Source organism: Trifolium pratense, linkage group LG7 (assembly GCF_020283565.1).
Source record: "Trifolium pratense cultivar HEN17-A07 linkage group LG7, ARS_RC_1.1, whole genome shotgun sequence".
NCBI lineage: Eukaryota > Viridiplantae > Streptophyta > Magnoliopsida > Fabales > Fabaceae > Trifolium > Trifolium pratense.
The window spans coordinates 53,635,466-53,749,821 of NC_060065.1; the positions used below are offsets into that span (position 1 = coordinate 53,635,466).

Sequence of the window (114,356 nt, forward strand, 5' to 3'; positions counted from 1 at the left end):
ATCTCATCTTAATTATACTTGTGCTTTATTTTGCAAAACAATACCAAAATATAATGTAAAAATATGATATGCTTATGGACCCCTACCAAGTAAGGTTTCATATTGAGGAGCAAGCACTCCTCATACACCTAGAAAAAATTCACATTGATACCTAATTACCGACATATACTCCAGACACGATATTAACATTGTATAAAGAGTACTCGAACCTTTACAGCAAGAGTACTTCAGACCCAACATCATAGTAAAAGAAATTCTATCATCTTATGTAAAGGATTTAAACACATTTTCGACCTGAAATGTCGGTACTACCTGGATGTTACTCAATTTATGCATCACGTATGAAATATAAGTGAAATACATCTTTCATATGTATATATACATGAGTTTGAGTTTTTACTATTTGATTAGTAAATTTGTATCATTAGATATGACATGAGATTCAGATGTTGATTGAAAAATATATTAACTTTCAAATGAGAAGGAAGAGATAAACATGAAGAAAAAAAACATAGGAATGTGAAGTTTTGGCACAAAGCGTGAGTCTTTGTTCTTGTTCATTTCTTATCTTATTACATAAATAAATAAATATCTAACAGAAACAAACACAAAAACTGAGATGAATATGTTACCAAGCACTAGCGGCACCACCACCACAACTACCACCGCGTTGGGTGGTTGGACGGTGCTACAATTATCCAAAATCAGAAGCAACCGCTCTGTTTCTTCTTCTTCTTCATTCTCTCTTCGGATCTCTGCCACCTGTGACGACCGCCCTCATGGTCCATCCTGTATATATGTTGGTCCTCTTCAAACTGCCACCCAAGAGACTCTTGAAGCTCTTTATTCTCAAGTAACTTCTACTTTCACTTTCACTTTCTCTCACAATTAATCAAGTTTACTCATTTAATTAATCTTTTATTTGCTTATGATTTTTTATGTTATCTATGATGTTTGGTTCTTTCTGGTTTAGGGCTGTTTGGAATGACTTATTTGAGCTTATCTACAAATAAATATAAATACTTTGTGAGAGAGACTCTTTGAGAGAGTTTACTGAATAACATGTCCGTAAGTTGTTTTCAGCTTATTTACATAAGCTCTCCGGGATAGCATATGAAAACAACTTATTAATTATATGAAAAGAAAACAATTTGATTTTTATATTATCTTTGTTATAAAAATGAGCACTTATATGATAAGTGCTTATGCTTAATTAAGATGTTTATCCGATCGGTCTTTTTGTTTTTGTTCTTTTCATGTATTTATTTTTAACATGGTGCTCTTTGGTAACAGGCAAGGGATGCATATTACAGAGGAGAGCCTTTGATAGTTGATGACATGTTTGATAGAGTAGAGGTGTATATTTCTTCTCCAATTCGCCACATATGCTTCTTAACTTTGTTATGTATATTGTTCTTATCTTACTCATATATATTATGGAAACAGTTGAAGCTTAAGTGGTATGGTTCCAAGTCAGTTGTGAAGTATCCACGATGTAGTATCAGGAGGCAATCAACTTATGCCGATGCTGAGGTAATTTTCTTCACAAGTTTAGATTGATCAATTCTTATTTGCTCTGGCTATGACCCCATATTCACAAAAAGTTCACCAATTTCAGTTGCTCATTCTTAATACTTTGTTGCATGATGATCTTAATAATGTGAAGAATATATATTGGAAAGAAGGGTAGCTGATTTCCCCTTATTAGCTCTTGATGTGGCTAGGAAGTTATTATTGAGAAAAAATTCAAGTCCTGCATTGATTAGAGATAAGGTCTGAAAATATCTTATAAAGAATAGACATCGCTGATCTTGAAAATGATTTTGTGAGGTTGAGTTAGGTTCAAAAACAAATTCTAATAGTTAAAATGACTTAGTATTCATGTTATGTGATATGTCCTATTTCTGTTGAATATATCTGGTTTCTACATGATTTGTGATACATATACTATATGCATCTGGTTAGAATGTTAAGGTTCCTTTCCTGTACCTCTACCCCTTTTTTTCCTTCTCTTTCCTCTATTCTTGGTTTCTTGTTTCACCTTAATATTGAATGGTGTGGATGTAGGGCAGGAAGATCTATCTATGGTTTTTACATTGGCAAGTACATGGGCCCTATTTTTTGCATTTGGCAGTTCAGCATGTGTTGGACCAATGTTTTACACCATCAACTTAGCTTATCAAAATGCAATGAACTTAGGATTATCATATGGTAGCCATGCATCAGAACTAAAGCCTCTTTTCATGGTGAATACCATTATCTTCATGGCACTCGGTTTTATCATAGGATATCCAGTTGCTTCAGCTTCAGGTAAAAATTCTGTTGCTGCTACTTTTCATCTTATGCCTTATCATTTTCGATGGTAAGCTTCCATGGCGCTACTTTTATATTCATATGTTATTGAATGCCTTTTTTTTCAGTTAAAGTACTTCAAGGCTTGTGGAGAAATGACTTAGCAGCACTAAAGGGTTCATGTCCAAATTGTGGAGACGAGGTTAGACTTCCATAGCCTCCCTTATTTCTTTGGTTGTTGCTCATGTCATAGTAAACTGTTGCTCGGTGTCTTTGACTTATGATGATCTTGTTTAGATACACAACTTAATCAAACACTTATTCAATAAGCAATTATCTTATTATGAGCTCATATACCAGTTGTTTCTTCTATTGAAAAGGGAATGAAACTGAACTTTACATAATCTAAAAACGTTTTATGATATATCATAGACTATTTTTATGTTCTGTCAAACACTTATACAAGTTCTTATGTTATAAGCTAAGTCCAAACAATCTCTTTCAAATGCATTCTAAGTCTTTAAGTTAGTGTCTTTGGTGGTTTCGCAATAGCAACTAGCAAGTCTACAAATCTAACATATTAGTCTATGGTTTCTTTTCCATCATATTCATTCATCAACCAATTCCCTTATCTGTTTGTCTAGAGAAACATAGGTTTCATGTTTAACTTCATTTAAATCGTCTCGTCTCAGTTAGTTCGAATCCTTTTGTTGCAGGTATTTGCATTTGTAAAAACAGACAAGGCTAACAACTCACCCCATAGAGCAAAGTGCCATGTGTGTGAATGCTTATTGGAATTTCGCACCGAAGTCGAGGTATATTGTTTTTAATTTCTTGCAAAAGTCAGTTCATAAAATTTGGCAGCTATTTGATTTCACATATTATCGAGTAGAGAGTTGAAACATACAGTGCAAAGCAAGAACTGCAAGTATTTTTCTTTTGCTTAACACATGATGTTCTCATTTGCAGCAATCAACTTCAGGATTTGGTAGACAATGGGTTTATGGGCGTATTTACCTTGTGCGTAAATCCAGACGCCAAAGAGAGCTGTAAATTTTCTGTGCCTATGATTGTCAATTGTAAAGAAAAGAATACAAGCAACTTCTGTTTAGTTTTGAGTTTTAGTCTAAAGCGGTTCTGTTTGAAGCCAACTAGTCCACTTCTGGATGGTTGATTCATTTGATTAGGTGTTTTTATTGTCAACAATTGTAGTTGTCAGACGATTATAGAACATTGAAATGTAATTTTGGAGATGAAAGGTCAAATGTAAACCAACATGTTGCTTGCCATTAGTAAAATAAAGGACACTGATCTCAAAAACAATACTCGATCAATGTAGTAGAATTAAGTTATGCGAGTTTAATCGTTGCCAATTCCATGATTCCATCCATATCAGTAAAACTTGAATCCTAACTTGTTGCATATAACTTTCTATGTTTTGTTTCCATTTAAAAAAGAACACATTTTAGAAAATAGGAACTGAAAATACTTTTAGAAACTAAACAAACTTTTATTAAACATGTGTGTAATGTGCACAGCTAGTCATGCAGTCATCAAGAAACATTTGACATGCAAGCCTGATAGTGTGCATTGCAAACTTTTTAATATCATAATCTTCAGAATTCAAGTATTGAATGGGGGAATCAGTGGAACAAAATATTGGGACAGATAGAGAGCATAAAGTAATTTTGACAATTGCAAAAATGAACTTCAGAATTTGCCTGCAAGCACCTTTATTCAATAGTTTAACAGAATTTGGATTGTCGTTAGTTCTGCGATCCATAATTTGCCACAGACATGTGGTGTCATTCGGAATGCTAGCTAGAACTGCTACTTACCATTATGGAAAGCAGGAGAAAATTTGTTCACCCTCCACAAAATCAGAACGTTTTACACAGAAAAGTAAATACCACATTTTTCTCATTGATTTCAGAACACCATGGCCCGACATGAAACCAAATATAAACTTTTAAATGTCACAGACGTTCAGAAATATCAGCAACACTACAAGTTTCACGCCAATCAGAAGTGTCCTAAACTGTAGACTAGAATCCAGGAAAGCTGCACATATTAGAAAAGCAAGCTCAGATTGTGGAACAGAAAAACCCAGCAATTTTCTTTTGTGCACAAAGAAACTTTGTATGGTTAATAGAGTAATATAGACTACATTACCAGGAAAAGAGTTGTAGATGCAAAAAGACCCTCTTGGAGGAGGGCTCCGTGGCCGCCAAATTCCTCTTCATCAACCTTCAATATTACTGAATAATACGCATATATAATCCCGGAGGACAAAACTAAAAAGCTGCAATGCAAACGGGAAAAATTTACTTTAGGAACAAACACAAACTGAAGAAGTGTTATACATCATACTGCAAATGGCCTACAAGTGCAATGTAAATTTTAGAGACCAAACTCAGATAAAGTTCCCTAGTGCTAGTGGACTTGTGGTATGTGAATATCTTACATGAGAGTAAACCTAAAAACCAATACTAGCTATATAGTTATATTTTGATTGGAGAATAATGTTACAAGCATCTAAGGAACTTAGAGAGTTCTGTCCTGAATCTGGGTAGGAAAAGAAGAATATTGAATGAAGATAAGGATTTTCTTTTGGACAAATAAAATTTCACATCACAAATGAAAAATTGATGGATAATATGAACAGAGAAATTTTATACCTAATTGATAAAAAAACACTTGCAAATAACACTTACATTGAGAATTTTATCCCCCCCCCCCCCCCCCCCCCCCATATAACAGTTACAAATAATCACACATTTAATTGATAAAAAATAAAAAATTGATGTATATAGGGGGTTTCCTAATTTCTAGAGCAGCTAATAAATATTCATAAGAACCACCGTTGCTACTTAATATATGCTGAACCTCAGTTGCTAACTAGCTATTAATGACTGCAGTCTGCATATTTCTTTACTGTGTCAAGACCCCTCCCATATATTACAGATGTATAATATATATTTCCTTTTATAACCCTAGTCTAGAATCCATACTGGCAAAACCAACAGTCTTCACAATTTCACTAGAATGTACAAGTGCCGTGTAAATATTGTGATCACAATTTATAAGAACAAAGACACCCAACAAAATGTTCACCAACATTGGTATTTCAGATAACCTTTTCAGATTTATGCATTGTATTGGCATCAAATTATGTAGACACAAAATAACAAAACCAATCAAGTAGTTTATGCATGATATCAGATCATCAATGGATATGAGAATTTCACATCAGGCAAGACAATGTCATATGGCATAGAGTGATAGACAACTTTACGATGAACATAAAGGATCAGTAAAATAAACACTTACAGGATAAACCAAATTCCTCCAACCAATGGAAAGGTACCCCAAAGTAATCCAAATACAAGGCCCATTGCTTGTCGAATCCAATGCAATACATCTCCCAATTGATCCTATTTGGGAATATGGAGGTGAAAGACAAAAATAGAGAAGCTGGTTAGGATAATGAGATCAACACAATACATTTGACTCCTCTAGAAAGAGGAGTGCAGAATTATCACATAGCAGTTCATTGACCTTCTAAAGTGCCCTCCTCGATTTAGAGAAGCTACATCCATATCACAATCACATACTACACGCAACAACGCATAACAATTACTGGTATTTATTTCATGTATAAATTAAATAAGGATTAAAAATCCTAAAAGAAGTAACTACACTAGAATCAAACAGGAAGTAGAAACTCCCAAGACATAAGCAAAACTAAATGCTTAAACTATCCAACTCGCACCTGATATTTATTTTTATTTTGTGTTAACCACCCTCCGGTTCCCAGGGGAAGGGAGACTGGTAATCGGAAATTCGGCCGCAAGATAAGTAAAATCTGACCAATAATTGTATCCACCCAGGAATCAAACTCGGATTCTCCCGAATGATTCGTCCTAGTCCTGGGGGGAGCTCATTAATCACTTGAGTCCAATCACTTGGTTAACTCACAATTGATTTTAGCTTAATCACTTGAGTCCAATCATTTAGTTAACTCACAACTAATTTTAGCTAAAAGTATAACAATTACTAAGTAGTATTAAATGATGCATTATATGTTTCTTATCTTAATCCAAAACAGTACTACTAATGAATCTATAAACATATTAGTGACATGTTTTGTTCTATGTTCCTTTCATAATTCTTCCAAAGTCTAAACAGAAAAAGTCAACAATTCAAATCACTGATACTTGTGTCTAATCTAAATATAATCAGTGATACCTAGTTGAGTAAGAATTTAATCCAATTACATGAAAACAAGTGAAACAGATCGAAAACTATGAAAAAGAAGTAAAACAAAAACCTTGTCCCAGGAAGCTTCTGGATCGAGCAATTTAGCGAATTTGAAAGGAGAAAGGTGACCATTCTGGTGCTGTAGTTGATGATTTAGTTTAGCAGATTTAGCTTCTTTCATCGTGAGAAGAATCGAATAAAATCAAATTAAGATAAAATAAATAATGGGAAACGAAGTAATTGGTGTAAAGTATGGATTTTTGAATCTTGGGTGATGGCGACAGTGGAAAGTGGTGAAATTGGGAATTAGGGTTTGGTGAAAGTTACAGAGAGAGTGAGTTGTGAATAAAAAGATGACAGACTGGGGAATTAAAAATTGAAGATATGATGATATGATGAGTTTGGTATTTCATCTCTCACCATCATCTACTACTGGGTCTGGACTTTGTTTGGATGCAAATTAAAATTAAAATAAATAAAATTTCATTCAAGGTTTATATCATGAGTTTAATTTTTGAATTTAAATGATAAGCACTCCTTTAAATCATATACCTAATCATTTATTATTTATTATTCAGTTAATTTTATTTTTTTTAGTTATGATACGAAGTTTCCATCTCCGTTATATTTTTTAATCTTTTAAAAAATACCAACTTTTACTTTTATTCCTTTAAAAAAAAATTCTTTTTTTGAATGAATTTTAAAAAAATTATTTGATCCTTGACAAAAAAGAAATTTATTTGATCTTTGGTTCTTTAATTTTTTGTTTTAAATTTTAGTCTCTATTTTTTTTAAAAAAAATCAAGTAGTATTTTTCAAATGTGAGAGGTATTGGAATTTAGATGTTGCATATATAGTATATAAGGCTTTTATAAATAGAGAATTAGAGTATTAACCTAAAAAAAACAGAGAATTAAGTTCTAGGGATATATATATATAACTTTCTCTTGGACACATGTCCCGGAAGACAGCCGTAGGCAGATCACCGTTTGAGTGAGATATGTTAATCACATGTCTTAATAGATATAATATGTCTTAATAGATATAATATGGTGTTGTCTGCTTATGATATGGTTCATGCAACTTTGCTTGATTAGGGTGACCCAATTTAGAATATATTTCACTAAAAAAAAGAAGTTATTTTTGTAGTTTCCACTTGAGCGTAAAAACATAGAGAAATGCTAACATGGGCACAAACCCAAACAAATTATTCTTAGGCACATTCACATAGGTGAAATTTTTTTAAAGAAAATATGAATAAAATTATATTAATTGATGTGACTATTTAATTTTTGTTTTATTTTTTTTTTATTAATGTTTGTGTGCCTAAATTTGTGGCTAAATGTTTTGTGCCTATGAATCCCTCAAAAACATAATCAAAGATGTCCAAATATTATACTTCAATTTGTTTAAAAAAAAATATATATTATACTTCAATTGACAAAATTGTTCTTGTCAAAAAAAAATTGACAAAATTGTTAGATCATGATCAATGTTCAAAATCCGACTTATCCATGTATGTGTGTATGAATTGTTTATATCTATTGTAATTTTGTAAATGCTTAATTAGTAAAATAATTCATTAAAGATATTTTTGATTTGGGCATAAATGCAATCAATGCATTTATTCTTTGCGATCTTGTACCGGGTTTCACATTGGTCCCTTAAAGAAGAAAAAAATTGAATAAGTCCCTTAAAGAAAAAAAAAATCTGGTGATATTCGGTCCTCTTTTTTCTAAGGGACTAATGTGAAACCAAAAATATTTTTAACAGACCATTTTACTAATTAAGGCTTTTGTAAATCTAACTAAAATTAATTCGAGATTATGGGATAATGTGATATAGTAATCATCAACTTATTCCATGTCAGTGACTCATCATTGAATTTATCCTATTAATTAATCAAATGAATTCTAAGAACATAAATAATTTAATTTTAGAAAATGCTAACCACCGACTTTGATATATTAGATAACGAAATTAAATATAGTAAAAATATTTTAAAGTTTGTATATTTAATTTTTTAGAAGTGTAAAAAGTTTAATGAAAGCCACAGTAACTACAATTCACCAAATGTCATATAATGTTAAACTTTACTCGTTTTGATGGCTGAAAGTCTATAATGTTAATTTTGGTTTAAACATCCACATGTCGTGGTCGGGTCTTTTTGTCTGGCATGGATTAAGCACATGCTTCAGTGTATGTTATTGTTTTGTAAACACTTGAGGTCCTTTCTGGCACATCTTGTACTAGCAAAGGTTATTCGTTAATTATAATATATCCGATTTGTTCGTTAAAAAAATTGTAAAAATATATTTCTAATACACAAACAAAAATGAATTTCATTAATATAATAACAAGTCCTCCTCCGCACAAGGAGTGCCAAGCAGAACGTCGAGCGTTTACAACAACAAAAACACCGGTCAACCAATACCAAAATAAACAAACGAATTCGACCACCACATATGAGAATTTAAACTGTGATTACATTATAGGCTTTCAACTATCAGAGCGAGTGAACTTTGACTTTAGTTAGCATCTGATGGTCTGACAATTTCGTTGACTTAAAGACTCTACTATACCGTTCATGCACACCACCCAAATGCTAACACCACAGTAGTTGCAAAAAAGAACGGCGAGCACGAGAACCTCCTACAAAGTGCGTTAACCTTAATTCTAATTGATTAATTTATGTACAATAGATAACATCGTCACACTATAAACTAATAATATTTTATTTTTTGGCACGTGGTCTTAAAGTAAAAAACTTAAATAAATAAGAATTTTGATTCTCTCCCATTTTTTTTGTACAATCCTCTCTCATTTTTCTAATCTAATGATTGATTGAACTACAAAGAATAAAATAAGAGAGATAAAGTGTTATACGAACATTATCAAAAAAAAAAAAAAAAAAGTGTTATACGAATAATATCATGACTTCACGAGGAACTTGAAAAAAAATGTTCAAGAAAATCCAACTCAAATAAATAAAATTAACTCTCTAATTTCTCTCTATCGTTAACATTAATTTTTGACAAAACACTATTAGTTTAAGAGCCCGTTTGGTGCACAGGATAAGAGACAGGATAGGATAACTATATCATATCCTGTCTCAATCCAGTGTTTGGTGACACAACAGGATATGATAAGTTAATCCTGAAGCTTATCCTATCTTGTTTCTCTAGTTAAAATCCTTATCCTGAATTTGAGCTGGGTTACCAGCAGGATAGGATAAGAAAAAAAAATCGTTGATTTATTCTATAAAATATATTTTAAAATAAAAAATTGAAAATTGAAAATTAATAAAATAATTTGATAGTAAATTAATAATAAAATAATTATTTTTTAAATATATATGTGATTTTCTCACAAGGGTAATTTTGTAATTTATATAATCTAAAAAATCAAAATTCTCCTAAAATTACAATATTTTAAATTAAAATAATTATTAAAAAATTGCAAAATAAGAATATTAATTTAAATTTAATAACAACTTAAATATAATTCTTTTGCAATGGTAGTTTTATTATTTACATATATCATATATTTATTTAGCTTATCTAACATGTATAATTGAGTTATTTATTTGATCATGATTCATATAAAAAACTTAATTTGCTTATTTTCTCATGATTTGTATTTAAAATTTAAAGTTATTTGATTACTTTTTCTTTTTGTACAATTACTTATTTATATTTTTATTTATAAAATTCAAAGTATTACAATATAATTTTTAACAAATAACAATTGTTTTACGAGGGTAATTTTGTCATTTAAATATGTTATGTATCTTATCATATTGGTATGAACAAATATGTATTAAAAATATGATATAATAGTTATCATGTTTGTTATCATGTGTGCACCAAACACAGGATAGGATAACTGAGGATAACTTTTATCCTGCTGATATCATATCCTATCACTATCCTGTTGTATATCCTATCCTGTCACTATCCTATCCTGCGCACCAAACGGGCCCTAAATGTAGTGTCTCTATTTGTGTTTGCATAACAATTTTTACTTATAATAAGAAGTCACTCATCCTTGCTTCAATTATTATGGATTTGTATCCTCTATCCTCTTATATTCTTTTTATTCATCTCTTTTTTCCTAATCCAACAAATGGTTGACTCCCAAATACCAAAAAATATAAAAATTGACCCATAAAAAATAAAAACAATCGAGAAAGAGAGAGAATAAATTGATAAATTGTTGAAATTGCTGCAAAATGGACATGACAAAAAAGTCCAGATTAATTATTGTGCATGGTTTATTTGCTTTTTATAAGACTATTTAATTAATAATAATTATTAAATATGTCTCTTTTCTTTCCTTCCTATCAAATAACTAAAAAACTATTTTTCTTTTTAATTTCTATTCAATTTCAACCCTTGAGCATTCTTTCATTTTCCTTTCCTTTTTCCATCAAACAAACATGTCATCTCCATCATTTTCCAATGATGTGAAATACATATTTTATTCGCGGGGTAAAATATATTCACCGATCTACAAATTAATAGCATGAGTGTATTTGATTTTTAATTTTTTTTTGACAGATTGATTTTCTAAAATATAAATAACTGAATATGACAACTCTTATTATACTATGCTTAATTTTAAAATAGTTTTTTTAGTCAGATCAAATTTGGGCTAAACAACTGAACAAAAATTGGATTTTTTCACTCACAAAAGTGCAAGACAATTTTTGTCTCAAGACAATTTATTGCCCAACGTTTACTTAACTTACGATCAAACTTTAGATTATCGGAACCCATTATCCTAGAAACTAAGAGTTAATACAAATAAAAAAAACCCAAAATACAGCTCTTCAATTTTGAATATAAGCAAAAAAATAACTTTTTAACTTCATTTAATTAAACATGTACTATTTAACAATTTATGGTCTATATACATATTTTATTCGAGGATCCAATTTTTTTTTCTTATATTAAAAACTTTTTATTTATCAAATATCATACAATACTATAAATTATTCAATTTTTAAATGCTTATTCCAAAAGGAAAAAAGTTATTCAATCCTGCACAATTTTGTTTAGTAATTACCTTTTGCTAGTCAAACGTACCTAATACAATAAAGTTATCAAAAACATAAAAACTAATACAATAATAAGCTAGCTTTAGTAAAAATACCTCTTATATCCTATACATATAAGAAAAAAATTTGTTTTTTTTAATTTATCGTATAATTGATGTATATAGATTATAATATTGTCTATATGTATTAATTTTACAATAAATTTTAAAAACAAACTTTTTCTTATATATAAAACCAAAATGAGTATCATCAATCGTTAGTTAATTTAGTGGTGATTAACGCTGAATTTGAGAAAAAAAGTCTACGGTTCGACTTCCGTAATTGCGACTCGAATGGGCTGATGCCAAAACTGGTCTCCTAACCATCTTCAATTATAAAAAAAGTTAATACAAAAAACTAATACAATAATAATAATAATCCAGCTTCAGTTTTCCGCAATCCCAACTGAAATAAAAAAGAATATATTTTTACTGTGTGCGTGTATGTAACAAAGTGACAAAATATTTCCCTCAAGTACAAATCAAATTCAAAGCAAAGTCAAAAAATAAAAATCGTAAAAAGAAAAATGTCAAAAAGAAAAAAATGAGTGAGTGACTAAGCGTCATTCACGATCAAGCGGACCAGAATGAGCCACAAGATGCAAAAGACATACACGTGTCATGATCAAGTAAATTGCGTGGAACCAGTCTAATGGTGTCTTCACCATTCACCTACTATATCCGGTACTTTTTGGTACAACCACCGTTAGAACCGGTAACACTCGGTCAAATGCTATAAACTCTTGGGGTTTAAGCCAAACACTTTCATGGTTTTTTCATTTTCATAAAGGGTTTTACTTTTTCAGATTTCAAACACAACAAACACAAACATACATACCCAACAACATTAACCAAACAATTCTCAAAATGGGTACTTGAAAATCATGTTTTTTTTTTGTTTCACAAAAAAAATGAGAAAAAGGAAACTTTTTTATGTGATGACTGAATATACCCTGATCTTGCATTTATCTTGAATTTTCATAAAGATTTGATCTTTGAAGAATAATTGAAGAATAATCTGTGGTAAGAGTGATTTGCGTGTTGAATCTTTGATGGGTTTTGTTTTTTCCTTAAATTACGCAAACTTTGTTTTTTTGATAAGAAGAAAAAAAAAAAACTGCTGTGTTGTTGGGTTTATCTTTGGGGTTTGAGATAACGTTGGTTTCTGGAACAAGTTGAAATTTTGACGTGTGTGGTTTTATTTTAGGACTTTTTTTTTTGTGTTGTTGAGACACGTGAATTTTCAGTTTACACAATTTGTAAGTTGTTTTGTTTTATGTTTCATGTTTCTGTTTTTCTCTCTCTCTTCATCTATGTTTATGCACTCTATTGTTTTTGTTGATCTTTTGAGTTTCTTATGATTTGATCTCTGATTTCTATTTTGCACGTGATGTGTTTTATTTTTTGATGAATTGGTTATTTTTCATGAGATCCGTTTTTTTCTGAGGTTTAAGATCGGTTTTGTGACTTTTTTTCTGAATTTTGTTTACTTCTCTTTCTCGTGAACATGTCTGGATTTTAGAATCTGGTCTTGTTTTGTAATCCCTTTCTCGTGTTCTGGTTAAACTTTTATGTCTCTTCTTTTTCTTAATTTTGTGTTTGGAGTTTGTATTAGACTGAGATTTATTTTTGATAATTATATGTTAATCTCAGCATAATCATTTTGTATTTTCTGTCAGGCTTCTAAATTGAGACAGGTACGCTGCGTTGAAGTTTATTTGATCATTCCTTATTTTGGCATGGTTTCTGAGATATGGTGGCGCAGAACAGAATAAATTATGGATTTAATGGCTACCAGGTGCCAAAAAAGCCTCGTGCCGCACGATCACCTAGGGTAAATAAGTTTTGCTTCTCTTATGCTACTGATTAGTGATTACTACTATCTATTTATTTTCATGATTATTAAAACGATCCGTGTAAATACTTTGTTTTTTTATGATGTTTCGTAGAAGAGGGATACATTACAAAGAAGTGTGGAAAACGATCGAATGTGCGCGATTGACTTATTGGCCACCGTAGCTGCCGGCACTTTATTGCAAGAGAAACAGAATCCAATCATACCTAGTGATGGATCACCGAAAAAAGATCAGCATGGATTTGTTAAAGAAGAAGATGAAGATGCAAATACACCATTCAAAGCCGAGCTTCCTAATGAAGTAAGTTGTGACAAAAGGCTTCAACATGGATTTGTTAAGGAAGCGTGTGTGGATGCAAATAAGCCATTGAAAGCCGAGCTCTCTGATGATGGAAGTAGTGAGAAAAAATGTTTCTCTACTCTTTCTTCACAGGTGTACGATCCAAATTTCTGTTCGAAGGAAAATCTGCATCATCCTGAAATCGATGGTCAATCATGCATTGCTTCTATAGTAACAAGTTCTAGTTGCTCGGAGAGGTTTGTTACTGACAATATGGTCGATAGAAAAAGCCATAGTGAAATGAAAAATATTACTAGCAAAGTTGAATTAGGATCTTCTGGATATCCAGATTGTAATGATTGCAACTTAGATGTTGATGTAAGTATAGTAAAGGACGAGGTCCAAAATTCCGAGAAGGTGCCAATCGGTACTTCGGTAGGAATGTGCTGTTTTGAGGATCCCGTGGATGAAAAACCTCAAGTGCCAGTCAATTTAGGTGGCAATGCCAAGTTGTCTGGTTATGAAGATAGCACGCCTCATAACTCTTTGTTCAAAGGTTGCGACAATGTAACAGTAGTTGGTAGAGATGATGACGAAAACTTTTCAGGGTGCTCTCACCCTAGTTCAAAAACAAAGACCTTTAGGTCAAAGACTTGTATAGGTGACCAAAGAATAAGGAAAAGATTGGCTTCTAAATATCGGAAAGTTGCTCGAGAATCAAAGCACGATACACTTTCTAACAATGGTGAGTTCATGTTTAATTTTCATATGGAATTAATAGCTTTCTTGGTTCGTCATTTATCGGGCTTCACTTTGCTTGTTCACTAATCTGTTTTACAAATTTGAAACATGTTAGTACTGGATAGAAATTTCAACACAGTTTACAGCAATAGGAAGAACAGTTATAAACGCCAACTATCTCAAATGAATATTCCTTTCAAGAAGAGGAAGATTTTTGACTGCAGCTCCACTTCAAATTCTAATGGATATATAAGAAATGACAACACTTATTATTCAACCAAGAATGATATGAATCAAGGCGTTTCTTGTTCATCTGCTCGGATACGCAAAGGTTTTATACTCTTAATGAAATTCTTGTATTTAAGGCACTGGATTTAATGGTCTTGGGCGTATTTTGCTGAATAAATTCCAAATCTTTGATGCAGATCCTGGAATGTCATCCTTGGAAGGATATCATCGTTCAGCATTACGATCTAGAGATTCTCATGGTATGCGAAGATTGAGTGGTGATTCATTATTATTCTTTTACTTGATTGATATCTGCAAAGAGGTTCTAACTTCTAACATGTACATGTCTTTCTTTTAACCAGTGAAGCTTAGGATCAAATCATTTAGAGTGCCAGAGCTTTTTATTGAGATTCCAGAAACTGCAACCGTCGCGTCCTTGAAGGTACAATAAAATTCTATTCCGCCATGTACACAGTGTTTGGTTTTCTATGATCCTTGTTGCATCTTTCACACAAGTTGGGCCGTATCTCTTACAAAATTTTTGTCTGCAGAAAGCAGTGATGGAAGCGGTGACTACTCTACTTCGAGGTGGATTGCGTGTTGGCATGATTCTCAATGGAAAGAAACTTAGAGATGACAGTAAAACTTTACTTCAGACAGGAATTTCTCATGATAATGCGCTGGATGCTTTGGGCTTCACCTTGGAGCCTAATTCTTCTCAAAGCCTACCACTCACATGCGCTAAAGATTCTCTTCATGTTCCGAGTGCGGACATGCCTCTATCTTTAATAGGGTAATGCCTAACCTGCAATTGATTGCATTTATTATCTCGACTACTTGAACTAGAATATGCTGTGTCAGTACAATCGGGGTCTAGCGCAGGTGGTTGGTGCGCAGTGTGTGTGAGTCTTATAAACCCTAAGGTACCAAGTTCGATTCATACTAAAAAAAAGAAGAATATGTTGTGTCATTGTTTCTGTTGAAATGTCAAATTTTCCTCGGAGAAATTGTAATGAAAATATTATTACTATTATTATCATTATTATTATTATCATCTAAAGCTAGAGAGTTTATATCCAGGCAACCTTCCAGTCCAGCTGTAGTTCGTCCGATTCAGAGGATTCAAGGTTTCTGTGACACCGAGCATCAAGTAACCAGTTTAAGTAACATCGTTGAAAGTGAACACGATTCAGCACCTTCTCCTATAAGCACAATAGGTGAAAAAAGATTGACAGATTCCAAAGAACTTGTTACTATTCCTGAAATGGATACGGAGGGACTAGCTGTGCTACCAGTAGAGCAGAAGCCAAAGCGAACTGAGATGTCACAACGTCGCCGAATTCGTAGGCCTTTTTCTGTTGCCGAAGTGGAAGCACTTGTTGAAGCAGTTGAGAGACTCGGAACTGGAAGGTAATCTTCATGCAAATTACTCACGATATGTCAAAAATTTGTTTTTAGTTTATTTTCATAAGTGTTATACAAATGAGTCCTTAATTGATGGCGTGCATGGCTCTATTAATTTACCAATATGCGTCCTAAATAAATCAGGTGGCGTGATGTGAAACTTCGTGCTTTCGATGATGCAAAGCATAGGACATATGTGGATTTGAAGGTAAAAACTTTTGTTAACATTTTGCATAGCAACACTATTTTTTTTATTGGATTGTATTCTTACTCAAAGGAATCTTTAAAGGGTCTTGCTAAACAGTGCCTCCAGGGCACTCTTTAAGCATTCCCTTTAAAGAAATAATTTATCCAAAAAGTGAAGTATTTCAATTTTCAATGCGTTGATTTCACACATTTCCATAAAATTTAAACAAAAACTTACTATTTAAGATGCTTAAAGAGTGCCCCTGGCATTTTCCATCTTTAAATACAAACGTGACTATCACACTTCAAGTCATTTGGGTGAAGTGCTTTCTTTTACATCTTTTGTTAACTTCTATTTAAATACAAATTAGTTGTTCTATCAAGTCAAGTAATTGCTTGTGTATTAGGTAAGCTATTTATTATTGCTCCATTCATGCTATCTTGTTAATTGCCTAATATTCTATCTTAGCTAGTTTGATCTTATCATTTTAACATGAAATTAGAATTTGATTTATAAAATTTCAACCGTCACCATACATACTGTTTCTCTTTTTTTTAGTAAAATAGTGTAAGATAGTGATGGGGCTTAGAAGCAAAGAAAAATGTCACTTTCCATTAGTACCACATGGTTTTGGTTTTTGGTTTAAACATGTTTTTGTTCCCTATAAATATCATTTTTTTGTTTTCAGTCCTTATAATTTTTTTTTTCCTTTTTAGTCCCTGCAAATATACCACTTTTTGCTTTTGGTCATCGGTGCAGAGACTAAAACAAAACAACGAGGACCAGAAGCAAAAAAGCGATATATTTGCAGGACTAAAAACAAAAAGAGGTTTTAAAATATAGTACTTTAGATAATGATGGAATGCAGAACCAAATAAAAATGTCACTTTCAATTAGTAGCCTATATGATTTTGTTTTTTTTTTTCTTCTTTATATGGCATAGAAAAAGGTTTGGCATGTGATATAGTTATGTGATAGTGCAGGATAAATGGAAAACATTGGTACACACGGCAAGAATATCTCCTCAACAAAGAAGAGGAGAGCCTGTACCCCAAGAACTTTTGGATAGGGTCCTTACTGCTCATGCATATTGGTCCCAACAGCAACAAACTAAGCAACATCAACTCAAGCATCACCCTGAAACTTGCCTTCTACTTTAATATAGGGGGGTGTTAATAGCAATGGACCATATATGACTTTGTAGATTGGTTTGGTTAGGTGTTCAGTTTTCTGACCCTTGATTACCTTTTTCTTTTTTTTGTATCTATGATGATGATGATATACATGTTTACCATCACTTTTTTTTTGGGGTACAATGCTAATTGTTGCTTTAATCTATATCATATGATGTAAAAAAATATATACTACAAGGAAGAAAGTGAAGCATAGGGAGAGAATTTATGTGTAATATTCTCTTTGCTCACATCATGGTTCTTTCCCTTTGTGGAGAGGCTATTTCTTGTAAATAAATGGTTTATGCAATAAAGGGCTTGGTTAATAGAACTTCTTTTATGTCAACTTTACTTTTATATATTGTGTTTTAATTATCTTCTAGTAATTTTCTATTGATAATTTTTTAGTTCCCATTTTCCTATATATATATATATATATATATATATATATATATATATATATATAAATGTTATGGCCTAAATGAAGACAAGACCTATGAAGGACAGACACCCACATGACACAAATACGTAAACATCGATAATTTGAAAAATGACATAATTTAATGTAATTAATAAGTATCGGTGGCAAACATGCGTCCAAGAAGTGTATTCTCTCCGTGACAATATATAAGCAAAAACTACTTTCTCTAGATTCATTGCATAATTAATGTATTTGACTTATAATATAGATCAGATATATTGAATATGCAATTAACCTGAAAAAAGTGATTTTTGTTTATATGTTGTGAGGAAGGAAGTATGTGCTTCATAGCACAAGACAAACAAGGTTATCTCTCTGCCTCTATGTTTGGTGTGTAATTGGAAGGGCACGTGGTCGCATGTGTTGAAAAAAGGATAAAGTGCAAAAAAGAATAATATAATATGTTTATCAATTGAGGTAGTAGCTCTAATACTAGTAGTACATTGTTGGATCACCCATATGACAGCAAAGAATGTGTACTTTTGTTTCTGTCGATTTTTTTTAATTAGATTCAGCAATGAGAATCTTATCAATGATGTAGTCAACCCTATTTTGATTCACTTCAATTAGATTCACATGCATTTTCTTAACAAAGATTCACTAGAAACAATACCAAATATTACATGTTAGATACACACATGAATCTAATTAAATTAGAGAAAAAATGATTAATGTAATATTTATTAATATTAATGTGACTATTTTGATGTGACTATTTTATTTTATTTTTAAATTTTTTAATTTATGTGTGCCTAAATTATCGTTATAGGTACTAATATTTAAGCACAAAATTTAGGCGCACACATAAATTAATTTAATTGGAAAAATTGTAACTTAGTATAAAGTGTATGCATATAGACATCGAGTTCTTGGTACTAAATTCACAAGAGGGTCGCTTCAAAACACAAACCTTCACCATAATCTATTATATGGTATGTGGCTATGTGCACAATCTATTTCTACAATTTGGTTTAATAATTGGATAGCAAATAACTATTAAACCAAATTATTAAACCAAATTGGGGATATGGTAAGAGCTTACCAAGTTTATTCATCAGTAAGTGTCCTTTTGAAATGCTGGCAATTATGTTGCAAACAACTTGATTTTCAAATGTAGCTAAAGAAACAGAAATTCTCCACATTATAGATTTTGATGCTATTTATGGTTTCTAATTTTCTTATCCCATTTATAATTCTCCAAATCATTCATCATCATCGGGTATCTCTTATCTCATTTCTAATTTTCTTTCCTATTCTCATCTGTCAAATTCTCAATGCCATTTTTCATTATCGCTCATTGCACAAAATAAACCCAAATCTTTTGCTGAAGCTGACAAGTTTGAATGTCGGAGATAAGCAATGCAAAGAAGTTGCTCAAACCCTTATATGGCCTTAAGCAGGCCACTCACAAATGGTATGAAAAACTCACTTCCACTCTTATCTAGCATCAGTATCATCAAGCATCTTCTGACATTCCTTGTTCATTAAGAAAACAGATGCTTCCTTGACTATTTGCTCGTTTATGTTGACGATGTCATTCTAGCTGGTAGTTCCTTAGCTGAATTTCAACATACCAAGTCCATTCTGTATGATTCCTTTAAAATCAAGGACTTAGATACACTGAAGCATTTTTTAGGCCTTGAATTTGCACACTCTAAACAAGGGATATCTCCAATGTCAAATAAAGTATTGCCCTGACCTCTTATCTGATGCAGGCATGTTTGGAACTAAACCCCCGTCTCCACTCCTTCAGTTCCTTCCATTAAACTTCATCATGATAATACCACTCCTTATGCTGACATTCCTTCATACAAAATATTAATTGACATACTTCTTTATCTCAATACTACAAAGGTCAGACATTACCTATATGACTCAGCAATTAAGTCAATTTCTTTCCAAGCCTACTATTACTCACTTCAATGCTGCATCTCTATGTCCTGATATCTTCATTTGTCAACATCTTGGGTTTTTCGGATGTTGACTGGGCATGGTGTGTAGATACAAGGAGATCTATCTCATAACAATGCTTCTTTCTTGGCAAGTCTCTCAGCTCTTGGAGACCTAAGAAACAATTAACAATATCTAGATCCTCCCCAGAAGCTGAATATCGAGCACTAATTGTTGCAACATGTGAACTGCAATGGATTCTTTACTTACTTGAGGATTTACAAGTTCAATGTGCCAAACTCCCAATCCTTTACTGTGACAATCAAAGTGCACGACACAACGGTTAATCATGTTTTCCATGAGCGCACCAAACACTTAGAAATTGATTGCCACATGTGACCTTATGAAATTACCTCTAGTCACCTCCCAAAATCAAGTTGCAGTAACTGTAGGACGCAGTAATTGATTTGAACCGTCTGATTTTAAATTAGCGGTTGAGATTATTCTACAGTGTAAAATTGAGTTTATAATTTGAACCGTCCAATTTAAAATCGATGGTTGAGATCAAGTATAGCATCAACTATGTCTTAATATCTACAAGTAGGAATCCAATTCACACCACATAGTTGTTTAGTCTTTCATTTCTTTTTATTCCAACCGAATCAAATTGTTTGTGAGTTTCTCAATTTTAATTTAAACCCTAAATCAGTTATTTCTTTTTAGTCCCAAATTCATACTATTCAATTTCAATCTTACCACATTTTAATATTCTAGTATCTGGGTTGTTTCTCTTTTCCATCAAAACCCTATTTTTCATTTAAAAATTCAATCTTTTCAACATTAGCAATGGTGGGTTGTAGTGGTGATGATGCACCATTTTTGAAGAACCCCATATCAGAAGAAACCCTAAAGTTACTCTTTGATGTTTCCAACTCCAATAGCTTAGAAAACTCCTTAGAGATTCTCATTCAAACTTCCAAATCCAATTCTGGTCGTTCCAACCTTGCTTCCAAAGCAATTCTCCCTGCAATTCTCAATATACTCCAATCACAGACATCTCTTTTAGATCATCATATTCTATCTCTGTGTTTCAAGCTACTCAGGAACTTGTGTGCCGGAGAAATTCTAAACCAAAATTTGTTTCTTCAATTTGATGGAGTTGTTATTGTTGTTTCGACTATTTTGAGGTCAGAGGTTGTTTCTGATCTCATGTTGGTTCGTTGGGGTCTGCAGGTTTTGGCAAATGTTTCTTTGGCTGGGAAACAGTATCAAAATGCTATTTGGGAAGAGTTGTTTCCACTTGGTTTTTTGTCTCTTGCAAGAATTGGAACAAAAGAGGTTTCTGATCCATTGTGTATGGTGATTTACGTATGCTGTGATGGAAATCCTCAATGGTTTAGAGAGCTTTATAGTCACAATGGTTTGCCTGTGGTGGTAGAAATAGTGAGAACTGCTTCTTCTGGTTAGTTTGTAGTTTATGTTTTTTTCTTAAAGTTTTATGATCATTTGTGCTAAGTTCCTTTGAGAATAAGAATTTATGAATTTAGGATCAATAATGAAAAGCAAGGTTGAGGTATAAATTACTTAGGCTTTTTGTAAAATAAGGATAGACAAAGTATTTTCATACAAAGAAACAAAATATAGAAAAAGAACAATATGCTTCGGGTTAGTTTGTAGTTTATTACCCGAGTTTGTCCTATTTGAAAATTTACATTTTGCAAAACACAACGGTATTATGTGATTCTTGTAGTAGACACACCTCATGGGATAATTCTTGTTGTTGCTGCTGCTTCTATATTTTGCTATGCTGTCATGAATTATTAGTTCCTGTGTAATTTGCTGTGCTGCCATGTTTCGTGACCTGAGTGTCATATTGGTTTCTTATGTTTTTTAAGTTGTGACACTGACTTCTTCTTCAACTGAAACCAGCTAGTTTTGGCGAGGATTGGATAAAGTTGCTTCTTTCAAGAATTTGCCTTGAAGAATCTCAATTGCCTGTATTGTTTTCTAAATTACAGTTTAGGGATATTCTTGACTGTGAAGATACCAAGTCAAGAGATGACCAGTTTTCAACTGAACAAGTGTTTCTTCTGCAAATACTATCGGAAATTTTGAATGAGCGAATCGGAGATGTTACTATTTCAAAGGATGTTGCATTGTTTGTTTATGGAATATTCAATAAATCTATCGGGGTGCTTGAGCAAGCAGTTAGAGGCAAGTCTGGTCTTCCCAGTGGCATTACTGCAGTCGATGCTCTTGGCTACTCTCTTAATATGTTGAGGGACATCTGTGCTCATGACAGTATGCGAGGTAATGAAGAGGATACAAACGATGTTGTCAATGTGTTATTGTCATATGGCCTCGTTGATTTGCTTTTGATTCTGCTTGGGGACCTTGAACCTCCGGCAATAATCAGGAAAGGAATCAAACAATCTGATAATCAAGACGGTGCTAGTTGTTCCTCGAAACCATGCCCTTACAAGGGGTTTAGGAGAGACATAGTTGCACTTATTGGCAATTGTGTGTATAGAAGAAAGCACGTACAAGATGAAATCAGGAGTAGGAATGGAATTCTACTGCTATTGCAGCAGTGTGTTACCGATGAAGACAATCCTTACCTTAGAGAATGGGGCTTATGGTGTGTTAGGAATATATTGGAGGGCAATGAGGAAAATCAAAAGGTAGTTGCTGAGTTGCAGCTGCAGGGATCTGCTGATGTGCCTGAAATTTCTGCACTTGGTCTTCGCGTCGACATTGATCCAAAAACTAGGCGTGCAAAGCTTGTAAATGTCCCCTGAAATAATAGCATAACATGGTTGTATAAGTATGTTATTGTTACATTTTTACCTGGTCTTTATTTACTCGTACAATGAAAACTTCAGTTAGAATAGAAAATTTTAGATTTGATAATAGTAGCTTGTGTTCCTGACAATTCTTGCAACAATTTATCAAGCAACCTCTGAAAGAGGAAGAATAGTTAAAATGAGAGACAATCTCCGAAAACATGTAATGTAACAGAACATAACCTTACCAAATTGGCATCGCAGCTATGTTGAAGCTTGAATCCATCAACATGTATTATAACCTGACAGAAATCTGTATGATCCATGGATGACTGCTTTGGGCAGAGCATAATGGAACAATTAATGACTGCTTCTTGCAACCTGGTCTCGATTTTAATAAATCCCGTTAAAACAAAAATAAAAATCATTTCGAATGGATAAATATCTGGACTCGAGTGGTTTTATACATTATGGAGAGAGAGTAGCTCCAAAATTTTAATTATTAAAAAACAAAACTTTTATGTCAACAAATTTTTAGTTTACTTTTTATCGTCGAAAAGTAATATTATTATTTTTTGACAGAAAAAGTAATATTTACTTATATTTAGTTTATTTTTGACAAAATCCTACATTACATTAATTGTGTGCAGAAACTATTTTACAATTCTTCCTTTCACAATGAAGTTAGTTTAGTTACTTATATATCTGTTACTGTTGTTAGGTAAATTCAGTTATATATCTGTTAGTTTAGTTAGTTAAATTCTTGTTAATTTTCTGTTTTCAGTTAGTTTTATATACCAGTTGATTAATTCTCATTCCATCCAATTCATTCATTCATTCATCATTCTTCCACATTCATATTTTGATCTCCACAAACTTCATTTTCTCTAATCACATTTTCTTCTCCTAGTTTGAGTCACTTCTACAACCCTTGAATACTTTTCTTCTCCCCAAGAAGTGAAACTACAATATCATCATGTTTCAGTGGCTTACAAATTTACTATGTGCTTGCACAACCAACACAAGCAAAAACACTGTCGACATTAATGAATTTGATGAAGATCCTTTAGGGTGGTCGCGGGACCTGCTAGAACAACAATTGGGCGAATTCTCCATGGCTGCGGTTAAGGCAAATGATGTTATGGAGGATCACAGCCAGCTTGATGTTGGCAAGAAAGCACTCTTTGTTGGAATTTATGATGGCCACAATGGTGCTGAGGCTTCCAACTTCTTGATTACTAATCTCTTTGAGAATCTAATCAGTGAGTCTGCAATATGCTTTCTTGTTTGCATGCTCGTATGTATTATTTTCTTATCATCATTCTATAGGTTGTGGTTTGTCTTGTTTTCTGGATGTTCCTTCTATCGTTACTGCATTTTATTACAGTTTTAGCAGCAAGAACATTTTATATTCTAGTTCGCACCTAATTTTGATTAATTCTTTGAATGAGTGTGGATGGAATTGAAACAAGAACCAAAATTTTAATGAATTGTTATGTATTGATTGACTGTATATAATTTACTAGATGGCTTAATTAAAATCGATGTGGAAATCAAGAAATTATGCATGGTTACATGGTTGATGTAATTCCACATTATTTGGTTTCATTTTCTTAAAATTTTAATGAATTGATTGGGATGAGTTAACATACATAAATATCTGTTTTCTTTTTTTAGCTTATCTAATGCTACATTGCCATGTGTATCATGGGTTTAACAAATAATGGAAGTTTATGGTTACAGGGATTATTCAGGAGAATAATAATAATGTATCTGAAAATATTCTGAGGCAAGTTGTCGCTGAAATGGAGGAATTGTTTATGACTGATGTTGAAGAGGGTAATCAACAACGGCCAGAGCTAGCTCTAGTAGGTTCAAGTTGTCTGTTTTGTATGGTATGGAGAGGGAGGCTATATATCGCTAACGTTGGAGGCTCTCGTGCTGTAATGGGCTCTTTGGATCCATTTGATAGATTCAATGTTAGGCAGTTGGTCGAAGATCACAATGCTCGTAACAGGCATATTAAAAAAGAACTCAAGAAGTTGCATCCAAATAATCCGACTATTGTGACATATAATTTTGATGCATGGCGTGTTGGAGGCATAAGTGAAGTAAGCAGATGTATAGGAAATGCATATTTGAAGCGGGCACCATTCACTCTAACCTCATCCTTCCGAGTCCCACAGTTGGAACTTGCACCTTCTGATTTTACCCGACCTTTGCTATCAGCAGAACCTGCAATATCTTCAAGAGTCTTAAATGACGTCGATAAATTCATTATATTTGGATCTGGTGGACTTTGGAAATTGTTGTCAAATTGGCAAGCAGCTGAAATTGTTCACACCAATCCACGAGATGTATGCATGGCTTGTTCTTTCTAGCTACTTGTTTTTCCTATTATTATTTACTACTATTATGGTTTGTTTGTTTATGGTATGGTATGTTGGCCTTTTGTTGCAGGGAATCGCGAAAAGGATTTTGATGACTGCTCTACAGATTGCAGCTAGAAGAAATAATATGAGCTATAGTGAGCTTTCGAAGATTCATGAGACATGGTGTTGTTATTAGGGGTCCTAGTGTTTCTGTTAAAGGGACTAGGCGGGCGTATCATGATGATATCTCTGTGATTGTTGTATTCTTCGACAAAAATCCGGAACTGAATCCGACTATGATGCCAGTGGTGACCTCGGTGCCAGGAATCGATTCCTTCAGAGGCTTCGATGACGCGATTCATCCATCACCTTTTAGATATCTTGATGATGTCTCTGAAGCACATCAATACCTTGAGACGATTGTCTGACACGATTCATCCATCATCACCTTTTAGATATCTGAATGTTGTGTTTGAAGCACATAAATAGAGTTGGTTCATTCACTCAGTTTTGAGACAAGGAATATTATGTCTAGAACTGTATATAGGAAATAAACTTGAGTGACTCTGCCTAGTTTTAGAAAAAACTAGTTCAAATTGTAACGTTGCGCATCGTTTAACATCACCCAGTTGTCTTTTATAATTACATAAACAGTTTTTTATATTTTTACACATTCATTCACTTTTTCATATTCAGAGTTTTATCCAATCAAACACTCACTCACATTCTTATTTGCTCTCCAATCACATTTTATTCTTGCGGCACAGTGAAAATAGTTTCTTTCAAAACAATATCTTGTTGCTGTGGCTTGAAAATATCATGTTTATGGTAGAACAGATGATAGAAAAACAATTTCCATGTCTTAGCATCAGAACCAGATGACAAAGCTTTGGTTTGTGTTTCTGTCAAAACCAAACCTTATAATGTGGGATGATAAAAGCTTTGCCAGATGACAGTTTTTTAGCATCAAAAAAAGATTCGATATGTTCCAGATGACAGTTTTTTATAATGCTGCACTTGTAATGCCTTTCCTTTTTCATTCAGAGGACAAGCAGTGTCGGCCAATCCTTTTTCATTCAGAGGGCCAAGAAGATACTAGTGACCAGCAACATGAATATATGCATTCGTCAAACGGATATGAACCTGACTCTGAAGTATGACACCATATTGGCATTTTAGCCTTTACCGACCTTTTTATTTGTCAGAGCCATAGTTTTAATTCTCTAACCGTAATGTGAATGTTGTGTGCATAAAAAGTGGAACGTGAATAAATAGAGTTCAAATGCAGATCAAATAAAACGGTTAGTTGATTATATGAGAAATAATCTGGTTATAAATTGCAGGGCGTATTCAGCGGAATAATAACAATATGAATATAAATATTCTGATGCGAGCTGTTGCCCGACTTGAGAGAGCTTTTTTGGAGTCTGCTGGAAGAAATGTTTTTGTTAGTTCAGGTTGTTTGATTTGTTTCATACGGAGAGGGACATTATATGCCGCCAACGTGGGAGACTCGCACGCTGTACTCGGTTCTCTGATGGGAGATATTCAAGATCTCTCTGATGGTAAACTTAAAAAAATTGGTTGCTAAACAACTGGTTAGAGATCACAATTTACGTGATGGAGATATTCAAGAAGAACTCAGGCGCTTGCAGCCAAATACTTATGATAATTTGCATACCTGTTTATACCTTACAGACAAAGGTTCAATCGAGACAACTAGATGTATAGGATATGCATATTTGAAGAAGGAGATCAATATCAATGAAAGCGAAATCCCATATTGGTATTCGGTATTCCATGCAGCTAGAAAATTTACAGTACTTTTTTTAAATAGAAGTTTGATCACGGTATTCTTTCCTCTATTACATATGATACAGTACTTTTTTTAAGGCCAAATCGGGTAGGAAATGATAAACTAACCTCAGTCCTTCCTGACATACAATCAAGAGTTTACTTTTCAGCGATAACTGACTCTTCACAGATTGTACAAAATCAGGATGGTATCCCAAAGAACAGACCAGAAAAATTATTGTGGACTGTCCTTAATAAGATTGTACCTAAAAAAACATAAATGCGACGAAATATTCATAAAACAACTGAATTAATATTTTAGTCCTTGAAATTGTAGGAGTCCGACAATTTTGTATCTAAAATTAACAAAATTTCAAATGTCCACTGAGATAGAAAATCCTTCATCCGTCATCACATCACATTACTCCATTTGCAATGGTCATTGAAAATTTGAAATAGTTCCTCCAATTGTTAGAAAGTGTGCGTCTGTCATTAATAATTTTGTATCTAAAATTATTTAGTAATGCTTCATCAGTAATAACAAGTGAATCCAAAAGAGCCTACAATGCAATGAAGGATTTTGGTGGCAGACAAAGGTTCATCATTAATCATATGGATTCTTAAGTCACAGTTCCCATTGCTCAAGAATTGGCTCTACACTTAATCTTGCAGCCACTGTTTGCTTCTTATTATCCACAATATCATTTTTTCCAGAAAGAACACCGAAACCTCGTGTAGAATATCTTTCTGAAGAAGAGCTCCATATCAACATTTCTATGTTGCTGAAATTCATTTTTGACTCTTGTGGAAGCTCACATTATCCTCTCATCATGTTCATCTAGTGCACTGCACAATAATGAGACTTTGTCTATGCAGCCGTCCATCGTATCATTCTATCACTCTCGTCGGTAATGAATAGATTATAACGATCCATTTCCTACATTCTCTTTTAGACTCTTGGTTCTTGCTTCTAGACTAGAGCACATAATCACATATAGGGTAAATTCTCTTTTATTTTCCCATGTTTTTCAATACTAGATCATGTAAATTTTTCTGTAAAGCTAGTAATGACGGATGCTTTATCCACCACGGTAGCTCCATTATCCACCACGACGGATGCTTTATCAATCTCTTTTATCCTTCGACAAGTTGTCATAAGTTACATAGCCATCTTCTTGTTAGGTATCGAGCATTTTTCTGTAAAGCTAGTAATGATAATAGTTATTGAATTTAATGAGATGAAAAATTAGTGATGACATTTTAAAATACTTGATATTTTATGAACAGATGTGTATTTGAACAGTAGTAAATGTCATGGATAAACCTCATTAGGGGAAGTGAGGTTCAGCAATTTATGATGGACAGTGTTTCGACCATTGTTATCGATTGCGGATGACAGACCATGACAAAAAGACAAAAATTTACCATTATAAACCGCCATAAACACCTTGGTGCCGCCATCCTTCACAAATTGGCCATGGCGGTTGTCGAAAAGTCTGCCACTGCAATCCACACCATGGCCAATATTTGACAAGACTAGTTTGGACTTGGGGCAACCAATTCCTTGCTTAATCAAGCAAATGCAACCCTTAGAATTATTGAACTCAAACATGCGACTCCAAGTGCTTCTTATAGCTCTGAGTAAGAAGCAAAAAGGAAATAATAGCTCAAAACTTTGCTCGTAACTGACCCTACAACATAGGTTTTTAATGTTACAGGTTAAAGAGATCAGACAATATTATGAACTCATAAACAGATTAGGAAGAGGAGGTTCCTCTGGGATGAGCTCAAGCCATTCACATTATATCCATCTACTGCTACAAGTTCCTTAGCGTCTTCAGCTGTTACGAACCTCACTTCTGCTTTTATTGTAAAGTTTCTTCTTGTCCAAGGTATCTTGAGCATCACAATAGTTATCCTCATCCAATATTGCCTATATATTTTACCCGATTGTGTTCTGTAATCTTAATTTCCCATTTAACTTTTTTTTAGACTGTATATAATGATAAACAAAACAAAGCCTAAAATAATACAGAACAATGGCAAAAATAAAAATTATTGACTGAAATTATTAAGTAGTAATGCTTCATCATTAATAACAATTGAATCCAAAAGAGCTACAAATAGTCAAAGGAAAGAAGCAACAACAAAAATACTCTAGAAAATTACATAAACTAAGCATTAAGTATCAGTGCATATATATAAACAAATGAAGCAACACATCGAAGATGTTATTTTTTATCTAATCTTTGGACACAGTGATTGTGATTCCCTCTTCCTCTTATGATTCTTGTACTTGAGTCTTTTCTCCTCAAGTGCCCACTCTTTCTTCAAAACGTTCCACTTGCACTCAAAAGTGTCACTAAGTCTTGCTGCAATTCTGTAAACATCATCTCCTCGACGGTAACACAATCCATGATTGAATACAAACCTCATATCGTCAGCAAACTCATCGGGTGTGGAATATGATTTCAATTTGGCCTCAATATCTTTCAAACCAATTGCCTTCTTCTTCACTTTTGACTTGTTCTCTAAGCAACCCTTCAAAAACTTGATATCAAGAAGTGATTTCAAAGCCCAACCTGTTGGGTTTCAAGTGTGAGTGTTTAAGTCCCACATCGACTATGTGTGGGAAGAATGTTGGATTTATAAGAGAGGTGACCCATTAACCTAACACCTTAAGGTTTTGGGTTGGGATGTGGTGTCTCCCTCTCTTGTTTGTGGTCGTGGAGCATTGGCCCATTGTTTCTCCCGAGCTCCCCCGGACTCCCCAACACAACCATCTCTTCCTTCTATCATCCTCTTGACAATCACCCAACATTGCATCCATTTGTAATGTTCCATTGGCTTCTTTTTCTTCTCTTCCTTAACCATCAACTCAGTTCCACCATTGTCACCATTCTTCTTTAAGCCATATTCCGTAGCTCTTGTAGGATGATCTTTGATGAAAGAAGAAGATGGTTTAGCTATTTCATTGTCCACTTTCTTGCAGCCAAAGTCACCATTAATATCCATTTAGTTTTCTTTGACTAACCCTTCTTTTGTGTGTTGAACACCGTTAGTTGCAGAAAGTTGATTGTTTTGTAGAGGTTGGTTTGCATCAAGCCAATAGCAAGAAACTATTGGTTTCTCCATCCTTCTCTTCTTTTTAGCGAGCAAATCACATGATGGAAAATTGGAGGTTTGCTAATACCATTAAATCAAAGCAACCAACAGCTGGTTATGACAGTAGCAGTCACAAATTGGTGCAGAGGCATCAAGGCAGTGGACGGTTGCACAGTGAAATTCGGTGGAAGAAGCATGAAGTCGAAAGATATAAGCTCAATGTTTATGCTTCTTTTTCTCAACAACGAAACCATGTGTGGTTTTGGCATGTGTATATGAGATGATCGTTTTGTGCTCACTAAAACAATATGGTCGTCACCTATTTGGAGAGCTAGATAACGGGTTAACTCCACCTCTTTTAATCCGCCCCACATAAACTCAAACTTTAAATGGAACGAATTAGTCCGTCAACAAATGAAAACGAGTTATGATATATTGACCTGAGTCTGGTCCACATTAGTCCACATGTTAAACGATTGACCCACATACTATTACAAAATAAAATAAAAAAATCACTTAAAAAATTGATATTATAAAAATTCTTCTTTTTTTAAAAGCTAAAAAATACCTATTAGTGTTATTAATTTTATGCTATAACATTTAAATTGTAAATAAAAAAAATTTTAAAAGAAGTTTTTAACATTTTTATTAGTTTATTTATCTTTTCTATCCAAAGTTTTTTTTTTAACAACAAACAAGAAAATATATTAATCGATGTAACTCATGCTCCTACAAAAATAGATTTGCATGTGGTATTCACAATTAATTTGCAACCAATTTTTTTTTTTTTTGGTATAATTTGCAACCAATTTTATTTCACATGTAACTTATTTTTATCGGTTAAAATGGATAAATACTCATCAATGGTAAATTAGAAAAAACCAAAAAATTTACCTTTTACGGTACTTTTTTAGTTATTATAAAATGAAGTAAATTTTAAATCAAAATGAAAACAGTAAATAAATAAATAAATTTGAGCGACTCATACAATGCGATATCCCTTCTAACTGAGTTAAACTCGCGGGATAGCGACGCTCTCTGCCTAATCGACGCTTACAGTTAATTAAATGAACTTTAGCTCGAGCGATACAATTGGACGCTATACTGTACTTGAAGCAGTAAACCCTATCTCTCTCTCTCTCTCCTCTACATCATCCACCGCATTCCGCCTCTCAGGTAATGCTACCCTCCCCGTAGCCACCATACGTGAAGCTTGAACAAGGTCTACACCGCATCTCGCAAGGTCTGTATTACTTTTATATATAAATGATAATAAAATCAAACTAGCTCTAAGTTTTAGGGTTCTTTAATTTGGGATTTTACTCCGTAAATCCATGTTTTCCCTTTCTCAGAAACTTTTTAGTTAATTAACTAACTTAAAACCCTAAAGAATTCTTAGTGGATAGTAAACCTCAATAAGGCGTTGGTTTTGTGTTGATTTGTTTGATCCATGTGTTGTTTGTTAGTGGAGAGCTGAGCTCCGTTGTGTGTGATCCTGTCTAAGATCCAATATGTTATCTGTATGCTGATGATTCAGAAACTGTGCACATATTTATCATATATATGCTTCTTTTAACAATTGTCTATAATACTCAAAGTGTGAACAGTAAACCTAGTGACTAATAATTATATGCCAATACGCAGAAAATGGATCGTAGTTGGATGTATGATAGATTCAATCCACATAGGAAAGGCTTGAAATTGGAGTTTATTAGGGGAGTTCAGGAGTTTATTAGCAAGGCTAAGGAACAACCCTGCTTTTTGTCTGAGAAAAAGATCAAGTGTCCGTGTCCAACGTGCATGTGTGTAAACTCTTCCACTATAAGAGAGGTGAAAGCTCATTTGTACAAGAGTGGGTTTAAACCAAATTATTTGATCTGGACTGAGCATGGAGAACTAGATCAAAATATAAATATTTGTGTAAAGAGTCAATCGAATAATAGTGGACATATGGAGGAAGTGGAAGAGGAGGAGGATCCTAAAACTCCTCATATGGAAGAGTCGGAAGAGAATGAAGATCCCAAAACTCCTCATATGGATGAGTCGGAAGAGAATGAGGATCCCAAAACTTCTCATATGGAGGAGTCGGAAGAAGATGAGGATCCCAAAACTCTTCAAGAAATAGAGTCATGCGAGCAGAATGCTGACGGGAAGGTTCTTATACGACCTTGTGGTTCAGGGTAAGTTATAATGTTGTTTGTTTTATTCTTTAAGCACTTAGTTTACACACACACACACTAGTTGACATTGAGTTTGGACTTTTTGTAGGTGGGCTCCTAGCTCAGTGCCTGCTGCTGCAATTAAACACGCCATCCAGTCACACTTTCAGGGTCCTTTCTATCGCTGGAGTGCGACCCCAGAGGATGTAAGGGAATATTGGTGGAAGTTGTTCGGGGTCAGTTGCGTTTATTTAATTATAGTTATTTAATTACTAAGTAATTGCACCTACTTAAATGATAACTAATTAGTTTCCTTCTTTTTTAGGACAAGGTTACTTGGGATCCTCGTGATCATGGGCTTATCAGAAAGACGTTTCAAACGAGAGGCGCAAAACGCCTTTCAGATATGCTCTCGAAACTGAGGACGAAGGGAACGAGACCTCATTGGATTTGTGAGGAGGCTTGGAAGGGTCTTATTGACCATTGGGAGGGTGAAGCCTTTAAAAAGATCTCTACCCAAAATAAGACCAATCGGGCTTCAGGTAAAGGTGGAGCAGTCCACACCACAGGCCGCAAGGCTCATGTGGATGTGGCACTTAGTATGGTATGTATTTTATTCACACTTAATGCGTTGTTCATTATCATAGAATGTGTGATATTTATAAATTTATTAATATGTTGGTTTTTTATGCAGGCTCGTGAACTTGGGCGGCCTTTGGATCCCGATGAGCTCTTCTTGGCCACCCACAAAAAGAAGTCTGGCACTTGGGTTGATAACCGCTCTCAAACAACATATGTAAGTGTTGGTACTTATATCTTTTGTACATAATATGTGGCTCATGAACAAAATGATATTAAGTTATGTTTTCTTTTGACTAGAAACGCTATCAAGATCGCTTGAAGGAGGTACAAACACAAATTGGTGAGGCCTCCCAGAATGGGACTCCGGAGGTTGATGGGGCGACAAAGATTGAATTGTGGAAAGAGGCTGCTGGGGGAAAGTCTCGAGGGCGGTGTTATGGTACTGCACACTTTGCTTTAAACCTCCAACGTGGTGTAACTTCGCTTACTCAGGAGTCTCGGGAACCTTATAGTGGCACGTGTGATCATGCTATGCATCTTGAGGCCATTGATGCAGCACGTAAAGAGGCTGTTGCAGCACGTCAGGAGGCAGCCACAGCACGCCAGGAGGCAGCTGAGGTGAAACAACAATATCAGCTTTTGGAGGAGCAGTTGCGCAAAGTAATGAAGCGCATGAAAGCTCTAGAGCGTCAATCAGCAGGTGCTTCAAGTGTGAGTCAAGCTCATAGGGGATATCCTCACAGTGATGATGACCATTCGCTAGATGTGGTCTTATCAGATCGTCGAAGAAAGAAACGTCTAGCTCTAAGGAGACATCGTCACTATGATGACGACGACCATTATCTAGATGAGATATTAGCATACCGTCGCCGAAAGCAACATCGAGCTCAAAGGGCACGTTATCACTATGATGATGACAATTCATTAGATGAGATCTTACCAAAACAACGTCATGCTAAAAGAGGACATTCTCACTATGATGATTCCAATTCGCTAGATGAAGGCTTACCAAAGAAACTTCTGGCCAAAAGGGGACATCCTCACTTTGATGATGATGATGAGGATTCGTCACATGAGGACTTACCAAAGCAACGTCAAGCCAAAAAGGGACATCCTCACTATGATGATGATGAGGATTCGCTACATGAGGACTTACCAAAGCAACGTCAAGCCAAAAGGGGACATCCTCGCCATGATGATCATGAACAGGATTCGCTACATGAGGACTTACCAAAGCAGCGTCAAGCCAACAGGGGACATCCTCACTCTGATGATAAGGAGGATTCGTTACATGAGGACTTACCAAAACAACGTCAAGCCAAAAAGGGACATCCTCACTATGACAGTGATGAGGATTCGTTACATGAGGACTTACCAAAGCAACGTCAAGCCAAAAGAGGACATCCTCACTATGTTGATGATTCACTAGACGAGGTCTTGCCAAAGCAACCTCAATCTAAAAGGAGGAATCGCCACTATGACGATGACGATTCAGTAGATGAGGTCTTACCTGCCCGTCGCCGCCGTCGTTACCTATGATGATGACAATTCAGTAGATGAGGTCTTACCTGCCCGTCGCCGCCGACGTTACTGTGGTTGAGTTTGATTTCTTTGTTATGTACTTTATACTAAGATGTACCTTTATATTGGTATACTGCTATGGTAATTGGTCGTTAACTTATTATATTCTATTTGGTTGGATTGTATTGGTATACTGCTATGGTAATCGGTCATTAACTTGTTATATTCTATTTGGATTTGTCTTGGTTTATATTTGTCATTTGATATCTATTTGATTTATATGTTGGTTTTTTACACTTCGGTATTTCCAGTCCGGATCAGCAGGATTATTTTGGTTGGCGACGCAATCTTAGTGTGACTCACACTGTGTGAGTTAGTCCGACCATAACACATGCCCTTCTATAGTATTATAGTGTTTCCAGTTATGTCGTATAAACTAATCGCTACTCCCTACAGTTTTATATATAAACAAATTTTCATGGTTCATTTAATAGTTAATGTATTTGAACCATGTTATGAACTAAATACATTAATTATTAAATGAACTTAAAAAGTGAAAATTTGCTTATATGAGATCAGAGGGAGTATTGCTCTTTTTTATGCTTAATCTCATTTTGTCATATTAGTATTCGACACTGTCATAATTACGTTACAATTAGTTAATTTTCAGTTACATTATAAATACATACTGAAACTCATTCATTATTTCATTCATTGAACCATATTCAGAATTTTATTTCCACACTCTCAACACTCATTCATCCTCCTTCTTTCTCCTTCAATCTGATCAGTTTAATAAAGACCCTCTGACGTGGTCAAGACCACTGGTTAGGCATCACTGTGGCGAATTCTCCATAGCTGCAGTTCAGGCGAATATGGATATGGAAGATCAGAGCCAAGTTGAAGTTGGAACTGATGCACTCTTTGTTGGAGTTTATGATTGGCCATAAAGGCGACACCGCTTCCATCTATCTTAGTAATCATATCTTCACTGAACTATTAAGTGAGTCTTCTTTTCATTAATTTGTTCATTCTTCTTTCATTTTCATTCTTTGTTTCTTTCTCATTTTCATTTTCATTTTCATTTTCATTTTCATTTTCATTCATTTTTAGAAGATGCACTTTTGCCTATTTTGTTTCTTACCTTTAATTCTTTGAATGGTGTTCTTTGAGTGTGGATATGGAATTGAAACATGAACTGAAATTTAAAGAATTAAGTGATTCTATATCCAAGAACTGAGGATATGAAAAATGTTTTCTTAATTATAAACACTGAAGAAACCAAGAAAATTAATCTTTCTTGTACTTTTGGTCTAAATCAATGTGTGTAGATATATTTTTGAATGAGTTAACATATAGTATATATAAAATATGTAATAAATATTTGCATAAAGTTGGTGTTATATTATCATGGAAGTGTGACGAGGAAATAATCTGGTTATAAATTGCAGGGCTGATTGAACAGAATAATAACTTTATGAATGAGATTATTCTGAGGCAAGTTGTTGACCAAATAGAGACAGATTATTTCTAGCAACATCATCAGGTACAGAATAGTTTTGTTAGTTCAGGTTGTTTGATTTGTATCATATGGAAAGGGACGTTCGCGCTATACTTGGTTCTCATAAGGTCATTGGTAAAAGATTGGTTGTTAAACAGATGGTTAGAGATCACAGTTTTCTAAATCCAAATATTAAACAAGAATTCACTGATATGCATCCAGATTATAATAATCGTAGTGGCTACCAAAGCATTGAAGTTAAAGGCTTAATCGAGACAAGTAGATGTATAGGATATGCGTATATGAAAAATGCATAGTTCACCAAAAAGGGATTATTCGAAATCCCATTGTCTGAAGTAGTGACTCCAACTTTTACAAGACCTTTGCTATCATCACAGCCAGATGTTTCTTCAAGAGTCTTAAGAGACACTAATAGATTCATTATATGTGGATCTGGTGGATTTTAGAAATTGATTTCAAATGAGAAGGCTGCTAGAGTTGTTAACACCAGTCCACGAGATAGAATCGCTGAAAGACTTGCGAAGCTTGCTCTAGAGAAGGGGGCTGCAAAAAGGGGGAAAAAATATCGTGACCTTATAGATATTCATAAGAGTAATTGTATTAGTGAACAATGGAAATCAAAATTATGGATTTAGATCGGCTTATCATGATGATATAACTGTGATTGTTGTCTATTTGGACCAAAGGCCAAATAGGGAGGGTGTGACGCCAGAGATCAACTCCTATACAGGCTACAATTACGCAGTTCGACAATCAGAGTTTACAGATTTCTATAATACTCCCTCCGGTCCTTAATATAAGAAAAATTTGACTTTCTAGATTCATTGAGAATCTAATGTATGTAGTCCATATTATTGACTCTATACATTGAATTTGCAATGAATCTAAAAAGCAAAGTGTCTCTTATATTAAGGACCGGAGGGAGTAATGCTAATGCGTGAGACATGTATAGCTAGGAAATAGGATTCTATAGTTTTTCATTTACTCAGTTCTGTTGTGTCACAGTGATTATCTCTGTGCCTTAATTTTCCAAATGGAAGTACAAAATGAAGCAAGTACAATCTCATTCAATCATAGTTAATTTCCTCTTGATTTTATGCCTGTGGATGTTGAAGTCTGTCTATTTCTCTTCTCCTTTGTCTCTCTAATGTATATCTATTCTAGTTATATTATAAGTATAACAACATATTTACAGCATTAATTAGCAACAAAAAAACCAAGCCATATTCCACAAGACGGGGTTGGCTAATGGATCAAACTACATCTTACTTCATTAAACCTTTATTTGTTAGCTTCGTTGCAGATGTCCCTCTCCGGACATGATCGACTGCGTTGTTGAACTAAACACGCGCTGCATTCTGCACACAAACATATATACAGAAGATCAAGGGATGCCAAAGCCGAAACAAAAATAAATATGGTTTTAAATGTTGTCTATTTTATAATTCTGAGATATACTTATTATTATTAATTATTATTGTCAACTGAATAAATAATGAACACCAAGATCGTCTTGCAAGTAAACCTGATATAAATCAAAGCATCCTGTCTCTTTTACATGAAGACAAGTTTGGTTTTCCACACAAGCAAATCACAAATCATAGCTGCATCTGTAATTTTAGACGTGTTTCAGGGAAAAAAAGAAAAGAAAAAAAAAAGAAGCACCATTTGGAGGTAGCTTCTATTGTAGAGGAGGGTGGGTTTTTTATGCAATTTGAAAGATAAGAGCAATCATTTGGAGGCAATTTGATTCCCCTAAGCTAAGCCTGAGAATTATTGGTATAGGTTTGTAAAGGTTAGGCTGCTAAGTATATTAAAAGGCCTTTTAACAATATTTAATTCATGAGTCCATATAGTTTAAATGCCACATCTTCTAAATACTGCTAACTAAGGATTACTTTTTCATATCAGAATGATACATCATCATTTTAGGAGTTATTTGAATTAGTTGTTACTTTGTAGTTCTTGAATTCAATTAGGTGTTGTTTTCAATTTCTTCTTTAACCAGACATTTTTCATAGTTTTGTTTTGGTCATTGCTTCAGCTATAAGTAATCTCACAAGGTGACAGAACTGGGCTCGTCAGGTGATGATGTTTAACCAGACACTGTACTTCCTCTCTGGTGGTGCTACAACCTTGATTTTCATGCTACTAGGTGCCAATGCGGTAATCTCCTTACTCATTCTATCAGCAATACCAGGGAACATTGTCCAACCACCACTCAAGACAATGTTACCATAGAGATCCTTCCTAATGTCGACGTCACACTTCATGATCGAGTTAAACGTCGTCTCATGGATACCAGGAGATTCCATCCCTGTCATGGATGGCTGGAACAAAACTTCAGGGCATCGGAACCTTTCAGCACCGATTTTGATCACCTGCCCATCAGGTAACTCATAGGTCTTCTCAACAGCTGAGCTAGTCTTAGCAGTTTCCAACTCCTGCTCATAATCAATAGCAATATAAGCCAATTTCTCCTTCACATCCCTCACAATTTCACGCTCTGCAGAAGTAGTGAAAGTGTAACCACGCTCGGTTAAAATCTTCATCAACATATCAGTTAGATCGCGGCCTGCAAGATCCAAACAAAGGATTGCATGTGGAAGTGCATAACCCTCATGGATGGGAACCGTGTGACTAACACCATCCCCAGAATCAAGAACAATACCTACAAAAAACATAGAAAACTACATCAATTCATTTCAATCCCAAGGCATATGTATTTACCATGACATGCCTACTCAAATCATATCTATCATTCATTACACAAAAGTACGCAACATTGACACCTAAAGATTGCAGATTTCTGATGTCTAATACGTGTCTGTGAGTGACACCAACATGACACTGACTCACACATGTGGTTACATTCAATCACTTCTATTTTTTAAAATTATTACCGGTGTTTATCCGGCAATCTCAATGTTGTGTCTAACACCAACGTGACACTGACTGTCACATGTGCTTACATTCAATCACTTTCACTTTTTAAAAATTATTATCAATGTTCATCCATCAATCTTACTGTCTAGTGTCTGTAATTCACACAAAAACTCCTAATGAAATGAACATTACAAGAATGTAACAAGAAAGATGAAGTACTTTACCGGTTGTACGGCAACTAGCGTAAAGAGAAAACACAGCTTGAATAGCAACATACATAGCAGGTGTATTGAAATAAAATAGCTCTATTGAAGGTGTCCCTTTTTACTTGGTGAATGCTAAATAATAGGTAACCAACAAAAACCAATTTGACTCATCGCGGCATGGTACTGACAGATTCAGTGGCTTGCTTGGGCGGTTGCGGAGTTGATGAAAATATCGAGCACTTAGTGGTTGGTTGTGTTGTCGCTAAGTTTTGTAGTGTAAGGTTTTAAATTGGTTAGGTATGTGTTGTCCTTTATCAAATGTAGTTTCTGATCATGCGTTGCAATTTTGTAATGTTTATTTATTTGGTAAAGAGACTACTAGTTCATGTTTAGGTGGTATGGTTAACGTGTTGTTGGTCTCTTTAGAAAGTAAGAAATAAGATGTTATTTGAACAAATAAATACAATTGATGATAATGTATTGTTTGACAAGGGTAAATTTTTTTATTTTGGCGGTCATTGAAGACGCAATAAGAAAAACTTTTATTTTAAGTTGAATATAAAGTGGTCTATAATTATGGCCCAATTATTATAGTGTCCATTAGTTGACTACTTATGAAATTACTATTTTTGAAAAATACTTATGAAATTACTACTTTTTTTTTTGTTGAGAAAGATGAAATTACTACTTTGCTTCCTCTTGTATGATTGTTTGCGTACGGATTAAGAAAATTGCTTGTCAACCAAGCAAACTTAGCAAAGGTTGAGCTTTTCACCCCTTTGGTTGATGTTGAGGTTCCAAGTAATTAATCTAACAAGTCAATCAACGATATGCTACACAACAACACATATTTAATTGAAACTAATTAACTTGACACATGAGAAATTCAATCTTTATCTCCATATGAGAAAGTCATATATACTTATATCGATATAATATTGGTTTTTTTCTTTTTTAACAAACCAAAATGAGATAGATATATATAAAACAAGAAACCTCCTCAGTACAAGGCGTGCCAAGAAAGACAAAATTGTTATAAGAGAGTCAATGTACAAAAACCATAAAGAAATTATACAAGGCACAAACTAATCATAGGACTAAACCCCAGCTAATAATATTAGGCGTTGTTCCCTCATTTTTTAAACTATCAAAATATCTTTCCAAACGTAAGGCATGACACATGAGATAATTTAATTAAGAGAGGCATAGGTTACATGATGGACAGCAAATAAAATATGATAAATCCACATAGATTTATAAGTTATTCAATGGCGATTGACTGATTTTGTAAAGAATGTACATGTATCTCAAATCTCAATGCATCTTCATTACTATAAGCGCATATCATTATTTAAGAACTTTTCTCTCCCAACCCCCTCATTTCTTTTCTACCCCCTAATTTCCATTTTTATCCTTGAAGATACTGCGGTTTATACGAACCGAAGGAATTTAACATGATGATAAACTTCGGTTAATATACACCGAAGTTTATCTAGTTTCAGTGAGCCAATGAAAATTTCGGTAACCACTTACCGAAATCTGGGACATTTCGGTTCGCAGGTACCGAAACAATTATTTCGGTAAACTTCTGCCGAAATGGCCTAATTCCAGCGACCCAATGAAATTTTCGGTAACAACGTACCGAAATCTAGGACATTTTGGTTCGCAGGTACCAAACAAGCTGACGTTCGATTTTGGTGTATATAAACCGAAGTTTTTTGGCAAAAATTTTTCAAACAGCAAGGGACAAAATGAGATTTTTGGGTATAAAAGAAATGGGGTCGGGAGACAATGAGAGAATGAAACACAAACCTGGAGGATGAGAGAGATGATCGTGAAAGCACCGCTACAATGAAGGGAGGAAGAGACTCTTTCGACGTCGTTGTAAACTTGTCGGAAACTAGTTTCAAGGTTTTTAATTCTAAACGTTTATATATATAGTAGAAAAATAGGCTTAAGGGTTTTCATTTATTTATTTATTTACTTTGGGGATTTTTTATAAATAAAAAAATACAAAATATATTTTTTTTAGAAAATTTTATAGACTCGTAAATTCGCCCTAGACTCGCGAATCTATACGAGTCTATGCAAATCTACTTGAGTCTACACAAGTTTATAAAAAATCGATTATATACGCGATTCAATTCATTTTTGATTCCTAGATACGTAAACTCGTACGAGTTTAAAAATCTACTCGCGAGTTTGATAACTTTAAATTGATATTTTTTTGAGTTGGTCGCGGGTCCATACTCACCTAGGCAGCAAGCAACCTGCATTGGAGTTGCTCTAACTGTCATTATTATTAATGAATCTTTAAGCTTATCCATTAAAAAAAAAAAAAAAAAGGAGAAGAAATAAAGTGAGTCAGAAACATGATTTGATTTAGTCCACATTTTTTCACAATCTTCACTTCCTTCCTTCCACGAAGATTCTCTCAAAATATATCATAAGGTTCATTCATTCATTTCCCTCCACACAACTACCTCAACTGTTCTTCTTGACTCTCTAAAACACCACTTGCATTATTTTATACACAGTCAAATAATCACCATAACAGTAACACTAATATTTTATACATAGTATACTTTTGTTTTTGTTTTTGTTTTTGTTTTTGTTTCAATACTTATGTTTATGTTTCCATTTCACTGAAACAGAATCATTGTACAAACAAACACTAACAAACGATGGATCCAAACTTCTTAGGATTTGAAACAACCTTTGAAATCGATGACTATGGTAACATTCAACTCCTCTCCGACCAAAATCCAACCACTAATGATCCTTATTTCTATCCACCACCCTATATGGACCCACCACCACCGAGTTATTCTAACTCACTTTTCAACTCGGAGGAGGAGCCACTAGTTTCCACTGATCCTTCTTTTGAAGACACTGATTTTTCAGAAACTGTTAAATACATAAGCCAAATTCTCATGGAAGAAGATTTTCAACAAAAACCATGTATGTGTTATGACCCAATTACCCTTCAACATACTGAGAAAATTTTCTTTGATGCTTTGGAATCAAAATCGCCTCTTCTTTCACCTAATCAACACCCTCTTGATTTTCTTCAGATTCCTAATGGGAATTCTTCAGCTACTGATTCTGGAAACAGTTCTTGTTCTAATGAGTTGTTGAAGCCTCTTTCTCCTGATACACCTGTTTCAGGTAGTACTGATTCTGGTTTTAGTTCAATTTCAAGTGTTAAGTTTGATCAGTTTATTGTTCCTAAACATGGTTTGAATAAAAATAATAATGATAATAGTATTAGTGATGGTGTTTTGGATTTGGATTCTTCTGAAACTAAGGTTTTAGCTCAGAATATTTTTAGTGATGTTGATTCTATGTTGCAGTTTAGAAAAGGGTTAGAGGAAGCTAGTAAATTTCTTCCTCAAAAGCCTCAGCTTTTTACTGGTTTGGAGAATATTAGTAATAGTTTAGTGTCTCAAGAGTCTAAGGGAAGGGTTGAAGTGATTAAGATGGAGGGTAGTGATAGGGAAAATTCAAATTCTAGTTATTCGATAAATTCGAGTTCACGTGGTTTGTTGAAGAGTAGAAAGAATCATGAGCGCCAAAGTAGTGAAGATGAAGAAGGAAGAAGTAATAAACAGTCTGCAGTTTGTGTTGAGGAGAGTGAAATAACTGAGATGTTTGATAGGGTTTTGCTTAGTGTCGAAAATGTGCCGTTGTGTGCTGAAAACAAGGATGGATCGGTGGTGGATAGTAGCGGAAAGGTTGGTGAACCTGATGGAAGAGGGAAAGCGCGTTCCAAGAAACCAGGGAAGAAGAGGGAAACTGTGGATTTGAGGACCCTTTTGGTTCTTTGTGCACAAGCTGTGTCTGCTAGTGATAACAGGACTGCTAATGAATTGTTAAAGCAGATTAGGCAACATTCTTCTCATTTAGGTGATGCACCGCAGAGGTTGGCTCATTACTTTGCAAACGCGCTCGAAGCGCGCATGGTTGGTGCTGGTGCCGGTACACAAATATTATATATGAGCCAGAAGATGTTTAGTGCTGCTGATTTCTTGAAAGCTTACCAAGTTTTTATATCTGTTTGCCCTTTTAAAAAAATTGCACATTTCTTTGCAAATAAAATGATTTTGAAAACAGCTGAAAAGGCAAAAACCCTTCACATTATTGATTTTGGTATCTTATATGGTTTCCAGTGGCCAATTCTTATCAAGTTTTTGTCAAAAAGAGTTGGTGGACCTCCCAAGTTACGCATCACCGGAATTGAGTATCCCCAAGCTGGCTTTCGACCGGCTGAAAGAATCGAGGAAACTGGCCGACGTCTAGCTAACTATTGTCAGCGTTTCAATGTTTCATTTGAATACAAGGCCATACCATCGCGACATTGGGAAACCATTCAAATTGAAGATCTTAATATTAAGAGCGACGAGGTAGTTGCTGTGAACTGTCTGATAAGGTTTAAGAATTTACATGATGAGACAATTGAAGTAAACAGTCCCAAAGATGCAGTTCTGAAGTTAATCAGGAAGATAAATCCGAGTATATTTGTTCAATCCATAGTAAATGGAACTCATAATGCACCTTTCTTTTCCACGCGCTTCAAGGAGTCGCTTTTCCATTATTCTGCAACGTACGATATGTATGATACTCTCATATGCCGTGAAAATGAATGGAGGTTGACGCTCGAGAGAGAGTTTTTGGGTCGGGAGATTATGAATGTCGTAGCATGTGAAGGTTTAGAGAGGGTTGAGAGGCCTGAGACTTATAAACAGTGGAAGGTTAGGAATCTTAGGGCTGGTTTTAGACAGCTCCCACTGGATAAGGATATAATGGACAACTTTAGAGGTAAGCTGAGAGCATGGTACCACAAAGATTTTGTCTTTGACGAAGATAACAACTGGATGCTTCAAGGTTGGAAAGGCCGCATTTTGTATGCTTCGGCTTGTTGGGTGCCAGCATAATTATATGTTACTGAACTCTTTTGAGAACTCATTGGGTTGAAAGGTACGATTATAATCTTAATAATAGCTGACTGTTACTTGAGTCATCATTTCACATTGAAAAGCTGAGTGTGTTCTTTCGATGGTTTCAGGTTCAGTTATGCCTGCTATGCCCTATTTGCTTAAACTTCAGCTATGCGATGTATATTCTTCCCAGCTTCGCGCCAAGTAACTCTGTATAATTATGTCTGAATTTCTTTCCAGATTTCGCACGGAATCTGGCAGGGAGAAGAAGAGCCTGACAAAGTAATAGTGTCCTTTTTATAGATTTTTTCACTCTGACCAACATGTCTAATATAAACAAGTTGGTGAAAAAGTTTTGTAGGATATTTATGGTGAAATAGACCATTTACTAAGTTGGCAAGTTTGTTTAATTTGTGAAATAGATGTCTATTTTTTAATTTTCAGGTAGTTTTACAATGACAATTCTTGCTTCTTGTTTCTGTCTTTGAAATTTATGTCAGCACAACATGTTTGAAGCTGTCTCATTTTCAGCTTTACTTCGATAAATGACAATCTATCATTGCTTCTTTGTTTCTAGCTTGTAATGTAATGGAACTTCATATCTATTATAACAAAATCATGGTACCACCTTACTTTTTAGAGTTTGAGCATTGATCTTTGGAGCTGGTCCCAATAAATGCTTATTCCTTCTCATAAGAAATTTTAAATTTCAACTTGCTATGCATCTCTTATTTAACTGCTACTATGATATCACCTGGTATGGACATGAAATTTGGCTCAGGGATACGGTCAATGATTTTTTTTTTTTTTTTTGCAGTTTTGCTTATATATATATATATATATGAGACCGGAGGGAGTATTATGCCAGGCTTTCATTATTTGAAAGTGTATATTATCTAATCCATAATTTTAAAGAAATGATCATTAATCATACAATGTTCCTACCCTAATCAGAAGAATTGTTTTCTAGGGCCAACGAAATATTTAGTTTCATGAATTATCTCAGTTTTTAATCTTCATCCAATATTTCCACATATCCACACCAAATCTGCAAAAACTAAAGTTCCCATGTGCATTTGATCTGCTAAAAAATATGGGACCGGACAGGACAACTTCTGTTATTTTAAAATTGTTCCTGGTAAGGGACAGGACAAAACTTGAAATTCTTGTCCCTCACAGAATCACTGGACAACTTTTTGTCCTCAGCACAAGTTGTCTAAAATTTCAAAATAACTTTTTATCCACCAAACATCTTACAACACAAAGTTTGTTCAATACCTTAAACGTTTGTCTTGTGTTGTTCTGTCTTGTACTGTCATGTACTGTTTTGTCCAGTATTTATATTTTGCAAATGATTGGAAGTCTTTTATGAAATGATTGATCAAAAGAAAGATACAGATAATAAATTATCATGGCAATTTTTTTTTCACCAACTGTATTGGACACATTGGACTGTCTAATCTAGCGTGGAGTCAGTTCTTTCTTGTATAAAGTGATTTCAACCCCCTTTCGGTCCCAGTTGCGGATGATCAAACCACGGTCTTCTCTATCAAGTCTAATGTCAATCACCACCGGACCAACTAACGATTGATATTGTCATGGCAATTTTGTTCAAAGCAGTTTGTCTTTTTCTCAATAATTAACATGGTGTACCCTAGATTAATGTGCGCATGTATATATAGTCAAGTAATTTAGTGACTATAATTTTTTCTTTTAAAATTACTAAATAGATATATTTAAAATTCAAACTTCAATCTATACATATTATATATACAATTTTCTTATCAACATTATATATAATATTTATCCCAATTAAGTTATGCTCACAAAACATGAAAATATCTAAATAAATATATATGGTTAATTATTAAAAATGTACATATGGTTTGTTTTTTTTTGTTGCTTGGGCTTGGCTGCCCATTTTTTTTTTTTTAAGAAGTTAAATTAGCCCGTCCAAATTGGCACCAGAGATAATCGAACTTCAGATCTCAAGAGGAGCACGCTCCCAGATCCGAAGTCAATACCAATGCACCACCTGGCTGCCCATTATCTTATTATTATAGTAATTTTAATGTTGCTTTCCTCCTCCACTTACTCCACTTTAATTAATATTAATATCTTATCTTGTGGTGCTACACGAATGGGAAACATGTTGCTTTCCTTCACTGTAGTGAAATTAAGCATTGTTCATGACGGTGTGAGTGTGACTTAATTAACCTAATTTTTGAATTATTAAAGTTGGTGCAGTCAAGTGCTACTCATTCAAGGGCACACCACCAAAACTATATAGATGCCCGACATCAAATTTTAAATTAAATAGTTAAATATTTATGTTGGTCACCAATATATTTGTAACATGATAAGATTTATCTAACTTATGCTTTAAAACAAATTTATCTAAATTAAATTTTAAACTTGATATATTTACCAATTTTTTTTTGTTACCATGATATTGATACGAAGTTTCCACTGCCGTTAGTGATGACTAATTTCGTCAGGGAACCTGTGGGATACATAAGGTGGATTTTCCCCTCCCAACCGAATTTTCTCCATATGCATGAGTCAGGAATCAATCACATGTTTAAGAGAATCAAAACTCTTACCACTTGGACCAATTTGTTGGTTATATTTACCAAAAATTATTCAAGTGTATTTATTCTCTTGATATTGTTGGAGGAAGGAAACTAAATATAAATTTCAATTCAAGGATAAAAATGATATTTTGAATAGCTGGAGGACAAAATATCCTACTTTTCATATTTCCAAAAAAAAATAGAATTCTAACAAAAGCTATAAATTCAAAACATTATATGCATTTGGCTACTTCAAAACATTATCAGTAAACTATTTGCTATTGTGCCTCCTAATTAATAACAACAGTGAGGCTGATAGGAGAGCTTGGAGTGGATCCTCGGATGGTAGTTTTACCTTGCATCAGCCTACACGTTGCTTTGTCAATTTAATGATGAGGCGTGGGATGCAATGTGGTTGCATATACCGATGGTGCAAGTCGACGTAATGACTACATAGTGCGAGAGATGAAAGTGTTGTTGAGTGGAGAATTATTCAAGAAATTTGAGTTGGGAAGTCAAGATTTATTATTCTTATTGTGAGACAAATGCTTGTGTTGATGCCCTTGCTAATTTAAGTTGTGATTATGATCCGGGGCTACGTGTGTATGAACAATGTCCGCCTAAAATTATAAAAAGTTAATATTTTAAAAATATTCATTGAAACAAATTAAACATCTTATATGTTAATATTTATTTTTATTTATTAAAAAAAAGACAATCAAAATAATACTCCCTCCGGTCCTTATTATAAGGAACAATTTGGTAAAAACACATATACCAAGAAACCTTATCTTTCTTAATAAAAATTCTAAAATTTTACAATCTATTCCAAAACTAACCTTGGTGTATTAATTTATTCTTAGGGAATATGTCACTCTAATTAATGCATAACTTTGGAATGGATACAATTTAATAAGGGTAGAAATGGAATTGTAAGAATAAATTTAATGATTGTTTCTTATAAAAAGGACCAATTTTTTTTTTCAAATTGTTCCTTATAAAAAGGACCGGAGGGAGTATATGAATAGTAGATTTGGTCAAACTGAATCACTTAAATTGAGACGGATGAAATATTAAATATTTTATTTTTTAAGATCCGCCCTTGGTTTTAAATTTTTAATAGACTTTTGTTCACTTTTCAAAGCTTTGTCTTTGTTCAAATGAGTGTTACTTGGGAGGACTAGTCAAGATGAGAAATCATTATCATTGCCATAAAAAAAGAGAGATATGACAAAGAACTTTGGTACTAAGGGCATGCATCTAGACAGATGATACAATGTATTCAAACATAAAAGAGACATGTTTGGTTGAAATTTGAAAAAGGAAAAGTCAACAAACCCAAATTAATTTAGAATAAGAAAAAAAGTTTCCATCGATAGTATTTCTTTTTTTGTCTATGACTATGATAATATGATTTGTTGTTGGTGTCAAGAAGATGTATATAGATTGGATAACAAGTCTTACTATTCCATCATGGAATGGAAGGAATCATGTGACCAAAGAAAATATGGACCACATTCAAGTGCATTCACATTCAATTCAAAATTGAAGTTAGTACTCCACATGATATATGATTTATTTTGTAATAAGTTGTCACAAATGACTTAGGGAACAAGGGTTCACCTAAATTTGACACGTGTATGATATTTGACCATTTAATATCTTATATGGTTTGCATTCGTTACTCTTGAATTTCTAACACCAGAGACTGTAGACCTTTTGAAAATAGTTCAAAAAGTCATGCATTGTAATGTCGTGTCACCTAGGTCTAGTTTTTCAAAGATTGGATTTTGTTATACATAAAGGGTTAGTAACGCAGCTTTTGTCCGACTACCTTTTTTTTTTGTTCATAATTATTTTATATATATAATAGAAGTTGGACTTCCAAAAAATATCTTATCTTATAGAGTATATAATATTTATATAGAACAGAAAAATCAAAGACTATATCACATATCACTTATCTCTCTCTTATGTGTGCGTGTGACAGTAACAGCTATAGTCATATACTATACTTAGCACATACTCGATCGTGCATTATTATTACTATATCATATCATAAAATAAAATAATAATACATAGAATAATACAAAAGGAGGGGGTGTCGGCTATAATAATACTCCTTCCTAGCAGTTTCCTTAGTAAAAAGAAAAAATCATTTTATGAATTCTATATAACAAAGGTATGAACACATATCATACAACAATGCCATTTAGATAGATAGCAACTTTTCCTTATCATCCAAAATAAGAGCAACTTTTTAGTTTTCTCAATCTTTGTTTTCTTTGTTCTTATTTTGTCTTCCTCAAATATATCAACAATTCTATCTTTTCCTGTTTCTGTTCTTGTTTCAGTCTTTGGTTTCATTGATTCATCAAAACAATTCTAGTCATAAATTCTTGGTTTCTCAGGAACAAAACAATCTTCTATAATAGTCTGATTTTTTTTGCTCAATTTTGGTATTAGCCTTGTTTCAATATGCTTTCCACAAACACCTTTCTGCAAGATTTCAGTGTTCCTAACACAGTAAACACAGTAACAAATGGATTGGAGTTGGAAGATTCATCTTCATCACCTTCTTCTCTCACATGCTCATATGGAGATTATGAACATACAAGATATTCCAACAGCATCCTTGGCTACATAAGTGACATACTCATGGATGAAGAATATGAATTAGAGAACAAACCTTGCATGTTGCAGGAATGTTTAAGACTCCAAGCTGCTGAAAAATCATTCTATGATGTTCTTGGTGAAAACTATCCCCATTCATCATGTGATGATTCCACTGATCCAGATGGAAATTTCGGTCGCGTCGCTAGTTTTGAGAGCAAAAGCAGCAGCTGCACCACTGATACCTCATATGAGTCTGATTGGATCAACCTTGTTGGAGAATATAACCCTTCTTCCTTACAACTACAAACCCCTTTGATAGAACAAAACTACTCCGATTTGACAGAACCTGATCCAGTGGTAATTGAGCAACAATCTGCTAGCCATTTTCAGAATGGAACTTGGAGTTGGAATGACATTCAGCCAGTGATGGTTGAAGAGTTTTCAGCTTCATTAGCACCAAGAGAAAAGAGAGGTTATAAGATAAATGATGATGAATCTTGTAATGAACCAGAGGGAAGAGGTAGCAAGATTTCAGCTATCTTCTCTGACGAAATAGAGCCACCAGAGATTTTAGATGAGGTACTGCTTTATCAGTCAGGAGGGTCTCAAAACCAACAACCATTGCAGAATCTCGATTCAGGAGGAAAGTCAAAGGCAACACGTTCGCGGCAAAAGAAAGTATCTAATAACAATGCCACAGCTGTGGATTTGTGGACCATGCTAACTCAATGTGCGCAGGCTGTGGCGAGCTACGATCAAAGGAATACAAATGAGCTGCTCAAGCAGATTAGGCAACATTCTTCGGCTTATGGTGATGGACTGCAGCGCTTAGCTCATTACTTTGCTGATGGTCTTGAGATAAGATTGGCTGCCGAGACACCGTCGTATATGCCTTTTTGTATGGCTACTGCTGGAGATATGTTGAAAGCGTACAAACTATTCATTACCTCATCTCCTTTGCAGAGAATGACAAATAACTTGTTAACCAATACGATTATCAGAGTAGTGAAGTACGAGAGCAGCGTTCATATTATCGATTTTGGAATTTGCTATGGTTTCCAATGGCCTTGCCTCATCAAAAGACTTTCATTAAGACCCGGCGGTCCTCCAAAGCTTCGAATTACGGGAATTGATCTTCCTCAGGCAGGATTTAGGCCGGCAGAGAGGGTGGAGGAAACCGGACGGCGTTTAGGAAACTACTGCAAGAAGTTCAATGTACCATTTGAATACAACTTCATTGCACAGAAATGGGAAACTATCCGGCTCGAGGATCTGAAGATAGACAGGAATGAAATAACTCTTGTTAGTTGTTTATACAGACTGAAGAACCTGCCTGATGAAACGGTTGCAGTCAATTGTCCAAGAGAAGATTTGTTGAAGCTGATCAAGAAGATTAATCCAAAAATCTTCTTCCACGGAGTTGTCAATGGAAGTTATAGTGCACCGTTTTTCCTGACTCGGTTTAGGGAAGCACTATACCACTTCTCATCATTGTTTGATATGTTTGAGGCTAATGTTCCTCGCGAAGATCCACAGAGGTTGATGCTTGAGAGTAGTGTGTTTGCTAGGGATGCCATAAATGTTATAGCTTGTGAGGGTGCAGAGAGAGTTGAAAGGCCTGAGACCTACAAGCAATGGCAGATCAGGAACAGAAGAGCTGGGTTCAAGCAAATCAGGTTGGATTCTGAGTTAGTGAATCAAACCAAAACAATGGTTAAGAAGGAATACCATAAAGATTTTGTAGTTGATGAGGATGGTAAGTGGATTTTGCAAGGATGGAAAGGCCGTATTTTGAATGCTTTTTCTGCTTGGGTTCCTGCTTAAGAAAATGTCCAAAAGGTGTCTTGTAGTAGTATCATATGTAATTCACTTAAACCTGTTGAAAAAAATGCAATGAATTTTTCCTTTTCTATTTCTCTTTCTCCATTTGAGTTTTTATTTCAATATTGATGTTCAATTTACTTCCTAGGTGGAAAAACATGATAATCTTTTTCTTTATGAAACACAAATTTAGTACTAATAATCAGAAAAGACAAAAATATTACTTAAAGGAAGAACACCTGAATGAAAACAAAAACTAGGAAATGGCAGTAATTCATCAACAACAACAACAACAACAACAACAACAACAACCATGCATTATCCCACTACGTGGAGTCAGCTACATGGATTAAACGACGTCATATTACTATTCCAACTCGCTAATTTCTAGATCTTTCTTAATAGTTTCTCCTATGTTTTTCCTAGGTCTTCCTAGTAATTTGACTCTCCTCCATCTGATCTACTCTCCTTAATACAGAACTTACAGGTTTTCTATCTACATGGCCAAACCACTTAAGCTCTTAGATTTCACCATATTTTCTACTATAGATGCTACCCCAACTCTCTATCTCTAATGTTGTCATTTCTATTATATCCCGTCTAGTCTCACCACACATCCAACGCAACATCCTCATCTCTGCTACACTTAGTTTATTTCTGTGTTGGTTCCGTACAACATCGCCGGTTTTACCGTAGTCCGATAAAATTTTCCCTTTAATTTAAGGGGTACTTTCATATTACATAAAACTTCAGAGACCCTCCTCTTAAAGAAGATTGTCAACCAACACAAACTAATTTTGAATCAAAAAAAGTTTCCAACTGAAATTTCTTTTTATGTTCTATGATATGGTTCGTTGTTAGTGTCAAGTGTTAACAAGATGTATGTAGAATTGAAGATTACATGACAAAAGTCTTACTACACCATCATCGGACCAAAGAAAACATCAATCACATTCAAGTGGCATTCACATTGAATTCAAAATTGTAGTTAGTAGTCCTCCACATGATATATAATTTATTAATACTAGTAGGTTGTAAAAAGTGACTTGGGGAACAAGGGTTCACCTGCATTTGACCATTTAATATCTTATCTTATATAGAACAGAAAAATAAAAAAACTAGATCACATATCACGTATCTCTCTCTTCTCTTGTGTGTGTGTGACAGTAACAGCAATAGTCATATACTATACTTAGCACATACTCGATCGTGCATTATTATTACTATGGCTTGTTTGGTAAAACTAAGCTATAAGCTAGCTTATAGCTGAAAAGCTAGTAGAATAAAATTAAAGTGTTTGGCAAATTTAGCTGTTGTAAGTACAAAATGACATAAAAGTATATAGTTAGTGGGTAGTTATTATAATTTTTAAAAAATAATAAATGAAAATAATAAGGGTAAATATGGAATAAAATGTAAAAAACTATAAGTTATAAGCTCATATGCTACTTGAAATAGCATATCAAAAAACGCTATAAGCTAATTATATAAGCTAGTTACCAAACACGTCCAAATCAAACAAGCTTATAAGCTATTCCAATAAGCTATAAGCTAGCTTATTGGAATTACCAAACACACCCTATATCATAAAATAATAATACATGGAATAATACAAAAGGAGAGGGTTGGCGGCTATAATACTCATTCCTAGTAGTTTCCTTGGTAAAGAATCATTTATGAATTCTATATAACAAAGGTATCAACACATATCAATGATATTATTATCATACAACAATGCCATTTACTCTTCACTTGTTAGATAGATATCAACTTTTCCAAGATAAGCTATTATTATCATCCAAAATAGGAACAATTTTTTAGTTTTCTCAATCTTGTTTTCTTTGTTCTTATTCTGACTTCCTCAAATATATCAACAATTCTATCTTTTCCTGTTTCTGTTGTTCAGTCTTTGGTTTCATTGATTCATCAAAAAAATTCTAGTCATAAATTCTTGGTTTCTCAGGAACAAAACAATCTTTTATGATAGTCTGATTTTATTTTTTTTGCTCAAGTTTGGTATTAGCCTTTGTTTCAATATGCTTTCCAAAAACACCTTTCTGCAAGATTTCAGTGTTCCTAATCCTAACACAGTAACAAATGGATTTGAGTTGGAAGATTCATCTTCATCACCTTCTTCTGTCACAAGCTCATATGGAAATTATGAACATACAAGATATTCCAACAACATCCTCAGATACATAAATGACATACTCATGGATGAAGAATATGATTTAGAGAACAAACCTTGCATGTTGCAGGAATGTTTAAGACTCCAAGCTGCTGAAAAATCATTCTATGATGTTCTTGGTCAAAACTATCCTCATTCATCATGTGATGATTCCACTGATCCAGATGGAAATTTCGGTCGCGCCACTAGTTTTGAGAGCAACAGCAGCAGCTGCACCACTGATAACTCATATGAGTGTGATTGGATCAACCTTGTTGGAGACTATGACTCTCCTTCCTTACAACTACACACTCCTTTAGTCGAACCAAACTACGCCGATTTGACAGAACCTGATCCAGTGGTAATTGAGCAACAATCTGCAAGCCATTTTCAGAATGGAACTTGGAGTTGGAATGACATTCACAAAGTGATGGTTGCAGAGGTTTCAGCTTCATTAGCACCAAGAGAAAAGAGAAGACATGAGATAAATGATGATGAATCTTGTGATGAACAAGAGGGAAGAGGTAGCAAGATTTCAGCTATCTTCTCTGATGAATTAGAGCCACCAGAGATTTTAGATGAGGTACTGCTTTATCAGTCAGGAAGGACTAAAAACCAACAACAATTGCAGAATCTCGATTCAGGACGAAAGTCAAAGGCAACACGTTCGCAGCCAAGGAAAGTATCTAATAACAATGCCACAGCTGTGGATTTGTGGACCATGCTAACTCAATGTGCGCAGGCTGTGGCGAGCTACGATCAAAGGAATACAAATGAGCTGCTCAAGCATATTAGGCAACATTCTTCGGCTTATGGTGATGGACTGCAGCGCTTAGCTCATTACTTTGCCAATGGTCTTGAGATAAGATTGGCTGCCGAGACGCCATCGTATAAGCCACTTGATGTGGCTACTGCTGGAGATATGTTGAAAGCGTACAAACTATTCGTTACCTCATCTCCTTTGCAGAGAATGACAAATATGTTGTTAACCAATACGATTATCGACATAGTGAAGAACGAGAGTTCTAGCGTTCATATTATCGATTTTGGAATTTGCTATGGTTTCCAATGGCCTTGCCTCATCAAAAGACTTTCATTAAGACCTGGTGGTCCACTAAAGCTTCGAATTACGGGAATTGATCTTCCTCAGGCAGGATTTAGGCCTGCAGAGAGGGTGGAGGAAACTGGACGGCGTTTAGGAAACTACTGCAAAAAGTTCAATGTACCATTTGAATACAACTGCATTGCACAGAAATGGGAAACAATCCGGCTCGAGGATCTGAAGATAGACAGGAATGAAATAACTCTTGTTAGCTGTTTATACAGACTTAAGAACCTGCCTGATGAAACGGTTGCAGTCAATTGTCCAAGAGAAGCTTTGTTGAAGCTGATCAGGAAAATTAATCCAAAAATCTTCTTCCACGGAGTTGTCAATGGAAGTTATAGTGCACCGTATTTCCTGACTCGGTTTAGGGAAGCATTATACCACTTCTCATCGTTGTTTGATATGTTTGAGGCTAATGTGCCTCGCGAAGATCCGCAGAGGTTGATGCTTGAGAGTAGTTTGTTTGGTAGGGATGCCATAAATGTTATAGCTTGTGAGGGTGCAGAGAGAGTTGAAAGGCCTGAGACCTACAAGCAATGGCAGATCAGGAACAGAAGAGCTGGGTTTAAGCAAATCAGGTTGGATCCTGAGTTAGTGAATGAAACCATAAAAATGGTAAAGAAGGAATACCATGAAGATTTTCTAGTTGATGAGGATGGTAAGTGGATTTTGCAAGGATGGAAAGGGCGTATTTTGTATGCTTTATCTGCTTGGGTTCCTGCTTAAGAAAATGTCTACAAGGTGTCTCATAGTAGTATCATAAGTAATTCACTTAGGCCTGTTGAAAAAAATGCAATGAATTTTTCCTTTTCTATTTCTCTTTCTCCATTTGAGTTTTATTTCAATATTGATGTTCAATTTACTACCTAGATGGAAAAACATGACAATCTTTTTCTTTATGATACACAAATTTAGTACTAATCACCAGAAAAGACAAAAGTAATACTTAAAGGAAGAACACCTGAATGAAAACGAAAACTAGGAAATGGCAGTAATTCCTACAACATCGCCGATAAAATTTTCCCTTTAACTTAAGCGGTACTTTCATATCATATAAAGCTTCTGAGACCCTCCTCATTTTAATCACCCAGCTTGAATTCAATGGTTTAAAGAAAATAAACCATAAAACTGACACAAACTAATTTTGAATAAAAAAATGTTCCCATTGAAATTTCTTTTTATTTTCTATGATATGGTTTGTTGTTAGGGTCAAGTGGTATGTAGAATTGTAGATTACATGACAAAAGTCTTACTACACCATCATTTGACCAAAGAAAACATCAATCACATTCCAAGTGCATTCACATTGAATTCAAAATTGAAGTTAGTAGCACTCCACATATATATAATTTAGTAATACTATTTGGGGAACAAGGGTTCATCTGCATTTGACACGTGTACATGTTTGACCACTTTACATCTCAACTTATATATTTTTGCAAATATTTTATTTATTTACATAGAAAAATCAAAGACTAGATCACAGATCACTTATCACTCATGTGTGTGTGACAGTGACAGCTAGCCATATACTTTTTATTTGACAATAAGCAAGTCATATACGTAGCACATACTATACCCTGAATTATTATCACTATATCATAAAAATTAGTATTAATTAGGAAAATGCGGGACAGTAGTTAGCATGATCCAAATAATTAAAATTAAAATAATACAAAAAGAGGGTTGGCGGCTATGACTATGAGACTCCTTCCTAGCAACTTCCTTTATACAAAGGAAGAATCATTTATGAATTTTCTATATAACAATGATATATGACTAAATCATACAAGTATGCCATTTACTCTTCAGTTGCTAGATATAAACTTTTCTTAAGTTTGTCCCCTGCTATATTCATTAGCCTCTAATATTTTCACTTTAATTCATTCTTCTTCATTCTATTCTAGATATGTTATTATTATCCAAAATAGGAGTAGCTATTTAGTTTTCTGAATCTTGTTTTCTTGCTATCCTTAAATATATCAATAATTCTATCTTTTCCTGTTTCTGTTCTTGTTCTGTCTTTGGTTTCATTGATTCATCAAAAGTTTCCTAGTGATATATTTTTGGCTTCTCTGGAACAAAAAAATTTTCAAAACATCTAGTATAAAAGTCTGATTTTTTGGTTCAATTTTGGTATTAGCCTTGTCTCAATATGCTTTCTCCGAACGCCTTTCTGCAAGATTTCTGTGTTCCTGACACAGTAAACCCGGTAACAAATGGATTTGAGTTGGAAGATTCATCATCATCACCTTCTTCTGTCACAAGCTCAAATGGAGAATCCTCAAAAGGGACAAGATATTCCAATTACATCCTCGGATACATAAGTGACATCCTCATGGATGAAGAAGATGACTTGGAGCTTAAACCTTGCATGTTGCAGGAATGTTTAAGACTCCAAGCTGCTGAAAAATCATTCTATGATGTTCTTGGTCACAACTATCCTAATTCATCATGTGAAGATACCACCGACACAGATGGAAATTTCAGTCGCGGCACTGCTAGTTTTGAGAGCAATAGCAGCAGCTGCTCCACTGATAACTCATATGAGTCTGATTGGGTCAACCATGTTGGCGAATTCGATTGTTCTTCCTTACAACTACAAACCCATGTAGTAGAAAAAAACAACTTTAATGTGACAGAAGCTGCTAACGGTATTCACAACGGAAGTTGGAATGCCATTCAGCCAGGGATGGTGGAAGAGTTTTCAACTTCAGTAGTACCAAGAGAAAAGAGAAGTCATAAGATGAATGGTGATGATACTTGCAATGAACAAGAGGGAAGAGGTAGCAAGCTTTCAGCTATCTTCTCCGATGAATTAGAGCCACCAGAGATCTTAGATGAGGTACTGCTTTGTCAGGCAGGAAGGACACAAAACCAACAAGCATCACATAATGTCAATTCAGGAGGGAAGGCAAAGAGAACGGGTTCGCGTTCGAAGAAAGTATCTACTACTAACAATGCCCCAGCTGTAGATTTGTGGACAATGCTAACTCAATGTGCGCAGGCCGTGGCAAGCTACGATCAAAGGAATACAAATGAGCTACTCAAGCAGATTAGGCAACATTCTTCGCAATTTGGGGATGGACTCCAGCGTTTAGCTCATTATTTTGCAAATGGTCTTGAGATAAGATTGGCAGCCGAGACGCCATCGTATAAGCCACTTGATATGGCTACTGCTGGAGATATGTTGAAAGCTTACAAACTATTCATTACCTCATCTCCTTTGCAGAGATTGACGAATATGTTGTTAACCAAAACGATTTTCAGACTAGTGGAGAATGAGAGCAGCGTTCATATTATCGACTTTGGAATTTGCTATGGTTTCCAATGGCCTTGCCTTATCAAAAAACTTTCATTAAGACCCGGTGGTCCTCCAAAGCTTCGAATTACGGGAATTGATCTCCCCCGAGCAGGATTTAGGCCTGCTGAGAGGGTGGAGGAAACTGGACGGCGTTTAGAAAACTACTGCAAGAAGTTCGACGTACCATTTGAATACAACTGCATTGCACATAAATGGGAAACTATCCGGATCGAGGATCTAAAGATAGACAGGAATGAAATAACAGTTGTTAGCTGTTTATACAGACTGAAGAACCTGCCTGATGAAACTGTAGCAGCGAATTGTCCTAGAGAAGCTTTGTTGAAGCTGATCAGGAAGATTAATCCAAAAATCTTCTTCCATGGTGTTGTCAATGGAAGTTATAGTGCACCGTTTTTTCTGACTCGGTTTAGGGAAGCACTATACCACTTCTCATCATTGTTTGATATGTTTGAGGCTAATGTGCCTCGCGAAGACACACAGAGGCTAATGCTTGAGAAAGAGTTGTTTGGAAGGGATGCCATAAATGTTATAGCTTGTGAGGGTGCAGAGAGAGTTGAAAGGCCCGAGACCTACAAGCAGTGGCAGCTCAGGAACAGGAGAGCCGGATTCAGACAAATCAGGTTTGATTCTGACTTGGTGAATGAAACCAAAGTAATGGTGAAGAGAGAATATCATAAAGATTTTGCAGTTGATGAAGATGGTAAGTGGGTTTTGCTTGGATGGAAGGGACGTGTTTTGAATGCTTTGTCTGCTTGGGTTCCTACTTAAGTACATGTTTGAAATCACAATGACACCATGATTTTGTTCAAGCTCCAGAGTGTAGCTTTTGCCAAAATTACAATCGCACACAGTGATTTTGTTTCCTAGGTATCTTGTAGTATCATATGTTATTCACTATTAGGCCTGTTGAAAAAAAATTCAATGAACTTCTCCTTTTTTTATTTCTCTTTCTCCTTTTGAGATTTTAATTCAGATATTGATGTTCAACTCACTCCTTAGAAGGAAAAACATGACGATCTTTTTCTTTATGAAACACAAATTTGGTACTAATCATCAGGAAAGACAAAAGTAATATTTAAAGGAAAAGAACACCTGAAGAAAACAAAAACTAGGGAATGACAGTAATGCATCAAAGAAGAAAAACAGTAATCTGGCTAGAAGTAACAGACAGTATTCTTCTTAAAAGTTACTGGATAGATAAGCATACCTTCATTGAGGTACCATGTTTTGCTCTGCAGAAACAAGTCAGCACTTATAGTTTGGTTTGGACCTCAATTCTGCACTATAAAACTGTATTGCCTCCTTTCTCCTTGTTTGTAAATTATGATTAGATGTTTTCAAGTTAACATATATCAGTGGCAGGAACCATCTCAAAAGGCCTTCAATAAACTTCAAATGCAGCAAGTTTAGTAACAGCGAGATATAATGCTTAAATGCATCGTTACTTCCTTCTGCCTCATATATATTTGTCTACAAGTTTAAGACGTATCTCAACTATTAGATTTGGAGCAGTCAAAACACCATGATGTCACTGCAATCGAAAGACGACGGTGATTTGATAAAATTAGACATATAGACCATCTAATCTTAATCTAACAACCATTATCCGCCAATTACAGTGACTTTTGACTGCACTTAATCCAAACTTTCAAGTATCATTTAGCTGGAATACAAATGTACTATTCAAATTTTTGTGAAGTACTACTGTACCCTCAAATATTTGTGAAGGGATTAGCGACTTTATTTCCAACTTCTTGAACAACCTTGTAGGATTTTAATTTGCTCAATAATCTCAAAAATCTGTGAGCTATGTCACAAATTTAGAATTAGCTTAGAAGATGATACCAGGATGCTGAGTTTTGATTCAAAAATGCAGTTTTCCCGAAAATGGATTATATTTTACTTTTAACCACAAGGATTTTAAATATCATGGTAGCTAAAATCAAATTTCTATAAAGCCAAACAATATCTTTATTTTTATTTTTTTTTTATAATAAGCCAAACAATATCTTTAAATATAACATAATGATACTAAAATAAACACACTGACAAGGCTTTTAGCCATATAAAAAGTATTGTAACTAAATTTGGTAAACCCTAAATCTTACAAACCTGTGGATGTGATTATAACCAATAAACAGATTTGACTTCTCTAACATGAATAATGTTATTTTAAATGATAATGTAACATTACAATTATCGATTGAAAAGTTATCGAATGAGATTGTACATCTCCATAGTTTGTCATACATCTATAAGTATTTTTCAAAATCTCATTTGAAATCAATGCTTCAAACCTTACACTTTACCTTTTAAATTACATTACTCACTTTAGAGAAGTCAAATCTCACAGAAAACAGCCTAATAGAACCACAAATACAAACATAAAAACTCAGGGCTTGAAACAAAACCAAACCTAGCTTAATTTCTATGAAATACATTAATCAACAAACTCATCTATTTTGCTTGACGCTAGATGATCTAAGAACATTCCAGTTTAGCTTATCTCCAGACGGCGGTTTTTTGAAAGAGCCCAAACTACTGCTGGTCGATGAGTGTTTGTTCCCCTGATCATTCTTGGGTGATTTGTTAGGATATTGTGCTTCATTACCTTCACTCTGTATCCTTTTACCATTTCCATTAACCTCGTTACTGTTTTTGTTCTTGTTAGCACTATCTGTACCTTCAGCTGAAGAGGTATTTTCTCTGAAACATCACAAACAAAAATAAATTTATACTCGTCACAGTAAGAGAGAATATTCTCCATAATCTGTTAATGTTAATAAAAGATGAAACCATGAAGTATATTATGAACTAAAACAATAAACGGAGAATCTTCTGACCCTTATTGTGGGGGAAAGAATATATAAAATGAGATATCTACATGAAAGTTAGAGTTTAGACAAAGAAACCCACCTAACAGACACATTAGCATTTTGATTACTAGAAATGGTAGTTTTGGCTACAGGCTGATTAAGTCTTACTTCTTCCTCATTTAATTTCTACAAAGGCAACGCTACGACATTAGAATTTAGAATATGAACAAAGAAGATATAGATTAACTAGGAGTATAGAGAAAAAGCTTTTAAATTTATGATCTTCAAACTCACATCAACAGTTGGATTAAAACTTTGAAATGACATTCGACCTTTAAATGCTCCAGGACGAGGATCACCTTCCACTATGACCACACTACATATTTGTAAAAAGCCAGGCAAATTAAAAATGAATGAGATATAAAACAAACCAAAAGATGAAGAAAGCAATTGTAGAAAAGATACAGTTGTATATCAGAGCTATCAAATTGTTTCATAATTTATTCAACTTTTTCAATTTTATAAAATGTTTGTCAAATTTTTAGGGCTATACGATTGTTAAGTAACATCAGATGCCCGCATTCCACAAGTGATTCCTGCAAGCCATATTACAACTAAGAAACAAAGCCTTGCTCATTCATTTAGCAGCAATCAAGAGAAATATGTAGCATAAAAATAACATTACAAACAAAATATAGCAAAAAAATTCAAACTCTAAACTTTGAAGAGCTAGCCTATAAGCAATACCGGATACAAATAATTGCAATATGGAATGTCAACTTTTAAAAACATTAATTATTCTACTAAAAACCCTAAATTATTATCGATAGAAAACCAAAAACATTCCGTAAATGGATATTGGGAGATAAGTTTTCGCATGAGAAATAAATCCTAAAGTTTCAATTGACAAAATTTGATTACAGAGAGGGAAATAATTCAGTGTTGTAAATCATAGATCGGGAAAATAGCAATTGGTTCGAACTTTTTTCTTAAAATTTTGCTATTGGCCAGCCTAGTGGCCAACATATACTCAAATCAACATGGGGAGGGGAAATGTTGTGACCCGGGTTTGAACCCGGAATTCCACATAAAATATCCCCACAGCCAAACCGCTAGGCTGATTCAAACTTTGCTATGCTACCTACAAAACTATAAAATTGCTATAGCCGCTGTCTAACAATAACGTATCACCCAACAATAACAATTTTTCAAATCCAGTTACGCTGGCCGCTATTTGGAAACAAATCAAATTTGTACTAAATAGCGCCCGCAATAGCCGCTATTTGACAACACTAAGGTAAATAAAAATTTCATGTGACAATTTCAAGAGGACAACAAATCCAATTTGTACTAAACCGCGCCGCTAAAACTGCTATTTGACAATACTAAGATAATTAAATACTAAATTTTCATGTGACAAGTTAACGAGAACAAATTTCAAATCCTCATAAGACCATGAATTTCAATTCCAATATGTACATCAGTAATAAAAAAACAAAATTGAATAGAAAATTGATGACCCATATGCAGTAAAAATTGAAAACAGTACACATTATTTGAATTTAATGAATAAAAATACCATTTTCTAGAAACAGTTGGGGTTGAACCAAAACTTGCATCATGTTTAACCTCTTCTTCTACTTTCTCAGGTTTCTCCTCTCTTGCAGCTGCTCTTTGCATGAACTATCCAATTTCAAAACAAAACAAAACAAAGAACAAACATCATTAATTAGTACATGGATATGAAATTTCAATCTTGAATCAAACAATAGTGAGAAAATTCCTCAAAAAAAAATTCAATAATAATAATAATGGTTGTGGTTGGTTCATTGTTACCTTCAAGTTCTTCAATACGCTTGAAAGTTCGCGCTTTGCCATTGTAGGTTTCTTTGAAAGCTCTCGCTTCTTCTTCCTCTAAAACACAGCGACAAAGCAACCTTAACCTAGCTCCGCCAAATCTGAATTGTGTGAACAAAATTTTACTTTTTATGTTGTTTTGTTTTGTCCCACGAAATTACTAAGATGTCCCTATATATGTATTAATTGTGCCGGCCCAGTTTCCCAGTTTAACAACTTAGGGTAAGTTTGTTATATATTAAAAAAAAATAGTAATTATGATATTTAATAATTTAAAATTTTTTTTTTTATAAGATAAAGATTAGTTTTTCTTTTTAAGACATGAGATAAAGATTAGTTTTTATGAGATAAAAAAAAAAAGATTAGTTTGTTTTCTTTTGTCATAATATTAGTTTTTTTTTTTTTCTTTTTTGACAAAAATCTTTAGTTTTTTTTTTAAGCCAAATCTTTTGTTTGTAAAAGTGATTTTTTTTAATTACAAAATAACCTCCACCTAGTATTTATTTTCTCTTTCCTCTAAACAATCTATTATTTTTTAGAAGTTACTCTTATCAACTTCTCATTTAAAGTCATTTTCTAATTTTTAGATTATGATATTTTTAAAAATTTGAAACAAACACAATATTTTTTAAAGTGGTTATTTTTTATTGAAAAAAAATAAAAAAAATTTCCTATAATAAGTAGTAACAAACAACCTCTTAGTTGAAAATTTCTTTTCGTGCCCTTCATATTTCTCGCACACCCCTTGATTTGTTATGAATTCTCATCTCCCTTGCTTCTCGCGCCCTTGAGCTGTTTGTGACATTGGCGCGAGATCCCACTGCGTCATTCGATAGGCTAGCACATAGCCTCTTTTCGAATTTGTGATCCGCAATGATTTTGCGGCCACAATGTTGTGTCTGTTCTATGCTCTGAAAATAAGCTAAGTGGTATTTATTTTCTGCAGCCCTAAACTTTCAGCTTCCTGTACTCTTGTTAGTCTGGAAAGTGCTTACTGTTAGTTTTTTTCTACTGCATAATTTGGATTGTATAATGTATAATAGGAGGTCTTAGGGGGTGCAGAAGCAATAACAGAGAGATAAAGATAAAGTATTGCACATACACCTTCCCTTATTTATAATTTCTGATTTTTATCTGTTTTCAGTGTCACAACTCACAAGATAGAAATGGAAAATAAGTGAATGTGAAAACACTAACCTTACAAAATAAAAGCTCATTTATTTATATAAATAATACATCACTGTATCAGTAGTATTCTGATAACAATTACATTAGTCAAAGTCAGATGCCAAGACAAAATTTATTAGGACCACAAATTCAAAAGTTTGATGTATATAAGTTAAGCTATAACAGATGTTTCAATTGCAACCTTTCTAGAATACTTGACACTTTTACTCTTATCAACAGCTTCCCATAGTTCTGGAAATGCCTCCTTCATATTATGGATACTCTCCAAGGCATGATCCACTCCTGTAGTTCTAAGGGAAGTACCCACCTGCACAAGTATAATATTTAGATATTAAATGATTTTCAACATTCAATATATTCATATGATTCAATATATTCATAAGTTAACATCTCCAAGTGTGTCTTTTGTTGCACTTTTGTTAGTAATTAGTATCAATTTTATAGGTCAAATTGACCGGCAGAATACACATTTATGACCAAACTAACTAACGGATGATATATTCAAAGATCAAACGAAATAGCATTTAGGCATGTTTCCGTTCATAAACAATGGACAAGGACTACCTACCAAGACTGTGTGAAGGCCTAAAGATTTGCCTGTCTTTATGTTGCGGATACTGTCATCAAAGAACAACTACAAAAGGCAAAGTAAAAAAATAAATACATAATTTTATGTCTTACGAGATAGCGCATAATCAAAAAAATGATAGTTAGTGACACAAACTGGAAGATCACCATAAAAAAAAGCTTAAATTAGGATTGGAGACGGCCAAAATGTTACTTAGAGAAGCATAGCATAGAATCTTACTGTTCTTTGAGGGTCAATATCTGTCATCTTGAAAACCTTTTCAAATGCATCTGCAAAGGGTTTACAAACAACTGGGGTCTTTGGAAGCACAATATCAGCATTAGGCCTACAAATGTACTCATAAAAATCAAATATTCCTGATGAACTTTGTTCATATTCACTGCCATCTTTATTGTGAGGTGAATTGATGTTATTGGATTTGAAGGAATTTAGTGTCTCAAAGCTTATGATTCTTTCGAAACAATCCTCTAGTCCAAGCCTGTGAAGCACTCTATTTGCATGCGCCTCGTCTGAGTTTGTAAAAACCTATAGGAAAATAAATATACTATCAGTTATAATTTATGAATTATGTTTTGTTTGGATAAACAACTTAATTAAGTGCGCTTATAGCATAAATGTTTACCACTTAAGTGCTCATATAAGCTATTTCCGTAACAAAAGAAAAAATGAAGTCAAAGTATTTTCATATAAGCTATCACGGAGAATTTATAAGAGTTAGATGAAATCAACTTAAGTTATTTCTATAAACTCTCTTAAACAGTCACATTAATGGTAAAGTCACATGTGCTACGGAAAACAGCTTATGGACATGACAGTCTCACTAGTGATAATGTCGCATGTGCTAGTGAAAAACAGCTTATAAACATATCATTAGTTGTTTCTATAAACTCTCTTAAACAGTCTCAGAAGTACTAATGTCAGAAGTGCTAAGGTAAATAGATAAGTTTCAATAAGTGAATAAAACAGATTCGATGTTACTACTTTGGCCATCAATATAGTATAAGAATAAAGAAACTTACAATTTTTCTAAAGGGTAGGCTAAGCAAAATTCCTCTAAGAACAGGGTCAGGTTTTAGCAAATTATACGGCAATCTCCCATGAACAAAGCTGCACAACACCAAAAATAGTTTCAAACTATTTAAATAAAAAATAAAATTGAACCAATCACAAATATGTAAAGTCATTTATTTATTTATTTACCCATGAAAGTCATCATAGTGAAATAAAAAATAAAATTGAACCAATCACAAATATGTAAAGTCATTTATTTATTTATTTACCCATGAAAGTCATCATAGTCAAAATCATAGCCAATTGCCTGATAAGAACAAAACAGACAAAAATGTTGATTCATTCACCAGTCCATAGCCTTAATTAAAATATAATGAAAGTTGAATTAATTAGTATTTTATATACTTAGTTACCTTAAGACCAGCCATCGTTGTCCCATAAATCTTATATAAAGAAACACACAATTGAGGAACTTTATCCTCTTCTATCCCAAGCTTTTCAAGCATATACTCTACAAAATGCCATGCAATGCAACCATTAAAAATAAATAAACAAATTCCACAAAATCAATACACATAAACTTTTTTTTTGTCGAGTATCCTGGTGGCTAGAAAATTCACGTAAATAATAAGTGTGTGTCCTAGGTTTGAACCCTAACTCATGCACTTATAGTGCGAATGTTACATATATCATGATTCATGATCAAATGAATTGATTATTACCTTGAATATTTTTGGTGACGTGCCCTGATAATCCAGAACTGAAAGGATAAAGTGTATCATCAAGATCTGCAAATATTAATAAACAATTAGTTAATTAGTGGATGAAATGAAGTAGTAGCAGTAGTAGTAATTTAGAATGGTGTGAAGTGGTAGTACCAAATAAAAGACAATCATATTTAGCCTTTGATTCCTGAAACTGATGATCCCCGTTTTCCATTATTACTTGTTTGAAGCAAATAATAACAGAGAGATTAAAGTGTGGAGATTTGATTTGAAGAGAAGTGTGAATGAATGAATGAATAAATAATAATGGCGTTGAAAGAAAGGAAAGGCAATGTGCACTGTGATCGTGTCGACGATTTAGACCTACAGACAGGAGAAAAATATCTTGTGACACGTTGTCCACTTCCATACTGACACGTTGCTTATTATTCTTTGCGTCGGTCATTTTCTGTTAAGCGCCAACGTCCCTTATTATTGAAGGAAGAAGAAATAAGCTAAAGTTAATTCAAACTAAGCCATTATCACGTTCATTAGTGAAGACATTAGCAATGTGATTATGTGAATCATCTATTAAAATGAAAGTGTAGGTGTCATTGTTACACACTATGAAGTCATTGCAATTTCAAGGACAATACTGACCAAAGAGGTTGGAATTCAATCTCATCGATCTTTTTCTCTAATTTCACCTTCAAATTTTCGCTTCATCAATCTTTTTCCTTTATTTTTATAAAAAAGAAGGAAAATGAAATGAATAACACGTTTAGGAGATTCAGATGTAAAACTTTTTTAATTATAAGTTGTGTTTTGAAGAAGAAAAATGGAATGAAGAACTGCGTTATTAGGCTTGTGAGATGTTCATTGATGAAATTGAACGTAGCCATCCTATGAGACCAATGGAGTTGTACTGGGCAATGGATCAGGGTGTGATTTGTTAAGGCCCAATCTAGAAAACCCATATCACTCAAGTCCAATTAAAATATCTCAAGGAGCATCTAAAGGAGAAGCGTGAAAACAACCATGAAAAACACATGATAAGCATGATCCACCATGGCTTGAAGAAGAAGGAAAAGAAGCTTGGAGAAGAAGGAAAAGAAACCGCCACTACCCATGAATTCCTCTACAAGCAAGGCGGTTACCTGAGAAGCAAGAGGTGGATGTTTTGCCTATAAATAGAGTCTTCTTCAAGAGAAGGAAAGGACAATTTTTATTTCATTCTTGTAAAGAGAAACAATTTTTTCTCTAATATCCATTATCAATCTTGAATAATACAAACCCCCTTTGTTCTTTACCAGAACAGGAGCATATCAGAAACAATTGAGTTCACAATATCTAATAAAAGCATGTGGTTCGAAAGATAAATTCCGAAATGTGCCAATGTTAAATTGGTTTGGAAGCTATGTTTCGAACCAATATCAAGTTCGGAATGTAACTTCCGAACCAATTTTAAGGGAAAAATTGAATTTTTGAGGGGTGTGAGAATAATTTGAAAGGCCTAAAGAGTAAAGATCAGCTTTGGTTAGGTTTGTTTTTCTTGGGTCAAGAGATATTTGGTTTGTTGAAAAGACAAAAAAAATAAAACGAATTTTTCTCTTCCCACCCCCTACGTTTCTTTGCTATCTCCAAAACATGCAGAAAATTTCGGAAAACGTTTTTTGAAGTTTTTTCAATGTAAATTTCAGTAAAATTTACACTAAAATGAAATTCGGAAAACGTTTTTCAAATTTTTCTACGTGTTTTGGGAATAGAAAAGAAACATTGGATGTGGGGAGAGAACTTGTCAAAGAAAACTATGTGAGGCCCGACACGGCAACTATCAATACAGCCAGACTTATAAATTGCTCTGTTTTGTGGTTGAACATTATAATTAAGTGTACAAATTTATTTTAAATCAGTTCCAACAAAAATAATTATTTAAAAGAAATTCCATCCCTTAGAATGAATAAAATATGATAAAAATAATACTCCCTCCTGAAAAAATGGATGTCGTTTAAATTTTATTTAGATATAAATTAAACCAGCTATTCAAGATATTAGTTAAGCTATAAGATATTAGTTAAGTTAAAAATGATCCGCAATATTTAATCTAAGCGCTTAAGGTAAAAAAGATTTGTAATATTTTATCTAATTGTTTTGGGTAGTTTGAAGTTTTTATTTTTTACACACATGTTAATAAATATAATGTATGTTGTCAAAAATATGATATATTTACTAAATTAAATTAAAATTATTAGTGTAATAGTATTTTGAAGTGGTGTCTTAAGGTTTTGGGTGAAAAAGTTGTGTCTCGCTCTCTTGTGGTCTTGGAGCATTGGCCTATTATTTCTCCCGAGTTTCCCGAACTCCCCAACAAGTGGTATCAGAGCTATGGTTCGGCTTGGTGGAGGAGCGGGCATGGATCTTGATATTGGATCAACTATAGGATGTGAAATTCACACTTGGAGGGAGAATGTTGAGTTTCAAGTGTGAGTCATTAAGTCCCAACATCAACTATGTACAAGAAGAATGTTTGATTTATAAGGATGAGACTCATTAATCTAATGTCTTAAGGTTTTAGATTGAGATGTACTGTCTCCCTCTCTTACGGTCCTAGAACATTGACATATTATTTCTCTCGAGCTCGGGACTCCCCTAACACTTTTCTATGCAAAGTTCATTCCTTATGGGAACTTCAGCTCGGTCTAGAACAGACATGTACTATTTACATTAATTTTGTTTACCAATGATAATGTTAATTACACGCATGTGATTGCATAGTTTTATTTTTTGACCAGTCAAAATAATCTTCAAAACAAAAGTTTGTTCCAAATCATTAGATTCCTTCTCGATGTGCATTTCATAATAGTAAGATCTCTTCCAATTTCCATTTCTTAACATTGATTTACAAGTGTGATATGATATAGTAGTATTTTTTTAATTGCCACTGCTTAGTACTCACTCTAGCGGCGAATTCAATTAAAAGTATATATTTTTTTTGGTGAATAATTAAAAGTATATTACTAGAATAAGAAGAAAGAAAAAACACAAATCAATTCTTTCACATGATAAGTTCAGCAAGACCGTCCTATTTAAAATATTAAATTCAGACAAAACTGGCAGATTTAATTAAAAACAATTAAATCTAATTTATATTGTTTACTATTCTAACTACTGCTCTGCCTCTAGCTACGTAGTTACAATGCCATGTGCATGTGAAATTCAAACCTATAATACATTAGTTAATGAGTACAACATTATGGGTGTTCGGTCAAAAAAACATTATGGGGGGTGTTATTTAAATATCACAATACTAACAATACCGACTTATAGGTTTTCTTGGTGATGAGAAAAACTTAGGTAGTTATTTGAAGTTGGAAGTTAAGAAAAATAGCTCATATCATGAGTATGATGTAGGATATAGATCGTAGACCCAAATAACTATTATTTATTTATTTATATCTCTGTTCTCTTTAATTTGAAATAGATATTTAGATCATTATTTAAACTTGCAATATCTTGGTTATAAGATATATGAGTTGCATCTTTTGCGAATTTGAAGTTTGATCTAACTTAACATTTGTGTTGCTCAGCATTATTGGACTCGGAAAGCGCATATAAATTGTGGATAACTCGATCAGAAACCTGATAGTAGGTGACCCGACAGGTCATGGAGAAGACTTTGATATCATCTTAGAATTAGATATATGGCTTAACTCATCCTTACAAAATCGACTTGTAAGGTGAGATTGTCCTCACTTATAAACACACATTCAGGTCATCTTGCAACCGATGTGGTACTTTTTAACACGCCTCCTTACGCCTAACACTATTGGATTTGATGCATGAATATAAATCGTGGGTGATCTGGTAGCGGAAACCTGATAACATATGATCCAACAAATCTTGAAGAGATGTGTTTATAAGTGAGGGCAATCCTCACCTTACAACCGATTTTGTAAGGTGAGAATTGTCTCTTATTTATAAACTCATGTTCAAACCAACTCACATCCGATATAAGATTTCTTAACACATCCTTACTAAGATGAACATATTTTTTGCAACTAACTTGAGGATATGTAAGGGAAACCTACTTCTTCTTTTTTCAATAGGTAGTACTGAAAATAGAAATATATCTTCATATAAATCGTTAAGAGACTTTTTAACACATTTCTCAACAATCTATTTTTGTTTATTGAAATTCATCTTCAATGTGAAACTCTATATAAATATTTTTTTAGCGCAATTGCAAAAACTAATTACTCAAATCGGATAAATTTGAAAAGGGTGATAAAGCTTTTCCTCAATAGAAACACTATTATATTTTTAGAATTAAATTTAAACTTCTTTTGATTAAATTGAAAAAAAAATCTTTATTATCTCATTCAAATACTTTGGTTGGATCTATCTAAAATTCCACTAATAAAAAGATGTGTTAGTAATCTAGATATCTAAATCAATAAAAGGCAGATAAATTATTATTTAGCACCGAATTCATATACAAGAGGCTATATCTATCTTAGTATCTTATTGAGTTTCTTGTTCAAAAAAAAAAGTATCTTATTGAGTTTTTAATCATAAGATTTAGTCAAAAAGAAAATTAGCTAATCATAGGATTGACCATGTCAGAACCAGTTGATTATTAGTAGTATAGTATCTCTTTTTCACAAATGTCGTTTTCAAAGTGTGAAAGTGAACGATTAATTAAGAAGAATCTATTTTTCGGTTATGAAATAAATATATTTTATTATTCTTTCAAGTGGTAAGTGATTTGCATCATTTAAATAAGTAGCAATTAAGAGAATATTTTTCACTCTTGTATATGGATGCAGTCACTTTACATGTTCATCAATAAATTCTTCAGTGGATAGTAATTACCACTAAACGGTGGTGCTAATTGTAAGATGGTAAAGAAAAAAAATCTTCGTAAGAATACGTGTTCGATTTTTAAGTGAAATAATTTATTGGTCAGATTTTAAGTGAAAAAAAAAATGTTGTCTTTTTTTACCGTATATGTGGTTATATTTTTTTTTTCCACTATCTACTCGGTCTATTGGTGATTGGACCACCTAATTTGATTCAAGAGTCAGTTCTGTCATTAAGTGGTTTCAGGCACCTTCCGATTGCAGTTATGAAAATCGAACTGTGGTCTTTTCTACCAAATTTAATGTCAACCAACATTGAACTATCCGATAATATACTTTTAGGGTCTTGTTAACGTGTGCCCTAAGGGCACATGTTAAGATATACCAAAATAGAAATTTAACATTTAATGATATAAGAAATTTAATGCTTCAAAAGTCAAAATGCACAAATTAGCATTTAATAATTTCTATTTTTGTTTCCTTAACATGTGCCTTAAGGGCACAAGTTAACATTCTCCATACTTTTAACTTAAGAAACAATGTAGCTATGCTTTTCTTAATATCATTAAAGAGTGAGAAAATTGAAAATAATTTTCATATGAGACAAGTGACAAACAACAATCATGTTCATACGAATAAGATGTGAATCTGAACACTAAATATAGTACTCATCAAGACTTGTAATATTAATTTTTAGTCATATATATTTTTTGACTACCAAGGATTCAGAATACTGTCATGTGTCATCCACGTGCACATTAGGAAAGCATCTTATAACTGCAAATTCGGCACAAGATCGTTGTGCAGTTAATTAAGCATCACCCATTCAACTCAGCATTCTCACAATTGTTTCTTTCAACATCCCCAAATAGAAACAAAATGGCTAACCAACAATAAATTAAGGGTCTTGACCCTCTCGCATGTGATTAGAAGTTTGATTATTGTCTCATACCTAAAGAGAAAATTTGGTTGTGCTGGGGAAACTCACCTTATATGCCCTACAAGTTCCCCAATCGAGATTAATCATAAAAAAAAATAATAATAAACATGCTGAAACACTAACTTAAATGATTAATAAATTTCTCTTAAGACGAATAGTTCGAGAGAAATTAAATTTAATTCTTTAAAAAAATAAGCTAAACTTTATTTATTTTTCGGTCAGCTTCCTAATTATTTGACTCTTTCTCCTAAATATGAGAGTTAAAATATTATTTTCATATTTAACTTTTTATCTAATTTTCATTTTATCTTTTCACTGGTTAGAAGATAAAAAATAACTCATTGGTATAATTAATTTGCAGAATATAAAGCATAAAAAATACAGTATATTTGAACAAAATAAACTAAAATGGTAGAGTAACAGGCACAAGCATAACACAAGCTTCCACACCACATGAGAAACCAGCTATAGTTTGTCTACACACTACTACAAAAAAGGGCTTTTATAGCGTTTTTTTTTGGCTTTTATAGCATTTAAAAGCGCTATTGATGGATCCGCTATTATAGGTATCACGCCTATTATAACGTTTTCAAAAAGCGCTATTATAAGTATTAAAACGCTATAGTATAACTGATTACGCGTATTTTAATGCCTTTGTCAATAGGTTTTAATAGCGGTTTATGAAAAAAGCGCTATTAAAGGTTCCAGTTTTAATAGCGCCCGTGCTTAAAGCGCTATAGTAAGGCTGTTTTTTCTAAACGTTTTATAGCGATTTATATGAAAGCGCTATTGTATGTCTTATGATTTTTTTTTTTTTAATTCAACCTGGTGCTTTTTTTTTTTTAATATATGTAACCTGGAGCTTAATTTTAAAATTTAAAATATAGCAAATAATATCAAGTACTTTATAGAGAATAAAAAGTACTTTTCCAATATATAACATGAGTAATATACATTTGGACTGATACAATATTCAAGCTGAGTACATAACTATCACCATCAAAACAAACTCAATTATGCTAATATGCTAATACAAAGGTCCTTCCTATATATGATTCTCAACCTTAATAAGATAACAACCAGCACAAGACAACAAAATTGGTTTACTACAACGTGAATAATAACCTCCCAACAGACCATTTCTTGCAACTAGCTGATGAGTTCAGAACACCAAAGCAACCAAATTAAAATTAACCTAAGCATTCCTCTACCATTTCCCAAACCAAGCCAACACCTCTGATGTTTTCATGTAGTCCCTGAAAAATTAAAAATATACTCAATATAGTCAATATCTTGTGCTCATGACATATTGATCCAATAACTCATGTCTAATAGTGCAACTGAAACCTATAATAACAAAAGAGCAGAAAAACACTACGAAAGCATCACTCTCCAATTCCAAGCGTGACAAAGCACATAATGCAAATAGCTCAGGAAGACCTTAATTGATAAGGATGGAGATGGAGGTTCGACGAGATGGAACAACGACGGTCGCGGTCTCGCACAAACTAACCTATAACAAAATTAATTAACTATAATGAAATTAAAAAGAAAGGGGGAAAAACATAAACTAACTAATAACCAAAAGCTTTAATATCAATTAAGAGACATATAACCTGTAGTTGAGCTCTTCCATTTTGACATTCATATTAATTCTCACCTACACTCCACTTGGATACCTTAAGGTTTGTGCTGCATCATTTATATAACTTATTGATTCAAATGAAGCACCTTCGACAGAGACTGGGCATATAAGAATTGTTGCTGAATAGAGATTTATTCCATTTTCAATCTACAACCCTCGAATGCATGGCTTAATCATAACAGGACTTTCAAATGTCTTGAAACAAACACTATAATGAACATGAATGAGAATGTGAAGTTATTATTATCATGAAATTACTCATGTGATATGAATATAACAGGTTCTATTGAGGCATTTTAAAGTTATATAAAAACTTGTCAGCACTTGGGATGTGCCAAATATATGCAAGACAAAAAATATACCCCTCAGTCTCTGCTAGAAGACAATACGTGAAAACTTTGATTGCTTTTGTATCTCTTTTTGTTTATTGTTTTTCTCACAATTCAACATGGTTATGTTCTCTGAGACTTATCTTAATTTACTAAAAGAAAAACAGCTAGATTACATTAGTGAGTGATACTTTGTTTCCATGACTAAAGAAGTCCAACATTAGAGAACATACCTTGACTAAAGAGTTCTCCGAATATAATAATAACCTTGAAGTAAAAGACCATGTGGATAGTAAAAGAGAAATCAGCATTTCTAAGACAAATTGGAATCACTGAAGTACATTAAAACAAGGCTCAAAGTACAAAGGGATATCTAAAACCCCTGCATACATTTGGTCGTTCTTCTGATTAGAGGAAAGGATCAACTAAAAGTGGACATGGAAATATGTATCGAACTTTTATTCTACAATAAACAAGCCCAAATCTAACACTTGAAATTTATAACAACACAAATAAATTTAATGAGAAACTTATGACATAGATAAAATGGTGAATGGAGTGCATTAACTTAATCAATTTAGGACATGTACAGTGTAACTAGAATAAGGCTAGATTAATAACTTCAACTCATACCTAGTACCTACATAAGTATATAGTAACCTAAATAGATGAGTGGAGTAGAGAAACTTGAAAGAGTAGGCATTCCAAACAACAAAATCAACAGATACTCACAATAGGATGGGCAAGTAGCTCTCGAAAGTTGTAGTTGTAGATGTTTTTTTGAACAAGGTAGTTGTAGATGTTATCTCCCAGCAGTGCAGAAATGCAAAATCCTAACAGATCACAAAAAAAAAGAACTGAATTGAAATGCAAAAAATTTGAACAGACTTATACAGTACAGTTTGAAAAGTTACCGAATTTAGCCATCTTCCAAATTGTTATGAAACTGCCACATCTAGCAAAAACTGCCAACTGCAGAAAAACTTCAGTTCTGGAGCAGTAAAAGATAAACTCTTTAGTGTAGATTTCTAACCTCAAATTGATATATCCCTTGCATAAGAAAATGAGATTATAATGAATGTTCCAATACTAAACACAAATGCTGATCTTGAAACATCTTTCCACATTATTAAATCCACTGAAGAAGAGATTCATAAATAAGAATTATTATTATTAGTTGGTATAAATTGAATCGAATGAAAATTTGTAACACGCAATCACATAATTAAAGATGAGAGAGTCACCTAGACTCTGCAACTTGCTTTGGTTTTGTGGAAAAAGCTACTGTGTTCTTCTTCCTTTGGACCCAAACCTTAAAAATCAGTAACACAAATTTTTTTTATAAAAATAATAATAAGGTAAACAAATTAAACCCAAAAGTAAGAAATTGAAACTGAATATAATAATAGTTAAAGTGATCAAATGCCAAATCCTAACAGATTATAAAAAAAATGTGCATTCACTAATATCATATCATATATCATATATGCAGATAAATAGAAAATAAACCATAGACTACTATGAACTCTCATGTAACTCTCATGATTTGAGACAGCAAAAAAGGAATAAATATATCAACAAAACATTTCACAGTCAATAACATACCCGTTTGAGTGAATCAGAGAGTGACTCCACTGCTATGCATACTCAGTAATAGCTCGCATACACAGTTGGATCAATATATGTCATGTTGTCTAGTGGCTTACAGTTTCTCAATGACCCCTTTAAAAATAAGTCAAATTTAATGAGTCACTTTAAGTGCTCTGTCATACTACTTTGGTGTAAGAAGTGGAATAAGCTTCTATAGCAATTGAAAATTAGAGTAGATATGGAACAATGAACTAAAAATAAGTGCAATTGAAAATCACAAATTTAATATCTTCCACTAAAAATCACAATTGTAAACACACCACTACAGTTGAAAAAATAACAGGTGATTACCAACACCCAAAAACAACTTTGTCTTCTAAATTAAATCAATTTTGCAAATTCAATTGTAAGCATACCTTAATGACGGCAGTTTGAGTTGTGAAAGCATGGCGGCGAACGAGTACGACTATTGACGGTTAAATTCGTGGGTTATTGGATTAAGGTTCTTGGAGAGAAGATGATTTTTGGGTTATGGGTTAGGGTTCAAAGTGGTTTATGGGTTCTTGGATATTAGAATTGCCGAGTGTGATTGGAGAAGACGAGTTGAACGATTAATCTGGGAAACAACTTATCTGAGTTCCGATTGCTCTAACTTCAATTTATCTGGGAATCAACCTCTTTGAGTTCCGTTTGCTCTGAGTTTGATTACAGAGGACCGAGATTCCTTTGGGTTTGAAGCCACAAGACGATCGATTTTGAATCTTAGGGTTTGAGTTCAATGTTTGCTGGGAATGGTTTGAAGAAGTTAGAAGAACATTGATTTTTTTTTCTAGGGTTTGAATTCAATTTTTCCTTGAAGTGGATTGAAGATCGTGGTGATAAATTAGTGATAAATTTTTCCCTGCTTATTTATTTTTTTTTATGTGTTTTTTATTATATGATGATTTAGGAACCAAGGGACCAGGGTTCGACATCCACCCACCACAATTTTTATTTATTAATTTCATTTTACAATAGCGGTTATGTAAAACGCGCTATTATAGGGTATTAGCTTTAACATCACTTTTTCAAAAGCGCTAATATAAAGCTGCGCGTTTATGTCTTTAATAGCGGTTTCTAACAAAACGCTATTATATGTACTTTGGGTCAAGGCTTTAACAGCGCTTTTTAGAAAGGCGCTATAATAAGGGCTCCGTTTAATCTTTTAATAGCATTTTCAAAAAAGCGCTATTAAATGGGCGCTATTAAAACTCTTTTTTGTAGTAGTGACAGAAAAAGATTTTAATAAGTGACTGCACATTTTAGAATCGTACAATATGTGTCTTCAAAAGGAATCCTACCACAGTTAAACTAGAGAATAATTCAGCAAGTGTTTTTTTTTTGGATTCATATCCTCTTCGGTCGACCTTCTCATGTTATATGTCCTGCACCAATTACAACCGTAGGATTTTTGCCGTTGTTTATATCTTCAGATCATTTTATTTTTCTTTACAATCTTACTCATTGGATTAAGGCAAAAGAGATGACAGAACACATTAAGACATGAGATGATTCAATTCTGTTTCTTTTGGTAACATTTTTTTCCTTGGTCAAAAGATGCTTTAATGTTTGTTTATTTACTTTTTTTTAAAGATTTGGTAACCAATTCAAAAGTAGTTAATTTATTTGCTTTTAATTTAATACAAAGAAAATCACCAAATTTTACAATAAAATTTATGTATGGTCTATTATAGAGAAATTTTGGATTCGTTTTTCTTTGACATATTGTTTACTTATACAATAAAATTTATGTGTGGTCTATTACATATCATTTTTTGTAATTTAATTATGGAGAGCATGGATAAGTGCGATGTAAATTGATTCAGTTGATAAGAATTAAACTCAAATTTTTTAGTAATTTGATTTTGAATATGACTGTTAATATAAAAACTTCGTTGATAAACAAAATATAAATATCTCTTTAAGTGTTTTATGACATTGAGGTTTTCTCTGACTCTAGCGACGAGGAAAGACTAAGACACTGTTTGGTAAGTCAAATAAGCTAACTTATAGTTTATTGGACTAACTTATAAGCTTGTTTGATAAAAATGTGAAGTGTTTGGTAACGAGCTTCTCTAACTAGCTTATAGTTTTTTTTTATAGGGTCTGTTTGGTAAAAATAAGCTATAAGCTAGCTGATAGCTGATAAGCTAGCTGATAGCTGAAAAGCTAGCTTATAGCTGATAGCTGAAAAGCTAGCTTATTGAAATTAAAGTGTTTGGTAAAATTAGCTTTTAAAGTGGTTATTAAATATAAAATTACATAATTGATAGTGGGTAGTTAATTTTTTAGAGTGGGTAGTTATTAAATTAAAGGGTAAAAATGGAATAAAGTGTAAAAAGCTATAAGCTATAAGCTCAAATGCTACTTGAAATAGCATCTGAAAAAAAGCTATAAGCTAGTACAAAAAGCTTGTTACCAAACACCTCTAATTTTTTGAAACAAGCTTATAAGCTCATATAATAAGCTATAAGCTGGCTTATTTATGTTACCAAACAGAGCCATGTTATTTCAAGTAGCGTATGAGCTTATAGCTTATAGCTTTTTCATTTTATTCCGTATTTACCCTTATTAGTTTTATTTATTTATTTTTTAAAAAATTATGTAATAACTACTCACTAACACTTACAAAAAAAAAAAAAAACTACCCACTAACCATGTACTTTTATGTCATTTTGTACTTACAACAGCTAAAATTGTCAAACACTTTAATTTTATTCTACTAGCTTTTCAGCTATAAGCTAACTTATTAGCTATCAGCTAGCTTATGGCTTATTTTTACCAAACAGAGAGTAATAAGTGGATATGTAAATGCCTATATATAAACACAAGGGTGTGCAAAATTTACTAGCAAACATTGATGATCTCTTTGAATCCTTACACACTCTCACTAACTTTCTTCTCTCTTATTATTACCCTTTTTTCCTATTACACACAAATAAAGAGTCAGTTGCATAGTGTGGAATCAAGCTAGTTTTGGAAATTACTACAATTTCTCATGGATGAGAAGAGAAAAACAAGTTCAAGTTCAAAGTCATTGTTCTCAAGGAGTTCCTCAACAAGAAGCTCTACTTCAAACTCTTCACTTCTAAGGAGTTCTTCTTCTTCCTCCAAATGCAATCTTCAAAGAAGCTTTTCACAAAAGAATCCTTCTTCTTCTTCGATAGGTCGGAAATGCACCAATTTAGCTAAGGAACAAAAAGCAAGATTTTATATAATGAGAAGGTGTGTTGCCATGTTAGTTTGTTGGCATAAACATGGAGATTAGCATAGATAGAGAAGAACATGTACGTTCATTGCAATATTGCATAGATCCATTGTTTAGATTTCATAGGTTATGTTACAACATGATCTAAGAGGATCATTTTGTTTACATAACTTGAATATTATAGATTTGATTGTAATTAGGAGTTAACTAAGGTGAGTTATTAGATTTATACATTTTGTGTGGAAATATATATACATCAAAGTAGACTTTAGATTAATTATATATCTTGCTTGTACATATTATTAGATTATTTATCTTGCTTGGGAAATTTAGTTATAATTCTGTTTTGCTCTCTGTTTGTGTGTGTTGTAAAAGGAAAAGGATCTACTTTTTGATAGATCTTTATGTTCTTCAACTGCTTCAACTTACCATTTTTAGTAGTATTTAGATCTACATTGGAAAATGCTACAAGCTTACAACCTTGATTATATTCTCTGGGTCGCCACAAGGCCTAAAACGAATTCTAAAGTGAAGACAAAAATAATTGCTTAAGTTTTTAGTAGTATTAGATTTTTTATTTTTTATAATTTCTTTTTTTAAGAGACTTTTATGTTTTTATCCGAGGACTTTTTTCCTTAATAATTTTTTTTCCTTTTTCCAGAACCTAATTTTCTTAATTGGGTTGCCTTATCCTTGGTTCAACCATATATATAATATATACCATACAACTTGATATGGATTGACTGCGGTCAAAATTTGATGCACTCACACAATCATTATTTAAGTTGTAGTTAGATCAAAATTGATAATATTTTAAGACACTTTTTTATTTTATTTAAAAAAATAAAAATACTAAGCTTGAAATTTAAACCATTCTATTTTTATCTAACAATCACAAATGTGTTAACTGCATGAATGTGTCAAATTACCGAGTCATTTGCAATCCTAGTTCATATTATACAACTTACCTTGCTTCTTTCTTTTTCTTTTTTTTTCAATCAAGCCAATGATTATGTGGGAAAGGGAACTTTGCGGTTTGAAGTGAGATCTCGTCAAAGCAGAGGAGCTTAGGTGTCATCCAAGTTGATGGCATAGTAACATTTGGTTAATGTTTCATCCATTGGTCTTGGAGTATTTATTTTTTTCACACCTAATTTTCATTCATGACATGACATTCACACATTCTCTTTTCCTTAAATTTTTGTAGTCAGAAAGTCTAATGGCTAGAAATTTTAATATTCGAGATTTGAATCCCGATCTTTGCATATAAAATGTGATATCTCTACCAACTGACCTAAGTTCATGAGAATTTTTTCTTTCCTTTTTATTGTGTCCATTATATCTATTATTTGAATTTAATAGCGGTGTATAAAAGTATGATATGATTTGTGTAAAAAAAAAAAAGTATGATATGATTGGTACGTAAATGTTGTGGTGCAGTTGGTTAGCCGTGTTGTGTGTTTACTGTTTAGTGTGGGAAACTTTCTTCGATTTTCATCCATGCCTGTTTTTATTTTCACTGATTTTTCCACTTATTTAATGTTCTTTTTGGAATAACACAAAAAGTTGTTTCAAGAATGTTTAATTGTGTAGTAGAGAATATTAGGGAAATGATATTTATAGCGAAGAGTGGACTCACGAAATTACACGAATAATGTGCAGAACATTTTTTTTGGCTTTTTTCACTATACACAACACATCATGTTAACTAGTTACTTTTTCTCTCTCCAAATGACACTTGTCTCCATCTGCAGTGTGTATTCTGTGAAAACAAAGTGATTGCTCTATCCTCTTCAAACAAACACCATTGCATTTATGTTCAGCAAACACCATTTTTGTCTCCTCTTTTTTCATGTCTTCTCTTCTTCACTTTTGTTTCTTGGTTCCCTTCCATATACTTCTAATTTCTTTGTTAGTTGATTTTGTTCCCTTCCATTATCTCTATAAGTTTGCTGTTTGCTTTTTTTTGGAGTTTTGCTTCATGTGTAGTTGGTTGGATAGCAAGTTTTGGGTGGGTGAAGTAGTTCCAGAGATTTAATGGAAAAACAATTAAAAAAGTGGAGATCAATGATTGTTCAAAAATAATAAGTGAAATGAAAACAAGAAAGAGTTAAAAAGCAATGTAACAAGCTATTCGTGAAAAATTCGTGGGATATTCCTTCGCTGTATATAGCACAGCTCGAGAATATTATTATTTCCTTATGCCTGAAAAAATAAATAGAATATTATTTATTTCAAACAAAAATTATTGATCTATACCAAAATACAAATTTTTTCTTAATAATATTTTATTTAAAGTTTATAACATACAACAACTCCAATATCAAAGCTCAAATTTAGATTAATTTAAATAGTATAAAAATTCTTTTTTTCAAAAAAAAAAGTATAAAAATTATGAAACCGAAATAAATAAATTAATGGGTTAAATACATTTTTAGTCATCATAAATATTTATAATATTATTTTTCAAAAAAAAAATTATCTATAATAATATTATAAACATGAATAAAAAATTTCAAAAGTACATATGAGTTAACTTGAAAACATGGACAAAAAATCAAAATTTGAAATATTTATAGTGATTATAAAAACTTATTTAACACTTGTAAAAAAAAAACTTATTTAACACTAAATTAAATTAAAATGAATAAAACAAATATTATAGGGTTAATAGGTATTTACCCCCCTGCAATATGACCGATTTTTGCTTTACCCCCCTGCAAAATAATTTTTTTTTATTACCCCCTCGCAATATCAAGATTTCATTGATTACCCCCCTGGATTGACAACTGGGATGCTGACTGTTCATTTAAGATGACATGGCAAGTATATGTGCCTTTCTTTAATTTTTTTTATTTAGTGACATGTTGCCTCATCATATTTTAAAATTAAAAAAAAAATCAGAAAATGGTGTTTCTTCATGTGCATTCATCGTTCTCTTCCTCCAAATTCCAATAACTCATTTGTTTCTGCTTAAAAAAAAAAAAATACCAATTGTTTCTTCATAAAATCAAAATCAACATTCATCCTCAAATTCCAACAACCCATTTTCTTCTCACAATATCTCATTCCAATAACCCACTATGATTTTTTTTTAGTTGTTACAGAAGAAAAGTCACTCTCACTAATTTATCATTACTTGCATTTGGTTAATGTTCTCTCTCTCTCTCTCTCTCTCTCTCTCTCTCTCTCTCTCTCTCTCTCTCTCTCTCTCTCTCTCTCTCTCTAATTTAGGAGTTATTGATGGTTAATCTATTTGTGTCTGCTTCAAAGGAGCTTCTTTTGGGTTTGTTCATTTTTGGGTTGCTATCTGCTCGCCTTCGCGTGGTCGTGGTGGTGGTGAGTTCATGGCGGTGGTGATTTTTGTGATTCTGGGTTTTTTTTTCTTTCTCATGGGTTCGTGGTGTGTGTCTTTGAGTTTGTGGTGGTGGGGATCTCTCTTGAATTTAATCCTCCTAAATGATTGATTTTGGATTTGTTGATTTTATTGATGAATTTGTTGGTGGTAGTGATGAAATTGGGATTTGGATGACGAATAGTTGTTGGATTTTTTTTTTTTTTTAAATTAGTTTATTATGTGGCAACATTTCACTAAATAAATAAATTAAAAATAAAAGAAAAGTCACATATACTTGTCATGTCATCTTAAATGAATAGTCAGCATCCCCGTTGTCAACTCAGAGAGGTAATTGATAGAATCTTGATATTGCGAGGGGGTAATCAAAAAAATATATTTTGCAGGGGGGTAAAGCAAAAATCGGCCATATTGCAGGGGGGTAAAGACCTATTAACCCAATATTATAAAATAAAGATCATTTTTATTTTATTTTGTTCATATTATAGAAGTTTTCTCTAATAGTATATTTTATGTTCTATGAGTAATAAATATTAATTTCATTACAAATATAATCGATGCATTTTTTGTTTTTTGAAAACTTGGTATCCGGCCTTAGGACCGACTAATCCAAGGGGACCAATCCCACCGCCCACTTGCGGGGGCCCCATTTTAAAGCCAGAGTTTTTTTGCTCTGTATGGACTTGGCCCACCGAAATTGGCACCAGTGAGAATCGAACCTGAGACCTTGAGAGGAGCATACTCCAAGGGCCCAAGCCACCGCCCACTCGACCATTTTTAGTTTTCTTACCAAAATTTTTATTTTTTATTTTTTTATAAATATAAATTTTACATTTGATTTTTCTTATAAATATTTTTTTATTACGCCATGTAAATGTTCGCTTTAGGCCCTACATTATGTTGGGCCGGCCCTGTTCGTCACATGGATCGGTTAAAAGTTCACAAGCGCCTTTTTTTCACAAAAGGACATCGTGAACAAAGTCGTCTCTGTATTTGAAGTCTGGAAGCTCTCTACAATGTACGGCGTGCTCCCCACAATTATCCATACGCTCCCAACGACAAACTGAGCAAACCTCATCAGTGGAAAATAAAGGAATCATGAGTTGATATTTAAGAATAGTACGATACTCCACTGGTGACATATGTTGGCATAATTCATCAATAGAGATAGTAAGAAGAAAATCTTAAGCATGTGCTGCTTGCAAACACCCAAAAACTATTTTATGTCTTGTGATCATTCCAAACTTAACTTACATGTCCTAAACAATTCTACCAAAAATGGATATATGCATTAATTATGATATATATTTGTTTTTCTATTAATTTCATCAAACCCATTTAACTTTTAACTTTACTGCTTCAAATAACAATTAGAAATCCTCAAAAACTAAATTAATGTAATTATTAGGGCCGGTCTCGATGATTTGGATGCCCGACTTAAATGTTAAAAATGGACCCTTGATAAAAAAAATAGAATTTAATTGATATGCACCGACGGTGTAAAATAATTTTACATTGTCAACCAATACCAACCATGTTTTCCGCCACATCATCCCACTTCACCCCACTTTCTTAACATGACATGGCAAAATGATGGTTATTTATTGGACGATCGTGTAAAACTTTTTTACACCGTCAATGCATATCAATTAAAAGAAAAGAGATAATTAACAATTCTCAAATAAAATCACAAATTAACAAACTAATAAAAAAATTAACAATTAAAATAGAAGAAAAATTTAACAATAAGTAAAATAACCTTAAATTTAGAACAAGATTTTATGTTGTTGATTTGTTTTTGTTTTTTTTTCTTTTTAGGTTAGTGTTGATTTGTTGTTTGCGGTGGTCGGTGGAGTGAATGTGTTCTTGAAATCCTACTTTTTTATGTTGTTACTGTGTCTGTGTGTGTGTGCTTTTTCCAATAGCCTTATGCCGCATGTTGTTGCTTAATGTGTGTTGATTTAGTTGGGTCACTTTATTTTCCTTGAACATAGCCATAAATTGTTACTTAATAGTGCAGTATAAAAAAATAATAGTGCAGTATTTTCCTTGAACATAGCCACTATTGTTACTTAATAGTGCAGTATATAACATGAAATTTGAGGGATTTATTATACAAAGAAATTCCAAACACATTGGCTTCCATATAGTTCCATAAAGAAAAATTAAAGAAAGTTCCAAACATTGTCAAATATACACACACATACAATATTGTATATAGAAAATCAAACAATATGATCAATCATAGAAAAACATAAAGATAATGATAATATAATCATTAATCCCAAATCATGACAACTGCAATAACAGCAACACCAAAAACAACAGCAAGAAACTTAAACCAAGGAGTGTCAAAATTGCTCTTCCTTTGAGGTTTGAAGCCTTTAGACATTAAATGATTGATAGCAACATAGACAAAAACACCACAAGCAATTCCCATTGATATTGCATACATCCAATCTGCTGTTTTTCCTTCTGTTGTTGCATCAATTGCAATTCCAATTCCAACACCAATTGGACTTGAGATACCAAATGCAAATGAATATGCTGCTGTTGTTACTAATGGTCTTTTTGGTAACAATCTAAGTAATGCAATTCCCATTGCTATTGCAGCAAATATTTTGTGTAATGATATTGTCCATAAATTCCTCCATGCTTCCGCTTTAGTACCTGATCATTAATTTGTATATTAGCAGTATTAGTTTAAACAAATTTCGTTATTATTATAAACAAGACATCGAGCTCAAGTGATTAATGAGTTTCTACTAATGAATCGTTCTGAATTACCAGTCTATACAGGTAAATATATAATATGATTACTTGTTTTGAAATATCCAAATGATTAAGTTGTTAATCGATATATGTATTGAGAAAAACTCAAGTGTCACATCAAATAAAAATGGACGCTAAAATGACTTTATAGAGTGACACTCTTGAATTACATTATAAACTGATTTTGTAAGAATGAATTAGATTTAAAATGACACTTTTTACTTTAAAAGTCGGTTTTATAAAAATGAATTCAATAGCCTCAAAGATATCTCACACTAGCTTATTTGAAAGTTCTACAACTATGCATACTATTCCATATGAGCCATAATGTAAGATCAATTACCATAAGTATGCGTTTACTTCTAGCATTTGTACCATATCCATACAAAAGAAAAGAAGAGTCCATTCAAATGCAAAGGTAGACTATATGACCAACTCTCCACTCAACAAATACTACATACCAAACTTGGAGATGCAAAGTCACATCTCATTTATATGTGTAAAGACTAAAACTTGAGATACAAAGTCACATCTCATATCGTACCAAATACTTCATAGACACCCATTTTTTCATACATATACGACACCTGATTAATCATGTGTTAAAATATAATTGATTCAGTCGAGTAGATAGTTAATTCAATTCACGTTAAAAATTGTGGTTAAATCATATAGTTGAATCAACTAAAATTTTAGTCGTGAATTAAATTAAACATCTACTCATCTGAATTAAGCAATTCATTAACTAGCTACTGTGTCGCGTAGGTGTAAAAATGTTGGTGTGGGTACACAAAAATACACACAAAAAATAGGAAACAAAGCCAAATTAAAGGGGAGAGATAAGGAATCAAATATAAACCTGAAACTCCAACAGCTATGCCTTCAAAAACCGAATGAAAACAAAGTGCAAGAATAAGCAAAATAGTATCTCCAAGATTAGTAGTCTTCATGAATGCAACGTTACTCTCATCCATAGCCAACTCATTAGTTCCATCTCCTTCATGAGGTGTTCTTCCACCTTCAAGTTCCTCAACTTTAGCTTCCCTTTGACTATTACTTGTCACATAAACCACCACACAATCACCAAACATCGTTAAAAGATATCCGGAACATGCCAACATGAAAGCAAAAGGATAAGTTTTTGTTGTAAGATCTCCAAAAGTTTCATTTGAATCACTTAAAAAATGCATCATAGATGTTCCAAGAAAAACACCAGCAGCAAATTGTGTCCCTAAGAGAAGAAAAACTTCATTCCATCGGAAATAATAAGGAGACACACCACCTATGAAAGTGGATACAAATAAGATGATTAAACACCATATTTTAACAAGGATTAAACTCTTTGAACGTAAGTTTATGTTGTCGGAATCGGAATCGGAAGAGTCATGGTCGGTGTCAGAATCATCATGTCCTCCTCCATGGGAATTGATTGGATAGATGAAGGAGGCTAAGAGACATAAAAGAAGGAACGTTGACTTTAGGGTTTTGGTTTTGGAGGAAGCCATGTATGAAATATTGTACTAAGCTAGTAATATTTTGTAATGTACTATTCTTCTGTCTTCTGTCTGTTATTGATGGTATATATGTGTACTTATTTACAAATTATTTTTTTGTAGTATTCATTTGCATGTGTATATAGTACCAATAGTTATTTGATGATGATTAATTAACTAATATGGAAATAAATAGTACTACTACATGAATGAATTAGTACAACAGTAATATTCCACTACATTGTAGTACGTTGTATTATTTTGTACTACAACTTTGACTTTTTTTAAGAATTTGTTTATTGCCGCGTTTGTACTACACTTGCACCACAACTATGATTAGGTTGGCCTCTTCTTAAACACAAGCATGCGAAAAATGGATCTGCGGCCGTCACAAACTGCGCGATCGTTTGATCTTGATCAGACGTGTTAGATTCCAAACAAATTTTATATTTTTTTTTAAAATAAAATTATCAAGTTTAAAATAGAAATTGTTCAATTTTAATCATGCAATAATTGCATCAAATCTCGGTCCAACTTAAAAGAAATTGTATTACTTGTTTTAGGGTTCGAAGAAGTAAAAGCATAATAAAAAAAAAATTAGAAAAAGAAAAAAGACCAAAAGAAAAGAACTACAAAAGTCTAGTAGGGAAAGAAACTCATATATATGGAACGTGGCATAAGAGGAATAGAAGTCATGTGAGGAGCTTCATGGAATATACAATGTAATTTCACACCACACATTTAACATTTATGTTTAAATGACATTTGACTAACTCTATAGCATAACATTTAGAATATGAATAGCAAGTTACACACTTTTGTAATCAACATTCCAAATTTTCAACACAAGTGGAGACCGTAATAAGTTTTAAAATATCATTCATTGATTTACTTGTTTAATTATACATACATATAATACGTACCCAAAGAGATGAGATGATGTAATTTTGATGATATTGTATATTAGCACACCGTTTTGATTATTGTAATTGGGAGAGATAGAGAGAGGATGTCAATATCCGTCGCTTCACGGTTACCTTCAGCTAGGTATGCTAGCAAGAGTCACCAAGATAACAATATTAATTATTTTTCAATTAAAAAAAATATTGAAATATATATATGGTCAAGTGTGGATTATAATCTGGATCCAGTACATGGGAGTTCTAAATTAATATTTCGGAGTTAACTTATGGAAAAGGACATAATATTAGTCAATATATTAATCAAATTTCATATTCTAGTCATTAAACTTTATTAAAAAATATATATTATAGGCACTAAGCAAATACTTGTAAATAGTAGCCCATATATAAGGCCCACCAACAAAATTTCTCTTAGAATTAATGGAGTAATGTTAGATCCACCCCCTAAGATATATATTTCCACCCTCTATAGTCTATACCAAACCATCATATACTTCTTTTACTCACAGTTACATCATGCTGGACAAAAGAAATTACAACATTTTGCATCTTTGCAGATTTTGAAGTTGAAAGTATTTGATCACAAAAATCTTGTTGCCAAATAATTTAATTTGGTAGAAATATTCCCTTGTGATTGTGGTAGAAATATTTCCACTCACTATCAAAACTTTTCTATTTTTTACTCTTCTCTTCACTTTGCTTCTTCTTTTAATTATTTTTTGTCTCTTCGGTTTCGAGTGGTCATCATGCCATATTTGAGTGCTCATCGTGTCATATTAGAATGGTCTCCGTACCATAGAAGGTGTAATTTTAGAACGGTTTTGCTATTATATAGTATTAAACCGAAACAGTAATTCGAACTGTTTTATTTATTGAGAATGTTGTGATTATCGTCTGTTTTACATAAATTTTTGACACCGTCGTGAAACGTCTTATAAAGAGAGTGACCTAATATGCAATTTATCCCTATGTAATCCTCAATTTTCGAAATTCCAAAAAACAATATTTTATTCTAATGGGTTGCTGTTGAAGGGTCCCTTATCCCATATTCATGTTCATCAATTTTGTGACTTACAATTGTGTTGTTTGAAATTAAGATATTGTTTTCATTTAATCTGGTTGGGCCATACTTCACTATTGAATATGCACACACCTGACAACCATGTTCTTGAGATATACTAATGAATACGTGTTTAAATTATTTCAGTGGATATAGACAAAAAATATCAGACCACATAAATCTTTGTGTATTTCTTGTTTAATTTCCTTGCGGTGTAGTCATGTGTGTTATGCATCTCAAATAATTTTGGACATGTAAATTAATCTTTGGGGTGTGCTGTTTTCCTCAACACAATACTATTAAAAATTTGCTTTGTGATTGTGAGTCAAACATGGCAAAAAGTTGTTTCCCTAAAAACATTGGCCAAGTATAATGGTAGGAAAGATTCAACTTTAGTTAACTACTAGTATTACATTAGGTTCAAGTTTAATGACTTCTCTTTAAGATGAATTGTTCGGAAGAACTTGAATTCGATTTCTAGTAGGAACAATTGTTGGTTGGACTTTATTTATCTCGTGGTCAAATCCTAATATATCGGTGTCCCCTTCTCCTGAAAACGAAAGTTAATATAAAAAATAAAAAAGATTCAACTTTAGTTAGCCGAATGCCTCAAATGTGAATGCCAAAATTCAATACAACCCGACATAATCGTGAACAATTAATGTTTATTTAAATTAACTGTGAAATTGTCATAATTACAATGAATCGTTACAATTTTGACAATACACTTGATAATATAGCATAGTACCCTTTTTTTTCGCCTTCAGTATTTAGTCCACCTGAATCGCCTAATCTGATTCGAAAATCAGCTCTAATATCAAGTGGTTTCAACCATAGTACTTTTGAATATATTGAAGTATGAACAGTGGATACAGTTATGGCAACAGATGAAAAATCAGAGAGGCCCTCCCTAGAAACCTTGATGCCAACTAGTCAAGTAGTTTTAATATCACCCCAACCTCAAGGCTGCTTAACCAAACATATCAAAACCAAAAGAGTACTAAAAGTTAAAAGCCAAACAGGGAACATGGAAAACAACCTTTATCTTTTAGCAACTACTAGGTCCATGATTAAGCAAGTAGGTGTTAAAAAAAACATAGACAGAGAGGATGGACTAAATCATGAAACGCATGGTTTGTGGAGTGTCAAATGTGTCATCATCGTTTTGCCACCAACCCGACCACATTCCCAACAAGCACCATCTAGAATACAATAGCTAGCTTCCAACAAATAATTGAAAGCACACCTCCGTCCATTCGAATATCAATAGTCGTTCGATAAAGATCGTCTATATTTAAGTTCGGTATTTTAAATTATAACGAGAGTAAAAGTTAAAATTTATGTTTTTTTAACTGTTTGAGATCAAACAATCTCTAATATGCTTTGATCTCTAACTGTAGTAAGAATCCAAATTCTTGTTCTTATTGATACAGATACAATTTGCAATGCACGGCGTTCACATGTTTGAAACATCAATGACTATTGAATCGGCATTCATACGTTTGAAACATCAATGGCTATTGAATCAATGTCGAACTATTCAAATTCAAATTCTGTTTTTTATCATAAAACAAAAGTTAAAATCTAAAACTAATGTTGTCCAAGATCACTAGGTCACATGTCCCAATTACATGAATACAAAATCTAGTCATCCAAATTCATCTCACACCTAAGACTCCTCTTGAAAGAATGTCACAAATTGTGTAATAGCATTAACAATCTTAAAGAATGTGTGTGCATAATATAAACATTAAACGAATCAACTAAATAATTGATTAAACTAATTAATAACTATAGAAATTCAATAACCATGGCTTCTTCACCAAGAACAACTACAATCTTTATCTTGCACCTTTCAATGACCATCATCTACTAAACTAATAGCAACTCTTTGCTATTTACAGTAAGAATTTTAAATTTAAATTAAATTAATAACATTCTTTCCAAAAATTATTCATCCCACATGAAACTTGTTCCATAATTCATCACCACGTTTCAGGTATTGTATGTTTTTATTAACCTGCGGTCAAATAGTGACGGTAGGGAATCCATTTCCGTCTGCCACCTCTCGCGATTTTATTCATTGTAAAAGACGGTGACTCGGAAGAAATCCAAATCATTCTTCTGCAACCCAAGTAGTTCTGCTTCTTCTACTACGTGAGCTTCTACTAAACAATGAACGAGAAGAGCTACGATTTAAATTAACGTTACCGAAAAAGGAAAAGAAATTTCGAAAAATTCTTCGAATTCCACGTCTTTCTCTAACTCTATCATTTCCAACTGCAAAAGAGAATCTTCTAGAATCTTCATTTGAGTCATTAGTATTACCGCCATCCATCTCCGTGTAAACAACCGGTAACTGAATCTCGCCGGCTCTCCGACCACCGGCAAATCTCCCAACCGCAAATCCACCTCCCGGTAACCTCCATATCGTCAATCCAACGGATTCATCGTTGATCTGACCGGATATTACACTCTCCGAAGGATTTTGATCGGACGGTAGCTCGTGCCGACATACCGGACACGAATTTCGCATCGAAAGCCATGGGAGAATGCAATCGGAATGATAAAGATGTTTACAAGGCATCTTACGCGCTTCCGAACCAAGATGAAACGCTTCTGTACAAACCGCACAGTGAGTTTCGGCTTCTATTTCTGCTTCGGCGATCTCAACCGTTGGTATTGATTCTATCGCCGCCTTTGACGCCGGAGGATTCTCCGCTCTACCGAAACCGTTGATTTCGATCTGTGAGAATTGCTCTAACAACCGATCGAATCCAGAACCGAGTAATAACTCTGACATATTCGGCGGAAGTGGTCGTAGATCGGTGCCGTTACCGTTACCGTTGCTATCTTCGTAGTATAATTCAAAGCTACTCCCTTCGTTTTCAACTCCACCGGCACCACCACCACCGCCACCGCCGGTGCCATCTTCTCTAGGTCCACGGAGAACGATCACAGGATTAAAAGGTGAGCGGCTTCCACCAGCGTTACGACGTCTCCGGCGGGAATTTTGTCTCCTGGAAGCTTGAATGCCGTCGGCGAAAAGTGAAACCGCCGGAGAATTACCGGCGTGAATCTCTTCAACGAAACCGTTTTGACAGTGTGGACAAACGACGTCGTTATGGTCTAAGAGATGAACGAAACGGGTGCAACTATAGCACCAAAACGACGCCGTGGAGGAGGGTAACGTGTCCGAGTTCATTTAGTTGGCAAACGAGTTGACTCGGAGAGAAATTGAAAGCGTTTTAGACTTTTTTTTTCTTTTTTTTTTTGGGTTTAGTTTGTGTGAGATGAATGAAGAATAAAGAGAGAAAGGTTGAATATAAGGGTCTTAAGAAATTTTAACTACGCGTTTTTCAACTACAAGAACAAAACCAATACCTCAACCTAAGGACTATTGTAGGGTAATATATGTGGATACACTGTCTCTGCTGGAAAATACATGGCAATTTCTGATTTTATATTAGTATATTAGTTAATTTATTAAATGGGTTTGATTGAAATTTCAATAATTGAATAAAGAATATTAGGAAATAAAATCATGGGACCGGATATGGAGGAATGAATTAAGAATCAAAAAAAGATATGAAATGAGTTAGGGATTTACTAAGTAGGATCATGCAGGCAGGCTAATCGGGTGATTAGGATTGATTAAAGTTGATTAATAATTAAAAATGGCCCACGAGTTAATGGAATGGATTAATTAAGAATACATAGAAATGAGACCAAGACGTCAATTTTGATTTTGATTTTGAAGGTTGAAATGGAAATAGTTAGGGTGGAATAGGAATACACAACAAGTGGCATGGTTAGTTCATTAATTTTAATTATTAACCTTAGATTAGATTAGATGAGACAGCCCACAAGGACCTGGACCATAAACCATGCACCTGTCTTGCTGCTCTATCTCTATTGATTCACTCACAATCACAACTGGACTCCACCTCTCTATTCTTCTGTGCCTTTTTCGTGTTTGTCCTTTTTCTTTTTACTAAAAAGAATTAAAAAATTCTCTTATGCTGTACTGTATTTTTTTTTGTTTGATTTACTTTTTATACTTGGTTATAAGAAAAATTTGTGAGAAAATAGTATTATTATTAATTAATCATTTCGTATGATATTTGAATTTCATTTTTGAAAGTTATATATGGTCATATTTTTGCCATTTTATTTAAAGAAATTTTTCTGGATTAGATTTAGGTTTATGTCCACCATTATACGCGGTTCAAAACCCTAATCTATCTATTTTGATGGTTTGCTTATCCATCGAATCACAACGAGCATAATCTCGTTGTAACGTCCGTACAATAAATTAGAGCATTTTATGGCTAATCAAAATCTTGATGGTCTTGATTCCCTCATGCCTTTGATGATGATCCTTTGATTTCCTCCCCACTATCAATGACATTAGCTAAGCACACACCTATATTAAGTATTCAGATATAGATCTTCCAACTTTTTTTTTTTTTTGCAATACATAGATCTTCCAATTTAATATCTTTCACTTCACACATATTACTAACTTGAATATATTGGTTATTAAAGCTAAGGTCCGTACAATAAGCCGAAGCATTTTATGGGTAATCAAAATTTTGGTGGTCTTGATTCCTCATGCCTTTTTTTAAAGAAATTTTTCTGGATTAGATTTAGGTTCATGTCCGCCGTATGCGTAGTCCAAAACCTTAATTTGTCCATTTTTATGGTGTTGCTTATCCATCAAGTCACAACGAGCATAATCCCACTATAACGTCCGTACAATAAACTATAGTATTTTATGGCTAATCAAAATCTTGATGATTTTGATTCCCTCCTACCTTTGACGAGATCCCTCAAGTTCCTATCAATGACATTTTATGTATACTCCTTCCTCGTAAGTATAGATCTTCCAACTTAATATCTTCCACTTTACACATCTTACTAAGTACTAACTTGAGTGTCAAAGTATTTGTAAGTACCTATCAATCCCACCAACAACTTTAACATTGACATGACGTGTTCGACGTCCATAAGAAATGATATTAATATAAGTGTATTGCTAATGTGTGTCATGTTAATGAACCTAAAGAAGAATTATTGCATTGAAAAACACAATAGTTTGACTTTTGAAAAATTGAATGCACAATTTTTGAGAAAAATATTTTTATATTGAATTGCTTATCATGTGTCCCAAGGACGCATGTTAGCATTTGCCTTGATGTAACTATTCAAAGCACAAGATGTGTCAAGACTATAAAAGAATAAAAGTCAACATAACATTGAAAACAAACCAACTCATCGTAAAAAGAATATGAAAACATCTCATCACACACTGCAAAAACAACACAACAATGATCTACCAAACTAAAATGCATATAGACCCAAGCAGATGAATACACGACTACTTTAACTTAAAAATGAAACCATTCATGGCTAATCGGTAGAAACATTACATTATATATGCAGGAACTGATATTCGAACCTTAGACGTCCTACTTATTCATTTTAAATATGAAATTTATAGCTAATAAATTATTTGAGCAACTAGTTCGTGGTAACAAAAATCGGAGATAGGTGACGATGCATATCTAATTTGAATGCGCCCTTGATCCAAGGAACAATGAAGCATATCAATACTTGTATGATATTAGATGCATTCTTCAATGCTAGGAACATTAAACCACGTCGTGGTTTTTAGAATTCTGATATCGAGGAAAATCGAGATAGTTGTTAAAAGTGAACAAGTGGAATGTCAGAGGTTCGAATCTTAGGTCTCGGCTCGTACATATTTAAGGGTTAACTTATTTTTAAGTTTATAAAAATAGCTTATGCAAATAAATAAATTTTTATGTTAATAAAAATTATATTTTATAAGATATTTTCTCATAAACTTCTTTAAAAAACTTATAATAATACATAAAAATTTATTTATTTGCATAAACTGTTTTGCAGAAGTTAAAAAAATAAGTCGATCTAAACACAATTAAAAATCTCATAGATGAAAGTTTATTTTTAAGTATTTAATTATACCAAAAAGCGATTATCGAAAGAACAACAAAAAGCAACTCTCTTCGTAAAAAAAAAAAAAAAAAAGCAGCTCTCACAGATTAAAATCTCCCTCTCTCTGAAACGCGACGGCGCGACGCTCCTTTCCCTCCAAGACGCTCACCGGCGGCGACGGCGAGTCTCCGGCAACTTCTCTGTCTCCGCGTCGGTTCTCTGTTTTTGGAAAGGTAAGGCAACGTAGACAAACTTTGTCATCCCTCTCTCCCACTCTCTATTCAACAGCACATTGTTGATTTTGAATGGATGAGTTTTTTCTTGAAAATTTTGTGAAGCAATTTGAATGTTGTTTTGTTCTTTTATGAATGATTTTGAACTGATTTTTTTAATTTTAGTGCGAGATTGTGATTTTGGTGTGAAGATTGTGATTTTGAACTGACTTGAATATTGAACTGATTTGAAGATTGTAATTTTCTGATTTGAACTTTTTAATTTAATGTGAGATTGTGATTTTAGCATGAGATGGTAAGTGAGTTTTGTTGATTTTAGTGTGAGACTGTGAGTTTTAGTGTTTGCTGATTGTGTTTGTTGATTTTAGTGAGTGTGAGAGTTCAAACTGTGAGAGTTGAAAATGTGATTTTGTGACACATTTTTAGTTCAAAATTGTGCCTATTGGTTTATTACCATTTTATATTTGTGGAAGATTTTTAGTTCAATAAATTACATGCCATGTTCTTTACGAAATGGTTGTGTTTGAAAGTTAATTTTGAATTGATTAAAAGTAAGTTTTATATATATCGGGGACGACTACAGTGAGAACATATTGTTATAGTGAGAAATGAGAACAATTATAGAATAAGAATTAGTGGTCTAGATTAAACAGAAAAAATTAAGGTGTCACATGGCACGAGTTGCCATCCATCATCGTCTTTTTCAGTTCGGTAGCATCTTGTATTTCTTCCGCTGCTTTCCCTGCAAAAGAAAAGCCCGTGTTCTTTCTGTTTCTTTAGGGTGTAAAAATCCCCTTGAATTTTTGGTTCAAAACAAGAGAAGCTAAATCTCGTCTCATTGAATGCATCTAGGAAAGTGAAGGTCCAAACTAAAGGAGAGTTCGCTGGACAAAGAAAGGGGAAGATTTAAGAATTAGGGCTTCATCTTTATCTTTTCTAATTTGTTCATGGTGATCATTCCCACATTTTTCAGTCTTTGATTGCACATAAGCTGTTTGTTAGATGTTCAGTGTGGATTGTTTTGGAAAAGCTGTGCATGTAGAAAGTAGAAATTTGGGCTATTGTTATGTTTTGGTTGAATTAGATGTTGGAATAATATATGAAAGTAGTCATTGATGCTGGGTTTTAGGATATCTATGTCCATCCATGTTTTAATTTGGATTAGAGTCTTTCTTGGTGACCTATAGCATTTGGACAGAAAAATAAATGATTTTTTTTGCTTGTAATGAGAACTAATTATTTTGTAATTTCTTGCCTTTATTTTAAGTTATCAGCTTAAGTACTATGTAATCATTATTATGCCGTTATAGTCACTTTCCTGTCAATGTGAATGAAATGCTAGTATTATCAAATGAATGATGTTGTGGATTCAAAAATGAAGGATTTGACATTTGAATTTGGATTATGTTGGGAAACTGTGTCACATTTTTCTGTTACAAATTATTTTTCTGACAGTTTTTTTTACGGGATTTTTGTTGCTATAGGAATAGGATAATCATGGCTACTGTAGTAGGTGCTGCTGCTCTGATGCGTGATTAACCTTTTATTCTGCAGTACTGTATATTTGTTTGTGGTCTAAGAGTGGAGCAAGAAGGAAACAGAAAAGGGAGGAAGAATGGAAGGTGAGTTGGTGCAACAGCAGCAGCAGCAGGAGAGATTGAACCAGGCAGTGCAGCAGCAGTTAAACCTAGAACAAGTAAAGACGCGTGCTATCAGTCTGTTCAAAGCCATATCGAGGATTCTGGAAGATTTCGATGCATATGCTCGCACTAACACCACTCCCAAATGGCAAGATATTCTGGGTCAGTATTCCATGGTCAACCTCGAACTCTTCAACATCGTTGATGATATCAAGAAGGTCTCCAAGGCATTCATAGTCCATCCCAAGAATGTCAATGCCGATAATGCTACAAGTACGAGTGTATATCTATAATATCTCATATATACTGTATGCTTTTCATTCACATTTCAAATTACCATTATAATGTTTTCTCAGTACTGCCTGTTATGCTCTCCACAAAACTACTCCCTGAAATGGAGACGGAGGACACCTCCAAGAGAGATCAACTGCTTCAGGGGATGCAGAACCTCCCAATTCCCACTCAAATTGACAAGTTGAAGGTCCTTTCCACTTTCCATTTCACACTTTCCTTCCCTCTTCCCTCTTCATTCTTCATTCCGTTTTGCAGGCTAGACTTGATATGATTGCCGCAGCCTGTGAAGGTGCTGAGAAAGTATTGGCAGACACTCGTAAAGCTTATTGCTTTGGAACTCGTCAAGGCCCTGCCATTGCCCCCACTCTCGACAAGGGTCAGGCTGCCAAAATTCAAGAACAGGAAAATCTACTCCGAGCCGCCGTCAATATTGGTGAAGGTAATGATTTCACCTGATGCCTTATATTATTCAAAATATACATAAATACATACATACATACATACATATGTACGTAGTTAGTAAATACATACATAACTTATGTACGTACGTACATACGTCTCGTAGTTAGTATGTACATACATACATACATACATACATACATACTACATACTACATACATACATACATACATAGATATCACAACCAACTATCACTCTGGTTCTACATACATATTGAGATCTGAGATTGCTTTCATATGGATAATTCTGCTATTATACATCTGTACACTGTTTGCATTAGATGTAGTGTAATTCATAAGGACTTCTTGAGTACAAGAAGGTGCTATTGGTTGGCTTGCTTTGAAGAAAGCTTTTTTTTTTTGTTGAACTTAATAAACTGTCATGTCAGTCACTCTCCAAGTTCGTGTTCTATATGATGATCATTTGGATATAATGGAACTTCATGCAGAATTACGGATACCTGCAGACCAGAGGCGTACAACTGCTTCACTTCCAATGCATTTGGCAGATGCATATCCTGTCAACGAGGGTGCACAATCTTTTCCTGACGGGTCTAACAATAGTAAATCACTCTTCTTAACTCCATCTCTAAAATATTATGGATTTTATAATTTTGACCCCAAATGACATTTATATATATATATTACTTTCAGATGTGTATATGAAGAATACTCCACTGTCATCAAACAGTATGGGTGGCCAGAATTCGTTGTTACAGGTCAGGTCATTCACATTTCCATGAAGGTTTTATAAACGGATATTTGACTGTCTTCTTCACCCTTGTTTTTTTAATACTGTAAATAAACAGTACATGTGAATTGTGATTAGTTATGATTTTGGATTTTCTTGCTTCAACATTATTTGCATTCAACCTTTGCATATCCAGTTTTGTGATTTGAAATATTCCTGTGCCATAGTCTCATATTTTACTTTTATATTTGTGAGCCCAGCTGACCCTTAATAGGTTGAACTTGAAGGACATTAAAATTTGTTAAATTGCACAGCCGCTTTAAGCGACACTGCATGGTTGATTCTTCAGCTAGCCTTATTTTTCCTTGCCTATTTTGATATTTATCTTTCATGCTCTGTCCTCATTGCTGAATTTTTAAACCTATGGACTGAGAACTAGTTACTTCATTTGGCGGTTTGAAATTATGAAAAGCATTGATTCTTCTAGTTGTAAATTGTTCAATATTCTCACATTATTGCTAATGTAGACCTCAGGATCACAACTTTTGGGAAGATCAGCTGCATCTCCTTCTGCTGCAACCAGCACCACTTCTTTTGACAATACAACAGCTTCACCAATTCCATATGCCAATTCACCTAGGTCTTCTACAACTATAATGAATACGCCATCTCCTCAGCAGCAAACCCCACAACTTCAGCAGCAACAGCCAACAACACAACAACAGCAACGACAGAAAATGATGCAGCAGTCTCAACAGCAGCAACAGCAAATTCTTGCTCAGCAGCAACAGTTCAGGCAATCTACAATGCAAGGACTGGGGCAGGTAACGTTTTCAAAATAAGTATTCTGCATTGAGTGAATACAACCTTGAAATGACCTAAAGGACTAGTTAAATTATATTGTTAAATATATGTTTTCTAACTTCCTTATGTCTGATAATCATTTTTTGGAGAAGCAATGCACTCTGGAGCATGTATCAGAAGTGGTTATCAACATTAACTTGTATTCTATTCAAACACAACTATACTTTTGAAAGCCTGATTGGCCGGTTGGCCTTGGTTAACCAGGAATTAGTGCTTCACTAAATTAATTTTTCTTCTAATAGGTTTACTCTTAACTATCGTGTCTCGTTATGCACTTAGATGTGTGTGTGTTGTTTCAGAAGGATACTAGTAAATTCTGAATGATCAAATGATAAAAAAGTAATAACTTGAGGATATAAATACATTTTTTTTTTTTTGAAAACTTGGTATCCGGAGGATATAAATACATGCATGGACATATTAGCGGCTAACTATATTAGTCTTATTCATAGTATGTTTCTCTCCTCCACAGTTGCACGGGCAACATCAGATGCAATTTTCTCCACAACTTGGGCATCAACAATTTCAGAGTAGGCAGCTTTCTTCGGCACATATGCAGCATGGCATTGGTCAAACCCAACTCAATCAAGGAAATCAGATGAATCGTTTAAGCCAGTTTTCAGGTCATGCTAACAGTGCATTATTTAGTGCTGCTCAAACAACACCAAATACCCAGATGGTATGATATGCATGTCGTATAATTTAAATCCAATAAGTAAACATCAAAAAAATTTCTCACCTAATAGAGTTTTCTCTTTTTTTGGAATTAACTTTTATTTGTACCTAATTTTTTTTACTTTGTATTTGTGTTAGTTATTTTTTTTTTTTTTTGAGAAAGCTGTTGGTTAATATTTTTGTTTCTTGCTAACCCTCTTTTCAGACAGAGGGAAGTTGTATTATACCCGTGTATCAGTCCTGTGTGGGGCGTGTAATTACAGACTAAATATGGCTCACATAGCATAATCAACCATATTAGTTATTTAATTACAATGAGCCTATATATCGTTTATGTTTGCGGTGTGGCCAGTGTATAGTCGTATCGCTAAAAGATGGAAAATAGCTAATCATATTGGCTGCCCTATTGCAAAATGGATGAGGAAAATGAGCCGGGATGAAGATGTTCTTGTTGAAAATGGAATTACATTTAACTTAACTGATGCTAATTCTTGACTGGGCAATTTTTTTTATTTAAATGGAAATTGAGCTTTCTAAAACCCTGTTGCAGTTCTCTTGAGCTCAAATACCTTTATGTGTTTTGGGGATGTTATTTCTTGCATTTCTCTGCTCATCACCCTGTTTGAAAATATTACTTTCTTGATCTTTGATGATCTGCCTGTGCTGCCTATACTGTTTTTTTTTTTGACAATTGCTGCTTATACTGTTAATTTGCTTATGTTCAACAATTATTACTTATATGATGATTTTTGCTTCATAATCGCAGATTCCTAACATTTCAGCTGGGATAACTTCACAATCTCTTCTACCACGGATGCAGGTCTGTCTTTGATGTTTTGTGCATATGGTGTACTGTCAATACTTCCGTTGGTTTTATTGGAGTATATATTTTGTAGGATTAGAATAGAAGTTGAGGAACTTATTGTGAATGATATATCCATGATGTTTTTGGCATTGTTTGCTAGAGATTGGACACTATTTTGTTGACTTATGCATCCACATTGTACTTCGTGACGATGATTAGTGTATGGGCACAGCTATAATCGAAACAAGTGGGTTACTTTAGGAGTTGTTCCGCTTTTTCTAGACAACACAATTGTCATGCATTTATTGTTTTTCATGATCAGTATAGAATGAATAGTTCTTTGAAGTTTCAGCTTGCTTATTGGTTAACTCACTTAACTGTTGATGATACGAGGATAACATTCAAATTTGTTCTACATTTTTCATTTCCTCAGTACGGATTATCCGGAAACAATCCTCAGCGAAGTCATCCTTCCCAAATGTTGAGTGATCAAAGTATGAACTTCATTCCTCGATGTCATTTATTCTATCTTCTACTTGTCTTATTGTTGAATCATCATTGCTTGGGGTTTACATTGCAGTGTTCAACATGGGAGGTGGAAACCCTGGTGGTATGATGTCCATACAGCAACAGCAGCAACAACAACAACACAGTTCACAAGGTGCTTTTGGTGGCATGGCGTCAAATGCTCAGAATCTACAATCTGGCATGATGACTCTTCAGAACGCTCAACAGAATCATCCAAATTTCTCTCAACAGAGGCAACAAAATCCACAGTGATACGATTGAGCATGGTTGGGTTCAGTTTAGAATGAATTATCAAACAATGTTGCCCTAGAAACATGGTTCACAGAAACTGAAGCAAACTGTTTTGTTGTTTTCTTTGTAATTTTGGATTGTCAGCCTGTTTAGATATTGTAAAAAATAACTCAACTGGAAAATGATAAATAGGATTCTTTTTGGGTTTTTGTAGAGGGTAATGAGTGAAGAATTGTTGGTTTGAACCTGTACCATAATATATCAAATGTCTATGTAGTCTCTAATCATATAAGTTGTATTTGCATAATTTTTTGGTATGGAATTTACTTATTCGTGAATGTGAATATCAATATATATAAATTTATTTTATTAAGAAAATTGACCATCAAATAAAGTTGTCTCAAGTTAAATTCAAACCTCAATTTTTGCAAGTTACAAAATGCTAGTAGTTATTTATCAGGAAACACATTTTGTTAACACAAAAGACGCCATGTATTGAACTCTACTGTCGATGTATCTTTTATTGTTGTTTTGTCAATATGTAATATGAGACGTCGGATCTTAAATTAACGATTGTGATTAAAAATTACGTTAAGCCGTGTGCTTTTTCTACATAAGGCAATTTGGATCCCATTTTTCTTATACCAAATTCTGTTATTGACAAAAGCTAGAGTGTCTTGAATTGATGGCTGTTTTTATTGATGGGTGATACCACATTTATGAGTATTTAACTAGGTGAGTAACAGTAAGATCTTTTCACTTAACGATAAGTTAGGTCCTTGCAACTTGCAACTCAATAAATTGCCTGCACAACATTTAACTCCAGCCAGGTCCAGCAAAAAAAGTAACATTTAACTCAAGGAATGAATTTGTTTCTTAAGCTTTTTTTTCTTCTTTCTAATTTATCTCAATTAGGATTTTTGACTTCCAGTATACATTTCAAAAAGATCTTCACAGCTTAAATTAGTCGAGATGTGAAATTTTAATTTATTTTTGAAACATGTTAACAAGTACTGTTAAGACATTTATTAAGGAAGCTAAAAAAGGATTTTTGATGTTAGAAAAAATATATTTTACACTTTAAAAAAATTGATTACACCCGAAAAGCGTTTAGATGAGATATACTATAAGTCTCTTTTAATTTAATCAATATCATAAGTTCAATCTATGATTTGGGCAAGTAGCAACGTCAAAACTCATAGGTAAAGTTTGTCATTCATCTGGATGTCATAAAACTCGAATGATTAATATTTAAAATTGCTTATGGAAGATATTCAATTTTAAAAAAATAAATTGATTTCACAGTTAAAGTACCTGATTTTTTACTAATATATTGAACTACCTCATATATATATATATATATATAAATAAAAATTTCACAAACAAAATGGGAAGAGTCTCGGTCTCTTAAGTACATAGTCAGAGATTCGATTTTTGTCTCATGTATATAAAGAAAATGCGATTGGGAGATGAGAACCCCACCTTGTATGTCCCGCATGGTTATTAATTCAGTTGAGAGTTATCACTAACGGCACTGACAATTTCGTATCAATATGAAGAAACAATTAATTTCATACTAATTAAACATGTTAGTAAACCGTTGACAATTCTAGCTCAATTGATAAAATATATTTTTAATCAAATACTACCTCCGTCCCTAATTATAAGACCATGTTTGATAAAAATGTACTATTCATTTACCGATTGTATTTTTTTAATAATTAAATTCATGTGATTAATGATGCGTATTAAGAACAAAATCGGTTGAAGTGGGAACATATTAGATGAAATATATATATAAAAGCCTATATACATGGGGAGAGATCAAATTACACCGGTGTAACATTTGAGTAATGTTACACCGCTCAATAACGTTTTAACGAATACAAATTTTACAAAAAATCCACCGTTGGATTGAAAGCTTATATCGTATAGATCATCTATGTTGAATTGTATAAAAATCTAAAATCATTTGATATGTTTTTGAGATATATCAAGATTAACGGTATTCAATAAAAACGCATAAACCATTAATCTTCATCGGTCTCAATAACATATCAAACGATTTTAGTTTTTTGTAAAATTCAACATGGATGATCTATACGATATAAGCTTTCAATCCAACGGAGGATTTTGTAAAATTTGTATTCGTTAAAGCGTTATTGAGCAAGGTAACATTACTCAAATGTTACCCCGGTGTAATTTGATCCCTCTATATATATATATATATAGACAAGAAACAAATTACTATACAAGCAAAAAAATATAAGTAAAAAAATTCATTCTTTAAATTTATTAAATAATTGTGTCAAAAAAGATTTATTAAATAATTAATACATATATTGTTATTTTGGATGAAGTAAAATATTTAATTTGGCACATACAAGTTCTTTTTTAAGGTAATCTTTACATGGAGGGTCTTCCGAAACAGCTTGCCAACAATAGTAAATTTGGTGACCCACAATATTATCCTTCTAGATGCTCACTACTGCGTGTTTGAGGGCGGATGTGCCGAATCATCTCGTTATTTGTTTGTCTCCTACAACAACCTTTGGTTCTTTCGTGGATGTTAGTTCGGCCTTGGATTGATTTTTCGTTGGCGAATCAACAAAATCTATCAAACCACTTTATTCAGTTTAACTATTCGACAGGTGGTATGAAAGCGCGACACTCCTTTTCGCAACTAATTTGACTCCTTTGTGCTTGGGTTGTGTGGAACGAACGCAATCATAGATTATTAAAAAATTCAAAGAAGTCCATACCTTAACCGTTGGAAAAAGCAAAACTATATTCCTTCTAGTGGATGAAGGCAAATAATGCTAATTTTGACTTAAGTTATCATAGCTGGTGGTCGAACCCGTTTTCTTGTTTGTGAATCGGCTAATTTGGTATTGTTGTATTCTAATTCATCAGTTGATCTTTTGTGAACTTTAGTGGTCTCTTTCGATACGTTTATACTAAAAGAGATTGTTTGGTTGATATTAATATATTCTATTTTTGCTTGTTAAAAAAAAAATAACAATATTATAGACTAAATACATTAGTTATTTAATAAATTTAAAAATAATTTTTTATTTATATTTAAAATTGGAGTGATATAAGTAAGTAACCGTTTCAGTTAATCACCGTAACAAAATGTTGGAAGAGTTAATAACTTCACTCTCACTTGAACCCCCAAGGAGTACTATATTGTCCTCAATGTTGGTAGATTTTTTTCCACCGATCTCAACTCCAATATTTATTTCTTCCATAAATAAAAGACAACTCAACTAATTTCGCATGGCACATAACAAAAGTAGAAAAGGTTGGGTGATTTTGTTTGACTTTGAAGGCGTTTTTCCTCCTTTTTGTTTTTTTGATTTATTGTTGTTTATAGTATTTGTTGTTTTTAATTTATTTTCTTGTACTTAGTGCATAAGAAACACTAGAAGTGTAATGTGAAACTAGGATGTTGTATGGTGATTGGGAAGCTTTGTTGGATGCTAGTGTTTGACAACAAGACAACATTTTCGTGGAGTTGGAGTCAGTTGGCAACATAATCATTGTTTCAAAGTAAATTTTTTGGTACAAATTTTTGTACTTCAATAATTGCTAACTATAATTAATTTGTAAAACAATGTAATTAACTAATAGCTTACCTCTCACTTTTGCGATGACAAAAATAAGTATTAGAAATACTCTTTTTAAAACATTTTTTCTAACATTTTTTATTGGTGAAACTAAACCATGAAAGCCACTAAATTTAGTCTAGTAGTGAAAAATTTGAGTAGTATGTAATAAGGTGTTAGGTTCAATCTTCATTGTCAATATTATAAACCAAAAACTAAGTCATGAGTATAATTTAAAAAAATTACATGAATTTTACTAGAAATAGTAAAATAGTGAGTCAAGGGGAGAAACTTTCTCCATGATTTTTTACATCACCTAATGAAATAATAATAAAAACAACCCTCCTACCCCAAAAAATATCCCATAAGAAGCAACTTACTAGTAAAGGGCAGTTGAAGAAATTTAACTAGTCTTAGCTAACACTAGTACTATATGTCAGAAAAAAAAAAAAAAAGCTAACACTAGTACTAGGTAGTAACACTCTATTGTGCCCTATTTTCAATCCAACATCAAATCTAATAACACTACGTGTCATAATCATAAATTTATTAAACCCTACGTGTCAATTAATTATAGATTCTTCTCTAAAAAAAATAAAGAAAAAAAAAACTCTTCTCTCACACTCTTGGCCATGGCTATATAACACCATAACATCAGTCGGTTATCACTTGGTCAATTACCCCTGATCTTTAGGACTTATTATTTTAAATTACAACTCTTATTTTTTACATTTTTCACTGAAAATGAAAAAAAATTGAAACTTTGCAAAATTTAATTATAAAAGAATAAAAAAAACTAATTTTTTTGGTTTGCTTTTGCTCTCATCATTGTATATAATCCTCTTCTTCTTAATAGACCAAAACCCTAAGGGTTCTTGTATGAACCAATAGCCGCCGGATTTATTGCTTTCATCAACACTCTCATTTTCATCTCACTGCAACAATCTTCATCTTTTTCATCTTTCTCTTCCTTTCCGATGATGATTTTTCACTTCAATTTTGTTCTTCAAGACTGAATTTTTATCATCAATTTGTGTCAGTAATTATGTATTTCAAAGTGAAATTCTCAAATTCTCAATCTTGTTTGTTCTGATGATTGATTCTGAAGTTGGGTCTGTTTTAGCTTGTAGCGTTCATGGGGTTAGTTAATTATGAATATCGTTATTATTTTTAATTAATTTTAGTTTCAGTAGTTACAAGTAAGTGCTTTTGATGATGTTGTAAATATGGGGCTTTTGCGTTTTGATGATGAAAGTTTACGTTTTTAAGTAGTTTAACGGTTTAGGGTTTTGTTTTGGGTTAAGGGTAGTGATCATATTTTAGTTGATGAAAATTTGAGAAGAGAAAAAAAGAATGTTGTCTGAATTGGGTAGGAGGCCAGTGATTGGTGGTAACGAGGGTTCATATGGAGATGAATTTGAGAAGGAAATAGGGATGTTGCTTCGTGATCAACGACGACATGAGGTTGATGATCATGAACCTGAGCTTAATTTGTATAGGAGTGGATCAGCTCCTCCAACTGTGGATGGTTCATTGAGTGCAGTTGGAGGGTTGTTTGGTGGTGGCTCTACGGCTGCCACAGCTGCAATTTCGGAGTTTTCTGGGAATGGTTTTGGTTCTGAGGAAGAGCTTAGGTCTGATCCAGCTTATCTTCAATATTATTACTCTAATGTGAATTTGAATCCTAGACTTCCACCTCCTTTGTTATCAAAGGAGGATTGGAGGTTTACACAGAGACTAAAAGGTGGAGCTTCTGTAGTTGGTGGAATTGGTGACAGGAGGAAAGTCAATGGAGGTGATGATAATGGTGGTAGATCAGTGTTTGCCACGCCTCCGGGATTTAACAATAGGAAAAGAGAGAGTGAGGTTGTGGTTGATGAAAAAGCTAGAGGTTCTGCTGAGTGGGGTGGTGATGGACTCATCGGTTTGCCAGGACTAGGTCTTGGGAGCAAACAAAAGAGCCTTGCAGAAATTTTTCAGGTGGCTTGCTTTTTTCATTACCATTTGTAATTTTGTTGCTCGATTTTCTCAGTTTTTGCATTCCTGGATTTTGTCTTGATAAACTTTTGTGTTTTCAGTTTGATCTTTGCATCCACTGTAAAATCTTTTTTGCACATGGAAAATTTGAGACCTAGAAAACCACTAACAAATAGAATTGAATAACTTAGAAATTTAATTGATTTGGCTTTGTTTGGGGTTCATATTCTGCACTTCTGAAGAATCATATGTTTTGGCGCACTTGTACGCTTCACATTTATTAAAGCTTCTGAGCATATGATGATAATGGTCCTGCTGTTCTTCTGTGATTGTATTGTCGAATTCATATCTTTCAGCCTCTAATCTGTTCAGCTTAATCTTTATTTTCTCTTCAATTTTGGATGGATGTTTGCTTGATAATTCGTTAACCTTGATTTTTAGTGAAACAAGCTAGCTTTGTAATGAATTGTGAAGATCTAATTTGCTTGCTATTATCAACTGTGAACTTTCTGTGCCATATATGTATAGATAAATGTATGTTCAAATTTTGTATCTCTCTCTCTTTCTGGGCCCTTTTTATTCTACCAATCATCTTAACCATTAATTTGCACAGGATGACATGGGACGTAACACTTCTGTCACTGGCTTTCCTTCTCGTCCAGCCAGTCGTAATGCATTTGATGAAAATGTTGATATTACATCTTCTGCAGAAGCAGAGCTGGCTCATTTACGCCACGATTCCTCATCCACTGATGGCTTAAGGTCCGGATCAAATGTTCAAGGGTCATCTGCATCCCAAAATATTGGCCCGCAAGCCTCATATTCTTATGCTGCTGCACTTGGGAGTTCTTCCCTGTCACGAAGCACTACTCCCGATCCACAACATATTGCTAGGGCTCCTAGTCCCTGTCCCACACCGATTGGTAGTGGGAGAGTTTCTGCTGCCGAGAAGAGAGGTGTTACTAGTCCCGATACATTTAATGATGTTTCATCTGGCATCAATGGGTCTGCAGATATTATGGCTGCAATGTCCGGCATGAAATTGTCAGCAGATGATGGGTTAGATGGTGATAACCATTTCCAATCACAGGTTGAGTCAGATGTTAATAATTATCAGAGATATCTTTTCGGTATGCAAGGTGGTCAGGATCATGGCAAGCAGAATTCATATTTAAAGAAGTCTGAATCAGGACACTTGCAGAAAACTGCTCACTCGGATTCAGGTAAGAGAAGTGGAAGTGGTTCAGACATGAAAAATTCTACCTTGGATAGGCATGCTGAGATGCAAAAGTCCGCTGTCTCTCCCAATAACTCGTATTTCAAGGGATCACCTGGCTCCCCTTATGGTGGTGGAGGTGGTTTTCCTGCACAATATCAGCCTTCAGATGGTCCCAACTCACCATTTAATAACTATGGCCCGAGTGGTGGATATGGTGGAAATCCAGCGGTGGCATCCTTCATGGCTAACCAACTTGGAACTGGTAATCTGCCACCCCTTTTTGAAAATGTTGCTGCAGCATCAGCCATGGCATCCCCTGGAATGGACTCTAGAATCCTTGGTGGTGGTTTGCCCTCTGGAGTTGCTTCTCCATCTGATGTGCATGTACTCAGTAGAATGGGAAATCAAATTGCAGGTGGTGGTGCTCTTCAGACTCCTTATGTTGATCCGATGTATCCTCAGTATACGAGGACACCTGAGTATGCTGCAGCACAACTTGCCGCACTTAACGACCCATCTGTGGACAGGAATTACTTGGGAAACTCTTACATGAATTTACTTGAGCTTCAGAAAGCTTATCTTGGATCTCTACTTTCACCTCAGAAGTCACAATACAATGTTCCCTTGGTTGGAAAATCTGGTGGTTCCAACCATCATGGTTATTATGGAAATCCTGCGTATGGCGTTGGCTTGTCTTATCCAGGAAGTCCAATGGCAAACTCTTTATCCAGTTCTCCAGTTGGATCTGGCAGTCCTATTAGGCACAATGACCTGAATATGCATTTTGCTTCTGGAATGAGGAATGTAGCTGGGGTCATGGCACCATGGCACCTAGATGCTGGAAATATAGATGAAAACTTCGCTTCGTCTCTGTTGGAAGAGTTTAAAAACAATAAAACGAAGTGTTTTGAACTTGCTGAAATTTCTGGGCATGTTGTTGAATTCAGGTACATCTTTTTATAGCCTGGTGGATGTTCTGATGGTTAGTTCTTTGTATTATTGCCTTATTCTTTTGAAAAATTAAACTAATTGAATTTCTCTTATTGTCAGTGCTGATCAATATGGGAGCCGGTTTATTCAACAAAAGCTTGAAACAGCAACTACTGACGAAAAAAATATGGTTTATCAGGAAATCACACCACATGCTCTTGCTTTGATGACTGATGTCTTTGGTAATTATGTGGTTCAGAAGGTAATTATTACCATGTGATAATCCGTATCTATATTGAACGTGCATAAATATGGATCTTGTTAGATTGACAATTTGCAACTGGCAGTTTTTTGAGCATGGACTTGCAGCCCAGAGAAGAGAGTTAGCCAACAAGCTTTATGGCCATGTTCTGACTCTTAGCCTTCAAATGTATGGTTGTCGAGTCATCCAGAAGGTATTGACAATTTTAAGTGCAGTGATGGATTTTTTTTAGTGGCTTCGAGTCCAGAATTTTCTGAATGTGGCAACCTTTTTATATTTGTATACATCTTTAGGCCATAGAAGTTGTTGATCTGGACCAGAAGATTAAAATGGTTCAAGAGCTTGATGGTAATATCATGCGCTGTGTACGAGATCAGAATGGCAACCATGTTATTCAGAAGTGTATTGAATGCGTACCTGAAGATGCAATTGACTTCATTATCTCAACTTTTTTTGATCAAGTTGTGACACTATCAACCCATCCATATGGTTGCCGGGTGATACAGGTAACATCTATTCAGTGTTTTGTTACTCCTTTTATGTACCACAAAGTCCTTGAATGTAATGTAATACGTTTTACATGGCAGAGAGTACTAGAGCACTGCGAAGACCCTAACACACAACAGAAAGTTATGGATGAAATTTTAGGAGCTGTTAGCATGTTAGCCCAGGATCAGTATGGCAACTATGTCGTCCAGGTTTATAATTCATTCCAACTACTTACATTTGGGCATTGCCACACTTATTTATTTAAAAGTGGTACCCTAATAATTAGAATGTCTTGTATTGTTTACTTGATCATTGTGTTTTGCTTGTTCATCCATTGCAGCTATCTATCTTACTGAGTTATAAAGTGGTTTTTCTCAACTTCTAGTGGAGTATAATCCCAGCAGTGCATCACATCATGTTTTTTCTGAAATTATTCCCCGTTTATTGGTTTTCTTTACTGCAATTTTTCTGACCATATGAATGCCTCCTTTATTATGATATTTGCCCTAGTTTTTAGAATTTTTGAGTGGATTAATACTTTGTTTATTGAGAATGTCTTGGAAGTCAGGTATTCGAGGTCATAATTGTTACTTAATAGTTAGTATTTCTCTATTTAGTATTTATTGCTTGTTGTCATAGCATACCATCCTTTTTGCTTCATACTCAATCCAAATTTGTCATTTTGCAATCCAAACTTCTAGTTGCTTCTCCACACTAATTTAGCATGTCATTTATACTTGTCAGCTGATCACTTATTTTCTTTCGTCTTCTCCTCCTAACTAACAGCATGTGCTTGAGCATGGGAAACCTCATGAGCGTTCTACAATTATCAAGGAATTAGCAGGAAATATAGTTCAAATGAGCCAGCAGAAGTTTGCATCTAATGTTGTGGAGAAGTGTTTGACCTTTGGAGGTCCTGCTGAACGCCTATTGCTTGTAAATGAGATGCTTGGCACCACTGATGAAAATGAGCCTCTTCAGGTTTCTTGAACTTCCTATAATAACTACAGTACAATATTGTGATAGAATCATATTTGACATGTTTTCACCTATTTAGTGTAGCAGTATTGAGTGATGCTCAAGTCATCGAAATCTCAGTATTCTTGAAAATTTTGACAGTGGTGTTCATGTGTTGCAAATGATAAAATGGGCTCTTATATGCAGGCAATGATGAAAGATCAGTTTGCTAATTATGTCGTGCAAAAGGTGCTGGAGACTTGCGATGACCAACAGCGTGAGCTCATTCTTTCTCGAATTAAAGTTCATTTGAATGCATTGAAAAAGTACACCTATGGAAAGCATATCGTCGCTCGTGTAGAGAAACTTGTTGCTGCTGGAGGTACTTATACCTTATTTTCATTATCACCTTTTTTGCCATATTTCTGCATTTTTGCCATATTTCTGCATCATGTCTTGTGTATGCGAAGGTATTAATTACATTTCAACGCTTGATTTGTTGCAGAGAGGAGAATTGCTGCTCAGTCTCCTCATACTGCTTAGGGGTGGGCGTAGAAAGAGTGTTGTCTGTACAGCTAACTGAGGCTAGTGTGATCCCCTCCTTTGTTCTCCTGCATCAAGAGTTATGTTTATCTATCTATCTATCTATTTATCTGTCTGTGATGGATAGTTGTGGCCGATTGGTAATAAAAATTATCGGTTTGTAATTGAGAACTGTACATTCTGTAGTTTATACATAGAATTTAAGTGAGGTGAGGTTCAGATGTGTAATACTACTACACCTCTGATGTCCCTGCTATGGAAGATAAAAATGACAATACAAGCAAGGTTTTTAAGGTGGATGTAAAGTTTTCATAAAACGGCGAGGTAGTTGTTTATAAGTTGACGATGCGACTGTACAAAATGTTGCTATGTGGAGAGCTGTTTATGTAGAGCATGGTTTTTCTTTCATGTATGCTTATTCACTTTATTCCCCAATTTTACAAGCTTATATTTTCCTTCACTACTATCTTGTCAGTGTGATGTGTTTTTAGCCTCAAGTTGGTATTACATGGTGATGGAGATTCAAGTGACCTTAGTTTTAGTTATTTTTGACAAACTTATGGTAGGTGTAGTTAAATATATTTTTTGTTAATCAAATTAGTCTTACATGGATAGTAATAATTGTATTATACTTGATAAATGACGTCAGAGTTATTTGGTGGCGATTGAAGAATGGGAATTGGTTGCAAATGTCCAAGCCTGGATCAACCTGCAGTTTGCAACAACATAAACTTTAGAGGTGTAGGATAAATGAGAGCTAGAAACAACGAAAGTAAAATACCACTATTTTTAACTTTATTTTACTTATTCTGTGACTCGAAGGTGGGGAACTCCCTTTCTTTGTAAAATGACTTGACAAGTGTAGGATAAGTGGCCACAACAAAAGTGAAATACCAATATTTTTAACATTTTACTTATTCCGACTTCAGTTGGTTAATTCAGGTGGAAGACATTGTCAGATGAGGAGTTTGACTAGGGCGGAACATTTGTTAAAAGATAACACTTGTGTTCTAAGATGAGCTCAATGGAAACAAAAATCCAGTGTGAAATAAAGCGGTAAAAGCTCGTTTGATTCTGATTTTCAATATGAATTTGATTTTGATTTTCAATATGAATACGAACTGAGAGAGTGTGGCCTGTCGATCCTTTAGACTAGTGGCGGAGCCACATTCATCTCGGGGGGTTCAAGTGCTCCTCCTCAACTTTTTAAATTCTCACCAATTATATTGTATTTTTCATTTATGAACCCCTTGAAAATATTTGTTTGCACCAACACTACTTTATTGTTAATTGACTTTTCTACGTGCAACCGTGTAATAACTAGTTACTTTACTAATGGGCAATTATACATGGTACATGAACAAAACGTGTACAACTCCATTTTTTTTTAATGTTACTAACTATAATATGACATTTAAAGGCAATTCTCTCGGGGTTTGAGATGTCGTCAGGTCTGAAAATTAATTTCTGAAAAAGCAGTTTAATGGGGGTGCAAATGATTTCATGAGGTTGGCGTCCACGTTTCTTAACTGTACAGTGGGTGTGTTACCGTTCAAATATTTAGGCCTTCTGGTTGGCGCCAATTCTGGGTGTGATGCAACTTGGGAACCACTGCTTGTATTTCTCCGAAAAAGATTAGGTTTGTGGGGCAATAAGTATGTGAGCCTTGGAGGGCGTATTATCCTTCTAAATTTTGTGCTTAATGCTATACCTATCTTTTACCTTTCATTTTTGAAAATTCCTGTCCAAGTGTGGAAACAGGTTCGTCGAATACAACGGGAGTTTCTTTGGGGTGGTCGGAGTGGAAGAAAGAAAATTAGTTGGATTAAGTGGGATATTGTCTGTCTTCCTAAGAAGAAGGGTGGGCTTGGTGTGAGAGACATTCGCATGGTGAATATCAGTTTATTGGCAAAATGGCGATTGAGGCTTCTTCATGACGAACAAGCAGTGTGGAAGGAGGTTCTGAAGAGTAAGTATGTTGTGGGTGTGGTGGGCAAGACGGAGCTGGGAGAAGAGTACAAGCCTTGGTTTGCATCCCTGTGGTGGAGAGACATATGTTCAATTGGATCGAATCTTAACCATAATTGGTTTGATCAAAGTGTGGTTAAAAAATTGGGCAATGGTATGTGTACAAGTTTCTGGAAGGACACTTGGGTGGGAGATAGGCCGTTATGCGATCGATTCCCTCGCCTTTTCTCTATTTCCACTCAAAAAGATGCGTTGGTAGCAGATGTTAGAAATCCAAACAGTAGTATAGAGCGATGGAGGATGTTATGGCGTTAGAGATTTTTTGAATGGGAAACCTGTTTGTTCAATGAGTTGATGAAGCTAATTAATACGGCGAAACTTCTAGATGAAGAAGACCGATGGGGCTGGGTGCCGGAAGGAGGACAGGTTTTCACGGTAAAATCAACTTACCGACTGTCTCAAATTTATCAGTGCATGAATTTGAGGTAGTGCCGACATATGCTGCTGTTTTCTCACATATTTGGAAATGCCCGACACCGTCAAAAGTGAGCGGGTTTGTCTGACAATTACTCCATAATAGAGTCCCGACTAGGGTTAATCTTTTGACTAGGCAAATTCTGGCTTCTGACGGGAATGTGTCATGTACGTTATGTGGAGAAGCGATGGAAACAGAATTGCATTTGTTTCTTTACTGTGAAATTGCGCAGCTTGTTTGGATGGAGATTTTTGATTGGCTTGATGTTCTGTTTAGTCTCCCACATAATTTGTTCTCCATTTTCCACTGTTTAATGGAGTCAGGTAGTCAAAATTGTAGAAAGGGGTTGATTATGATTGGGAACGCGGTGGTTTGGAACCTTTGGAAATGCCGAAACTCTGTCCTGTTCGACGATGGGAGGGTGACTGTCGCGAAACTGGTGGAAAGAATCAAGGTTTCGTCTTGGAAGTGGTGGTTGAGTCGATCAAAGGTTGTTCCTTGTCTGCTATACGAATGGCGTGTGGAACCTAGGCTTTGCTTACTGCGTTAATTGAGCCTTATGTGTTTCTGTTTTGCTGTTGTTTGTGTCTATCCTTGGTTGTAACTTATATGGTGATACTAGCATGCCTTATGTTGAATCATTACTTTCTTATTAATAAATTTAGCAGTTTTAAAAAAAAAAAAGACATTTAATTATTATTATTATTATTATTATTATTATTATTATTATTATTATTATTATTATTATTATTATTATTATATTTTTATCAAGTAGATAAATGAGATTACCAAGGTTCAAACCCCAACCCCATGTATATATAATGCAATGTCTCTGCAAACTGAGTTATGCGACGAGAATGAATAGTTAGAGTGTATAAAAGAGAAAATAAAACGATAAAAACTTTTTAAATAACGTAGCGCAAGTTGAGTTTTAATATTTTAACCAGGCATAGTAGCAATGAAAACACAAATTGGTGAAAAATAAACTTTAAATATATAGAGGAAAGACAAAGCATATACGATAACCATTCATAGCATATATGTCCTTAAAAATTGATTTATATTTAAACAAAAAATAAATTGGATTAGTATTACAAAAATGAACGTATTACAAAAAAAAAAAATGGAGTTATATAGAAAAAAAATGAACGTGTATTGTATAAAAAAAACGTGAGGTTGATTTCTATTTAAACAAAATTAAGCATTAATTTCATATCGATTATATGTTGGTTACTAACTTATATCAAATTGATTATTGTGGCTTAGTGACAAATTCACCAACTATTTCTTAAAGAATATGAGCTCGAATCTTGTTGAAGTATTTTTTGTTGAAAATTGTTTTCAAAATAGGGTTAAATTAGGGTCAAGAGGGTTGCTTTCTTTCCTTTTATTATCGATGATATATGCTATGAATAGAAATCAATTTTTTGTTCATAACCCAGTTTCTTTTGATCATAATATTTACAAATTGCGGTAGCAAAGGAAGTTAACAATCAGATATGGAAAATCATCAGAAAAAATAAAATAAAATAAATGGATCCAAATCCGATAAATGATTTAGAGAAGTACGTTAATCATTGTCGGATCAAATATTGAATTTATTATGTTGAGTTTCATCTTGGTAATTAAAGTAAGTATTACCTATTATTTCAAATGAATGTATTTGGTTGTATTTGAGCATTTCACATCGGTAAAGAGTAACTATATGTTGCAATGTCAAGAGTAACTTCAAGTAAGTGTAAATGAATATATAAGTTTAAATGTATTCTATAAAATGAGTATAAAAGTTTT

The 114,356-nt window shown here is 33.7% G+C and overlaps 14 protein-coding genes, 2 long non-coding RNA genes and 2 pseudogenes across 24 annotated transcripts; 10 read left to right on the forward strand and 8 right to left on the reverse strand.

Moving 5' to 3' along the window:
- The first annotated feature begins 494 nt into the window (after positions 1-494).
- Positions 495-3,655, forward strand: LOC123899614. Its single transcript, XM_045950789.1, has 7 exons — positions 495-853; positions 1,294-1,356; positions 1,447-1,533; positions 2,073-2,310; positions 2,421-2,494; positions 3,009-3,107; positions 3,262-3,655. The coding sequence occupies exons 1-7, from the start codon at positions 620-622 to the stop codon at positions 3,343-3,345; spliced, it is 879 nt and encodes a 292-aa protein (XP_045806745.1). The 5' UTR covers positions 495-619; the 3' UTR covers positions 3,346-3,655.
- A 346-nt stretch (positions 3,656-4,001) lies between these two features.
- Positions 4,002-7,014, reverse strand: LOC123899995 (respirasome Complex Assembly Factor 1-like). Its single transcript, XM_045951275.1, has 4 exons — positions 6,623-7,014; positions 5,623-5,726; positions 4,465-4,594; positions 4,002-4,353 (listed from the first exon to the last, which is right to left on the reverse strand). Exons 1-4 carry the CDS (start codon positions 6,731-6,733, stop codon positions 4,315-4,317), a joined length of 384 nt encoding a protein of 127 aa, XP_045807231.1. The 5' UTR covers positions 6,734-7,014; the 3' UTR covers positions 4,002-4,314.
- Positions 7,015-12,415: 5,401 nt separating this feature from the next.
- On the forward strand, positions 12,416-17,847 carry LOC123897789 (telomere repeat-binding protein 2-like). 2 transcript variants are annotated; one of them, XM_045948570.1, is made up of 10 exons: positions 12,416-12,672; positions 13,329-13,483; positions 13,599-14,529; positions 14,641-14,856; positions 14,951-15,013; positions 15,116-15,195; positions 15,305-15,546; positions 15,834-16,163; positions 16,302-16,365; positions 17,323-17,847. In XM_045948570.1, the coding sequence occupies exons 2-10, from the start codon at positions 13,403-13,405 to the stop codon at positions 17,518-17,520; spliced, it is 2,205 nt and encodes a 734-aa protein (XP_045804526.1). In that variant the 5' UTR covers positions 12,416-12,672; positions 13,329-13,402; the 3' UTR covers positions 17,521-17,847. The 2 variants fall into 2 exon arrangements, with proteins under 2 accessions (XP_045804526.1, XP_045804528.1); XM_045948572.1 differs by having other exon boundaries at positions 17,328-17,847.
- Positions 17,848-20,532: 2,685 nt separating this feature from the next.
- LOC123899978 (ataxin-10-like) lies at positions 20,533-22,797 on the forward strand. The gene is made up of 2 exons (XM_045951252.1): positions 20,533-21,349; positions 21,817-22,797. The coding sequence occupies exons 1-2, from the start codon at positions 20,734-20,736 to the stop codon at positions 22,683-22,685; spliced, it is 1,485 nt and encodes a 494-aa protein (XP_045807208.1). The 5' UTR covers positions 20,533-20,733; the 3' UTR covers positions 22,686-22,797.
- A 721-nt stretch (positions 22,798-23,518) lies between these two features.
- LOC123896634 (probable protein phosphatase 2C 43) lies at positions 23,519-28,086 on the forward strand. Its single transcript, XM_045947003.1, has 6 exons — positions 23,519-23,932; positions 24,414-25,027; positions 25,131-25,230; positions 26,386-26,607; positions 26,741-26,835; positions 27,898-28,086. The coding sequence occupies exons 1-6, from the start codon at positions 23,647-23,649 to the stop codon at positions 28,084-28,086; spliced, it is 1,506 nt and encodes a 501-aa protein (XP_045802959.1). The 5' UTR covers positions 23,519-23,646.
- A 2,899-nt stretch (positions 28,087-30,985) lies between these two features.
- Positions 30,986-34,482, forward strand: LOC123895641. 2 transcript variants are annotated; one of them, XM_045946104.1, is made up of 6 exons: positions 30,986-31,184; positions 31,586-32,121; positions 32,210-32,336; positions 32,426-32,704; positions 32,795-32,896; positions 32,980-34,482. In XM_045946104.1, the coding sequence occupies exons 2-6, from the start codon at positions 31,589-31,591 to the stop codon at positions 34,219-34,221; spliced, it is 2,283 nt and encodes a 760-aa protein (XP_045802060.1). In that variant the 5' UTR covers positions 30,986-31,184; positions 31,586-31,588; the 3' UTR covers positions 34,222-34,482. The 2 variants fall into 2 exon arrangements, with proteins under 2 accessions (XP_045802060.1, XP_045802058.1); XM_045946102.1 differs by having other exon boundaries at positions 31,017-31,184; positions 32,426-32,896.
- Positions 34,483-34,578: 96 nt separating this feature from the next.
- Positions 34,579-36,817, forward strand: LOC123895642. Its single transcript, XR_006804447.1, has 3 exons — positions 34,579-34,624; positions 34,995-35,206; positions 35,655-36,817. It is a non-coding gene; the product is annotated as an uncharacterized LOC123895642 (long non-coding RNA).
- A 989-nt stretch (positions 36,818-37,806) lies between these two features.
- Positions 37,807-38,424, reverse strand: LOC123896635 (actin-3-like). Its single transcript, XM_045947004.1, has one exon. The coding sequence runs from the start codon at positions 38,407-38,409 to the stop codon at positions 37,807-37,809; it is 603 nt and encodes a 200-aa protein (XP_045802960.1). The 5' UTR covers positions 38,410-38,424.
- Positions 38,425-41,073: 2,649 nt separating this feature from the next.
- Positions 41,074-44,244, forward strand: LOC123897298 (scarecrow-like protein 14). Its single transcript, XM_045947887.1, has 2 exons — positions 41,074-43,794; positions 43,883-44,244. Exon 1 carries the CDS (start codon positions 41,502-41,504, stop codon positions 43,749-43,751), a length of 2,250 nt encoding a protein of 749 aa, XP_045803843.1. The 5' UTR covers positions 41,074-41,501; the 3' UTR covers positions 43,752-43,794; positions 43,883-44,244.
- A 4,283-nt stretch (positions 44,245-48,527) lies between these two features.
- Positions 48,528-58,302, forward strand: LOC123895265 (annotated as a pseudogene).
- Positions 58,303-59,308: 1,006 nt separating this feature from the next.
- Positions 59,309-62,174, reverse strand: LOC123895264. The gene is made up of 5 exons (XM_045945521.1): positions 62,014-62,174; positions 61,757-61,860; positions 60,472-60,553; positions 60,278-60,363; positions 59,309-60,067 (listed from the first exon to the last, which is right to left on the reverse strand). Exons 1-5 carry the CDS (start codon positions 62,053-62,055, stop codon positions 59,815-59,817), a joined length of 567 nt encoding a protein of 188 aa, XP_045801477.1. The 5' UTR covers positions 62,056-62,174; the 3' UTR covers positions 59,309-59,814.
- A 1,058-nt stretch (positions 62,175-63,232) lies between these two features.
- LOC123895263 (uncharacterized protein C24B11.05-like) lies at positions 63,233-66,088 on the reverse strand. Its single transcript, XM_045945520.1, has 8 exons — positions 65,701-66,088; positions 65,545-65,610; positions 65,236-65,333; positions 65,092-65,129; positions 64,831-64,918; positions 64,031-64,336; positions 63,791-63,856; positions 63,233-63,529 (listed from the first exon to the last, which is right to left on the reverse strand). The coding sequence occupies exons 1-8, from the start codon at positions 65,990-65,992 to the stop codon at positions 63,374-63,376; spliced, it is 1,110 nt and encodes a 369-aa protein (XP_045801476.1). The 5' UTR covers positions 65,993-66,088; the 3' UTR covers positions 63,233-63,373.
- A 6,203-nt stretch (positions 66,089-72,291) lies between these two features.
- LOC123900106 lies at positions 72,292-75,903 on the reverse strand. Its single transcript, XR_006805802.1, has 6 exons — positions 75,306-75,903; positions 74,544-75,021; positions 74,333-74,437; positions 73,533-74,132; positions 72,942-73,178; positions 72,292-72,857 (listed from the first exon to the last, which is right to left on the reverse strand). It is a non-coding gene; the product is annotated as an uncharacterized LOC123900106 (long non-coding RNA).
- A 7,674-nt stretch (positions 75,904-83,577) lies between these two features.
- LOC123899516 (zinc transporter 11-like) lies at positions 83,578-86,820 on the reverse strand. Its single transcript, XM_045950664.1, has 2 exons — positions 85,123-86,820; positions 83,578-84,161 (listed from the first exon to the last, which is right to left on the reverse strand). Exons 1-2 carry the CDS (start codon positions 85,766-85,768, stop codon positions 83,770-83,772), a joined length of 1,038 nt encoding a protein of 345 aa, XP_045806620.1. The 5' UTR covers positions 85,769-86,820; the 3' UTR covers positions 83,578-83,769.
- A 2,669-nt stretch (positions 86,821-89,489) lies between these two features.
- LOC123897557 (E3 ubiquitin-protein ligase RDUF2-like) lies at positions 89,490-91,125 on the reverse strand. Its single transcript, XM_045948248.1, has one exon. It carries the CDS (start codon positions 90,942-90,944, stop codon positions 89,856-89,858), a length of 1,089 nt encoding a protein of 362 aa, XP_045804204.1. The 5' UTR covers positions 90,945-91,125; the 3' UTR covers positions 89,490-89,855.
- A 2,624-nt stretch (positions 91,126-93,749) lies between these two features.
- LOC123898408 (mediator of RNA polymerase II transcription subunit 8-like) lies at positions 93,750-100,475 on the forward strand. Of its 6 annotated transcripts, XM_045949352.1 has the most exons (12): positions 93,777-93,951; positions 94,804-94,901; positions 95,506-95,864; positions 95,948-96,072; positions 96,141-96,324; positions 96,793-96,906; positions 96,998-97,062; positions 97,562-97,858; positions 98,371-98,577; positions 99,340-99,393; positions 99,812-99,872; positions 99,959-100,475. In XM_045949352.1, exons 3-12 carry the CDS (start codon positions 95,567-95,569, stop codon positions 100,156-100,158), a joined length of 1,605 nt encoding a protein of 534 aa, XP_045805308.1. In that variant the 5' UTR covers positions 93,777-93,951; positions 94,804-94,901; positions 95,506-95,566; the 3' UTR covers positions 100,159-100,475. The 6 variants fall into 6 exon arrangements, with proteins under 6 accessions (XP_045805309.1, XP_045805310.1, XP_045805308.1 ...); XM_045949353.1 differs by lacking the exon at positions 94,804-94,901 and having other exon boundaries at positions 93,750-93,951; positions 95,436-95,864; XM_045949354.1 differs by lacking the exon at positions 94,804-94,901 and having other exon boundaries at positions 93,761-93,951.
- Positions 100,476-104,372: 3,897 nt separating this feature from the next.
- Positions 104,373-110,516, forward strand: LOC123898879 (pumilio homolog 2-like). 2 transcript variants are annotated; one of them, XM_045949906.1, is made up of 9 exons: positions 104,373-105,725; positions 106,336-107,888; positions 107,992-108,133; positions 108,219-108,326; positions 108,427-108,639; positions 108,721-108,831; positions 109,409-109,603; positions 109,787-109,961; positions 110,085-110,516. In XM_045949906.1, the coding sequence occupies exons 1-9, from the start codon at positions 105,099-105,101 to the stop codon at positions 110,120-110,122; spliced, it is 3,162 nt and encodes a 1,053-aa protein (XP_045805862.1). In that variant the 5' UTR covers positions 104,373-105,098; the 3' UTR covers positions 110,123-110,516. The 2 variants fall into 2 exon arrangements, with proteins under 2 accessions (XP_045805862.1, XP_045805860.1); XM_045949904.1 differs by having other exon boundaries at positions 104,536-105,725; positions 108,427-108,831.
- A 339-nt stretch (positions 110,517-110,855) lies between these two features.
- LOC123896636 lies at positions 110,856-111,473 on the reverse strand (annotated as a pseudogene).
- Between the last annotated feature and the right edge of the window lie 2,883 nt (positions 111,474-114,356).

What these genes read in the sequence shown, in the direction of transcription:
- LOC123898408 (XM_045949349.1), top strand. Translation starts at nt 95,567, where the DNA reads ATGGAAGGTGAGTTGGTGCAACAGCAGCAGCAGCAGGAGAGATTGAAC. An exon ending in CTCAAATTGACAAGTTGAAG is followed by an intron (nt 96,073 to 96,140) that starts GTCCTTTCCACT and finishes TCCGTTTTGCAG; the next exon opens with GCTAGACTTGATATGATTGC. An exon ending in CTCTTCTACCACGGATGCAG is followed by an intron (nt 99,394 to 99,730) that starts GTCTGTCTTTGA and finishes TTGAAGTTTCAG; the next exon opens with CTTGCTTATTGGTTAACTCA.
- LOC123896634 (XM_045947003.1), top strand. Translation starts at nt 23,647, where the DNA reads ATGTTTCAGTGGCTTACAAATTTACTATGTGCTTGCACAACCAACACA. An exon ending in TTCACACCAATCCACGAGAT is followed by an intron (nt 25,028 to 25,130) that starts GTATGCATGGCT and finishes CTTTTGTTGCAG; the next exon opens with GGAATCGCGAAAAGGATTTT. An exon ending in AAATCCCATATTGGTATTCG is followed by an intron (nt 26,836 to 27,897) that starts GTATTCCATGCA and finishes TTTTCTGTAAAG; the next exon opens with CTAGTAATGACGGATGCTTT.
- LOC123897789 (XM_045948570.1), top strand. Translation starts at nt 13,403, where the DNA reads ATGGTGGCGCAGAACAGAATAAATTATGGATTTAATGGCTACCAGGTG. An exon ending in ATGCCTCTATCTTTAATAGG is followed by an intron (nt 15,547 to 15,833) that starts GTAATGCCTAAC and finishes GTTTATATCCAG; the next exon opens with GCAACCTTCCAGTCCAGCTG. An exon ending in GGACATATGTGGATTTGAAG is followed by an intron (nt 16,366 to 17,322) that starts GTAAAAACTTTT and finishes GTTATGTGATAG; the next exon opens with TGCAGGATAAATGGAAAACA.
- LOC123895641 (XM_045946102.1), top strand. Translation starts at nt 31,589, where the DNA reads ATGGATCGTAGTTGGATGTATGATAGATTCAATCCACATAGGAAAGGC. An exon ending in ATTGGTGGAAGTTGTTCGGG is followed by an intron (nt 32,337 to 32,425) that starts GTCAGTTGCGTT and finishes CTTCTTTTTTAG; the next exon opens with GACAAGGTTACTTGGGATCC. An exon ending in ACCGCTCTCAAACAACATAT is followed by an intron (nt 32,897 to 32,979) that starts GTAAGTGTTGGT and finishes TCTTTTGACTAG; the next exon opens with AAACGCTATCAAGATCGCTT.
- LOC123897298 (XM_045947887.1), top strand. Translation starts at nt 41,502, where the DNA reads ATGGATCCAAACTTCTTAGGATTTGAAACAACCTTTGAAATCGATGAC.
- LOC123895263 (XM_045945520.1), bottom strand. Translation starts at nt 65,992, where the DNA reads ATGACCGACGCAAAGAATAATAAGCAACGTGTCAGTATGGAAGTGGAC. An exon ending in CGTCACCAAAAATATTCAAG is followed by an intron (nt 65,334 to 65,544) that starts GTAATAATCAAT and finishes GGCATTTTGTAG; the next exon opens with AGTATATGCTTGAAAAGCTT. An exon ending in GCCTACCCTTTAGAAAAATT is followed by an intron (nt 64,337 to 64,830) that starts GTAAGTTTCTTT and finishes ATTTTCCTATAG; the next exon opens with GTTTTTACAAACTCAGACGA.
- LOC123899995 (XM_045951275.1), bottom strand. Translation starts at nt 6,733, where the DNA reads ATGAAAGAAGCTAAATCTGCTAAACTAAATCATCAACTACAGCACCAG. An exon ending in CAGAAGCTTCCTGGGACAAG is followed by an intron (nt 5,727 to 6,622) that starts GTTTTTGTTTTA and finishes ATTCCCAAATAG; the next exon opens with GATCAATTGGGAGATGTATT. An exon ending in CATCTACAACTCTTTTCCTG is followed by an intron (nt 4,354 to 4,464) that starts GTAATGTAGTCT and finishes TAATATGTGCAG; the next exon opens with CTTTCCTGGATTCTAGTCTA.
- LOC123896635 (XM_045947004.1), bottom strand. Translation starts at nt 38,409, where the DNA reads ATGTTTTTTGTAGGTATTGTTCTTGATTCTGGGGATGGTGTTAGTCAC.
- LOC123895264 (XM_045945521.1), bottom strand. Translation starts at nt 62,055, where the DNA reads ATGGCAAAGCGCGAACTTTCAAGCGTATTGAAGAACTTGAAG. An exon ending in CCAACTGTTTCTAGAAAATG is followed by an intron (nt 60,554 to 61,756) that starts GTATTTTTATTC and finishes ACAAATATGTAG; the next exon opens with TGTGGTCATAGTGGAAGGTG. An exon ending in AATGCTAATGTGTCTGTTAG is followed by an intron (nt 60,068 to 60,277) that starts GTGGGTTTCTTT and finishes GTGATGTTTCAG; the next exon opens with AGAAAATACCTCTTCAGCTG.
- LOC123897557 (XM_045948248.1), bottom strand. Translation starts at nt 90,944, where the DNA reads ATGAACTCGGACACGTTACCCTCCTCCACGGCGTCGTTTTGGTGCTAT.
- LOC123899614 (XM_045950789.1), top strand. Translation starts at nt 620, where the DNA reads ATGAATATGTTACCAAGCACTAGCGGCACCACCACCACAACTACCACC. An exon ending in TCCAGTTGCTTCAGCTTCAG is followed by an intron (nt 2,311 to 2,420) that starts GTAAAAATTCTG and finishes CTTTTTTTTCAG; the next exon opens with TTAAAGTACTTCAAGGCTTG. An exon ending in GTCCAAATTGTGGAGACGAG is followed by an intron (nt 2,495 to 3,008) that starts GTTAGACTTCCA and finishes CTTTTGTTGCAG; the next exon opens with GTATTTGCATTTGTAAAAAC.
- LOC123899978 (XM_045951252.1), top strand. Translation starts at nt 20,734, where the DNA reads ATGGTGGGTTGTAGTGGTGATGATGCACCATTTTTGAAGAACCCCATA. An exon ending in AGTGAGAACTGCTTCTTCTG is followed by an intron (nt 21,350 to 21,816) that starts GTTAGTTTGTAG and finishes AACTGAAACCAG; the next exon opens with CTAGTTTTGGCGAGGATTGG.
- LOC123898879 (XM_045949904.1), top strand. Translation starts at nt 105,099, where the DNA reads ATGTTGTCTGAATTGGGTAGGAGGCCAGTGATTGGTGGTAACGAGGGT. An exon ending in GCCTTGCAGAAATTTTTCAG is followed by an intron (nt 105,726 to 106,335) that starts GTGGCTTGCTTT and finishes TAATTTGCACAG; the next exon opens with GATGACATGGGACGTAACAC. An exon ending in GGGCATGTTGTTGAATTCAG is followed by an intron (nt 107,889 to 107,991) that starts GTACATCTTTTT and finishes TCTTATTGTCAG; the next exon opens with TGCTGATCAATATGGGAGCC.
- LOC123899516 (XM_045950664.1), bottom strand. Translation starts at nt 85,768, where the DNA reads ATGGCTTCCTCCAAAACCAAAACCCTAAAGTCAACGTTCCTTCTTTTA. An exon ending in CATAGCTGTTGGAGTTTCAG is followed by an intron (nt 84,162 to 85,122) that starts GTTTATATTTGA and finishes ATTAATGATCAG; the next exon opens with GTACTAAAGCGGAAGCATGG.